Source organism: Garra rufa, chromosome 17 (genome assembly GCF_049309525.1).
Source record: "Garra rufa chromosome 17, GarRuf1.0, whole genome shotgun sequence".
NCBI classification, from domain to species: Eukaryota; Metazoa; Chordata; class Actinopteri; order Cypriniformes; family Cyprinidae; genus Garra; species Garra rufa.
This window is the reverse complement of record NC_133377.1, coordinates 4,027,449-4,152,108: the sequence shown is the minus strand read 5'-3', so window position 1 is coordinate 4,152,108 and position 124,660 is coordinate 4,027,449. Positions and strand designations below refer to the sequence as shown.

At 36.8% G+C, this 124,660-nt stretch overlaps 4 protein-coding genes across 4 annotated transcripts; 2 read left to right on the top strand and 2 right to left on the bottom strand.

Annotated features, from left to right (window-relative positions):
- Window positions 1–4,061: 4,061 nt before the first annotated feature.
- klhl38a (kelch-like family member 38a) lies at window positions 4,062–7,695 on the bottom strand. The gene is made up of 3 exons (XM_073822501.1): window positions 6,340–7,695; window positions 6,151–6,256; window positions 4,062–4,351 (listed from the first exon to the last, which is right to left on the bottom strand). Exons 1-3 carry the CDS (start codon window positions 7,693–7,695, stop codon window positions 4,062–4,064), a joined length of 1,752 nt encoding a protein of 583 aa, XP_073678602.1.
- A 7,645-nt stretch (window positions 7,696–15,340) lies between these two features.
- On the top strand, window positions 15,341–53,764 carry fam91a1 (family with sequence similarity 91 member A1). The gene is made up of 24 exons (XM_073821810.1): window positions 15,341–15,600; window positions 17,287–17,371; window positions 17,594–17,745; window positions 21,796–21,853; window positions 26,910–26,977; window positions 27,203–27,316; window positions 27,670–27,760; window positions 30,431–30,493; window positions 30,713–30,819; window positions 30,931–30,969; window positions 34,515–34,627; window positions 36,451–36,560; window positions 37,167–37,276; window positions 42,624–42,710; window positions 43,026–43,155; window positions 44,482–44,630; window positions 45,028–45,162; window positions 46,650–46,763; window positions 46,857–46,929; window positions 48,132–48,269; window positions 48,566–48,673; window positions 48,812–48,935; window positions 51,886–51,955; window positions 52,329–53,764. The coding sequence occupies exons 1-24, from the start codon at window positions 15,529–15,531 to the stop codon at window positions 52,512–52,514; spliced, it is 2,496 nt and encodes an 831-aa protein (XP_073677911.1). The 5' UTR covers window positions 15,341–15,528; the 3' UTR covers window positions 52,515–53,764.
- A 12,199-nt stretch (window positions 53,765–65,963) lies between these two features.
- lratd2a (LRAT domain containing 2a) lies at window positions 65,964–69,923 on the top strand. The gene is made up of 2 exons (XM_073822165.1): window positions 65,964–68,255; window positions 68,457–69,923. Exon 1 carries the CDS (start codon window positions 66,471–66,473, stop codon window positions 67,278–67,280), a length of 810 nt encoding a protein of 269 aa, XP_073678266.1. The 5' UTR covers window positions 65,964–66,470; the 3' UTR covers window positions 67,281–68,255; window positions 68,457–69,923.
- A 38,587-nt stretch (window positions 69,924–108,510) lies between these two features.
- Window positions 108,511–118,002, bottom strand: trib1 (tribbles pseudokinase 1). The gene is made up of 3 exons (XM_073821880.1): window positions 117,451–118,002; window positions 116,062–116,354; window positions 108,511–111,222 (listed from the first exon to the last, which is right to left on the bottom strand). Exons 1-3 carry the CDS (start codon window positions 117,733–117,735, stop codon window positions 110,757–110,759), a joined length of 1,044 nt encoding a protein of 347 aa, XP_073677981.1. The 5' UTR covers window positions 117,736–118,002; the 3' UTR covers window positions 108,511–110,756.
- Between the last annotated feature and the right edge of the window lie 6,658 nt (window positions 118,003–124,660).

Genomic DNA, 124,660 nt, shown 5'->3' with positions numbered 1-124,660 from the left:
TTTCAAGCTTTTCACCTTCAGAAAGGTCTTTCTTCTCCCCCATGAGAACCTGTCTGAGATTGATACCAGTTATCTAAAATAATCATGGGAAATAAAACAAACACTTTCTTTGAAAAGCTTTCTTGTAATATAAATCATATATGCATATATATGTATATATATATAATTTATATTATATATTACATATATTCTTAAATATTTGAATATTTACAGTACACACACATATATTATGCAAACTTTTATTTTGGATGCTAATAATCATGATTGCTGATTGATTTGACAGCATTCATTTATGTATATGTATTTATTAGTTGTAATTATTTTATATTATATATAGCCTAGTCATCTAGATAATATTGTGCATTGACTAAGTTTTTCCACTGATATAGACTTTTTCGTCATCAGTCAATAAAATAAAATAAATCAAGCAATATATTCTGGTCACGGAAAAGGCTCAGAAGGCATTTGTCAGCTAGCAGCATCAGGTAAAAATCAAATTCTAAACATAATTTTAATTAATCACATATTTACTTATAATTCAGTTCAGTATTAAGTTTGAATCAGTGTGTGAAATGACATATACGGGATCACAGACATGCCTTGTCATAATGGCTGTTAGTGTTATGGATTAATTATGGCTTAATTTTGCACAGACTTCAATGTTGTATTTCTGCAATAATTAACCCAGTAATTCGTTTTTTGGTACTTTTAATTGTCTTTTTGTTTTTTAATATACAGTGGCGACCAAAAGTATTAGAACACTAGTATTTTCACCAGCTAAAAATGGTTTTTGAGTCAGTTTTTCTGTCTTTTGCTGTAGTGTCATCATCCAGTCTGTCTGGAATGACATGAAGAAACAAACCAAACTGAGACAGACTACATCCAGAAGAACTGTGGCAACATCTTCAAGATACTTCAAGAGACCTACCTGCAAAGCTAAATGAAAAACGATGCGCCTAGGGTAAAAGCTGCTTTAAATGCAAAGGATGGTCACACCAAATGTGACCCTGGACCACAAAACCAGTCATAAGGTTAAATTTTACAAAACTGAGATGTATACATCATATGAAAGCTCAATAAATAAGCTTTCTATTGATGTATGGTTTGTCAGGATAGGACAATATTTGGCCGAGATACATCTATTTGAAAATTAGGAATCTGAGGATGCAAAAAAATCAAAATACTGAGAAAATCGCCTTTAAAGTTGTCCAAATTAGGTTCTTAACAATGCATATTACTAATCAAAAATTACATTTTTATATATTTACAGTAGGAATTTTATAAAAAATCTTCATGGAACATGATCTTTATTTAGTTTCCTAATGATTTTTGGCATAAAAGAAAAATCTATAATTTTGACCCATGCAATGTATTTTTGGCTATTGCTACAAACATACCCCAGCGACTTAAGACTGGTTTTGTGGTCCAGGGTCACAAATGTTGATTTAATTTAGTTAACAGAAGTTCATTGATAAAGAAAATCTATTTATGACATAATTTTGACAGCATCCTCAATTTACACAAGTGCCTAAAACCTAACAATACTGTATCTTTGCAGGTAGGTTTCTTGAAGCATCTTGAAGACGTTGCCACAGTTCTTCTGGATTTAGTCTGTCTCAGTTTGTTCTGTTCCTTCATGTCATTCCAGACAGACTCTGTGTGGAGCACTGGCTGTTGTCAGACTCCTTGTGCAAACAAAAATCTCACTGGATTATTACAATTAATGGCAAAATGAATGTTTGGAAATGTAAACTGACAGTACAGCAAAAGATAGAAAAAGCAGACATAAAGCCATTTTTAGCTGGTGAAAATACTAGTGGTCTAATAATTTTGGCCACCACTGCATGGTAAAAATCTGCAACTCTATACTTTGTGTTATATGGCACTTATGAAACAAAAACTAGTAAACACAGCCACAAGGGGCTTTCAAAAGTTAATAATTAGTTAATAATAGTTATTATTAGTTAATAATACCATAACTGAAATGCCCTTGAGCAAGGCACTGAAACCCCAGTTGCTCCCCGGGTGCTGGAGCAATGGCTGCCCACTGCTCCGGTGTGTGTTTACAGTGTGTGTGTGTGTTTGTTCACTTCTCACTGCTGTGTGTGTGCACTTGGATGGGTTAAAGGAGGATGGGTTTGGGAAAGGTCCTCAAGTCGGGATTCAAACTCAGGACGTCCGTAGCGCAATGGCGCTGTTTGTCAGCGTGCTGCCCAACAAGGCTATTGGCGCAGACAGCCCCCAGTAAGTCTTAAACTTATTTAAATTTAATTACATTACATTGCTAAAATACTAAGAGGTGCTTCTCAGCTTAGACAGGAGGGTCTTCAAATGCTGTCTCAAACAAAGAGGGACATCGGCATTAAAAAGATTAAATGGATAGTTCACCAAAGATTGAAAATTCTGTCATTAATTTCTCACCCTCATGTTGTTCCAAACCCGTGAGACCTTTGTTCATCTTCAGAAAACAAATTAAGATATTTTTGATGAAATATAAGAGCTTTCTGACCCTGCACAGACAGCAACACTGGCATGTTCAAGGCCCACAAAGGTATTAAGGCCATTGTTAAAATAGTCCATGTGACATCAGTGGTTCAACCATAATGTTACGAAGCTACGAGAATACCTTTTGTGCACAAAGAAAACAAAAATAGCAATTGTTCAACAATTTCTTCTTACGTTCACAAGAGTATCATGACATATGCGTGTGATGCTCTTAGTTCATTGTCTGTCTGTTCTGGTTCAGATAAGTAAGGCTGGTAAACTAGTCATCCTCATTGTCGAAATCTTCATGTTTGCGAAGACTTTTATGTACATAGTGTGTTGTCCTCTGTTTGTAAACAAGGTGCATGCATTGTGTTACTCTTGTGAACGTGCATCGAAGAAATTGTTGAATAAAGTCATTATTTTTGTTTTCTTTGTGCATAAAAAGTATCACGGTTGAACCGCTGATGTCACATGGACTATTTAAACAATGTCCTTAGTACTTTTCTGGGCCTTGAATATGTCAGTCGTCTATGCAGATTCAGAAAACTCTCAGATTTAATCATAATTTTCATCTTAATTTGTGAAGAAGGTCTTATGGGTTTGGAACAACTTGAGGGTGAGTAATTAATGACAGAATTTTAATATTTGGGTGAACTATCCCTTTAAGAACCGTTGCTGTAGTTGATTTTTTAAATTCTTATTTTGCTGAGCAAATAGAAATGCAAAACGCATATTTGATTTGAATATAATCGCCCCTTGTGCATCTATAAAAGTTCACCCAGTTAATTTCCACATTCCAAACCCCAAAATGCATCCATTGTCATGCTGGAACAGAAAAGGCCCCCATACTGAAAATCTAAAAAAATGTTCATCTCAGCAGATCGCATGCCTATTTGCCTGATTTTATGCATCTGTGTGTAGCAGAAATAGTAAACCATGTTAATTAGAAGCAGGTGTCCACATACTTTTAGCGTGCATGGTACATCAAGCATTTCATGATCCATTAGGTTCGTTTTTGGCCTTCGTTAATTACATAGAACTGACCGCACACCACAGCTCTCAGGGAATGTTCTCTTCACCTCATCAATTAGTTCATCAAACAGTCATGTCCTTATGCTTGTAGATTTCACGCTGGCTAAAAAGATGGTCATATCTCCTGGATTCCAATTAAATTCTGACTAACAAGGCACTATTGACTAAAACATGGCTGCTCAAGCCATTCAGAGAGAGGGAGATCATGAAGAGAAACATCTGTCTGAAGATTTTCAAGTCACAGTTCTGCAGGGACAGCTGTACATTGCGTAATTCTGCCGTTTTGCTCTGAGGTCCTGAGCTCACTCCCTGAGGTCCACTGTGACACTTGCTATTGCCAGCTCAAATCTCTTTTGATTTAAGATGGCACAGATGCTGGCGAGCACCAGCAGCATACCATCAAAGCCACAGCTGAGATGTACTCAACCCACAAACGAATGCAACCTTCCTCAGATGGTTTCCAGCTCCATATTTTTCATTTCCCTTAATGAGCAAGGGAGCGAACGGGACGCCCAAGCAGAGGTGTTGCGCTCTCTAAGCAGTCACGGTGGGTTGGGGCGGTTGGAGACGCAGATCAGCGATAGCGAGCCGTGATCAAACAATTTGTACGGTAACGATCCTTTAGAAGTCCACACGTCTGTTTTAGGGTCGTAGCACTCAAAGCAGTCTGAGTCTTCGATGACATCATGAGCGTTGAGGAAACGTCCTCCGGTCACGTAGAGTTTGTTATTGATGACTGTGGCCGCATGGTGCATCCTTCTCTCCTTCATGTTGGTGCACTTCACAAACTTATTAGCTTTGGTGTCGTAGGCAATCACTCTTCTTGTGTATCCTAAAAATAAACAGCAGTTTAATTATGCATTAACTCATCAAATCATGCATAATGTTTCATGGTTGAATTGTTGATTTTTCCTCTTGACCGTAGATGTCATTACATTTCATCTAAACATTTATTGGATGCTGCTCTATTTATTATGCTCTGGTTAATTTTGACTTTAATGTTGACAGCAACATTTGTTGGATTTATGAACAGATTAGCTTTGAGGTTTTTATGTCTAATTTGTTCATGATATTTGGATTTGTAGGGAAAGAAATGTGACTTTATTTTGAGGTAAACAGTTTATATATAAGATAGATAAATATATAATAGAGGCCAAGGGAGTGGATTCATTCAATCTGAGTAGTCAATTCATATTCATAGCCTATTTAATTAACTAGTTTAAATCTGTGTTTGTCAACCTGGGGTCCAGGGCCAGCAAACTTTCAAGGGATCCTCAAGATAGCTTAAAATGAATTAAAATAATAATAATAATAATAATAAACCAAGGTATTTCATAGTATTTAACACTCTCACCCACAAACAAGGTTCTTGTTTCCTAGAAAAAACATGTTTATGAGAAGGTATGAAGGTAAAAGGTCATGTAAATTAATAAAATATCCCAATTCCATAAGCATTTTTATAATAAATATATATTTTTGTAGTTAAATTAGTAGTAGTAAAATTTAATCGTTTATCAGATAGAAATTGTGAAATTGTGGAGAGAGAAAAAAACAACCTAGACTAAAAACTAAAAGAATCATGTACATTAATTTGTTAAAAAGAAAAGGAACACTGAAGAACATTCCTAAAACTACTGTAATTCTTCAATGTAATTATTATAATTATAAATATAATTATTTTATTCTCTTTTTATATTAAAGAAACTAGAAGTCCCTATAGATTAAAATAAGTTTTAAAAACCAAAAAAAAAAGTATTGTTGTGAGCATTTGAGGGCTTTGAAGGAAACTCCAGGTATTAAGGTATTGCTTAATATGTCTTAAATTATGTCTCTTACTGAAGTATGAAAGACTTATGTTACTTAAAAAGTCCACATCATTTTTTGGACTATGAGGTCTTCATTATTTTGATGACGTGAAATGGTTGTGCTCGGTGAGCTACTGGCACTGCCTGTTGCTATTTTTACAGCAACACACATGGAAAATAAAATACAGATACGATGACCACAGCTACTGAAAGTGCTTTTAGGTGGCGATGGATAGAAGCATAGGCTTAATACAAAAGCTGTAGCATTGATTTATTCCCACAAGGAGTCTAAACACTCCTAGTTATGGAGTGAAATCTGTGCTGAGAAACTCCTTTAGTGGCTGCGGCATCATGACAAGCATCAGCATGTTTACATCCTGCCAGGATGGCATCTAGCTTTTCTTGTCGTTCCTGCCATTTATAAGCTCTTTCAGTAGCTGTGGTCTACTAAAAGCCTCAAAGGGATCAGGGCTAAAGTGGAGAGAACAAAGACGTGGGTCTTTAGGAGGTTTTATTCGTCCACAGGGATCTTCCCATTCTTTTCTCCTTATCACTAGAAAAGCAGTGATGACATGCATCGCTTCTCATATTGCCCTTCGACTGAAAATTACAACTAAAAGCTGCACAATGTAGCTTTGTATCAGTATTTTATTTTCTGAGTTATGCTGTGGTTAAAACAGCAACAGGTAGTGCCAGTAGCTTACTAAGCCCAACATTTCACTTCATCGAAATAATGACGCCCCCTTAGTCCAAAATATGTATAAAACAATGTGTATTTTTGAAATACTGTACATTTTTTATGGGTTTTCATTACAATTTTACCCACCTCCAACAATATAAATCTTGTCTTCTATCACAGCAGCAGGTGCGCAGACGTTCTTCACCGTCCTGGTTTCCAGTCTAGACCACAAGTTGCGGGAAATGTGATAAACCTTGGGAAGACAAAAGGCATTTGTCATGTGGGATCACACCTTAAGCAAAACCCATATTATATCCTCAGAATGACTTTTGATACCTGTATCATTCTCACTGGATTCTGCAAGGCATCCTCGCCTCCAAACAAGTAAATCCTCTGGTCGTTTGCTGCGACTGCAGGGTGTAGGACCGCTGTGGGCATCGGCGCCATGGCCTCCCATTGATTAAACATGCTGTTGTAGCGCTCCACCATATTCGAGATCTGCTTATCGGGCCCTATTCCACCAAGAGCGAAGATGAAGTGAAGATAGGAGACACACTGATGGGCATAACGTGGCTCCAGCATGGGCTCAGCGGTCCTCCACTGGTTGGTCTTTAGTGAGAGAGTATAAACTGTGGCGCTAACCGCACTGTCTCCAGATACCAAACTAAGACTAAGGCCACCAACCACATACAGAATGCTGTGAATACAGACATAAGCCGCCTTGTAGAGTCGCAGAGGTAGTTTCGCAAGCCACTGCCACCGTTGTGTCCGTTCGTCGTAGAGAAGTGCCTCTCGAGACGTTTGCTCATTATTCTTTCGGCCTCCAACCACCACAAGCGTCTCGCGACACGTGTAGCGGCGTGGTGTAGTCCAAAGAGGCTTCAGCTCCTGAGTGCATTTGGCGCTTACGGAAAACATCAGACGTCGCACAGACTCGATGATCTCAGTACACAGCGTGGACGACTGGACAAGTGGATCATTAGCAATAAACTGGAAGAGGTATGTCGGATGGATATATCGCAACCGGACCTTCTTGAAGAGGTCGTGAATGGCTCCTCTCCGGGAGAAAGGGTCATGGTGAATCCAAGCAAGCAATGTTTCAAAAACCTGCTCTTCCTCTGCACAGAGTCGGTCGTCCTCCAGATAGCACATTAACTCAGGAAGAGAGAGTTCGCAGAAGTCCTCAGAAGCAGCAACATCCGAGAAACATCGCACTGCCATTTCTTTGGCTCTCTCCTTGAGGCTCTCACAGTGAAGGATCTCCGAAAGCCGGATCATGCTCAGGCAGTTTTCCGGATTGAGCTGCTCCTGTAAGAAGGTGGAGCAGGCCTCGAAGAGCCTCCCGTAATGCAGCATGGAGGCTGCCTGCATCAGGGGCAGCACCAGCTCCATGGTAATGGTGATGGTACCAGTATAAATGTAATCCACGACACATTCAATGACTTCCGACGCAATGCCTTTCAGGTCCACTCTAGCCTGGCTGCTTTCTCGGAAGTTGCTGCAGAACATGGCTCGGAAGTACGGGCTGCTGGAAACCAAGACGTTCCTGTGGCATGGGATCTCCTTGTCTTCGGTGCACAAGATCACATCTGTGAAGATCTGCTCTTGCCTCAGTATGTTCAACTGAAACAGGAGGTGAGCGGGGAGCTCTTGGTCCTTGAATGGAAAGACCTCTGTTGATGTACTAGCCATGCTGCGAAAGGAAAAGGATTGAGAGTTTACTTGCAAATTACCATTCTGTCATTACACAACCTTTCCTCCCTTTCCTCACTCCCTCTATTATATCATCCTTGGTGTTTAGCACCAGGCCACGACGTTCTATTCCAGTTTCCCCTGAATCATTTTAATGCATCCATGTGCAATGCTTGGCTACATTTCGCTATCAAAGCTAAGTTTATCAACGCCGTTGTATCACTTGCCAGCTGTTTCTGATCCTCTCGGTAGGTTTGCCCTTGACAGCCTAACCATTTAGACGAGGACATTTCATGGGGCTATTATCAACGCTAAGTCGTCTAATCACCCCAGAGACAGCTACTGATTTTATTTCACTCCAGGTCACATGGGCCTGTCTGATGTCTATTTTGGGATGCTAATTGTTTTTTTCTTGTTATTAAAGAGCATTCTAAAACACCACAACAAGGCTAAACATATTCCCCAAAGATAAAAGATACTGTATCATATTTCAGAGGCACTTCTTTTAAAAAGACAGCTTTAAAGTAGACAGCAAACTCTCAGTCGCCAGTACAGTTGTGAAAATGACAGTAACAACAACTGCCATAAGAATATCTCAGTAAACAAGGATTTTAATACAAAAACTTGCTTTGCATTATAACAGTTCAAGAGCTAACAGAGGTAAACTACTTTTTAAAAGTAAATTCTCCCAAATCACAACATTTCTTCGATTAAATAAGTAGCTTTTAAACTCACCTGTTTGTACTTTACAGTTAAGATGATGAGTCCGAATCAAGCACAATTCAGCAGGATAAAAGTGAATACATTTCTCCCGGATTTCTTTCTCAGAGATGACACGGTCAAAAGTGGCATGGAGAAAGACATGAGGTCTCAAGTTTGGAGTTTGCCATGAGGTCGCTGTGTACATTCCAGTTACCTAGAATAGTCCGGAAGGCTGCTGTTGTCCGGGGCTCACGTGTGACCCTCCCCTTGTTTGTTCCCACAGCGGTAGGCCGTGCACCATGCGTTTTGTGTGTTTTCTATGGCAGTGACAGAGAACCTGGCTTATCCGGAGGACAGAGGAAGGGGTTGAGGGCTTGTGCACACCCCTTGGCAGGCTTGTGTAACCCAGGAAGCTGGTAAATATAGTGCAGTGCTGATGGCTAGGATGAGTATGGTGAACAGCTGAACTGTTAGGCCTGGTTACCTTGGTTTGCCTCTTGCTTGAGAAAATAAGGAAAAAAACTAAATGGCTGCTATTTACCTGGCATCTATTAAAATGGACATTCACATACACCTTTTTTATGCCAAATGTTTTGGGTTCATATCTTTTTATACTGAAATGACAATTGTGCATTGTATTATGAAGTACCCTGATGGTTCTTCATTGGTTATGTTCATTAGCCCTGGTAAATATTTGTTGCCAATGTATTTATAACCCTAATGCTTGCGCTTCTTGTGGTGTATTGGATGTTTTCAAGACTTTTTGAAGATTTTTGTAAAGCTTTTCAATATCTTGCCCATGTGTCAAATCATGGTTTTCGGTTTCTTGAAAATATAGTTTAGTGCTTTTTGACTTACAAAACATCAAAATAAAGTTCTCAACATATCTTTTTGGATAGGACTTCCTTTCAGTCAGAAAGGAAGTCCTATCCACCTTATTCTTCAATGTGGAAGGAAGCCTATGGGCAAGACTTACAGATTATTATCCGCTATAGAGAATTTGCACTTACGTCATGATTTGGTCAGTTACCCAGTGCCCACATTGGTGATACTTGGATGTAAACAACAGCATGGATTGCATGGTTAATGTACTACTAAATACGTAAAAGACTCGAGTCCCAAATTTGATGACTTGTGACTTGACTTGACATAATCAAAAAAGACTTGGGACTCGACTTAGACTTTGACAGCAATGACTGGAGACTTGACTTGGACTAGAACCCTGAGACTCGGCAAGTCTTTACTTCTAAAAAAACTTCGGAGAGTTCTGATCAATATAGGCTGGTTACTGAAGCGTATGATCACACTGGCATGATTAGCACAGCTTTTGGCACTGAGCCAGAGTGGGACTCACTAAGTGAGCGTTTATATTTATCCACATACTAGGATATTTAATGTTTTAGGGGCCGTTCACGTCGCACCTAAAAACGCGGGGAAAATGTTATGCGCACCACTTTCTCTTTCTTTCCAAACCGCCAGAGCCATAGAGAAATGGCTCTATGGATGTGTCTAAATTGAGGGTCTGCATCCTTCGGAGGACTCATTTGAAGGATGCTATGTCAGAAAGCGGCGACAAAGGCTGTCCAAATTCGTAGGATTCTTCAAATGCGGCCAACAAATACATCCTCCTTTTCCCCGAATTGGAAGGATGGGTCTGGTGGATCCTTTCCCGTCCTACCTATCCCATAATTCCTTTCGGCAGAGTACTTCCAGAATTTTCAAATAATGGCAGACGAAGTGAGCGGTAGCGGAGTGGGAGAGGAATATGCTTTTCGATGTAAGTTTTGAAAAAAAGCTGGCATTTCAAAAAATATTTTTTTACAGCGGTTGTCTAGTTAGGCCTTTGGTTTTAGCGTTAAGCATATTTTTTTTACATTTGTATGTTTATATGTTAAAAAAACATCACTTTCGTAAACTAACTTCTTTCTTACTGCCTGTGTGAATATCCTCTTACACACAGCAAATTTGTTGTTAGTGATTGAAGCTGTTTTTAACGCTTTTAGGGAAGAAAGAGCAGACCGAACAGTAGCCTGCTTAGCGCTGTCACGGTTGCTAGGCGACAGGATATGAGCAACGGGTAAGGGAGGGGACTGAAAGAAGGGTAGGCTGTCCAAATTCACAGACACCTACTTCCGGGTTTTGCGGTCTTGAGCCTATGGCTCTGCAAACTGCTCTGTAGCTTGCGCTCCTTTGGCGTCTGCCGTTGCTAAGCAACCATGACCTGCACTCTCCATAAAGACGTGGACGTTTCAGCAAAGGATAAATGGATTTCCAAAAAATGGTTATTTCTGTACAGCTATGATAAGCTGTTTCTCCAACTTGGCAGTGCTTTCAATGTTATTAAGGGAAAGGATGAAGCGGATTGGTTGGTTCTTGTCACATGACCTGCGGTCTTTTGCGCGCTCAAATGTAAATTTGTTATTTCAAATGTAGACGCGCGGTATGTGTGCTCATAATGGAAGCGACGCGGTCACGACATGCTCGTTTTTTCGCCTCGAGATAAATATCTCAACTTTTCAGATTGAAATGTTTATCTCAATGCGGCGCGGTCGCGCCTGGAAAAAACGAGCACGTTTATATATATAGAAATATATAGAAATTACTTCATGATAAATGAATGTCTGTATTACCTATTAGCAAGTGATTAGATATTTGACTCAACTGATTCATTAAAATTATGGAATCTTTAACAAATAAATCAGTGGACTTAAAATAAATGATTAATTCAATTAGGCCTATATTTGTACACAAACAATGATTAATTAATTCCTCAATAAAAAACACTATTAGTATAGCCTATCTTTTATAATTATTCCTACTACAGACTATTATTGACTTTAAATTTACTGTAGTAATTAATAGAGACATAATTTGGGCAAACAGCACTAGTGACTTGTTTAGGACTTGAAGCTTAAAGTTGAGGACTTGCAACTCGACTTGGACTTGCCCGTCTTGACTTGGTACTTGACTTGGGACTTGTCTGGCTTGACTCGGGACTTGACTTGGGACTTGAATGCAAAGACTCGAGACTTACTTGTGACTTGCAAAACAATGACTTGGTCACACCTCTGGTCTAAACCATGTGGAAATGGCTAAATCGTAAAGAGAAGGACTTAGCAAGCAAGAAAGGGTGCAATATTTTGACTAAAGTTAATAGGTGGTAAAGAGTAGTATTAATTAAGATATTAGCCTTATATTTCACCTACCTAAAATGATAAAAACAAACACAAATGTTGTCAAGATTCTTGCTCTAGAAATCTTGTTCAGTGTTTTCAACCACAAACGCCTTTTGTTCCTAACACCGTGTCTACACCGGACGCGAGCGGCGCGGCGCGGTGCGGTGCGGCGCGACGCGACAAAATACAATAGAACCTATTATGCTTTCTATATATATATATATATATATATATATATATATATTAGGGCCGGGACTTTAACGCGTTAATTTAGATTAATTAATTACACAAAAATAACGCGTTAATTTTTTTTAACGCATTTTAATCGCACTTAATTTTGCACCGCGGAACGTTTCTCACTGGATGAGTTTCAGCGGACCGATTATACTGGAGCACCAACTAGCGTTCAGACAAAGGAATGCGCATATCACCGCAGCACATCGAGCCTCAAGTATCACCTCAATGCTTTTACAGAAGGTCTACCTAACTATAGGGTACCTGAATTTCTGAAATCTAGGCTAGTATATTTCTAAATATCCCAGTGTTTCCCCTTCCATTATCTTAGGGGGGCGCGTTTACAATGTCTCCTCCAAGAAAACACGGACTGGATCGCGGACTCCATTCATAAAAAACGAATTTACTATAGCGCGGAATGCCACGTAAATTCGTCGATTTTTGGATTGATAAATCAAAAGTTGGTCTGTCACTTAATTCAAATCGCGATATGGACTAGTATCTGTGAAAACTGAAATGCAAAAAGGCCGTTTTAATATGAATCCTGCATGTAAAGTTTGCCTCTTTATGTTAGAATGGCAGAGACGCTTTTTTTTTTACTGCACGCGTGATGCTCCCGTTAATTTTTGGCATTTGCATCCCAAATGAACAGATAGACTCAATCTCCAAAGCTACTGTCAGTGTCACTTTTACCGTTTCATTTGAGAAAACTAGCATCATATCATACTTTACACACAGAAACTTCACGGCAACCTGTCAAAATAAAAGTACGGTTTAACATGAAACAGAACAATATTCCTATTTAAATAATTGACAAAAAACAATATATATGATAAAAAATAAATATAACAACAAGATTAACCACTTAATTGTAGAAAAAAATACTACGACTTTTATTTAAATATTAAATTATTATTATTTATTGTTTTTAACAGCAAACCTCTGTTTGTTTGCCAAAAATTAAAAAGTTTTATTTTCATTTGATTAAAAATAAATAAATGTTTATGCTTTCAGTTGATTATGAGAAAAATTAAAACACAAGAATTTCTTTAGAAAAAAAAATAGCAAAAGATTGTAAAGCCCTATTGTTCAAAATGTTAAAATAGAGAGTTTTGGATTTATTTTTTCACTGAGATAAATGTTTTCGTTATTACACAAAGTAGGGTAAAGTACCGAGAAAAAAGTATAGAAACCTAGGGAAAACACTGTATCCTATTGCTACACTTAATGGCAATATTGCACTGGTCTGTTGGACTTGGTTGAACAAAAATAAACAGTATTTTGTTGCTTAAGTTTATGTGTTCAGTAATTATTCATTGGTATACTAAAAATCCATATGAAAAAACTTACTTCTCACTGTTCTCAGGTCAAATATTTATATGCGATTAAAATGCGATTAATTTCGATTAATTAATTACAAAGCCTCTAATTAATTAGATTAATTTTTTTAATGGAGTCCCGGCCCTAATATATATATATATATATATATTGGTGTGTCTTACCATATGGTAAGACACGCCAATTTCCAAAATCAAATAGCAAAACAAATTGTTTTGTATAGTTAAAAATAGCTGGACGCAGATGAGACCGGAAGCCAGACCCGTAAAATTTACAAATGGCAGGGAAAATAAGGTGGATAGTGAGCAATGAATTGCTTTAAACTGATGTTTAAACATATCAACATAAAAGAAAATGAAAAGGGTGGCAAAAGTGCAAATGAAATAAAAACCTCTGGTGCAGATTCTTTTTATAGCCCTATCATCAGCTGCATGCAGAGAGAAGATGAATTACTGTCATGTTTAGATTGCTGCAGAGGGAAAGAAAAACAAACATGCATCTCGGCAGATAATATGACAGTCCCAGAATGCCATGGAGTCTGGAATGTCAGCAAGGGAGCATCATCTTTAGTAATGTCTCCTCTTCCCTTTTGATGCACACAGCTGTGTTTGCTTTGCATGCTTCTACCTTGTGACAGTGAAATGCTTATAGGTGTGGTTAATGCATTTGTAATAAAACAGACAGAAGATATTTCATATATCAAAAACTAAATAATAGTTTCATAAAGAGTGGGCAAAGATAACATATTTGTATCATTTCAAGCTATCACGGTTTATTTTGGTTGCACTCTTAGTGTATTTGAATGCAATGCGTTTTAATGTTTGTTTGTTCTGCAGCGACGCCTGATTCGTGAATGAATCGTTCATTTGAGTCGGATCTTTTTTATGATTCATTTAAACCCACTCAAAAAGATGAGACTACATTTAAACTTAAAATGTAGGTTCTGAAACACTATGCACCGAATCATTACTGCAGTAAACTGAACTGGCATACATGAATTTACAGTAAAACAGCGATATGTCTGATATGGATCTGTTGGATAAAGTAATAGGGTAGAGTGGGGGAAAACGCCCCCCTTAAGGAAAATGTGACATTACAGTGAAACAAAACATAAATGTGACTAGAACTGCCATCCCGGTTTTGAGTGACTATGGCAGGAGTTATTCACCAAATATTAAAATTGCTCAGCCTTCATAATTAATTAGTATTTTGACTGAACATATTTTTGTACAAAGGGGGCGTTTTGCCCCAGCAGTGGGGTAAAATGCCCCCTTTCTTACCAACCAGTTTTCTTCATAGATCAACAGCAAAATGAACAGACTATAGTTTTTAATCTCTAAAAGTAAAAGGCAAGTAATGTATAAACATGTATATATATTAATATTTATTTGAGGAATGTCCAAAATATCCATTTTTTTTAACATTTATATTTATACCTATAACTAAGCCATGCAAACAAATATGTTGAGGTAATTTTTTTTATTGTGTTCAAATATTTTGATTTTACCACCTAGTTATACTGCATTAAGTGTAAAACAAAGGTTTTGATAGACAGAAATATGTTATTATTGTAATTATAATAGAGAGAAACTATGCCCTCTGGGGGGCGTTTTACCCCTCAGCGTAGGGGGCGTTTTACCCCACAAGCTATGTCTTTATTTATTTATTTTTTAATTTTTAAAATACAATTATATTCCTTATAAATAACATATCCTCTCAAACTACAGACTTCACTATTCATCTATCATACATCACTGTGGTATCCTACAGAACAATATTCTCTTAAACACTTGTTTACTAATATCTGAAAATTATAGCGTTTTCCATGAAATCCTCTTCTCTTCAAACACGTCGCTGGTGTCAGCTTTTTCAAGGAGATTTGTTTATCCCCATTGTCAACGTAGTGCATAGCAACAGTGAAAAGGTATCTTGATTTTCTCTAGTGATTATTTTGGGAAAAACAGGTAGGGGGGCGTTTTACCCCAGGGGGGCGTTTTCCCCCACTCTACCCCTATGCCGAGATATATTGAACTGGCAAATAACCCCTGGATGCGTTTTTCGAGCTCGTTCATTGAAACGAACCGATAAGCGAAAATGAGCCGGACTACCCATCACTACAGTTCTGCACTTCCAACTAATCCCCTTTCGTCACGCGCTGAGCGGAAGTGACGTACATAGCCAGAAGCGTGACGAAGGCTGGCTTAAAAATACAACAAGGAAGTGGACGTTCACTGTCAAGGCTAAAATAACATTCATAAAGGAGACATTTAATTGCTTAACGGTGTCTTATCACTGAATAAGTACCGGGAGGGTATAGTCATCTCGGACTTACCCGAAAGCCCGTGAGTATCTGTTTGAATAACCGTGGAGCTCGAGTCCAGCAATGAATACGGACGTAGAATTTCACATCAGGCAGAATTACCCCTGGAACAAACTGCCAGCAAATGTCAAACAGGTACAGTAACCCAAAACTCACATGTATTCGTCGCACACAAACACCTTTTGGCATGGGTTTCCCGTCACTGCCTGCCTACCTGCATCATAAGTCACAGCATCAGCATGATTTCCAGAGATTCTGTCATTCATCTCATTCATTCAGTCATCCGTAAACACACTCACATATCAACATCATCGTAATTGTCGTTTCGTTGCTGTCATCAGATTCCTCTGCGTAATTTCTGCACCGCGATAGATATAAAAAGGCTAATCGTAATAAAATTAGGAATTGCCTTTTAATATTTGAATTATTCATTGCATTATGTAATGTGTGCATGATAGTATCAACTTTGTTTCAGATATTTCTTCTACAAATTTCATTGGAGACGGTAACACCGATGAATTATTAAAGCATGTGGGAATAAAATATCTTAATGTTTCTAGTTTTCTAGCATGTACAGTACAATATTTAACTGAACAATAGTATGTTTAGCTTTTATTGAATTATTGAATAGTTTTTTTCTCTTTTATTTTGCACTGAACCAAATTTAAATGATAATATTTGTATATTTTTATTTATTTATTATTTTAATATTGTTTATTAATATTTAGAATTAATTGATTTAAAAAGTCATTTTGAGAGTTATCTGTCCACTGCGATATAAAATGAAAGAATTATTGAAGAATTATGGACCATATATAAACCGTGCATTAAGAGTGTTGACATTGGGATGAACAATAAATGTGGATAGCATAAAAAATGTGGCTTTGGAAATATTTGGTTATTTTTATTATTAATATTAATTAGTTTATTTATTTCATATGGAAATGGCTTTTGATTTTTCTTTGATACTAAAATCAGATAAACACAAATTAATATTCTCATAATGCCAAACATTATGTGTTTACACTACCAGATTTGTTACTTTTTAAAAATGTTTTTTAAAGAAGACTCTTCTGCTCACCAAGCCTGCATTGTTTTTATCCAAAGTACAGCAAAAACAGTCAATTTTTGAAATATTTTTACTGTTTAAAATAACTATTTTCTATTTGAATATATTTTCAAATGTAATTTATTCCTGTGATTTCAAAGCCAAATGTTTAGCATCATTAATCCAGTCATGTGATCAAATCATTCTAATATTCTTATTTGCTGCTCAACAGCTGAGTAGAATTCTTTCAGGTTTCTTTGATGAATAGAAAGTTCAGAAAAACAGCTTTTATCTGAAATAGAAGTCTTTTGTAAACATATAAATGTCTTTATCATCAAAAAATCATATATTATAGTGTATAATGTTACAAAGGCTTGTATTTCAGATAAATGCTGATCATTGGATCTTTCTTTTCATCAAAGAATCCTGAAAAAAAATGTACTCGACTGTTTTTAACATTGATAATAATTCAGCATATTAGAATGATTTCCGAAGGATCGTGTAACACTGAAGACTGGAGTAATGATCACAAAAATAAATTACATTTTAAAATGTATTCAAATAGAAAGCAGTTATTTTAAGTAGTAAAAATATTTAAAAATGGCACTGCCTTTGCTTTTCTTTAGATCAAATACACGCAGAAAAAAAACATTAAAAATTTACTGTTCAAAGACTTTTCACTGGTAGTGTACATTGCATTGCGCGTCGTATAACTAAATCCATAGGAATGAACGTTTTGCAGTATTTTAATTGTCATCTTGCTTTATTCATAGAGCCTGGGAAACTCGCAGCGTGAATATGACAAGCAGGTTCTTTTGTACAGTATCCGAAACCAGCTTCGCTTCCGCAATAACCTAGGTAAGCATTAGATGAATAAAGAAAATCTATTGCTCTTCTCTTCCACAACTCCTGTTTTTCATTCTGACATTGTTCTGAGCCATTTGTGTTTCTCTCGTCACTATGGCCAGAGCAACAAGCTCATTGTAGCTGCTGTCAGCAGATGTAATTACACTGAAATAATGAGCACCGTTGCCCTGATTTAGTGTCCCACAACACTGTCAAAAACCTCTTCTCTAACAGTCAGGCATGTGAAGAAGGACGAGCGCAAGTATTATGAAGAGCTGTTGAAGTACAGCCGGGAGCATCTGATGCTCTACCCCTACCACCTGTCTGACATCATGGTCAAGGGTCTGCGGGTCACCCCCTTCTCCTACTACATCAGCATCATGGAGGTTCGCTCAAGTCAACTATTTGAATAACATTTACCGTAATTGCTTTTATTTTTGTGTCTTTTAATTGTAAAGAAAAGGTTATAGGGAGAATAGGAAGCAATTGTTGCTTAACTCAAATATATATGTGACCCTGGACTACAAATCTACAAATCTTAAAGGAACACTCCACTTTTTTTGGAAATAGGCTCATTCTCCAACTCCCCCCCCGAGTTAATAAGTTGAGTTTTATACCGTTTTGAAATCCATTCAGCCGTTCTCCTGTTCTGGCGATATCACTTTTAGCATAGCTTAGCATAGATCATTGAATCCTATTAGACCAATAGCATCGCGTTCAAAAATGACCAACGAGTTTCGATATTTGTCCTATTTAAAAACTTGACTCTTCTGTAGTTATATCGTGTACTAAGACCGGTGGAAAATGCAAAGCTGCAATTTTCTAGGCCGATAAGATTAGGAACTACACTCCCATTCCGGAGTAATAGTCAAGGAAGTTTGCTGCCATAATATGGACACAGCAGGTGGAGTAATATCATGCAGTGCCTGAAATTAGTTCCCAGCTAGGTTAGCATTTGCGCATGTGCTGCGTGATATTACTGCGCCTGCTTCGGCCATGTTACGGCAGCAAACTTCCTTGACTATTACGCCGGAATGGAAGTGTAGTTCCTAATCTTATCGGCCTATAAAATCGCATCTTTACATTTTCCACCGGTCTTAGTACACGATATAACTACTGAAGAGTCAAGTTTTAAACAGGACAAATATTGAAACTCGTTGGTTATTTTTGAACGCAATGCTATTGGTCTCATAGGATTCAATGATCTATGCTAAGCTATGCTAAAAGTGATATCGCCAGAACAGGAGAACGGCTGAATGGATTTCAAAACGGTAAAACTCAACTTATTAACTCGGGGGAGTTGGAGAATGAGCCTATTTCCAAAAAAAGTGGAGTGTTCCTTTAAGTAGTACAGGTATATTTGCAGCAATAGCAAAAAATACATTGTATGGGTCAAAATTATCGATTTTTCTTTGATGCTAAAAATCATTAGGGTATTAAGTAAAGATCATGTTCCATGAAGATATTTAGAAAATTTCCTACCATAAGGATATCAAAATGTAATTTTTGATGAGTAATATGCATTGCTAAGAACTTCGTTCGGACAACTTTAAAGGCGGTTTTCACAATGTTCATTTTTTTGGACCCTCAGATTCCAGATTTTCAAATAGTTGTATATCGGCCAAATATTGTCCCAACAAATCATACATCATTTAAAAGATTATTTATTCAGAATCTCAATTTTAAAAAATAAAAAATTGTTGAAATTGCGATTTATACATCGTTTAAATAAATAAGCTTTCAATGGTGTATGGTTTCTTAGGACAATATTTGAAAATATGGAATGAGGATGCATATTAATTTAAAATATTGAAAAAAAAAATCACCTTTAAAGTTGTGCAAATGAAGTTCTTAACAATGCATATTACTAATCAGAAATTAAGTTTTGATATATTTATGGTAGGAAATTTACAAAATATCTACATGGAACACATCTTTACTAAATATCCTAATGATTTTTGACATATAAGAAAAAATTATCATTTTGACCCATACAATGTATTTTTGGCTATTGCTACAAATATACCTGTGCTACTTAAAGGAGTAGTTCACTTTCAGAACAAAAATTTACAGATAATGTACTCACCCCTTTGTCATCCAAGATGTTCATGTCTTTCTTTCTTCAGTTGTAAGGAAATTATGTTTTTTGAGGAAAACATTTCAGGATTTCTCTCCATATAATGGACTTCTATGGTGCCCCAGAGTTTGAACTTCCAAAATGCAGCTTCAAATGGCTCTAAACGATCATAGCCGAGGAAAAATGGGTCTTATCTAGCAAAACAAGCAGTTAATAAAAAAAAAAAAAAAAAAAAAAAAAAAAAAAAAATACAATTTATATACTTTTTAACCTCAAATGCTCATCTTGTCTAGCTCTGTGTGTACTCTGTGTAGAGATTAAAAAGTATATAAATTGTAAATGTTTTTAGAAAATAACCGATCGTTTCACTAGATTAACCCTTCTTCTTTGGCTGGGATCATTTAGAGCCCTTTGAAGCTGCATTTAAACTGCATTTTGGAAGTTCAAACTCAGGGGAACCATAGAAGTCCATTATATGGAGAGAAATCCTGAAATGTTTTCCTCAAAAAAATTCTTTACACCTGAAGAAAGAAAGACATGAACATCTTGGATGACAAGGGGGAGAGTACATTATCTGTAAATTTTTGTTCTGAAAGTGAACTACTCCTTTAAGACTGGTTTTGTGATCCAGGGTCACATATTGTCTAAATGAGCCCCATGGCCACATCTCTAAGATATGTACTAATTTAATTTTCTCAAACACCACTTCCTATTTATTTATATTAACACTGATTCTGTGAAAACAGTCACAACATATGGTAGACATGGGATGCCATCCAGATTTAGTGTTTTACTGATCTACTTTGCAAGTGTTTTTCTTCCTTTAGTGATAGAGGCGATAGAGAAGTATTAACTGTTTCCTAGTATATTTTCGCTTTTGTTGTGCTCATTACAATAGAAGTTCTGCATTCTGATAATGTTTCAGACAGGTACGTTTATTAGATGGTTGTTTTTTGTTTGAGCTTATGAGGATTACTGTAAATGGCTCATGCAGAGTGTCAGCTTACCATATTTTATTGTATAAAACAATAGTGTCTGCTTTCTGCTTGTGTGACTTCTGGTGTCACTTGAGCAAATTAATTTACTGTTGTACTTAGTAAGTTTTTAAATATACACTACCAGTCAAAAGTTTTTGGACAGTAATATTTTTAATGGTTTTCAAACAAGTCTCTTCTGCTCACCAAGCCTGGATTGATTTGTTCCAAAATACAGCAAAAGCAGTAAAGTAGTGAAATATTTTTACTATTTAAAATATATTTTAAAATGTAATTTATTCCTGTGATCAAAAACATTTTCAGCATCATTACTCCAGTCTTCAGTGTCACATGATCTTTAAGAAATCATTCTAATATGCTGATTTGCTGTTTAAGAAACATTTATTTATATTATTATTATCATCATCAATATTTAAAACGGTATATATATATATATATATATATATATATATTATTTTTTTTTTATTTATTTATTTTTTTTGCGAAAGAAATGATAGAAAGGAATACTTTTATTTAGCAAGGATACTTTAAATTGATCAAAAATTATGATAAAGACATTTATAATGTTACAAAAGATTTATATTTCAGATTAATGCTGTTCTTCTGAACTTTCTATTCATCAAAGAAACCTGAAAAAATTCTAGTCAGCTGTTTTCAACATAATAATATTAATAATACATGTTTTTTGAGCAGCAAATCAGAATATTAGAATGATTTCTGAAGGATCATGTGACTGGAGTAATGATGCCAAAAAATTCAACTTTAAAATCACAGAAATAAATTACATTTTAAAACATTCAATTAGAAAAACATTATTTGAAATAGTGAAAATATTTAACAGTTTTTTGGAATTTGGAACAAATGGAGGCTTGGTGAGCAGAAGTGACATTTAAAAAAAAAAAACATTAAAAAACTTTTGACTGGTAATGTATATTCTAATGTTCTGAGAGCATTCAAAGAGAAAGTTCATTATCGTTATTTACTTACTCTCATGTTATTCAAGTTAATAACAATTAATTTAAGTTTTAATGCTTCTCTTATCCAAGCAACAAAAGTGGATGGGAACCAAAAACGCAATAAAAGCGTCAAACGTGTAGTCTATATGACTATATTTTAAGTCTCTTGAAGCTTTTTGATAGTATTGTGTGTAAAAAAACAGCCATGGTCAACATTTACTTGCATTCTATGGAAAAGATCAGCTTGGACATTCTGTTGTAAACATTTTTTTTTTGTTTTCCATTGAGGAAAGAAGGTCAGCGAAAGATTAAATGACGACAGAGTCGTAACTCTTAGCTGAAACTATTGTTTCATTGGATTTCGTTTGATTGGAAGTGCATGACCCAGTCTCTTTCCTCTTCATTCAGGACATCATGAACTGTGAGAAGAGTTATGATTCGCTGCCCAACTTCACTGCCGCTGACTGTAAGTTGTTCTCTTTCTCTGTCAGAGCTGGGAATCATCATTTGTTACTGTTGCTGACTGCTCATGCACACTAACGAGGCCACAAGCCACTAGAGACGGCTGTACATTGCCCACTCAAAATGAAGTGGCACAGAATTACTCTGACTAATAGTGAATGTAAATATTGGAATGAATGTACTTTGCTAATTTTCTATGGCACTTCAGATGTGCCATATATACGACAAAAAGATGCATTTACTGTTTAATGCTGCTTACTCCTCAGTCAGTGTAATTCTTCAAATTGAATGTTAAATTTAGTTTAATAGCCCAGTATGTGCCCAGTATTAAATATGATTTATAGCACTGAGGTTGAAGTGTAAAATACTGTGTAAATAGACATTGACATAAAATGTATTTAGACTTTGGACTGTGGCATTATATATGCCTAGTTAGATTATTCATTTGTGCAAATGAGTTTTGCAATCATCACGAAGGAGCGATATAATAGTGTACAAACGCCTGACAGCAAGACAAACCATCACATATTGTTTTGTAGAAAAAATAAACAAATTTTAGAGTACTATTGCATTTTATGAACCCCTTACATTTACCCATATGTCCTGTCATTATTCAACGGAAAGAAATGTGCTGGCGTATCTTAGGGGGATTGGTGTCAACACACTTATGTGCATTGCAGGCACAGATTAAAGTGAATTATGTATAAGGCTGTACAGTCATACATATATTTGTACCCTAAAGCATCTGGGTACAAAATCCTTGGCATAAAAGCACATCATTAAACTACATTATGAAACAAATAATTTGTAATTGGCTCATAATAGCTGGCTGTGCATGTTTAGAGATCTCAGAGAACATGGTCTTTGGGTTGGGTAGACAGAAGGTAGCCAGCAGGCTGTGCATGGGTCTCTCGCTCTAATCTCTTTGTCTAAAGTGAGGCTGCACTCCTGCCCTTCACAGCTCACCCTACAGCCTTTGGCATCATGCCTGGCACGTTGCGGTCAGGCCTGGCCTTCTCTAATGATCCCAGACCCCTGTGCCTATATGCATGGTGAGGGACAGGCTGCTGAGGCCCCAGGAAGGCAGGATTTAGGGCAGAGAGGAATAGGTTAAAATCACTGAGGTTGCTCCAAACACTAAAGGACATCCATGATTTCCTACCAATTACATGCATAAGTGGTCAGCGCTCAATAGAGGTGTAAACTGGGTCCAAAATGTATCGGAGGTGGTCGGAAATGCATGTAAGCCATATAGAATTAATCTATTGTGCTTTATATGTATGAACGTGCATCCAAAGTTGAAAATTTATTTGTGTAGTATTTCTTATGATACATATTAGGGGTGGATGATATACCGGTAGACACAGTTATCCGGTGGAGATTTTGGACTATCTTCTCTATCACAATTATATGCTCACGTATTGTTTGCACGCATTTGTAAGCATTGCGGTTTAAAAACAAGTGATTTTAGGCCGTTAAAACGCACTCAGCAGTGAAAGAGAACTCATTTCACTGTATGTGCGCTCTGTTTCTGAGTGCTGTCAAAGAAGTGCATGCAAGTGAATGGTGTTCAAAGAGTAAGGGAGTATTAAATAAAAAAGTTATTTTTGCTGCTTTGTAGGCCTTGAATGGTTAAACACACTTTTTACACAGTCCACTTTATTATTAATGATAACACTGCAAAGGTGGAATAGAAGCTGCATCTGAAATGGCTTTTTTTTTCTGAAATGGACTTTTGCTGCTTAAAGGTGACATAAATGTATCAACATATTTACATAATGTAAATAGCTAACATATTAATTTTACAAACACCCCCTCCCCCCAAAAAACAGGAAACCATTACAAATTGTCTATGGTCTTAAATAGAGGTGTAAACTGGGTCCAAAATGTTTTGGAGGTAGTCGGAAATGCATGTAAGCCGCCTCGAATTTATCCATTGTGCTTTATATGTATGAACATAGGGCTGGGCGATAAATCGAAAGCGATTCTAAGGCGCGTTTAGTGAATGAAGCCGGTACTTTGTTTAGTAGTAAATCTCCATCACGTGCGTTCAGCTGCGCATTCGATTCGATTTTGAGCGCGATTAGGCGTAGCTTGTCAGTGATTTACGCCTCTGAACACTCCAGCTGAACGCAGCTGAACGCACGTGATGGAGATTTACTACTAATCAAAGTACCGGCTTCATTCACTAAACGCGCCTTAGAATCGCTTTCGATTTATCGCCCAGCCCTATATGAACATGTGCATCCAAAGTCCAAAATGTATTTGTGTAGTACTTTTTATGATACATTAGGGATGGGATGTACCGGTAGACACGATTATCTGGTGGAGATTTTGGATCTTCTCTATCACGGTTACATGCTCACCTGACATTGCTGTGCTACATGGTCATGAAAATGTGTTGTTTGCATGCATTTTTAAGCATTGCGGTTTAAAAACAAGTGATTTTAGGCCGTTAAAACGCAATTAGCAGTGAAAGAAAACTAATTTCACTAAATGTGCGCTCTGTTTGAGAGACTGTTTCTGAGTGCAGTCAAAGAAGCGCATGCATGAGAATGGTGTTCATAGAGTGAGGGAGTATTAAATGGAGTTATTTTTGCTGCTTTGTAGGCCTTGAATGGTTAAACACACACTTGTATGTGTCAAAATGCCCTTTGCAAGTATCCTTGTAAACAGTAATCTAGGTCTTAAATACAAGCAAACAGCTGAGAAAGAAAACACGTGTAACAGTATATTGGCTCTGGGCAGCTCTTAAAGTGACAGCAGTCTAATATTCCTGCTGTCTGTCATTCATGTTAATCAAAAGAACAAAAGAGAAAAAATCTCTCACTGCTCTTGACTAAATCACTTTTGCAACTTTAAAGAAATATATGTTAATTTACACAGTGAAAAATATGCAGTGTTTTTATACATTTTATTACTTTATACAATGTATGTGGAATTTCTTATTTATTTGTTCTACTATAGTTTTTTTTGTACTATTTCTTATAATTTGTTTCTTATTCTTTTTTAACACTGACTGTTTACTATTAGTTTTTTTGTGATATTGACACTGTGACAAGAATTCTGAAATTTCTATGATCTCAAAAATCATAAAGACATAATTTAAAGCAACAATAACTATATTGTGCGTGATCATTACCGTGAAATAAAATATTTATATCATGACATATAATTTTAAAAGTCTTATTGCCCACCCTTAATACATATTGTTTCAAAACAGTTTTACAGAAGATGCATGATACATGAACTATATTAGAAGTAATTTGTTATCAAAGTTATTGTCAAAATAATGTCCACATAGCAGAAATGTACAGTTCTATGATAATACAAATCATGCAGTTAGTTACATGAATTCAAGCAGAAAGAATGAACATGATTAAGTCAACGTATGATCATATCTTATGATATAAGGAAAAATGGTAGATAAAAAAAAAATGTAAAACTATATGTGGAAGCAACAGTGTAACAGGTGTAAATGTCAGAAATGAACTTTTCCCATTTTTTTACCTTTATATAGGGAAAATTACCTTATTAATGATCTTTTATGTCAAATATTAACATTAAACCAGTTACTTCAATCAGTCAAAATGCTGTAGACTGTTACAAAAATTTAATTTAACAATAACATCTTAACACTGCAAAGAATAGAATAGAATAGTGGAATAGAAGCTGCAGCTGAAATGGCATTTTTTCGGAAATGGACTTTTGCTGCTCAAAGGTGTCATAAATGTATCAACATATTTACATAATGTAAATTGTCAACATATTAATTCTTAAAAAAAAAAAAAAACAGGAAGCCATTACAAATGGTCCATGGTCTTAAACTGTAAGATTTACCTCTTACTTGCATGTCATCTCTTACTGTACAATGCCTCAATCATCACTTTTCATTTTCACATTTAAAGGTTGTATCAGCGATTTCTAGCCTAAAACATAAAGTGTCAATTTCAGCTGACCTTTCTTCACGATCCGCTCGCTGCCTGCCCCATAAATTGTCTGTGAAAAAAACGCGTCTCTCTGGTCAGCCTAGGGTCCGAGATATGCCAAAAAAAACAATCGGCACTACCAACCTTTCCACAGGAAAACAAACAGTGTTCCAACCAATCAGCGTCAGGGGTTTGGTGTTGTGGACTTTCCTACTGGTGCAGGGATGTGAGGGAGGCGGAGCGAAAGTCCACAACACCAAACCCCTGACGCTGATTGGGTGGAACACTGTTTGTTTATCTGTGGAAAGGTTGGTAGTGCCGATTGTTTTTTTTGGCATTTCTCGGACCCTAGGCTGACCAGAGAGACGCGTTTTTTTCACAGACAATTTATGGGGCAGGCAGCGAGCGGATCGTGAAGAAAGCTCAGCTGAATTTGACACTTTATGTTTTAGGCTAGAAATCGCTGATACAACCATTAACTTTCATAGTGACAGTTATAATTAATTACATTTAATTGTGTGTTTTTTTTTGCCCCTTATCTTCAATTTTTGCCCCTAGCCCTCGTTAATTTTCGATCCTGCTATAAACAGGATCATAAATTGTAGGTTAGGCCACCAAAATGAACAAAAATGCCCTATAAATTCAAGACAAAGGGGCAAAAAAAATGCCCTGCACAATTAAACAATGTATTACAGCTGTCGTGATTAAAAAGAAATGTGAAAATGAATCGAAAGTGATGTGCCCAAAACAAAACATTTGATATTGTTTTCTATAGTGATATTAATAATCATTATTACAATATGAAGACCAATAATTTACAATAATCTTTTTTTGTCATAATATTGCTCCAGTTTTACATGTATAATGTAGATACAGTATTAAACAGTACATTGTTATTGACAACAGTTTAAATATTGATTAACAACAGTTTAAATATTGATTAAAGACAACATAGTGTGGTGATTATAATACTTGCCCTCACGAATATAAAAAATGCCCCTGGAAATCCATTCTGGGATGCAAATATCGCTCCTTAATGGAAAGGTTAATTTCTGACCCTGTTCCATACCTAAAGTATTTGCTAGTTAGCATCCATTAGTGTGTTTATTGATCTAACTGTTGACCTTTCAGGTCTGAGGCTGCTTGGAATTGGCAGGAACCAGTACATAGACCTAATGAACCAATGCAGATCTTCCAAAGTAAGTCGTTCTTGGTTTTATGCTGTAGATCAATTAGAATGTTGTGGTTAACTTTCCGTAGAAGCTGTTCTGGGATTTCACCATGATGTTCATTAGATGTTTCTCAAATCTGGATGGTTTCATTGCTCCCTTTGAAGATGAAAGATGTAATCCATAGAGAGCAATGCTTTGTACACATGGCGATAACCTCACACTGTTGCCTAAGCAGCATCTGTCTGTGGCTAGAAATTCTTCCGGAGGAAATCGGCTCGGGATCTCCTGCCAGCAAAACCTGTTGAGATCACAGTAGAGCCTTGGTGGGTGGTACAGACCGGATATATCACCGAGGATGACATCAGGGTAAGGCTGATTAATTGAACAATGTTCCTTTTAGTTTTGTTCATAAAATTACATTAGGCTTTTGGAAGTGGAAAAAATGACATATTACTTGAATCACAGAGAATAAAACTAAATTATTAATTTAATATATCTTTTATGATGCAACTTAGTTTTTATGTTTTCTAACACACCATTAACGGTTAGTAATTATTAAATAAAAAAAGATGAGCAAAACAAAGAACCAAATTATTCTCAACAGCTACATTTTCCCTCATATTTCCTGCGTGAAATCTCTTATAGTTGTTCAATTGAAGGTTTGTAACTGGAGTGAAATGCCTCTGGCCTTTAGCGCTTTTGTGCTGGGTTGATTTCAGATCTGCTCTGCGGCGGAGAAAACGGCCATTGATAAGATGATAGATTCTGGACCCCAGCTGGCTGGATCAATGGAGTACAACGTGGTTCTGAGTGAGTGTCACTGAGACAGATTTAATTTTTTAGAAAACCACTTGAAATAATATGCATGAATAAAAGTCTCATATTTTCTCATATTTTAGCATTAATTATTGAATGTAGAAGACTTTGCTTTGATTGTCATCCTTTTTCAGGACTGCATATGGTGGGACATACTGATTTAGTAGCACTGGTGACCAAGCCTGTAAAAAAAACAAAACAACAATAATTGTGACAATATTATGGTATTGCACTGTTAAAGGGATAGTTCACCCAAAAATTAACATTCTTTCATTATTTACTCACCCTTGTGTCATTCCAAACCCGTAAGACCTTAATTCGTCTTTGGAACACAAATTTATGGAGAAGTTCACCTCCGGAACAAAAATGAACAGATAATTTACTTACCCCCTTGTCAAGAAATTGTTTTTTGAAGAAAACATTTCAGGATTTCTCTCCATATAGTGGACTTTTGTGGCGCCTGTGAGTTTGAACTTTCAAAATTAAAGTTTCAATGCAGCTTTCAAGGGCTATAAATGATCCCAACTGGGAAAAAAGTGTCTAGTGAAACGATCGGTTATTTTCTAAAATAAAATTACAATTTATATACTTTTTAACCTCAAATGCTCGTCTTGTCTAGCTCTGCGTGTATTCCGGTTGAAGACAGTTAGGGTAGGTCGAAAAACTTGCATCTTATTTTTTTTCTCCAACTTCAAAATTGCCCTACATCGCTGTTTTACCTTTTTTTTTTGTAAAGGGAGTTTGATCTTCTTTGCATGTTCACTTTGTAAACACTGGGTCAATACTTCTGCAGTTATGCAGGGCGATTTTGAAGTTGGAGGAGAAAATAATATGGGAATTTTTCAACTTACCCTAACTCTCTTGAACCTGGAATACACAGAGTTGACACAGAGCTAGACAAGCTGAGCATTTGAGGTTAAAAAGTATATACATTTTAAAAAATTTTTTAAATAACCAATCTTTTGCTTGCTAAAACCCTTCTTCCTTGGCTGGGATTGTTTAGAGCCCTTTGAAGCCACATTGGAGAAAAATCCTAAAATGTTTTCCTCAGAAAACCTGATTTCTTTACGACTGAAGAAAGAAAGACATGAACATCTTGGATGATAAGGGGGTGAGTAAATTATCTGTAAATTTTTGTTCTGGAAGTGATCTTCTTTTAGATATTTTTTATGAAGTCCAAGAGCTCTCTGACCCTCCTCTCTGACACTTCTTTTTTTAACGATTTTTTTATATAGCCTTAATTTTGAAAGACTTCAAATATTTTGAGAGTGAGATTAAAATGAGACTATAACTGCCATAGTTAATAATAAATAAAAATATAAATTAGTAAAAGTAATATTCCCTCACTCCACTTATTAAAGGATTAGTTCACTAATTTCTCAATAATTTACTCACCCCCATGTCATCCAAGATGTTCATGTCTTTCTTTTTTCAGTTAAAAAGAATTTAGTTTTTGGAGGAAAACATTCCAAGGGCCCCTTAATTCACCCAGCACAATGCGACGCCAGCACCAACGCAAGTGTTTTTTGCTAGTTTCAGCACAACAAAGTTATCATTTTCACTTCCAGTGCACCATTGTTTAAATAGCAAATACACTTGTGCCCATCTGTTTCTAAAAACGAGGTGTGTTCAGGTGCATTATTGGCGCATTGCTATTTTGAGTAAACTGAAAACGATTGCACCACTGACCAACTAAAACCTGGTCTAAAGTAAATGGTGCATTATTATTATTTTTTTTAATTTAAAGGGCACCCATGACTCATTAAGAGAATAGGTACAACCCTTTTGGACCATGCACCTGGTATGTAGACATGGTTTTCCTTGTTTCCTTAAGTTCTTTGTCTGTGTACTTTGGTTCAAAAAGGTAGAGAAGGGCGTTTTTTGTTTTTTGTTTTTTTATAAAGGGTGTTTGACTTTCTTTGCACGTTTGCTTTGTAAACACTGGGTTAGTACTTCCGCCTACGTCACCCGTGACCTTTCCAACATGACTATGTAATGCATGAAATTGTGGACTCAGAGCTAGTGCAAGATGAGCATTTGTGGTTAAAAAGTATATAAAATGTCATTTAAAAAAAATTATTACCAATTGTTTCACTAGATAAGACCCTAATTCTTTGGCTGGGATCGTGTTGAGTTTTTTGAAGCTGCATTGAAACTGCAATTTGGACCTTCAAATTGTCCACTATATGGAAAAATCCTGGAATGTTTTTCTCATAAACCTTAATTTTTTTTTCCCACTGAAGAAAGAAAGGCATGAACATCATGGATGACAGGGGTTTGAGTAAATTATTAGGAAATTTTAATTCCGGAGTGAACTTATCTTTTAAATAATTATGTTAATAATGTAATAATAAAAATATTAATAAAAACATGTCATAGCCAAACTGTCTTAGTCACTGTGGTAACATCCAGTCTGTACTGTTCTGCGCAGAGCTGTCCATTGGCCTGTGCAGATGATTGGTTTCCATGCACAGCAGATAATAGCAGCACACGATCCAAAAGTGTGGGGCAATTTTGAAGTCGGACCAGTATGACCTCTAACAAAAATGTATTCGCACATGCAGGAAAAAGCCACCATTTAGTCTCAGTCTGGAGCTCTGTGTTTTTAGGTGTGGTACATTCAGTACAAGAACTTTCTATTTATCTTCTCAATTTTTTTTTAAGGTTTGTACAACCGGGGCTATATATATCTTGATGTGCCCATATCAGATGACAGCTGTATATCAGGTATGCACTGCAGTTTATCAAATACGCTTTATTTATAACTTCTTTGAAAAAAAGATTTTGCTCGTGCATTGCCACAGATTGTACATAATAGCGGATGGGTGAATCATTGATCTAGAAGAGATAATGGGATGATCACAAATCCATTTGGAAGAATAGCAGAGAAAACATTTAGGGTGCAACGTTCACCCACACAACCTCTTCTTGGGTTTTCATTTTCAGTGCCGCCGCTTGAGGGGTTTGTCATGAACAGAGTCCAGGGTGATTATTTCGAAACGCTTCTCTACAAAATCTTCGTTTCCATCGATGAGCAGACTAATGTGTCAGAGGTACATATACAGTTTTCACTTTGCAGTGCACTTGAAATGCCGTCTCGTTTCTTTTCAGCGATTCTGCTTGTCTTTGAGACTCTCATACCACTTTTCTGTTTGTCATTTCAGCTGGCTAATGTACTGGAGATTGACTTGGGCCTGGTGAAGGTACGTGTCATGCAGGGATGAAAATGGAAGGCCATTTACATGGAATGTTTGATATGAAATGATGCCTTTATAGGTGACTGGGAGGGCGGTGAATCCAGGATGCAACGGTTCTGGAATTACCGCTGCCGCAAAGGCAATTTTCCAAAGCCTTTGGCCTTGTGATGGGTTGTGAAATGAGTCCTTCTTTGAATGTATGATGCAGACTGAGGAGAATGAGGACTGAGCCATTGTGTTCACACATTTCCTTTGTAGCTGTTTAGCCCCATTTCACTATCTGACAGAGTGGAAAACAAGCTTATTCATGAGATCCGTCATGAAAATCCATAACTCCTTCTTAGAAAAGCCAACGCTGACGTGACTCAAAGGACACGATCTTTACCAATGAATTTATTTTTACTCGAGATAGGTTGTATTCATTTTCATTATCTCTTTGACATTTTGCTAAGACAAATAGAATGAGATGTTTCCTGCAGTCATCCTATTAGTGAAAACCTATTCATTCAACAAATGATGATGACAGAGTATATCTGAATAAATCCATTGCCGTTAGTGTTTACGCGTGGCAGACATGGTGTCTTTTAATAGGGATGTGCCTGAAGCCAAATCCCTCATTGGAAAAGCTTGAATATTGGATCTTGTTTATAAAACATGAGCCAATTTTCCTTCTTTTTTTGTAGATGATTTTTAAAACCAAAAAATAAATAATATTAATGTGATATTTTTACATTAACAATGTAATCAATATTCTTTTTATTAAAGTCAAGTATGAATTTTCACAAGTTAGTTAAGCATTTTACTCATTTGATTCTAAAATAGTAACGCAAGGCAGTAACAATTAAAACAATATATTTTATTTGTGTCTTTTTAATAGTTAACTTTTAACTTCTTTTTTTTTTCCGGATCATTAGTCATCAAAGCTTGGTAAATATTGGTCACAGACATAGAGATTTACTTTAAATGTCACTATACTGATTACTCACAAAAAATGACATGCCATTTTGAAGTAATTTTTTTGACGTAACAAAGTGGTTATATCTAAGTGTGTGAGTTGCTTACTTACTTTTTTAATTAGTCTTCCCGTTAATGTCATTTCATTGTTCATTTAGACTGATTCGCAAACTCAGAACGCGAACACAAGGCGGAATTTATTGCGTGAACCAATCACAGGCGATCATAACCAGTCAATATCCAATCATATTGCGATGGAGGCATTGTCTCCTCTTATGTGACTTTTCTCAATTACCCTCCACCAAACCCACGGCACGCATTAGGGGGTCTGTTAAAACTCAGTGGGCTCAGGGGAGGTGAGACAGAGACTCTCGCTGTAACTTTATCTGCTGGTGTCGCTGTTGGACAATGTTTTTTTTTTTTTTTTAGAGAGAAATTAGTCATTTATACATTTTTTAATGTTACATTTTGTATCATTGCCATTGTTTTATTTTTGTACTACAATTTTTTTTCTCATTCAATATTTTGAGGAGGAAATGCCCCTGATATATATACAGTGCTTTGCGAAAGTATTCATACCCCTTCATTTTTGTCACATTTTATGTTCCAGCCTTATGTTAAACTGCTTTAAATTACTTTTGTTTTCCACATCAATTTACACTCCATACAATTTACACTTACATGACAAAGCAAAAAGCAGATTTGTGACAACTTTGCGAATTTATTAAAAATAAAGTAAAATAAGTACATTGCATAAGTATTCATACCCTTAACTCAGTACTTAGTTTAAGCACCTTAACAGCCTCAAGCATTTTTGGGGTATGATGTGACAAGCTTTGCACATCTGCATTTGGCAATTATCTGCCAATCTTCGCCTCACCTCTTCACCTCTCAAGCTCTGTCAGCTTGGATGGGGGCTGTAAGACATTTTCAGGTTTCTCCAGAAGTATCTGATTGCGTTTAAGCCAAGGGTTGGGCCACTCCGGGACATTCACAGAGTTGTCTATAAGCCACTCTTGGGGTCATTGTCCTGTTAGAAGGTCAACCTTCTGCCCAGTCTGAGGTTCTGAATGCTCTGGACTGGGTTTTCTTCTCAATATTTTGGTGCATTGAGCTTTTCTTCTGCTCTGACGAGTCCCTCAGTCCCTGCCACTAAAAAAACAGACCCATAAGCATGAGGCTGCTACCAGCACACTTTACTTTTGGGATGGTACTCTGCAGGTGATGAGCAGTGCCTGGTTTCGTCCAAACATGATGCTTAGAATTGAGGTTCATCAGACCAGAGAATCTTGTTTCTCACAGTCTTTAGGTGTTTTTTTTTTTTTTTGCTAATTCCAAGTGGGTTTTCATGCCTCTTCCCTGAGGAGAGAATAGAGTTTGGCCACATTGCCATAAAGACCGGATTGGTGGAGTGTTGCAGTGATGTTTGTCTTCTATAAGTTTCTTCTATCTGCATATATGATCATGGAGCTCAACTAGAGTGACCATCAGCTTCTTGGTCATCAATAAAACCAAGCCCCTTCTCCATCAACTGTTCAGTTTTGCCAGGAGGCCAGCTCTACGGAGAGTCCTAGCTGTTCCAAGTGTCTTCCATTATGGATAACGGAGGCTACATGCTTCTTTAAACCTTCAATGAGTTTTTTTCTGAACTCTTCCACAGATCTGTGCCTTTTTTCTGATCTCTACAGGGGGTTATTTTGACCTCAGAGCTTGGTTTTTGCTCTGATACGCATTTTCAGTTAGACCTTTTCTGAGAGGTGTGTGCCTTTCCAAATCATACTCATTCAAATGAATTCGCCACAGTTTAACTCCACTCAAAGTGTAGTAACGTCTACAAGTGATATGAGTGCTCCTGAGCTAAATTGTAAATGTCCCAGAAAGGGGTATGAATACTTATGCAATGAAATCATTTTAGTTTTTTATTTCTAATAAATTTGCCAAGTTGTTACAAACCTGTTTTGCATAGATTGATGTGGGAAAAAAAAAAAAATATATATATATATATGATGGAAGAATTCTAATCAACACAGTAATATTTAAATACTTATTTTCACCATAATTTATACTTCAATGAAGGAATATAGAATCAGGCTGTATGAAGCCAAATCCTGACCTACTTTTTCCAGTACCATTCAATCTTTCTCAAGAGCTAACAGAGTTTTATCTTCGTATGTGACAGTACCGCAATTTTCTTTTCTGTTCCACTTCACCTAAAACCATTCTGAGTCGTGCTTATGGCCATATAGAGAATAACCTTTGGAAAAATAAGGGAATATGTATTCATAACTTTAGCTTAGTTGGCCTAGCTGCAGAATCAGTTGAATGCAGTAGATTTTTTGTTTCATGTTGTCAGGTGAAAAGGGCAGATGAAAATTGTGTTTTGGCAATGCTGCTGTGATAATGTTTATTATTATAAAACAGTTTTTGATATCGCTATGGATTATTCATGAAGATGCGTGTGGATGCTTTCCAAACATATTTCAGAGATTGGATGACTTCCTCGTAAATTAACGGGTGCTATTATAGTAGTTAATAACCATTGCTGGTTTGTGGATGAATGCTGAATGAGTATTGGACTTTTCTCTGTTGTCTTCCAGAATGCTGTGTCCATGTATTGTCGCCTGGGGTTCGCTATCAAAAAGGGTCAGGTGATCAGCCCGGACCAGCTGCACCCCTCATGGAAGAGTGCCCCTTCGGTCAACAGACTCAAGTATGAGAAGACATACCTGACACTGATGAATAGGCTTTTAGTGCTGGCTCACGTCTGAAAAACAAACAAAACTCTTGCTGCTCTAGAAATCTCAAACTCAGCCAGATGGGCTGTTGTATTATTGGTCATAGTGACCATTTTTTACTGCTGGATTTATCGTAATCTCATCACAAATATGACTAGGATTAATTACTTCCAATGAATTGAATATTGATTCTTAAAATCCTGGGATTGGTCTTTTAATTTATGCATTTGTAGTTGATGCATGAACATGTCTGCCAGATGTAATTTGTGCCACCTCACGTCTAGCAGATGTCACCGGGTTGGTGGCGGATAATTGTTGACAACTAACGCATGCAGCATTCCACCTCTATCATATATCCTTTCACCACGCTATTTATTTATGTATCATGCTAAACATGTTAAATAATAAAAGTTTAATTGTAAGAATAATTAATATTTTTAATCATTTATTAATAATATCAATGAATGAATATTTTAATAAAATTAAAATTACTTTTTGTATTACTATAATTATTCATTTCACATAAAGGAAAACCAAATTGTTGTGTGTTCTTCATAGTGGAATTATAACAACTCTTCATTCCAAATCTGGAAAAATTTTATAATCTCCTTCTTGTATGTGATAAATTAGCTTTGTATCTAATATGTGACCCTGGACCACAAAACCAGTCATAAGGGTCAGTAGTTTGAAATTGATATTTAGGATGGTTTAGGAGGTTTGTTAGGATAGGACAATATTTGGCTGAGATACAACTATTTGAAAATCTGAAATCTGATGGTGCAAAAAAATCTAAATATCGAGAAAATCACCTTTAAAGTTAAACAAATTACATTTTTAGCAATGCATATTACTAATTAAAAATGAAGTTTTGATATATTTATGGTAGGAAATTTACAAAATATCTTCATGGAGCATGATCTTTACTTAATATCCTAATGATTTTTGGCATAAAAGAAAAATTGATCATTTTGACCCATACAATATATTTTTGGCTATTGCTACAAATATACCTGTGTTACATACAACATGTTTTGTAGTCTAGGGTCACATATAACAATCAGTAATGGCTAAATATTTAAAATTGTGAAAGGAAGAATAAAGAGAACCTGTAGTGTTAGTCATGATATGTGACCCTGGACCACAAAACCAGTCTTAAGTCGCTGGGGTGTATTTGTAGCAATAGCCAAAAATACATAGTGTGGGTCAAAATTATTGATTTTTCTTTTATGCCAAAAATCATTAGGAAATTAAGTAAAGATCATGTTCCATGAAGATTTTTTGTGAAATTCCTACTATAAATATATCAAAATGTAATTTTTGATTAGTAGTATGCATTGTTAAGAACTTAATTTGGACAACTTTAAAGGTGATTTTCTCAGTATTTTGATTTTTTTGCACCCTCAGATTCCAGATTTTCAAATAGATGTATCTCGGCCAAATATTGTCATATCCTAACAAACCATACATCAATAGAAAGCTTATTTATTGAGCTTTCATATGATGTATACATCTCAGTTTTGTAAAATTTAACCTTATGACTGGTTTTGTGGTCCAGGGTCACATGTGCAATAAGTAATTGTCGCAAATTGTTCACTAACAAATTAACATCAGAATTGAATTAAGAGCTTGCGATTCAGAATCAAATTGAATGAGGAAATCGATGTTGATACGCAGCCCTAATCAGAATGGGAATGTATAGCCAGTAAAAAAAAAAGCTCATTATAATGTGACCAGCAGTTGCTCTAGCCTGGTGTTTCATTGTGTTTTATATCTGAGTGTTTTTTGTCATACTTGCCAGGGGCACTATGGACCCTCAGAAGATGCTGCTGTCATGGGAGGGTGGCAGTCCAGTGATGGAGGCAGGTTCCTCAGCCACTGATACAGACACCACCAGCCTGGAGGACCAGGGTGAGAGCACAACAGCTTTCATTAAATCATAAACAGCTTTCCACTCATCCGTTAGACACTGACTCACTCTACTTCAGTGTATTGTTAGACATTAGTCTGGCTTTGATCAGTACATAAATGTGACCCTGGACCACAAAACCAGTCTTAAGTCGCTGGGGTATATTTGTAGCAATAGCCATAAATACATTGCATTGGTCAAAGTTATTGATTTTTCTTTTATGTCAAAAATCATTAGGAAATTAAGTAAAGATCATGTTACATTAAGATTTTTTGTAACATTCCTACTGTAAACCTATCAAAATGTAATTTTTGATTAGTAATATGCATTGTTAAGAACTTAATTTGGACAACTTTAAAGGTGATTTTCTCAGTATTTAGATTATTTTGCACCCTTAGATTCCAGATTTTCAAATAGTTGTATCTCGGCCGAATATTGTCCTATCCTAACAAACTATACATCAATAGAAAGCTTATTTATTGAGCTTTCATATGATGTATATATCTCAGTTTTGTAAAATTTAACCTTATGACTGGTTTTGTGGTCCAGGGTCACAAATCATAATAATGTGAATTAAATTGACTGTGTGATTTTTCCCTGTCCTCCAGACAACGCAAGTGTGAGCAGTCTAAGTATTCCAGCGGCCCCTACTAAGAGGATCGCCTTCCTGTTTGACTCCACCCTCACCGCCTTCCTCATGATGGGAAATCTGTCTCCGGTTAGTGTCTCGTTCACAGATTTAAGTATTCCTGCTTTACAATTTACATATATTTAAAACACTACAAGTGGCTTATTAGGGTTGTCACGATACCATAAAAATGACTTACGATACTATACCAGCTGAGGTATCGCGATACCATGCAGTATTCTGTTAATTTAAAATTCAATTCTACAAAATGAATCAAAATTTCATAAAGAAAAAGCTGCATGGAGTGACATTTAAATGTGGTATTTATACATGTACACTGTACTTAAAATTGCATGAGTAATGTTATGAGATTAATGTTTTAAATACAAAACTCTGAATATAGAAATATGTTGGAAAAGAATGTAATATGATGGGAAACTTAAACCCGCCAGCAGGTGGCAACAGTGTTCATGGTTGAATCACTGAGTCATTCAAACCATTCTTTCAAAATGGCTGAATCATTCAGGAGCCAATCAAATGACTGTTTTTATGAATGGCTTAGTGAATCAGTGATTCGCCCCAACCAACACGGATTCGGATTTGAACACAGAAACGAAACTAAAACATCTTGCTGACGTCTTGTCATATTGCTGAACTGCAGGAGCATTTCTGCTCACATATCTTGAAATTTCCAAGTTAGCAGCTTCTATATTAAAACGTAATCATTTATAATGTTAAAAAAATATACATATATAATGATTGATAAGAACCAAGTGCAGAGCCACTATGTTAATGAATGGAATTGCATTCGTGATCACAAAGATGCTTCCAGAAACAAATTATTACACCTGTTCTAATAGTGGGCAAATGAATAAAAATACGAAAACACTTTCTTGTAAAACATTTTGATGTTTAATAATTGATTCTTGAGCTGCTATCTTTTAAATAACATTAGACGGTCTGAATCAGACCCTCTCTTCTGACAAACTGCAGCGTGAACAACGACGTGCGGGTGCAACTTTTCATTTCAAACTGAACTGAAGCGTCGGGAAACACTTAATTACAGCCTGTACTACACAAGGCACAGCAGAAAGACATTTTGGCCATCAGGTTGTAATGTTTCTGCTGGCGTGCATGTTCAAATGAACAACAGTGTTCCTGCAGTGCATATCTTATGGTACTACCGTTTCAAAAATGCAATGGCACCGCGGGTATTTTTAAGCTTTAGTATCGCGATACTACCATAGTACCGGTATACCGTGCAACCCTATGGCTTATATTACTGTGTTTTTTAGAAATAGTTCACCTGAAAATGGAAATTCTGTCATTAATTACTTGCCCTCATGTCGTTACGAAACCATAAGACCTTTGTTTATCTTAAGAACACAAATTAAGTTTTTTCTGTTGAAATCCGAGAGCTTTCTGACCCTGCATAGAACGCATTGTTGCTTCATTTTATTCTTGTAGCTTCATAAAATTACGATTGAGCCACTGATGCCACATTGACGATTTTAACAGTGTCCTTACTACCTTTCTTGGTCTTGAATGTGTCAGTAGCATCGCTGTCTATGAAGGGTCAGAAAGCTCTCGGATTTCATCAAAAATATCTTATATTTGTGTTCTGAAGATGAATGATGGTCTTACGGGTTTGGAACGACATGAGGGAGAGTAATTAATGACAGAATTTTAATTTGGGTGAACTATCCCATTAAAAGTGCTTGATAATATTTAGTGTAGTGGTTTCGTAGTTGGTCAGTTGTGACTGAAAACAGGTTGCAAACAGGGTTGACGGGTCTTCAGTTTTACCGTGGAACTACTTTCAAACTGTTTCCACGGGTTGATTTCCCCCCTATCCTTCTAAGAATTAAAGGTTTGACATATTACATAATTTGTACTTGACTAAAAAATGCATAAACTAAAGCATTTTACCCATTTAACATTCTACTAATAATAAAACTGCTAGATAATAAGTTTATTGAGGAAGGTGACCTCCTCATGATAACAGTGTTATAACAGTTTTGTCACACTGTTATAAAATAATAATATTGATCATAAGTGCTGTATAGTGATTTTCATACTAAAATTGTGTACAACACATACTATGGGAGTGGTATATTTTGAGTTTAGATATTTGGCATAGGGTCATTAGGCTAGTTATAGGCTGTTTTTGATTAGTCATTGGACTAGGCAGACCTGGCATCCCTGGTCACAGGATTGTTTTGATAAGGTCAGAGATAGAAGAAGCAAAAACTTAGATGTAACTGACTGGAGTTGTCCGATATTAAAATTATATCAAGGGGAAAGAAGAATGCTCAATTAAAAAGCAAATATGTGAGGCTTTCACAATGGAGGAACCTTTTCAGAGTTCCTAGAACTATTGGCAGAAGTACCTGCTTTTTGGCTTGTTCACACCACAGGAACTAGGAACGTATGTAGTTCTAAGAACTCCTTTTGGGGAAGTAAATTTGCTCCTACTTCAGAGTAGGGTCTAAAACAATTCAATAGGAACTACCAGTGATAAAAGTGTACACTGATTGGTCAAACACATACAAGACACCGGCTACTCTGCATTGTTAAAAGCCATGTAAAAATATTTACTCTGAGCATGGAAAACAGTCATAATGGCATTTAGCAAGGCACAATTGTTTACGCCGTTAAAAAACCCAAGATATCGCCCCCCAGTGGCCAATTTCTTTCAGATTTTTCACAGACCTTTGGGGCCATGAGTCAAACAGGCCCACCAAGTTTCGCTCCAATCGGCCTCCGTTAACCACGTCTCATAGGTGCTCAAACTTGATCAGCCAATGGCTTGTGGCACTTTGGACCAAGACATTGCACAGCGATTTTCATGTTGATAGGACAAATAGTTTTGTAGGTGTAGTCATATATGGCCATTTGGTTAGATTTGTTACGCAGACCTGGTATCCCTGGTCACAGTCGGATAAAAGAAGCAAACAATTAAATGTAACTGACTGGAATTGCCCGATATTGAAATTATGACTACTTTTTTTTTATGTAAGTGAACGTTAGATGACGGCAAACGTCTAAATGTAAAAATTGGGGAAAGGAGAATGCACAGTTAAAGAACAAATATGTGGGGCTTTCACAACGGAGGAACCTTTTCATAGTTCTTAGAATTATTGATGGAAGTTTCAGCTTTTTGGTGTGTTCGCACAGCAGGAACGAGGAACATATTTAGTTCCAAGAACTCCTTTTGGGAAAGTAAAATTGCCTACTTCAGAGTAGGCTCTAAAACAGTTCTATAAGAACTACCAGTGACATAAGTGTACACTGATTGGCCAAAACACATCCAAAACACCGGCTACCCGGCATTTTTAAAAGCCATGTAAAAATATTTACTCCGAACATGGAAAACAGCCATAACGGCATTTAACTACCTGTTGTCTGCAGCGTTGTGTTCTTTTCTCAGTTTCAATTATATAATATAGCTGCAAGTAGTGATTCCCAGGGTTCAAGTGCTTTAAGGCATTTAAGCACATTTGAAAAAAGACATTATGTAGCAAGTCTTTTTTGCAAGTACAGGTAATTTACCACTGAAATATTATGTTTTGTAACATTTATGACTGTTATAGCACTAGCTGTGGTCCGATCTTCTTAAAAAATTGCATGCTTGTTTAGAATCACCAGTCACATGTGCTCACCAGGTTTCATGAAGTTTTGAGTTATCCTTTAGGCTTTATAGGATTTGGGGTAAAATCGGACAGGCCCCTTTTCTAAACGACCCCATTATAGCTTCCCAAAGGGTAAATTTCAACATATTTTTTTTATTATTATTATTGACCTAGAGAGTCCAGAGAATTGTACTGCAGTGGCTTTTTCCAGATTAAACGAAAAGTTCACAAAAGTAGTTTTTTTCTTCTCATTTAACAAACAATTTGATTGGTAGCAATCAATCAGCAGTGGTTCTACAGGCAAAGTTGTCCAGAATAAGGAGTTCTGTCATATGATACGGATATTGCGTGTATGTGCGAAAATCGTTGACTCCCTTAAAAAAACGCAATATCGCCCCCAGTGGCCAATTTATTTCAGATTTCTCACAGACCTTTGGGGCCATGAGTCAAACAGCCCCACCAAGTTTTGTTCCAATCAGCTTCCGTTCACCATGTCTAATAGGTGCTCAAACTTCATCGGCCAATGGTGGCCATGGTTTTGTGAGATACGCAAATGTCCTTATAGACGCTTGTGGCACTTTGGACCAAGACCTTGTACAGCTATTTTCATGTTCATCTTATAACGCCACCAAGTGACCAAGCTCCGCAGTTTTTGTCCATGTTTTTGTACGTAAGTGTTCCGAGTTGGGCGAAGATATATGAATTTTGTTCAGATGTTATAGGCATTTTACTAAAAGTGGCTCTGCCCCTTTCAAAGATTTTGGCATCCCTTTGTGACGGTGAGTCGAACATTCAACTTTTTTTGGATAATTATTAATATTCGCTCTTCAGAGAATCATTCTGCACTGGTTTGGTTCTGATTGGGCGAAAAAACGAGGACTAATCCAAAATATCTGAAAATTTTGAATCTCACAATTGAATCTTTGATGTGTCTTTTGTCCGGCGTGATCTTCGATTTCGTACTTTCGATCGCTGTAACGCCCCCTGTCAGGCCGATTGGGCCAAGCCTTGATGAAGTTGTCGGCGGTGTGAGTACTAGCATCCCCTTTAGTTTTAAGTTTTAAGTCTCTACAACTTACGGTTTGGTCTGCACGATCTCTGACAATTTTAACAGTTACAACATTTTTTGGCGCTATGTGCTTAAACCCCTAATAACACTGCAAGTTGTCATAGAAGAAATAGTCAGATTTTCATGCTCTTTCCATCACCTAAATTGTTTTTCAATTCCATTTAAGTTATCACGACACACAACAAAAACAGCTCCGATCACATTCACTGGTTATTGACTCTTAAAACTCTTATATCAGCCTATATCAGATCTTAATGATACTGATATGTCAGGCATTCCCTACAACTGGTGATATAATTGTTCTCTATAGTATTTTGATGCTAATTCATTCTTACTTGGTAGAAGCAGCCAAATAAGGAAGATGCCAATATGGGCAAGTTGTGTGTGACAAAAAACCCTGAACAAAACTACTTAAATGCAACCCATAATATGTTAAATATGAGTTAATTTGCTGAAAAGACAAAACCCAGTTTGTGGCCTCCACAATGTGTTTAGTGTGCTGAATTATTGCTTGCCGAGAGCGTGAAACCATCGAAATTCAATTTTGTACACTAAACCGTTTTAGTACATTGTTGTGTCACCACTTGAACTCCAGTGGAAAAGCTGGACCCTGAAGCTAAACCAGTTGCGAACTTCTGATTTACTTAGAGAAAGAGTCATGCTCAAGGGTTTGATCAAATATGTTTTGTATATCATCTCTAAATATCGGGATTTCATGTGGTGTTTTTCGTCTCAGAACTTGAAGAGCCACGCCGTGACGATGTTCGAGGTGGGGAAGTTGTCTGATGAGACCCTGGACAGTTTTCTCATGGAACTGGAGAAGGTAATACCCTTATTATAGGACACAAAGGAAGCTGAGGGAAACACAGTGGACAGACAATCTCTGTCTCTGTGCTTGTATTGAAATAGAAAGGGGCCACCACCAGGGGCTGATTATACAACACACACAATCACATTTTTCACTTTGCCACTGCTCTCACATCTCTCGCGCACACAAAAGCATAAAGGCTATTGCATTTCTCCCTTAATATCTCTCCAACCTTTAGTTATTCTTTTCTTGTTTGCACACGTTCTTTCACTCAGACATAATGACTGTCTTTGTGTGTTGAGCTTGATAAGGATGCTTTTATGTTATAAGGTTGAGAGCACTGCTGAAGGAGAGGCTCAGAGATATTTTGACCATGCGCTGACCCTCAGGAACACAATACTCTTTCTGCGCTACAACAAAGATCTCACGCCTGATCAAGGCCCCGATGTACCAAATATAGGTATGTTTTAGTATGTGAGGGCTTGTATGTACTAGACCTGGGTGATCAGTCAAATATTTATGTAGTGAATATTAAACTGTTGTTGACAAATTACATTTATTTCTGTGAACCAGTTCTTTTGAATTATTTTCAACGAATCAGTTCAACAATTTGATTGCATCTTATCTATTTTAAAATGTTCATGGATGCATTTAAAAAGGATGACATGAATTTCTGCAATAATTCTTACTTTATTTTAGTTCTTCAAATTATTAATAATTGTTTATCTTTCTTAATTTTAATAAAAAATAAATAAAAAAATAATTTTGAAAAAATAGTCATTTTTAAAGTAATTTCAGAGCAAAAGCCAATACACTACCAGTAAAAAGATTTTTAATGTTTTTTTAAAAAGAAGTCTCTTCTGCTCACCAAGCCTGCAAAAACAGTGCAATTTTGAAATATTTTTGCTGCTCAAGAAACATTTATTATTATTATATTATTATTTTGAAAACAGCTAAGTAGGTTTTTTCAGGTTTCTTTGATGAATAGAAAGTTTAGATGAACAGCATTTATCTGAAAAGAGATCTTTTGTAACATTATAAATGTCTTTATCATCACTTTTGATCAATTTAAAGCATCCTTGCTAAATAAAAGTATTAATTTCTCTAATTTTGAAAATAAAAAATTATACTGACTCCAAGCTTTTGAATGATATAGTGTAATTTATTTCAAATAAATGGTGATCTCTGGATCTTTCTATTTATCAAAGAATTCTGAAAAAATGTACTCAACTGTTTTAAAAATTGGTGATATTATTAATAAAAATAATAACAATAAATGTTTCTTAAACAGCAAATCAATTTATTAAAATGATTTCTGAAGGATCATGTGACACTGAAGACTGAAGTAATGATACTGAAAATGTAGCTTTGATCAGAGGAATAAATTACATATATATATATATATTTATATATACACACACAAATAAAAACTGTTATTTTAAATAGTAAACATATTTTATTTTATTAAATTATTTATTTATTTTATTGTTATTTAATATTTTAGTTTTTAAAAAAATACAATATATTCCTGTGATGCAAAGCAAATTTTTTGAACATGATCCTTCAGAAATCATTCTAATAGCATTTTTTTTTTTAGTTTTTGCTGCTTAGTATTTTTCTGGAAACAGTTCTGCTGGGTAATACACGTCACTAACAGTGTCCTCATTTAAACTGTATCACTGTGATCTTTATGAAATTAAATTTTCTTTCAATTATTGAGCGGTACAAGTTGACACATGTTCCCACGTCCTGGTTGGCACTGATGCGTGTTTGTGTTTCTTATCAGGCCTGCCTCTGGACCTCCTCCGCTGTGAAAGCCTGCTGGGATTGGACCCTGCCACCTGCAGCCGTGTGTTGAACAAGAACTACAAACTGCTAGTTTCCATGGCGCCACTCAGCAACGAGATCCGACCAATCAGCAGCTGCACGCCTCAGGTAGCCCAGGAGACTGTAGTCAGACCCATAGAGAAAGATGTGTGATCGCTGGGACTTACGAGACTGTGCACGCGCTCAGTGAGCAGTCAGATCGCTGTCCTCTTGAGAGTATCATTCAAGCTAAATAGGTCTTTCTTTGCCTCTGGGTTTCTTTATGAAAGTTGCACCGTGTATAAAACACTACCCACCAAGTACATCTCTGCCATTTCCATAATGATGTTCTACATGCTGTTTAGATGTCTTTTACAAATAAGGTCAGCATTTCGCCTGCGGGAGAAGTTGCGGTGTGCATTTAGAATAACTTTGCATTACTTGTTTTGTCACTAGAAGCTGTTTGTTAGAAGTTGGCCTTGTATATTAGAGTATCTTTATATTATATTCGATGTGTTTGTTCCAGCACATTGGTCCAGCTATTCCTGAGGTCAGCTCCATCTGGTTCAAACTGTACCTGTATTCTGTCACTGGTCAAGGCCCTCCTTCACTGCTGCTTTCCAAGGGCTCCAGGCTCAGGAAGCTGCCAGATATCTTTCAGGTTGGTCTCAGCATTAAATATTTATACCATTTTTGTAATTCTGTTCTTTATTACAGCTCTTATTACATGAAATATTCCAGTAACACTTTACAATAAGGTGTCATTTGTTAACATTAGTTAATGTATTAACTAATATAGACAAACAATAAACAATACATTTATTTATTCAACTTTAACGTTAGTTAAAAATACAGTCGGTCATTGTTTGTTCATGTTAGTTCACAGTGCATTACCTAATGTTAACGAACACAACTTGTGATTTTAGTAATGCATTAGTAAATGCAAAAATTAACATGAACTAAGATTAATAAATGCTATAGAAGTATTGTTTATTCTAAGTTAATGTTAACTAATGTTATTATTGTAACTAATGTTGTTATTGTAAAACCAATATTCCTTTAAATATAATACATACTTTTCATGAAATGAAATATTAATTAATAAATAAAATATTTCAATAATTAATCAAATAAAAATATTTTTAGTTATTTTTTACATTTTTGTTTTGCTGTTATTTTTCTCTCGCCTTACCCATACATTTAAAAAAAAAATCTTTAAAAAGACTAAATAACTAAAACAATGTGCATACAAATTACATTACTGTTCAAAAGTTTGGGGTCTAAAGATTTTAAATGTTATTAAAGTAGCCTATGTTCATCAAGGCTGCATTTATTTGATCAAAAATACAGTAAAACAGTCTAATTTGCTGATTTACTGCTCAGACATGTCTTATTATTATCAATGTTGAAAACAGTTGTGTGCAAAATTTTCATTTTTTTTCAGCATTCTTGAATTGAAATTATTATAATTGTCCTTACTGTCACTGTTGATCAATTTAATGCGTCCTCATTGAATAAAAGTATTAATTTCTTTCAAAGTTGCTAGGCAAAATAAAGGCGGCGGTCTGATATACAGCACTGAATTTACATAAAATATAACGTAATGAGATTTTTTCCCTCAGCCAAAACTATTTGCTCTGGAACAAATAACAGATTAATGAGACCAAAGACTGCCCATTAGATCTACCCAAAACTAATTATTTCTCATGTTTAACCACTGTGGAGACATCAGAGCCAGCGGTAAATTCCAGAAGATCTGGCCAAGGTAAGGCTGCTCTTGGGGGATTCATGAGTGCTGAACGGCTGCCGATGCCCTGGAGCTCACATCTCCTGAAACAAATGTTCAAACAGACGTTATCTTTATAAACAAACTGCATATTTGAAGTCTAAACAAGTACATTCCCACCTAAAAATCTCTTAAATACATTCCGTGACACAAAAACTGTATTATTATAAAATTATTGAGGATTTGGGTATCCGCCATGACACTCGCTGTGAGAAATACTACAAGCTGAGTGATAAAAACGGTGAAACGTTTTTCCTCTCCTATTCGAGGATCAGAAAGAACTGTTGTATAAATACATACATACATAAATATATTTTTTAAAGTAAAATAACGCATACTTTATCATTTGATATGTTACTCAGGCCTATGACCGACTGCTTATTACATCATGGGGTCATGACCCTGGAGTTGTCCCGTCATCCAACGTGCTAACAATGTTGAATGATGCCCTTACCCACTCTGCTGTGCTCATTCAGGTAACACCCTAAATACCAAAGAGTTCCCATATTTAACATATTGTCATATCTAAGTTTATCAAAACATTTACTAAAATCTCTCAATCTGTTCAGGGTCATGGGATGCACGGGCACGGTGAGACCGTCCATGTCCCCTTCCCATTTGATGATGAGGACCTTAAAGCAGGTAAAGTCTTTGATGTCTATACATATACATTTGAGGTCAAAAATTTACACCCCCCTCTTCAGAATCTGTAAAATGTTAATTATTTTACCAAAAATAGAGGAATCATACAAAATGCATGTTATTGTATTGTTATTTAGTACTGATCTGAATAATATACATAACATAAAATATGTTTACATATAGTCCATAAGAGAAAATAATAGTTGAATTTATGAAAATGACCCCTTTCAAAAGTTTACATCCACAATATTATCAGGTCCCACAAATTCTTTGGCTTTATAGCATTTTGTGTATTTGAACCCTTTCCAACAATGACAATATGCATTTGAGATCCATCTTTTTACACTGAGGACAACTGAGGGACTCATACACAACTATTACAAAAGGTTCAGATGCTCACTGATGCTCCAGAAGGAGAAAACATGCCTTAAGGGCCAGGGGGTGAAAACTTTTTGAATTTGAAGATCAGGGAAAATTGAAGTTATTTTGTCTTCTGTGAAACACAACTATCTTCTGTAGCCTCTGGAGGGCAATACTAAATGGAAAGAAAATATGATATTTAGGCAAAATAAGAAAAATGTACACGTCCTCATTCTGTTCAAAAGTTTTCACCCCCTGCTCTTAATGCATTGTTTTTCCTTCTGAAGCAGCACTGAGTGTTTAAACCTTCTGTAATAGTTGCAAATGAGTCCCTCAGTTGTCCTCAGTGTGAAAAAATGGATCTCAAAAGCATACAGTCATTGTTGGAAAGGGTTCAAATGCACAAAAATGTTGAAAAACCAAAGAATTTGTAGGACCTAAAGGGTTTTGAAGAACAGCAGGCAGTTTAACTGTTCAGGATAAACAAGGGACTCATGAACAACTATCACTAAGCAAAAAAAGCACAGCTGTGGATCATTCAGGTAACAACACAGTATTAAAAATCAAGTTTATGTAAACTTAAACTTCAACTATTATTTTCTCTTGTGGACTATAAGAAAACATCTTTTATTTGAAGCATCTTATTCAGATCAGTACTAAATAAAAAATAACATGCATTTTCCCTCTTATTTTGGTAAAATAATTAACATTTTGCAGATTCTGAAAGGGGGGTGTAAACTTTTGACCTGATCTGTAGTTGCTCAGGGATTTTTAGGCTCACCGTAAATGTGTTTAGCCTAGTCGTTCTAACTGGCCGCTCTGATTTGTGTTGCCTCTCCCAGAGTTCTCGTATTCCAATATGTGTGCGCACAAAGCCCTTAAGATCCTGCGGGACAAAGTGGATCTGGAGCACCAGTGTGGCTACATAACCATGCTCAACCACAACAACAGACATCGCAGACGACCCAGCGACGCCGACGGTGGGGCAAAGAGCCTCTTCTCCATCCACACTGTCCATTTAACCCATCTCTGATAACGACAGCCCCTATGCTGATCATTAGCAACTCAAGGCTGTATCGATAAGTGCTGCAATTAGATTAGAATTAGAGTGGTTCGAGTTCTCGCCAGTGTGTTTTATTAGAGCAGGTCTCTAATTCAATTAATGTTTTAATTGCAGTCCACACATTTGATTGCATCACTAATCAGAGTGAAACCTGAATGCTACATTCAGGGTCTCAGAGGAACATGAGATTCACTCTCTTTGCTTTCCTCACAGGAGACACTGAGCTTAGCGGAGTGCTTGATGCCAACGGAAGCAATGAATCTTTCGAGCTGGTTGCGGAGGAGAATAACGGAGACAGCAGCAAGAAACCGGGAACTGAAGGTAGGTGTTCTTTTTACTCAGAGCCAGAATCTCGAGTTTTTTTAGGGAAAGAAAACGTGGAGTAGATTTAAACATGCTATGAATGTGTTGTGGGTACTGATAATCAATCAGGTCATGTGACTTTGTATACTCTTCCAGGGTCATCCAGTGAGGATGAATGGGTTCCTCTGGAGCTCTGCTTTGGGATGCCTCTTTTTAGCTCTGAGTTAAACCACAAAGTGTGTCAGAGGATCGTCTCCCACAAACTCTGCAGCAAAGACAGGTGACAGCCTGAACAAATGTCCTTTTTTTTTTTTTTACTGTGTATAAGGGTGTTTAAAAATACTGTGTTTGCAGACATGCACTGGCATACTGAGCTGCGATGAGCACCTCAATGTGCCAGTGCATGTCTGCAAACATTTCTAGCAAAGCATATTTGAATGCAGCAAATTATTTTTGTGATCCCAGTCTCACCTCTTTATCCCATCATTTCCTATCCTCTGTCTAATGTCAGTATTAATAAAAGTGACAAAGGCCAATACACTGCTATTCAAAAGTGAATTATGAAATATTATTACAATATTAAAATAACGTTTTTCTATTTTAATGTTATTTGTTATATATAGATTACTTACAATTAAATTAAATGTGTCATTTTTTTGTATATAACACATTCAGATCCTTTTCAAAAAAATAAAAATTAAATGTGAAATGATATAATTAATCTGCTGTAATGAAGTAATTAACATTCGTGTTTTTACAAATGATGGTGTGTTGAGCTTTTATTATAATTAGACATGCTATAAATAAACATTTAAATAATCATGCACACAGAGTACCAATTCTATGTGTGTATTCCAGAATAAAAATATAAATGTTTCACCTTTGGCACATTTAATGATCATTGCTAGCAATTCCTTTCTTTTTTTTTTTTTTTTTTAGATTTTTGTCCCTACTACAGTGAGAGATAACACTAAAAAAGTTGGTGTGAGAAATCACACCTGTTTCTGTGATTGTCAGCAACTGGCCTCTATGTAAACAGAAACTGTGTCTGTCTGCATAGGCGACATTTAACTCTTGCAATGCCTTACTGTATTGCATAGCATCAAAGCAGTCAATACAGCACAGCACAGTAAAAAAAAAGAGGTTGCCAACATTTAGTAAACAGTGGACTAGCTTTGACTCTAGCTTTAACTCACAGATTATTCAGATTACTTTCCTCAGAATTATGTAATACAAACTCGCAATTCTAACTTTTTTTCGCAGAATTACTATTGCAAGTTACAAAGTTAGAATTGCACGATAAAAACTCAAGATGCTGACGTTTTTTTTCTCAGAATTGCGGGATATAAACTGCAGATAAAATTTTTTTTCTCACAAATGCGAGCTTATATCTTGCATTTTTTTCTCGCAATTCTGACTTTTTACTCAGAATTGTAAGATATTGTGAGAACTCGCAATTGTGAGTTATAAAATCCAATTTTGAGAGAAGAAAAGACTCCTTCAGAAAAGACTCCTTCAGAATTGCAAGTTTATATATCACAATTCTGACTTAATTTGCAATTTGGACTTAATTTGCAATTCTGACTTAATTTGCAATTGCGTGATATAAATGCACAATTGCGAGAAATAAAGTCTGAATCGCGAGAAAAAATTTGACTTTTCTCACAAATGTGAGTTTATATCTCGCAATTGACTTTTTGCGAGTTATAAAGTCCAAGTTTTATCTCACAATTCTGACTAGAAACTCTAGATCCTGACATTTTTTTCTCTGAATTGCGAGATAAAAACTGCAAAAAAACCCTCTGCAATTCTGATTTTTTTTCTCACAAATGCGAGCTTTTATCTCGCAATTATGACTTTTTTCTCGCAATTATGACTTTTTACTCAGAATTGTGAGATATAACTCGCAATTGTGAGTTATAAAAATTCTATTTTGAGAGGAGAAAAGACTGGTATGTTTTCAGAATTGCGAGTTATATATATCACAATTCTGACTTAATTTGCGATTGCATGATATAAATTCACAATTGCGAGAAATAGTCTGAATGTGAATTGCGAGATAAAAATTTGCCTTTTCTCACAAATGCGAGTGTATATCTCGCAATTGACTTTTTGCGAGTTATAAAGTCAGAATTGCAAGATAAAAACTCAAGATTCTGACATTTTCTTCTCCGAATTGAGAGATATAAACTCACAATTGCGAAAAATAAAGTCAGAATTGCGAGATAAAAACTGCAGATAAAAACTCAGCAATTCTGATTTTTTTCTCACCAATTCGAGCATATATCTTGTAATTATGACTTTTTTTCTTGCAATTATGACTTTTTACTCAGATTTGTGAGATATAACTCGCAATTGTGAGTTATAAAGTCTAGTTTTGAGAGGAAAAAAGACTGTTTTCAGAATTGCGAGTTTATATATCACAGTTCTGACTTAATTTGCAATTGCGTGATATAAATGCACAATTGCGAGAAATAAAGTTGAATTTTGAGACAAAAATTTGACTTTCACAAATTACTTTTTGCGAGTTATAAATTCCAAGTTTTATCTCACAATTCTGACTTAACTCACAATTGTGTGTTATAAAGTCAGAATTGCGAGATAAAAACTCAAGATTCTGACTTTATTTCTCACAATTGTGAGTTTATATCACACAATTTTGAAAAATAAAGTCAGAATGGGAGATAAAAACTGCAGTTCTTATTTTCTGTCTCGCATACATTAATTTTTTTCCCGCAATTCGGACTTTTCTTATAAATGTGAGCTATAAACTCGCAATTGCGGGTTATAAAGTATAATTTTGAGAGGGTAAAAGACTGATTTGTTCTCAGAATTTAACGTTTATGTCTCACAATTCTGACTTTATAACCCACAATTTCGAGTTTATATCACGCAATTCTGACTTCATTTCTCAGAATTAGGAGTTTATATCACAATTCTGAGAAAAAAAGTCAGAACTGTGAGTTTCTATGACGCAATTCTGAGAGAAAAAAAGATGGAAACTTTTTTCCTCGCAATTGCGAGAAAAAGAAAATCAGAATTGTGAGAAAAGTTGCAATTACCTTTACAAAATTGTTATTTCATGGTGAAAACGGCTTCCGTAATGACATACTGAATAAATGCAGTAACAGAAAAACTGAGCTAATCATGTTTGTTTTGACAGCCTTAATTACAGTATACATGTTAAAATTGTACTAATGAATAAAGAACACACTCTGTTTCTTTTGCAGTCTTCAAGAATTGCTACATTCCAGTCGAAAACTGGCATTAAAAGTACTCAGTTTTGTTCATTCATTCCAGGTAAATCTTCACCGATTTTATATTGTTCCTAATATAACATGGATTTAGTTTATAATAGCAGTGCTAATGTCTTACTTCAAAGATTTCATTCAGCTGTATTACCCAGTCATGGAAAACCAGGAAGCATCAGCAAGTTTTAAAATGGCACTTTCCTTCAGGAACTTAATGAAATCTTACAGACTCATGGAAATTTCTAAAGTGGATATCATTTTTTTTTATAGTTATGTTCTGGTGTAAAATATTTCATCAGCTAGAAATTGCTCTATGAGAGTGCAATCTCTATAAAATTGGGCGAGTATTGGGTGGTATTTCTTCACTGTCAGGTGTTCTTTGTATGTGTGTCGAGCTGACTATTTTTCACCGTCCCTCACAGGATGGAAAACAGCCCGCGGACCCTGACAGCGGGGTCTCGGGGCCCCTGAGTCAGCCCCCGGCAGAGTCTGGCGTTCCCCTCCCCGCAATCAACCTGCTCTTCAAGGACGGCGAGCTAAAGGAGTGGAGCGGCCGAGCGCCACCCTCTCTGCACATCTCTGCCCCACAGAGAGATCAGCCCACATAAAATACCAGCTCAAAATAACCCAGATCCAAACCATACTCCACTCACTTCTGATCGCTTATGTCATGAGTTACCATATTACCTGTGGCACTCAGTCACACACAGCCATCAAGTGCTACCGCCGCCACCCGTCGCGTCTGGATGCGAGCGTCCAGAGTAATGTCCCGACGGGTTCAATCACATGTCCCATTCACCCAATTACAAAATAGAAAATCTATTTACAACTGATCCTTTTAACGTGTATATAGACTTTGCTTGGAAAACATAGGACCAATCCTGGGGTTGGATGAAGTCACCCTCCTCGTATTATCATGTTTTGTGACCTGATGCATGATATCACTGCACAAAATCTCAAAAAACTACTTGACTGAATCAGCAGGGTTTGAAAACAAAGTTGAGGTTTACGTTTTGCACAAAGCCTGTGGATGACATTCAGGTTTATTCGATTTTTTGGGGGGGAAATCAAGATCTTTGTTAGAGCTCGATTAGTTTATTTGGTTATTAGGTAGTATTCCTGCTGGAAATCTTGTCTGTCTCAATTCTGGAGCATTTCTGCTTCACTGAGACCAAAGACCAACTTGTTTTATGTTGATTTTTACCATTATTTTACTTCTTTGTTGCCTTATTTGCTTTGTGCCCATTAGACTACTATCACCGAATGCGTTTATTCCACTAGGCCAGTTTGAACATGTTTCCACTTGGACTGTTTTAGTCCACAAACGTTCAAGTAGTTGAAAGTCATTATAGATGAATATCAGTATAAGTTCAATGTGCGAATATGCAGAAATACAGCATTAAAAATCCCCCTCAGTGGCCTGATTATTTTTCCCCCTCACGCCTTTACTGAGGGTGCTGCCAGTGTTTCCCCAATCAAACCTTATGATAGTGGTGTATGAAGACCGGTTAGAGATCTTGGTGCTGCATGATGAGTGTGTAGATTCGTTGTGTGTATTGTGCGCCGTCATCTCTTTATTTCCCTGTTGCGTTCCTACGACCCAAAACAACTGGCTCCATGCCTGACCCTGTCACAGTGTTAGGGAAAAAAAAAAACTGATAGTTTTATAAAGTCAACCCGCATTTTAGACACTCTCTGTTGTAGTGTACTTGATGGGACTGTGAACATGCTCTTGTAATTAAATGGGTACAGAAGTTACATTTCCCCCTCACGCCATCCTGTTCTCCAAAATATATGTCATAACAAATATGTAAAAAGTATATGAAAGTACTAATAAATATGTTACAAAACACCCATTGCAAGTGTTAGCATGGAGTTTGTCATTTAAAATGGTTTTCTTCAGGTTGTTGATGCTCGGCTAGACAGGCTGGCTCCCCGGTGACTGTAATTACTATAGCAACACAAATTCAGGGTGTCACCAGGGGGCAGTGAGGCCCTGAAATGGGGCATGTTATCATAGGAACAGCGCAAGCCAGAAAAGGGGGGGAAAGCATCTGATGATGCCTGTCAACAATTCGTGTTGAGATGTTCTTTATTTTCCGTCTTACTATATGTTTGAGGCCAGCGTATGTAGTTTGACTTTTTGTCATTAATTTTATAATTAATCTTCTTGTAGCTTAATAATTAAAATTGGTTTTATCTGGAGACTTGCTCTTTAAAACTAGGTCAGTGACTATAGTCAGAAACTTTCAATGTTTCAAGAAATGTGTGTATGGGAGGAAATTTGACACAGCGGGTGGCTACCCTATCCATTTTTATTGTGGATGTGCTGCAGCCTATGAAACTTTTACACCGAGAAATACAGACTTACAAAAGGAATATAACTTTCTATTTCAGTCTTTCTGTATTTTCAGCCTTTCATGTTTCTAAGTAGTGCATGTAGAAAAACAAAACTGGCATTATCCATGTAATTAACTATATCTTGATGTAATTTGTCACTTATTTGAAATGTAAATACTTTTATTTACAGTTTAAAAGACTGTAAATAAGTTCTTATTAAGAGAAATAAGGAGAAAATGAGATGGGAGTTTTTCTACCTATCCTAACTGTCTTGAACCAGAATACACAGAGCTAGACACGACTAAAATTTAAGGTTAAAACGTATATAAATTGCAATTTAATAGCAAAAAAAAAAAAAAAAAATGTAATTACGACTGAAGAAAGAAAGACATGGTCATCTTGGATGATAAGGGGGTGAGTAAATTATCTTTAAACATTTCTTCTGGAAGTGAACTTCTTTAATATAGCTTAGTTGTAAATGGGCCGTTTGTTTATATCAGTATTGGAGCACTACTCCGGTGCGCGTTTTCGACCCACAAAAAGACTTTCGATAACACTGCAGACCCCGTTTAAGGCTCTGTTTACACTAGTGCGTTTTTTTTTTAAACATAATTTTTAATACGGTTATGCCTGTTGTTTACACTACTCTAGCGTTTTCGACCCGTGAAAACAGACTTTTGGAGATCGTTTCTAAAACGCAGTGAACATGGTAGTGTAGACGATCAGTTTTGATTTTAAAACACAGTTTTGGTGTAAACGTAGCCTAAAGCACCATTTCATTTTTGCTTTTATTTTTGCTACGGTTATGCCTGTTGTTTACACCAGCATTTTAATGCTTAAAAACTGAGACTTTCAGAGATCGTTTCTGAAATGCAGTTTTAAAATGAAAATGATTCTCATTTACACTGCCGTTTTCACAGTGTTTCAGAAACAATCTCAGTCACAAACAAAAACGCATGTCACATGACTATTCAGGCTGCATATCTCTTATCTAAGAGAAGTAGCCGTAATAAAATTGACTGTTATTCCTTGAGGTGTAAAAATGCTGTAATTTCTTTTTTTACTTTGCAATTCAACGGTTAATTTTCTTAAATGAGCCTCAAAATGAGACAAATGAGCATAATGTTATTGGTTACACGGTCATCAAGGATACACAGAGTGAATGTGGGCACCCACGTTTTCAAAAGTCTCCATTTCGGTCCGTTTACACTAAAATGCAACCCCATTCAAACTAAAACGGGGTCTGCAGTGTTTTCAAAAGTCTCAATTAATAAGGGTCGAAAACGCCGGAGTAGTGTAAACAACATGCATAACCGTAGTAAAAGTTATGCGCTTTAAAGGGGTCATATGATGCGGTTTCTTGTTTTCCTTTGTCTTTAGAGTGTTACAAGCTGTTTGTGCATAGATGAGATCTGTAAAGTTGCAAAGCTTAAAGTGTCAAAACCAAAGCATAACACTGCCCATATGTATATGGAAAGAAAGAAGGCGTAACTTGTACCGGCTGTAGTAGTTTTGCAGCCACCATGTTGTGGAGATGCCGTGTGTTTCATTGCGAAAACGAAAGTACTTTGTTTGGCCTTCCAAATGAGGACACAACTAGAAATCAGTGGTTAAGCTATATTTACAACACTGTTCGGGAACAGTACAACGCCAATATTCGAGTGGGTGATGCACATTCACAGAGGACTGTTTCCTGGGAGAGTAGCTTAAAATGCCAGCTGTACACAAAGGGTTAAGGCTATAAAGTTGGGCAATTCCAATGTTGCAAGGGCAGTCTGTGCTTCTGACTGATGGCCTGTAAGTACGATTTTATATTTAAAGAATTCAGTACTGACTATTCAAATGCGAGTTTAGAGCAGTGTAGAGTAGTGCTTGTTGTTTCTCGTTCTATGATCGCCAGTGCAAACATGGTATTATGTTTACGCAGCGCAGTGCATCGCGTAAAAGGACAATATAAGTCATTATAATCAGTAGTTATGTCCCCACTGGATGCAACAAATGTCTCGTTTATATTGGGTTTTATTGTTTGTTTCATCATGCCGAGAAACTGCATGGTAAGGGGCGTAACATTTACATCACACGCTCAAGATATTCGGCCAATCAGAGAACACCTTGGTTTCCATCAACAATGAGTTTTGTAAAAATCAAAGCATTTCAGAAAGGTGGGGCAGAGAGGAGCAACAATAATGTAATGAAACTCCGGGTTGCATTTTAGTGTAAATGAAAAGTGGGGTCGAAAATGGCGGAGTAGTGTAAATGACAAGCGTAACTGTAGCAAAAGTTATGCATTTTCAAACGAAAACGCACTAGTGTAAAACGCCAGTGTTTTCATTTTAAAAAGCCCAAAAATGTCTTTCATACTCTTCTTAGAACAATTATTAAATTGTTATAGTTGTCTTTATCGTCCTTGGTGTGAATGGGCCTTATTTACTCTCAAATAGAAGACATTTTAAAGTTTTGTTTCTTGAAACTTCTTTTGAAGTATGCTGTTACTATTTTGGTGTTGCTATTTTTTGGTCCATTACTATTTGGAGAAACTGCTGCTCACTGTACAAGTGGATGAATCACGTTCAGACTATTTTGCAAACCTGTTTGACCAATTAGATCAATTGACTTGTGAATCTGGCAACGCTAGTTCTTATTCTAACAGCTTAGAAAACACAAATTACATCATTGTTGAAATATTAAGGTATACTGTAAATATTACATGAAACATATAGGAACCTCAAGGATTAATCAGTAAAAATGGTCCCCTGTGTGTGAACAAAATGTACTTTACATGTGACCCTGGACCACAAAACCAGTCATAATTAGCACAGATATATTGTAGCAATAGCCAAAAATACATTGTATGGGTCAAAATGATCCATTTTTCTTTTATGCCAAAAATCATTAGGATATTAAGTACAGAGCATGTTTCCTGAAGATATTTTGTAAACTTCCTACCGTAAATACATCAAAACGATTTATTCATCAAAAACTGATTAGTAATATGCATGGCTAAGAATATCAGTTAGAAACCTTTTTTTCAACCCTCATAATTCCAGATTTCAAATATTTATATCTCGACCAAATACTGTCCAAGCCATACAACAGTGGAAAACTTATTTATTTAGCTTTCAGATGATGTATAAAGACCCTTATGACTGGTTTTGTGGTCCAGGGTCACATGTAATTATTGCCTAAATTATTTTACTCATTATCATTGCATAAGTCATATGTTTCTGTTTGTTTGGTGTAGTTGTAACCCCTCCACTCTGGTTCTCATGTTCGACTCGAAAAAAAGATCACACGCAGACAGTTTGCCGAGTTCAACCATGCACCGTATTTACTGAAGATAAATGAGAAAACACCAGACAGACATGACTCGTTACTCATCCGGTAACAAAACTGCCATTCATCTCAACAGCTCGTCTTGAACTGAAGAGTTTACAATCAATAAATGACTTTGACGTGATTATGAACTCGGTCTCTTTTTTTTTTGTTATGCTTTTGTGAACATGAAAAACATTAAATTAAACAAACAATAATACACCATACCTGAAGATAAATGAGAAAACACCAGACAGACATGACTCGTTACTCATCCGGTAACAAAACTGCCGAAAAATCATACAAATAGGAATAATCAAAACAAATACACTGAATTGAAAGAAATACAAACGATTCCATATACACTTAGTGTGTTCAGTCACATGTGAAAAACATGAAACAATTACTCGTCAACTGCGATCTTCATATCGCTCCAATATCAATTAAAAGAGTTTTAGATACATTTCCAGATGGATATACTTCATCTTAAAAAATATATATATAAATAATTCAGCAGTTTGAGATTTTAACCGGAGAGACAATTTTACCTGCCATTCATCTCAACAGCTCGTCTTGAACTGAAGAGAAAATGGCTGACGCAACTGACCACTAACTCCCACTGCCTGTAGGTGTCTCCAAAACATTCTTGTCAAGGTGCATTAACAAATGAACAATGAACAATGAACGATTTTATCTTTTACAATTACAACAGCATTTTTTGCACAATTCATAATAAATCCCTTTCTTTTTTTTCCTCTGTTACATTCTCCCTCACTGAATGTGCTAAAAATGCGCTAAGTAGAAAACAATACTTAAACATGACAGTTTAAAGATAGAAATAAACCCAGAATTGCCATTCTTAGCATGTTGCTTTTGATCAGTACTAGAGACTGTTCACTTGAAGAACTGACAGAAGAAAGTGCTGCGCATATCACTTTTTCTTAATCATGACCCAAACGAAGTGCCTTTTACACTTCATCTCAGCAATTCCCATTCAGACATAAATTGACATAACACACTAAACATAACTGTTTATTTTAGACTAAGAACTGAAATGGACCATTTACCAATAGTTTGCTTTTTTGTGTGAAACAAAGTTTGTTGATTCATTGAAGAAATAAGGCGATTTACTGGTTTCAACAATCTGCCAAATCTTGATCTATGCCCCGGCAACTCAGTATGGTCCGTAGCCCCATCAACAGCAAGATCAGAATTACAGACATCATTTATTTCAGGACTTTCTTGAAGAACTGAATGGTCTTGAAGAGCATCTCCAGAAATCACAATTTGAGATGGCACAACAACAACCTCAGCTGAATCGTGGGCATCACTTGACTGATTCATCAGATGACCATTGTCGGTCACAGACTCGGCCATGACAAGACCTTCATCACAGTGTATTAAATCATCAGAAGTTACAGAACATTCGTCAGAAACACCATCAGCCGAAAACACACTCTCATCATCCTTAGTCCCCACAATGTCACACAAAGGAAGAAAATTAACACACAGAAGCAGATTCCTGTGAACCACTTTGAGTTGACCAGACACAGGGTGTTTTATCTTGTAAATGTGGGTCTTAAGATCACGATCAACCACAGTATACACCACACCATCCCACTTGTCTGAAAGTTTACGCTTGCCACGCTCACTTTTATTGGCTAGCAAAACTCTATCGCCAACTTCAATATTCACACCCATAGTTTTGCGGTTGTACATGCGGGCTTGGTGGGACTGTTCTTTAGATGCATTGGCCTCTGCAACAGCAAGAGCATCCTTCAAGTCCCTGCTTAGAGACTGTACATACTTGGGAAGAGAATCTTTCGTCTCATCTCTCAATACACTCTGAAAAACGACATCAATCGGTAGTCTTGGGGTACGTCCAAACATAAGATAGAAGGGAGGAAACCCCGTAGTCTCATGCGCTGTACAATTGTATAAAAACGTCAAAGTTTGAAGCAACTGAGGCCAATCATGCTTTGGTCGTGGCTCAAGGGATCTGATCATATTTCCCAATGTTCTATTAAATCTTTCAGTGATACCATTCCCCATGGGGTGGTATGGGGTCGTTTTCGACTTCTTAACCCCAGAAAACTCCAGCAAGTGTCTGATTAGCTCACTACAGAAATTGGCACCTTGGTCTGAATGAACACGTTCTGGGAAACCATAATAACAAAAATAGTTATCCCAAAGCTTCTTTGCCACTGATCTAGCTGACTGGTCTGGACAACGAAAAGCATGGGCAAGTTTGGTAAAATGGTCAGTGACCACTAAAACATCTACCGACTTATTCTGTGAATCTTCCGCCGTCCAGAAATCAACACAGACTAACTCAAGTGGAGCAGAAGTCTTAACACTCTCTAGTAAAGCTCGTCCCTCTGGTTCTGGCGTCTTTGCTAGTACACAACGACCACACACTTTCACATACTCACGAACATCTTGTTCAACGCCTGTCCAATAAAAACGCTGACGGGTAAGGTGGACAGTACGATACTGGCCTTGGTGTCCGGCCTCGTCGTGACAACCTCGCAATACTTCGAATTTAAGGGATGAAGGCACTACGTATTGAAACCGTTTGTGTCGTGTCAAAGGATCTTTTGAAACACGATACAGGACGCCATCAATCAAAGATAACTTGTCCCATTGCTTCAAAAACTTCCGTACTGCACTAGGTTCACCCATACGCTCACGTCTCGAAGGTCTGCGTTTTCGGTCAACATAATACATCACCCTCCCCAAATGTTCATCCTCAAGTTGTTTTTCTCTTAGATCTTGGCAAGAATATGAAGGAAGAGCATCAAATCCAACATCTGTGACTTGTTGGACAAGACCAGCCAAAGGAATGGCTCGCACTCTCGTACCTTCAGTCCAAGAAAGGTGATTAGAAAAAACAGCAGCCACTTCAGCACTCGAAAAACTCCCGGACAAATCCGCTTCTGAGCGGACTCCCCTCTGATCACAATTACCCGACGAAGCCTTCACACTGCCGACCACTCGCTGACAGGCATTGGACAATCGAAAGACATCCTGGACATCAGCACAGGTATGATTGCTTGACTCTGCTACCAGGTATTCATAGGGTTCTCTGACTATACGATGGCTAACCCGGCCATCAACAAAAGGTTGCCTACTCAGAGTATCAGCTATGGTGTTTTTCGGCCCGGGAACATATTTGATGTCAAATTCAAAAGCAGCAAGTTTAGCCACCCACCTTTGTTCACAAGCATCGAGTCTAGGTTTGGTCAAAATGTGTGTCAAAGGATTATTATCTGTCCAAGCAGTAAACCGATGCCCTTTTAACCAGTGGCTAAACTTATCACATATAGCCCACTTAAGTGCGAGGAACTCAAGGCGGTGTGCTGGATATCTGGCTTGTGCTCTGGACAGTGACTTGCTGGCAAACGCAATGGGCCGAGCCCTGTTTTCTCCAGGACTCAGCTGCGAAAGCACAGCGCCCAACCCTTCGGACGAAGCATCAGTGGCTAGAATAAAAGGTCTAGAGAAGTCAGGGTGCGCAAGAACTACATTGGAAAGTAAGGCTTCCTTCAAAGCAGATAAAGCCTCCTCGCAAGCTGGAGACCAATCATCAGGAGTAAGTTTCTTGGAAATAGAAACCCCTCTGCGCCCCCCTCCTCTAGCTTTCTTAACTCCACTAGTCAAAGCAAAAAGTGGACGTGCAAGGGATGAACAATTTTCAATGAAACGTTGGTACCACATAATAAGGCCCAGAAAAGATTGAATTTTCTTAACTGACGGGGTGACTCCATCAGGGCACATCAAATCTGCAGAAGTAATTTTAGCAATTGCTTCGACTTTTCCGGGGTCTGTTGACACGCCTTCCTCTGCAATCAAATGACCGAGAAATTTTACAGAGCGTCTTAAGAAGTGGCATTTTTTCGGAGACAATTTCAAATTGTGTTTCTTCAACATTCCGAAAACCAATCCAAGCCTCTGCAATGCAACTTCTTCGTTAGGTGCAAAGACCATTAAATCATCCAGGTAGCACAACAGCGACAAGAAATTTTGGTCACCAAAAATCTTCGTCATCATTCTCATGAAACTTGCAGGCGAGTTGCACAGGCCTTGGGGTAACCTGTTATATTCATGCAACCCTACCGGTGTAGTGAACGCTGTGTACTTTTTGTCATCTTCATGTAATGGGATATTATAAAATCCAGAAGTCAAATCCATAGTACTGAACAACGAATTACCACCGAGTGCCGCAAGACAATCCTCTTGATGGGGCAGAGGGTGCGCGTCCTTCACAGTACGCGCATTAAGCCAACGGAAGTCCGTGCAAATCCGCAAATCACCATTCTTTTTCCAGCACAAAACCAAAGGCGATGCGAATTCGCTAACGGACTTGCGTATTATCCCCCTCTCCTCCATTTCATTCAGGGCGACACGCAACTTCTGATACTGCGAAGGAGGAACTCGCCTATAGGGTAAGCGAAACGGTCTCTCATCAACCAAATGGATTCTGTGGACAAAGTCCTTAACCTCACCACAGTCAAGAGAATGTCTTGAAAATATGGACTCATATTCAAGAACCAAGTCACACAGCTTTGCCTTCCAAAAATCTGAAACTTCACACGCTTCTAAGTCAACAGTCTCCAAACCACACTTCTGGAGCCCTTTGCTTAGAGTATTAGATTTATCTGGGTCAGCTGCTGACCGTTGAACGCTTGACTGTAGCGTAGACTCAGTCCCTGTGTCACACACATCCTCTAACGCAATACAAGGGTAAACATCCGCTACCTTAGTGTTTCGCCTAAGCGTAACCGGCATGTCACTAGGATTGATCAACTTAAGTGGTATCCAACCGTCACCCCAAAGAGGAGTAACAACACGACCCACTAAAACTTTCCTAGAGGCAGAATGAAGTCTAGACGGTTCCACCATAACAGTACAGCCCGGTTGACCACATGACTTAGCGGGTAGTTTGCCCCAGACTAGATGTTCTTGGCCAGGCGAAAGTGTAATTGCATGATTAAGTTTCACTGTACCGACAACATCAGGAACTGTCTCACCCCTCCATCGATATATGCCAGCCAGCATCGACAAGAACTCATCACCTTCTGAATTAGATTCACTGGGTGTAGAGATCAGTTCCCAATATCTGTCAGAACCCTTTAGTCTGTGGACAAGATGCTTAATGACGTTCGTCCCCAAAATGAGATCGTCACCTTGACCTGGAACAACAAGACATGGGACAACAAAATCACACCCGTAAACATCCAGTTTAAGTTCGAACACACACTTTGGGAAGACTCGTTTTCCACCACATCCTATTATGACGACATCTGTATCTTCCTCCTTTACAGTATCCAAGATACTATGTTCCCTCAGCTTACTGACTACCGAATCACTTAAAGTACAGGCCATAGAGCCGGTGTCTAACATGGCATTAACAGTAAGTGAGTCATTAATAAGAACAGGCGTGTAGAAAAGTGTATCCGAGCATGCAACACGTTGTGTATTCTGAAAGATGACTTTCTGAGAGTCAGGACAAATATTCTTGAAAGAAAGAAACAAAGCTTCAAAATCAGTATCCACCTTGAGGGAATTTTCAAAATCACCCACACTCCCCCTCTCCGAGTGCAGGCGGCTCAGTTTCCCTGACTGCCAGGTGAATTCGAAGCAGAATGCGAATTAGGGAATTTCTTTGTGCAGTCACGCTTGGAATGACCCACCGCATGACACCTAAAGCACAAGTGATTAGTTCTGCAATGGTCAATTGTAGTGTGCGTTGTGTCACCGCAAATCCTACAGTTTTTTAGCCCAGCTGCATTCCTTCCACGTGTTCGCATAGGAGACTCATATTCAGCCTTACTCTCCTCCTTCTTCTTCAAAACGTCAATCAGCTGGGCCAACATGTCAGCCATCCGATTCAAACTAGATTGATCAGTTGCATCTTTTGATTCGTAAGATCCGCTGGTACCCTGCTTAAAACATGTAAGCACAGACTCAGGATCAGCATTATTATGATCACAACTATGCATAGAAATCTGTGCAGTTTGACTGGTCACATATTCATGTGTGCTTGCTCTCGACTTGCGGTCACGCTGGAAACTGTCTAAGAGCTCCTGAACATCCTTTGCAGTCCAGTTTTCTAGAGGCCGCACTTTAAAGGTACGTGCCAAATCAGTGTCTGGACAATTTCGTACAAACATCATTGCAACTTCAGAACTCAAATTGTCCATACTTCTACCTTGAGCTCTGAGACATTCATCAGCAATATCTGCTGCCTTATTGAGACGTAGCCAGTAGTCAACAGGGTTCTCACCCTGTCTAGGTAATGTGCTGTAGAAATCGGCAAGTGGCATACTTGAATAAGACACATTACTGAAATGTTGCTTAAGTATGCTATATATTAACTCTGGGTGTGCTTTGCAATCCAATGTAGGGTTACTGCGTAGTGACACTTTTACAACATCTCTCGCCCTACCCATAAGGTGACTGATAATTTCGTCTGCTTGATCTGGAATTTTGACGTTTCTCTTTTGTAGGTAGAGTTGCATCATATCAACCCATTCCTGAACATCACATCTGCCCAGATTATCTCCCCTAAATACAGGTGGTTCTTTTTCATCTGATTTCAAGATGACATTCAACTGTGATAAATCGAGGTTGGCATATTGAGAACTTGTGGTGTTTTTCTTATCACTAGCCCCAGCGAATCCACCCTCCGACAAAAGTCTAGCAGTGACTGATTCGCCAATTTTCCGACCCAATTCTTCAACTAAACCTCCAAGATCACTGACATCCCGATTGCTAGATATCTCTATTTTATCCGGTCTGGGAGTAGACGTGACAGGAAAAGTCTGGTTAACATCATGCACCATGTAATTTTCATTTACTGTATGGTCGTTAGGTTTGAAGTTTATTTCACTCTGTCCTGATTTTGAACCAGAAAACTGCATCAGGTATTTTCCCCGTCCAATTCCAAACAAAGAGCTATCTGCCCCACCCTCAGCCATTTTCGAGATACTACTAGCACATAACAGGCCTAAAAAAAACTAAAAGTGAATCAATCAGAAAAACTCCCTCATCAACAGTTACTTAGCTGCAGTCCATCGATCGGCCGTCGTTTGAAAGTTCGTCTTTGATCGAAAAATCTGTTGACAGTAGGCCAATCGTCCATCCGAATCCCGCAACGTTTCTGTCACAATCCTCCCTTGTAGGTCCCTCGACGATCGGCTTCACTCGAACCTGAAATCCCGCGACGGCTCCGTCACGCTCCGTCCTCGTCAGCCCTAGACAGATCTGCGTCACGCGAACCTGGAATCCTGCAACAGCTCCGTCACACTCCGTCCTCGTCAGCCCCTCGCCGATCTGAGTCACGTTGAACATGAACGGGATTCACGGCACCATTGTAACCCCTCCACTCTGGTTCTCATGTTCGACTCGAAAAAAAGATCACACGCAGACAGTTTGCCGAGTTCAACCATGCACCGTATTTACTGAAGATAAATGAGAAAACACCAGACAGACATGACTCGTTACTCATCCGGTAACAAAACTGCCATTCATCTCAACAGCTCGTCTTGAACTGAAGAGTTTACAATCAATAAATGACTTTGACGTGATTATGAACTCGGTCTCTTTTTTTTTTTGTTATGCTTTTGTGAACATGAAAAACATTAAATTAAACAAACAATAATACACCATACCTGAAGATAAATGAGAAAACACCAGACAGACATGACTCGTTACTCATCCGGTAACAAAACTGCCGAAAAATCATACAAATAGGAATAATCAAAACAAATACACTGAATTGAAAGAAATACAAACGATTCCATATACACTTAGTGTGTTCAGTCACATGTGAAAAACATGAAACAATTACTCGTCAACTGCGATCTTCATATCGCTCCAATATCAATTAAAAGAGTTTTAGATACATTTCCAGATGGATATACTTCATCTTAAAAAATATATATATAAATAATTCAGCAGTTTGAGATTTTAACCGGAGAGACAATTTTACCTGCCATTCATCTCAACAGCTCGTCTTGAACTGAAGAGAAAATGGCTGACGCAACTGACCACTAACTCCCACTGCCTGTAGGTGTCTCCAAAACATTCTTGTCAAGGTGCATTAACAAATGAACAATGAACAATGAACGATTTTATCTTTTACAATTACAACAGCATTTTTTGCACAATTCATAATAAATCCCTTTCTTTTTTTTCCTCTGTTACATAGTTACAGGCTAGTTGTGGTCCAGCGTTGCAGCACTGTTAACAGAACAGCCGTGAGTGAACTAGCCTACTTTATGATATTAATCATTCTTGATACTGTTTGTCCAAGCTGCTTTATGTTGTGCAGTGCTTTTCCAGCGATGTCTCTTTAAATGAGGGAGCGTGTGTAAGTGTGGCTGTGGTTGGTTTTCTTCAGCTCTACCTGTTAGTTCGCATAACATCTGATGGACTCGAGCAACACGCAGCAGGTGCAGTTCAAAACAGAGAACATTTTGATAAACACAGGGCTTTGCGTTTCTGTGAGGACGCAAATAACGTGCTTGTTGTCTATTCGGATACATTCGGGTACAGTAACATTTTATCCATTTCATCAGTGTGTCAATGAAGCTTTGAAGAACTTTCTGCTTGGAAACATCAGGTGTGATACGACTGCTAACTAACTACTGCTTTGAGCAGCAACGCGAATCATTGGATATACAACCTGGATGTAACCTCTGACTTATCCCAAACAGTAACACTTATATAAAGTGCTTTGTTTTGGTTTGTAATTGTGATGAGCGCGGATTTGGCATATGCAGCTTTAGTAAGCAACTATCTGCGCAGACGGAGCATCGCAGTGAATCTACTTCCAGATGTCCATCTCTCGTTGCTCGTAACAGGTGGAACTCATTTCACTCCATCTGTCCGCTGCTGAAGTGGCATATATGGGCAACCAGGTTGACAAACTGTCACACCTAAGTTACGCCGAAGTTCCCACGACCGACCCTAATGGACTCGACACGGAGGAAGATGGCCCGAGGATCGGGGTCTCGTACATTTTCGCCACCGACGACGACGAGCTGGACGATAATCATCATCAACATGTCGATGGATCGGAGCAGAAGGAGGAAGAGAAGCACTATAACGAGCTGGACTGCGCGGTTTACCACCGAGACGAGTGCATTTATGAGAGAAGTAGCAACACTACGGAACTGGAGACGTTCAGCCCGGAGAATTTATTGAACAAATGTAAGCCCGGGGACGTGCTGGAGTTCGTATCCGCCGGTCAGTACCCGCACTGGGCTGTGTACGTCGGGGACTTCCAGGTGGTGCACCTGCACCGGGCGGAGGTCAAGAACAGTTTCCTGACCGATGCTAGTCAGGGCAGGCGGGGCAGGATCGCAAACGAGCTGTACAAATTCAAGCCCCTCGGTCCTGACATGGTGGTGCAGAACGCGATGGAGCAGGTGGGCGCCAAAGACAGAGAGTTAAGTTGGAGAAATTCGGAGTGTTTCGCCGCTTGGTGCAAATTCGGTAAACGGGAGTTCAAGATGGGAGGGGAGATACGGATAGGAAAACAGCCGTACAGATTAAAGCTGCTCTTGCCTGACAAACAGTTCCACGTGCTGGAGTTTCAGAGTTTGGAGGATTTGATCATGGAAAAGAGGAGAAATGATCAGATCGGTAAAGCAGCTGTTATACAGGAGTTGGCGCATCATTTGAGCAATAGCGGAAGTGAAGCGAACGTTCATTGACATGCAACAGGTAGCGGAGAGAAATGTATCCCAACATAACATGTGCGTGATTCTCACGAAACCCGTCCATGACAATTTTTTTTTTGTTTGTTTGTTTTTTTTGTTGAAAGTAAATGACAGAACTAGGGCAGGTTCTGATTGGTCAACTCTGAAACAGTATGATACAGTACCAACTCTTCATCATATTACTGCGCTGCTTCCATAGCGGATGTTCTGTCATGTCAGGGACTATATATTTTAGCGGAAGGATATCACTTAATATATTTAATTAATAAAAAGTTTCAATAACAAATGTGTCCTTAATATTTTAATTTTTATTAATATTAGTAATGGCTAAATGGATCAGCTGTAATGTCCCATATTGACAATTTAGAGCACATTTATTGGTTAAGATGTTTTGCATTGTAACTTACTGTAATCAGTGTAATGCAAAAATATGTTCTTATAGGCTCATTACCTTAATGTGGTGAAAATATATACAATATTTAGCGTTTAATTACCTTTATTTTATGTTGATTTCAATCAAATAAAATGGAAATGAATGATAATGGAAATACAGTCAAACCAAAAATTACTCAGACACCAGATTTTTTTTTGATATTCATAGTGAATGCAGTTAGTTTATGTAAGCGAGGATAGCAAAATAAAGTAAACTGTGACATTGTAGCCAAAATTTCTTTATACAGTGGACCACTGGGGCCAAAAATTATTCAGACACTTTGACCTGACAATGTTTTGCTTAAGTGTTTTTTACTTTAATTGCTAATGTGACCTTATTACACCACAGATTAAACAAAATTAAGCATTTCTTGGTAATTGGTCAACAAAGTATTGAGAGTTGTGTAAAGATTGTCATACTAACAGTTGTCTGAATAATTTTTGGTTGATTGTAATCCATTACATACCTTTCTATCAAAGATATCTGACTAATATCAAGATAAATTTGTTCTGACACAGTTTAACTCTTGAGTTCTTGTCATATTTTCTAAACCAGTGTTTCTCAACTCCAGTCCTCGGGACCCACTGCTCTGCACATTTTGTATGTTTCTGAGTCTGACACACTCAGTTCAGTTCATGAATCTTTCTACTAATGAGCTGATGATCAAAATCAGGTGCCTTAAATGAGGAAGACATACAAAATGTGCAGAGCAGTGGGTCCCGAGGACTGGAGTTGAGAAACACTGTTCTAAACTATAGCAAATAAATGTTGAAGGTGTCTGAATAAATTTTGGTTTGACTGTAGTAGCTTAGAAGTAAGCAGGCGTAATCATGGTAATGAGAATTGGGTGGTAAAACTTGCTAAATTGTCTTGAAAATAATGTTACAGTGCAAAACATCTTAACGGTCATAAATGCAGGCTTCATTTACTTTTAGCAAATATATTTTTTTCTTAATTTTGGGGCTTCGTGAGATTCATCTGTATGTTGGTATCTGACATCACATATTATGATGACAAATTATGTTAATTTTCCTTCTGCTGGAAATCGAAATAATTTCTCACTTGGTTATTAAATATTTTAAGTTGGGTGGTATTGTTTTTCAAAATAGATTGCCTTTCAAGTTGTAAGCTGTTCTCTATAATGTATAATCAGGCTCTCTGTGAGTTGCAAAATAGCCATAAATCATCATATGTGGACCTTGCTTTCTAAAAGTTTTGGCACACATGAAATTACAGCAAGTAAACAGTGAATGAATCCACCTGTTTACCCTCTCTCTCTCTCTCAGTTATTCTTCCTTTTATCAATACACAGTGCTCTGAGAACATATCTGACCTCACATCTAGTTCTTAAGTGGGGTCAGTATATGGTGCACTTATAAAACATCTGTATAGGCCTATCGTTTTGTGTATTTTTGCGACTTTGGAGCCCCCTACAGTTAACCTGAGTGGAATTCACTGTCGTAAATATTGCAAGCTGTACGTGTACATTTATTGCTGCCGTAAAGTAATTCGGCCTTTTCGCGAATTTTCATACCCTCTCATCAAACTACTTACTTCCAGACAGACGTTTGGCGAGAAGCAGAGACTAGAAACAGAAGCCATTCACTTCATTAGAACTCAGGGTATCATCAGAATCATTTTGAAACTGATACTTGAAGGTAAAAACGTACATAAAGTTGCTAAGTAACTGAACATTCATTTTACTTTTGATATTAGTGTGTACCTTTCTGAACGTGGGATATCGCACATGATTCATACCAGAACGATCCTTAACATTTGCGGTTTTGATGTTTATAGTTGATTAAACATGTTTCTTAAGTGATAATATAACATTAAACCTAAATTAGTTTTAAAAAGTACATGGCTCGCTCCATAGTTTTATCACTTTGCAGTGTCACAGTGACTGTCTTTTTGCAGTTTTAGTGAGTTGGTAGATGACCTGAGGCATCCAGAAGTTATATTATCAAAACTGTTTTGGTTTAATTAATTAATAACCTTGTTTTAACATGATAAGATCCAAACAGAATGACGGTGCTTATTAGTTACTGGAAACAGGTTCTGTTTTTAATCTGTTTATGTCCATGCAAATTGTATAATATCCAAGTAACACATTACTAGTAATTGTGCAGTTAATTCTCAGATTATATTTTCAGAACGTTTTGGAATATTTGTCCTCTCCCCAAAATTTGTCACCTCCGAAACACAGTAATAATAATAGAATTAGAAGGGCTATATTGACCTGTTAAGATTTTGCTTACACATACATTGTAAATATATATATATATATATATATATATATATATATATATATATATATATATATATATATATATATATTTGCTATTTTGTTACAATTTTTCAGCGCTAAGTCAGTAACAATTACATTTTTAACAATTTTTCAAGTGTAATTTATGAGATTTGTTGTATTTTGAATAAAAGTTTTCTTTGTAAAAGGCAAAAAGTTATTCATACTGATTTCGAACTTAAGGATTCATTAGTTTGAATATACATTGAACCAAAAACTATCATAACATCTTAGTTGATAATTCAGTATGCTTTATTTTTGACAAAACATCCTGTGTTTCGGTTGTGACAGTAATGCTTTGGTAGCAACCACATCACATTACAGAATTTTAACTTGCATACTAAAACACTAAAGCATACTAAAATAATAATAAAAAATGCACAACTATACTAGATTTTAGTTTATTTCCCCTAAATATAAGGATAATATGTTCCTTTTTGTCACTCCCGAAACAATGATGACATGTTTTGGTCGTGACTGTTTCGTTAGTGATCATTTTATGGGATAACACCCAAAAAAAACAAAGATGTCACTACCGAAACTCCACCAAATGTTTTGGTGGTGACGGTTCGGTAGTGACAATTTTAGATACTTTTAGCTCAAAGATGCTCATCAGAAACGGTTAGCTAGCACAGTTTAAACAGTGGTGCTCATATGAAAATGAAATGTTATGGAATAACTCCCAAAAAAGTGCTTAAAGGAGTAGTTCACTTTCAAAACCAAAATTTACATATAATGTACTCACCCCCTTGTCATCCAAGATGTTCATGTCTTTCTTTTTTCAGTTGTAAGGAAATTATGTTTTTTGAGGAAAACATTTCAGGATTTCTCTCCATATAATGGACTTCTATGGTGCCCCCGAGTTTGAACTTCCAAAATACAGCTTCAAATGGCTCTAAACCATCACAGTCAAGGAAAGAAGGGTCTTATGTAGCAAAACAATGTTATTTTAAAAAAAAAGTACAATTTTATACTTTTTAACCTCAAATGCTCATCTTGTCTAGCTCTGTGTGTACTCTGTGTAGAGATTAAAAAGTATATAAATTGTAAATGTTTTTAGAAAATAACCAATCGTTTCACTAGATTAACCCTTCTTCTTTGGCTGGGATCATTTAGAGCCCTTTGAAGCTGCATTTAAACTGCATTTTGGAAGTTCAAACTCTGGGGCACCATAGAAGTCCATTATATGGAGAGAAATCCTGAAATGTTTTCCTCAAAAAACATAATTTCTTTACGACTAAAGAAAGAAAGACATGAACATCTTGGATGACAAGAGGGTGAGTACATTATCTGTAAAGTTTTGTTCTGAAAGTGAACTACTCCTTTAATAAAGAAAAAATGTGTTCGGTAGTGAAATTGCTTAAAGTTACACAGATTTTTTTAAATATTTGAACACATTTACCTCAAAATGATGAGACCTATCTACTCACCCCTTTTAGCTATAAGAGAGGGGGGCACATAAATATTTCCTGATCATAAATGTAAAGGTTAGTTAAAATCAGTCTCAGCCAATGGACTAAAACATACACTGACGGTAGTGACGTGCAAATGCAGGACACATTTTTTTTTGACAAAAAGTTTTATAATTTACAAAGAAAATTTAAAATAAATAATTATCATGGGTTTTAATAGATAATTGAAGGATCTTAGTAAACATCTAAGATTTGAATACTTGAATGCTTTTTAAATGTGTTTTTTTGGTTGTGGGACAGCAGTTTGGGCCAGTTCTGTAGAATGGCCCATATATTATACTTTTCTATGACCAGAGGCCACATAATATGGTGGAGTTAGAAAGCTACAGGTGAAAACATGAGCTTGTTTTAAAAATCTGATGGAAATCATTTGATGTAGTGTTTTAATATTCAGAATATGCTTTAATCCTGAGCCTCTTCAATACCCTGCGAATTCTCCATGACTTTCATTTGCAAGGCTGCCAAAGTTGGCTTACCCTCTAATTGTCCTCCCTCTTGTGAATTTTAATACAATTTTCTCTGAGTGTGTGAATTGAATTTGATGATGTGAGGCTGTAGAAAAGAAACAGTTTGCTAACGCTGGGTAAAATAAATATAGCTAAGTAGGGTTGGGTCGATAGACGATGCCATCGTCCATCGCCGATGGCCGATAGGCATCGCGATGCTGAGCCGGCATCGCGATCCATCGCCCCGCCCCCGCCGCAGCAGCAACCCGCTCGCGAAAAACACACACTTAAATCACACTATACAGCCAAATGAAATGCATGCTTTCAATTTCCGCATCTTTACTTACTTTACTATTATTATTATTATTATTATTATTATGAGGAAATAATAAGGAAGTTGGTAGCGATCACAATACAAATTACAGTGAACTCCAAACGAATTACACGAACTATGTTCGTTTACATTAATAAATGAGGCGGAAAAAGTGATTGGCAGGTGGTAATTTGTGTGTAACTTATCTTTATTTATTTATGGTTTGGTTTAGGGCTGCAACTAACGATTATTCGTAATAAAGAAAAGAAAATCTGAAGAAAAACACAAGCATAAAATACAGTGTTTCTTCTATTTATTCTGCCGTGGCTGTGTTTAGTGTCCCGCAGCAGCAGCATCAGCAGCAGCGAGCGCAAGTGCCTCCAGCAGAGTTCCGCGTTCAAATGCACGCAGTAGTGTTAAGCTGGTCGCAAAGCCCCGTGAATGAATGAGTTTTGTTTTTGATTTGAATTATTTCGTTTCATAGTAGCCTAGTTAAGTAATAGTTTAAAGTAAATTTTACTCTTACCTTTATGAGCAAAAATTAAGTTTCACATGGCGCTGGCATCTCCATGTCGTGCAAATGCGCTTCTCCAAAAAGCTCTCCGCAAAATGATTAGATATGCGCCTATTAGCCTAGTATATAGGATTTATCTAGGTTAAACGAATAAACTAATATTGTGATATGCTTTAAGGTTTTTCTTATATCTATGGATTTTAAATTGTGATGACTTGAGAAGGCTATAAATTGACCATTAACCGCTTGGTCGTTACTTTAAAAAACAAAAACTTGAATTTTACAAACAAAACGTGTTCCAAATATATTTCTAAATTAACTTTATAAACTAAAGAAACGAAAATAAATGTCATTACTTCGCTATTAAAAACAGCAGCTGTGCAATGTGGAAGAGAAAGAAAGTCAGGTTCCAGTCGGACTCGGGCCAGTAATTCCGATGAGCTGTCGAGGTTGTTAGGAATTTTTTGCAACGAATGTCTGTTTAATAGCATATTTAACACTTATTTAGGCTACTTTCTTATTTAAATGTATTCATTATTTGATTTATTTTAGCGTTTTGTAGGCTGCTTGTTCACTGACCGAATTGCTAAAATAAACTCGCACGTTTGTTAATAATGTTTGAGCCTCATTTATTTTGATATATATAAAAACACCGCGCCACCTGCGGTAGTTGGTCCATTACCACCGCGGTGGTAAAAATCTGGTATTTTAAATCTAAATTTAACATTCAAGGACAGATGTTTCAGCACAATGAATGTTTTTGCGGTGAGGATTAATTGTCTCCCAGTCTGTGTTCCGGATGTTTGACGCTCATTCAGTAAACTTAACACAGACTGTCATAATGAACTTTTATGCATAAATGGAAATGGATTTTATCGATTAGCTGTTGCAGCCCTAGTTTGGTTATGGGTAAAACAAAGACCATGTGGGTCAGGTAGTGGAAATGGTAGGCTTCGTTATGAATTAATTATTTAACAACAGCTATCTCCCCCCCCCCCCCCCCAACCCCCCGCCTATGACGACGATGCCATCGTCCATCGCGATGTTTCCCATTAGACATCGTACGATGCCGAATTGGTCGACATCGCCCAACCCTATAGCTAAGGCCAAGGCATAAAATGCCACGTAGGTAATAATTTATATCTTTGGTTTGAAACTCTAAAATAAGAGCCCTAACAAATGCCACAGGCGGTAGTTCATAGCTGTTCAGTCATGAGATCATGAAGAAAATGCTTCATCCAAACTAGACTTTGACCTTAAAGTTTGCTTGTGGGAAAACATCAGGTGGTCAGGCATGAAATGCATGGGCAATCCAAAGGGTCGAAACACAATGTCACAGAAACTCAGTGTGACTTATCTCTCTGAACAGGAGCCCTGCCTTCGAGATACGCCGCACATGACGTGTTTTGTTACAGGAGGAAAGGGTGTTTTATGATTCGAGCCCAATCGCACTGCCACAGGGCCACTCTGAGTAAACACGGGATGCTGGGAAACAGGGAAGTAATTACAACTGCCATACTGTGAGTGAGTAATGGCTGCCCACAAAGGCAACAAGACGGTCTTTGTGAATCATTGGAAAGCCAACACTATTGCCAGCTTGAGACAACAGCCCCCTAATGAGCACTTAGTCGTTGATGTTTTGAATGTGATCTGACTCAGTGACACTGCTCTTTGTGCTGTGTGTGCGGGTCTCTGCCCTGTTCCTTCAGATGAGCTGTGTATAGTTAGCAGCTTCCGCCATAGAGCTGTTTTTGGTTTCTTGTGCACAAACGCTGAATAGAATTAATATGAGAAATTCCTGAGGGAACCCATGGCAAACTCCGGGGTTGGCCAACACATTGACCTCTTAATTAAACAGTTCTGTTGGTTTGGGTTATGCAAGTATAATAATAGACCATGGATACTGGAGAGAACTTTAAAATATTTAAAAATGAAAGCAGTTTTTAAAAAATAGTGACATTAATTAAAACCCCTTGTCTTTTTCATATCTGTATAGAATCTCTCAATCTGATCTCATGACGAGAACCTTTCTTTTCACAAGATGCGAAATACATACCACCGTGTACATTTCACGCACATATGATAGTTTTATGTGACGTTGGTTTTGTACGTGTCACCACAGTTCTGACTTGAAGTGTCTGTTGATAACTCTAATGCTACGTGGCATTTTAAAATAATGTAGCTTCTGCTCTACACCTAAACCTACCCGATAGTATGAACAAAAGTGAATGTGACATAAAAACGCAATTACAAGCATGTCGTTTTAGCTTGTTTTCGATCTCTCATCTTTCAACTCTTTCATCATGAGTCATGTTTTTCACAGGATTTGTACCCAAGGATTCTGTATCCTAAATCCAATTTTGTGCCGGCTAAACTACTAAGTAAGCTTGTTAGTTCCGAATAGTGAAACTTATGGAGCTGTAATCATAACTGTGTATGAAAACACAAATACAAGTGCTCGCTGTTTTACCACCTGTTTTTAGTGTACATTACTATTGGAAACTGCAGTGATATGTACATATTGGTACGTATTTCACGTCTTGTGAAAAAGCTCCCACAGGTACGTTTTCATCATTAGATCAGGTAGGATTCTCTAATTATAAAATAATATGGCTATCAAGTCCCTATAGCTCTATAGACTCTCTAAATCAAGGGTCACCAAACTTGATCCTGGAGGGCCGGTGTTCTGCAGAGTTTAGCTCCAACTTGCCTCAACACAGCTGCCTGGAAGTTTCAAGTATACATATTAAGACCTTGATTAGCTGGTTCAGGTGTGTTTGATTAGGGTTGGAGCTAAATTCTGTAGGGACACCGGCCCTCCAGGACAGAGTGTGGTGACCCCTGCTCTAAATAATAGAAATTGAAAAATAAAAATAAAATAAGTAATAATTAAATAAGTAATCCAGTGATGTTCTTCAAATGTCAGTGTGTTTGCCAAAATGAATATTACTCATGCTACATTCAACAACTACTTATTGTAGCTGCATAGATTTCCTTATAAATAAATAAAAATTAAACTATCTAAAAAGAGTAGTCCACATTCATCAAATCCCAGTTTTCTTGCTGCACAGATTCTCTAACTCGTAAATAAATAAATAAAAAATGGAAATAATTTAAAAAGAGTAGTAAATCCATTGAATCTCAGTGCTCTTATTGTAGCCGCATATATTCTCTAAATTAAAAATTAATAAATACATGAAAATATGAAATGATTTAAAAAGAGTCAATATTGTAGCTGCATTAAATTAAATAAGTTAAATTTAAAAAATTTTGCATAAAATTTTGCATCATATTTAGCCCCTGGAATAGAATTTACCAGGGTAACATAATTTTCTTTGTAAAAGGCAAAAAGTTGATCATATTGATTTCAAACTTAAGGATTCATTAGTTTGAATATATACTGAACAAAAAACTATCATAACATCTTAGTTTATAATTCAGTATGCTTTATTTTTGACAAAACATCCTATGTTTTGGTTGTGACAGTAATGCTTTGGTAGCAACCACATTACATTACAGAATTTTAACTTGCATACTAAAACACTACTGAAGCATAAAATAACAAACAATTACTATACTAAAATTGTGTTTATTTCCCCTAAATATGAGGATAATATGTTCCTTTTTATCACTCCCGAAACAATAATGACAGGTTTTGGTCATGACTGTTTCGGTAATAATAATTTTATGGGATAACACCCAAAAAACCAAAGATGCCACTACCGAAACTGTTTCCGTTAGATACTTAGATGACCATGTGAGATACTTTTGAACCTAGCTCAAAGATGCTCATCAGCAAATGGTTAGCTAGCACAGTTATGAACAGTGGTACTCATATGAAAACTAAATGTTATGGAATAACTCCCAAAAAAGTTTGCTTAATAAAGAAAAAATGTGTTCGGTAGTGACATTCCTTAAAGTTACACACAGATTTTTCAAACTTTTGAACATATTTACCTCAAAATGATGATACCTATCTACTCACCCCTTTTAGCTATGAGAGAGAGGAACACATAAATATGTCCTGATCATAAATGTAGAGGTGTAGTTAAAATCAGTCTCCAATGGACTAAAAAATACTGTTTCGGTAGTTACAATGCGGGACAATTTTTTCAGAGAGGAGTGTAAAAATACAAAAAGAGTGTATTTTACACCCCGGAATGCCATTTTTAATGTGGGACCACCCTCCAAATGCAAGTTTTGAGTAGCAATTTGGCTGGGTTTTGTTGTGAAAACCTGGCAATCCTAATGCACCTTTACATAAAACAATACTATAGTGCTCCAATCTGTACTTAAAATAATGACATAAAAACATTTTGTTTAACACTTATGCAAGCGAATCGTGCCCACAGCTAAAGTTTAGCTGCTAAACCGTAAACCCATAACAAAACAACAATGGTGGATACATTAGCTGATTGCTAACATGACTGATAAAACAGCAGTTTGTAAACCAAAATATCACTGCTACATTCTTCATTATTAAACAAAGTAATTATAACAATGACAGTCTACATTAATCGACACTTTCTTAAAGGAACACTCCACTTTTTTGGAAATAGGCTCATTCTCCAACTCCCCCCGAGTTAATAAGTTGAGTTTTACCGTTCTGAAATCCATTCAGCCGTTCTCCTGTTCTGGCGATATCACTTTTAGCATAGCTTAGCATAGATCATCGAATCCTATTAGACCAATAGCATTGCGTTCAAAAATAACAGTGAATTTCGGTATTTGTCCTTTTTAAACCATGACTCTTATGCAGATATATCATGTACTAAGACCGGCGGAAAATGCAAAGCTGCGATTTTCTAGGCCGATAAGATTAGGAATTACACTCCCATTCCGGCGTAATAGTCAAGGAAGTTTGATGCCGTAATATGGACGCAGCAGGCGCAGTACTATCACGCAGCGCCTGAAATTAGTTCCCAGCTAGGTAACTTCAAACGAGGAACGCTCCCTGTGCATGCAGTTAGTCACGTTGTGCTGCGTGATGTTACTGCGCCTGCTTCGGCCATGTTACGGCAGCAAACTTCCTTGACTATTACGCCGGAAAGGGAGTGTAGTTCCTAATCTTATCCAGATTCTAATTGTATTGCTATGGTATTGTGAAAAAAAAATTAATTTTAACTACTGATTCCTCAGATTATCATCTTTTGGTGTAGTTCAGTGTCAAAAATCCCAGTGTCCTTTTCATAGCTGCATGGTTTCTGGCAGACCTTTACTCCACATGACCTGGGTTGAGGTGAACTCAGTGAAGCTCATTTGTCAGTGCCTAAATAGCTTATCAACTTTGTCAAACATGCTTATTTAACCACAGCAAAATCTTTTCCTTGCTTCTCATTATCTCATTATCATACTCTTCATATACCTGAGTCATTATGTAAATCCACTTTGTGCTGTAATGTCTGCAGAATTCGATAGCCTTTCATAATAACGTTTAATTAATATTATAAATGTAGTCACAGTTTTCTTGCAAATTACCTTGCAAGCTAAGAGCGTGTCCTTTAATGATATACCTCTGATATCCTTAGGGCTTTACAAAATGCCTTTTTAAGCCATGTTTAAATTATGCTAATATTTCAGCGTAGGAGATTAAGCCTCAACCATCTTTTTAACACCTGCAGTAGTAACACTATACAAGGCCTCTCCTTCACAAGACATAACAAATAAAAAGCAGGAAGGAAGTTACTTGCTAGCAATTTGCTTACGAATCTTCCTGTTGCAAGCAGCTGCAGTGTGTACTGTAGTTTAAGGCCTGTTTCAGTATGCGTCATATGTGGAGGGAATTTTTATTTTATGAGTTAAATATGATTTGGGAAGTGCAAGATTATTAAACAAGTGTTTAAATATCATCCAATCTGTAAAATTCATCCCCCACCAGCATATTTATGAACCAGAAATAAACATTTAATAAAGTACTGTGATTTCTCTGACAAACTAACAAAGTACCTTTCCGCTCCCAGTAAATTCTTTAGTTTATTTAGTTATTTACTAAATTAGTCTGCAAGATTAGACAAGAACGTCAGTGCACAGCAGTTTTCGAGTCATGCCAGACATTTCCAATTGTATCCAAGCCTTTTTCCCCTTCCATCCTTCTATAATTTTTGTTGTGCGCTTTGTGTGATTGTTCTGATCTATGAAAATCTATCTTCACCATGTGGATCTCTGGCTACCTGAAACAGGTTCTCCAAGGATCCTATACTGGTGAAACTTTCCACAGCATGATACTGTGAAGTGTTTTTGCTCTGTGCCAAATATAACACCATACTCTCAGGCCAAAGAGCTCAATTTTGGTCACATCAGTCCACAATTTTTCTTCAAAAGGTGTCAGATGTTCTCCAACTCCAGGCATGATTTAATGTTGGTCTCAGAAGTGTCTTCCTTCCAGCCACTCTCAAAGTTGTGATCTGTGAAGTGCTGTAGTGTGTGTTGATATCTGGGCTGTTTCTACTATTTCTGCCAAAAAGACCCGCAGCTCTTCTGGGGGTTGTAACCTGCCTCTTGGTCATTTCTCTGAAAGCTGCCCTTGTTCTAAGTTTGACAGTCTTGCTGTATCATGGTTCAAAGCTTGGACAGACTTTCTCCAACTTTGTCTCCAAAGTTAAATTGAAACACTTTTTTAAATAACCCAACATAGTCAGCAGCATTGGTGAATACTGTGTAACAGTGCAACTTTTCAGTAAACAAAACTATGTTTAATGGAGAAATATAAGTAGAATGCAGACAAGTCAAAAGTTTACATACACCTTGCAGAATCTGCAACTTTTACCAAAATAAGAGGGATCATACAAAATGCATGTTATTTTTTATTTAGTACTGATCTGAATAAGATATTTCACATAAAAGATGATTGATTTTTTTTTAAATGACCATTTCAAAGTTTACATATGCTTGATTCTTAATACTGTGTTGTTACCTAAATGATCTACAGCAGTTTTTTTGTTTAGTGATAGTTGTTCATGAGTCCCTTGTTTGTTCTGAACAACAAACTGTCTGCTGTTCTTCAGAAAAATCCTTCAAGTCCCACAAATTCTTTGGTTTCTCAGAATTTTTGTGTATTTGAACACTTTCCAACAATGACTGTATGATTGTAAGATTCATATTTTCACACTGAGGACAACTGAGAGACTCATATGCAACTTTTACAAAAGGTTCAAACACTCACTGAGGCTCCAGAAGGAAAATCAATGCATTAAGAGCCGGGGGGTGAAAACTTTTGAACAGAATGGGGATGTGTACATGTTTCTTATTTTGCCTAAAGATGTACTACTGCCGTTTAGAAGCTACTGAAGATACATGTTTCCCAGAAGACAAAATAAGTGAAATTTACCATGATCTTGACCCCTTATGATACCATGATCCATGACCCCCCCCCCCCCCCCCAAATTTTGGACGGGGTCAGTTTTATAAATTAAACTATCATTTTCTCTTTTGGACTATATGTAAATGTCTTTTATGTGAAATATCTTTCAGGGTCAGTACTAAATAAATAACCTGCATTTTGTATGATTCCTCTTATTTTGCAGATTCTGCAAGGTGTACAGTATGTAAACTTTTGACTTAAACTGTAAATCATTCACTCAGCCGGTTTGTTCAAAAATACTGATTCTTTTTGAAATGAAACAAGTGAGTGTTTTTTATGAGTAAAGTTCAGTCCTTATGGCATTGCACTGTGTATGATCATCAGTAATTTTTGCACATTTGTCAGCTGCTTCCTGTTTAGTGAATGAAGTCATTGGAAATGAATGAGAACAATTTGTTCAACTAATAGATTCATTTAAAAACCACTGAGCAGAAGTTGTATTACCTTTAAAGCAATGACCCCCTCAGCCATTGCAAAACACTTTGAGTACGGTACATCTTGTAATATTAAAGTTTTTTTTCGTAATTAAAAAGGTTTTGTTGTGGTTTGAAAAATGTGTCTTATCAGAAAAATCCTTACTATGTCCTAAAGAGACGGTCTGTATGAAACCTGGGTTGGATCTAGAGGCGAGTGGCCTTGAAATACATAAAGACCCATCAAACATTTCTATAAGAACTAGTTATTGCAGCTGGATATTCTACGTGAAAATAGTCACTGACTGACTAATTATAATATATGAAGTTCATGCTCAGAGAGAACTAAAATATTTTATTTACATTTCTATATTATAAATTAAATTTATATTTTATTTAAACTAATAAAATACTTTAAACAATTTGAGTTATGCATAAAACTCTATCATGTCAGCTAACTACCAGGTGAAATCTGTGTTAATTATAATAACAATACAAATCTGTTATTCTAAAAAGCAAAAAAGTGGCTGAATATAAACTTGTTTAATTTAGTGCTTATTGTTTTATATTTTATTATTATTATCATTATTATCACAAAATGCTAAATATAGTGGCTGAATGTAAACATATTTATTTAATTTAGTGCTCATTTTATTATTATTATAAATCTATTATTATAAAATGCAAAAAAGTGGCTGAATATAAACTTAATTTAGTGCTTATTTTATCTTGTATTTAATTAACATTGTTCTTCCACATGAAAGACACACCTCATGAAGCAATTTTGTCAGCCTATGTTGTAAAATTAACTTTTACCCACTGTCTGTGTTCTGCTTTGAACATCCTAAAAAGGGGAAAGCCTGTTCGATTATAAGTCTTATTTCTCCAGAAGAAAAACCTATTTGATCGGCAACATAAAAGCTATCATAGAAGAACATGGAGACCACTGCTGGAATCATGAAATATTGTTTTCCCCCGTTTTAGAAAAACCACATCAATCCATTTTTTATAAAGGTAGATTGAATTTGGGGCTACATTGTAGACAAATGAAAGAGTGCCAATATGTTGTAGAAAGCTTTTAAAGGTTTTAGAGTTTGTCCTTCAGAACTGCTGTTTAAACAGTGTAATGACACTGAATTTAAAGGATTAAATTACTTCTAAAGCTGGTGATAATTAATAAATGGCCCGGAGCGTAATAAGGTGACATAAAAATGCCAAACACACCTATCAATCATCCAAACTGCATGAGTTATATTTTTATTGTGTATATGTATTATAATGAACTCACACGGGTGTATTTGGATCACTCTTAGCTTGAGTACCTGCTGGCTCAATCAAAGCAATGGAAATTCCAGGGCCTCATTGTGATGCCGGGCAGCATCGTAACACTGGGCGCACAATAGAAAGTCACCGCATGCGGTGTTGATAGACGCAGCGCCCTATTCTAATTTGATTAATGTTGATTTTTCTCTTTTATGAGACAAGCATGACATGTCTGAAAATACAAGACATTAGCATTTCAATCATATCACGTGCCTTTGTCAGCATTGGGATCGGATGCATTAAATATTTCATCATGTAGATAACAGTTTAGAATTAGGATAATATGAGGAGATAATGTCAGAATATCTTGATCACAAATTTATTAAATTATTGTTTAGCTGTACTTCATTTAATCATTCTAATGCACTGATGACTAAAAGCTAGAAGAGTCAAACAAATGCCTAGCCTAGAGTCAAACAGTTTTGTTCAAAACGTTTCAGTTCAGTACAATTTTTAAAGTAATGAGTACTTTAATTTAACAACTCATTAATTTGATAGTGACATATATAATGTTACAAAAAATGTCCATTTCTAAAAAATGGTGCTCTTTTGAACTATATGAAGCAGCATAACTTTTTTTTACATTGGCCAAAAGAGATTGACACACTGCAGATGAAAAAAACACATGCAAATAAAAAAACAACAACTGCAAATTAAGAAAACATCTTAATCAGTTTGACAACACACATGCTGTAAATACTCAAAACGGGACAAAATACAGAAAGGCCCTGCAAATACTTACAAAACAACCAAATACAGAAACGCACTGCAAAAACAGAGACTTGCTGCAGATACTCATAACACAACCAAATACAGAAATGCACTGCAAAAACTGAAACGTGCTGCAAATACTCGCAACACAACCAAATACAGAAACACGCTGCAGATATTTACAACACAACCAAATACAGAAATGTGCTGCAAATACAACAACCAAATACAGAAATGCGTTGCAAATACTCACAAAACAACCAAATGTAGAAACACTCTGCAAAAACTGAAATGCGCTGCAAATACTCACAACACAACCAAATACAGAAACACGCTACAAAAACTAAAACGTGCTGCAAATACTCATGTTGGAAATACAACAACCAAATACAGAATTGCATTGCAAATACTCACAAAACAACCAAATACAGAAATACGCTGCAAATACTCACAACACAACCAAATACAGAAATTTGCTGCAAAAACTGAAACATGCTGCAAATACTCACAACACAACCAAACATTAAAAAACACTCTGCAAAACAGAAACTTGCAGTAAATAAAGAAACACTCTGCAAATACTCACAACACAACCAAATACAGAAATACGCTGCAAATACTCACAACACAACCAAATACAGAAACGCGCTGCAAAAACTTTGGTTTTGTTGTGTGCTGTCAAAATGATGAAGATGTTTTCTTAATTTGCTGGTGCTTTTTCTATTTGCATGTGTCTTAAAGGGATAGTTCACCCAAAAATGAAAATTTGATGTTTACCTGCTTACCCCCAGGGCATCCAGGATGTAGGTAACTTTGTTTCTTCAGGAGAACACAAACGAAGATTTTTAACTCAAAGCGGTGCAGTCTGTCAGCCAAATAATAGCAGTGGATGGGCACCAAACCTTTAAAAGTAAAAAAAACACATGCACAGACAAATCCAAATTACACCCTGTGGCTCGTGACAATACATTGATGTCCTAAGACACGAAATGATCGTTTTTTGTGAGAAACTGAACAGTATTTATATCATTTTTTACCTTTGATACACAGCAATGTCAATCTGTCCTGAGCACGAGCTCATCATCCGCTCGTTACATGTGTACGCACTCTGGCGTAGTATACGTATACACATTTTTATAAAATGAAATTGAAATAACACTGACTAATGGCTTCAAGAAAAGCATATTCCATCGATTAATAACCTTATATCTCATAATCGGTCTGAAAGGTTTACACGCAATTGTTTTTAAAATCAATTTCTCTATGGACAAAATAAATGGGATTTTCCTTCCAGAACAGACTGTTGAGCTCTGTTATAGACTTACTTGATTATACAAACCTCTCTTAAGATCTATTTGTCAGCTAGTCATTCAGGAAACCCACTGACGTGTCGATTAAGAAAATATATGTGGTTTTGCACATTACACATTACTTTCTGATCAATTGAGTGCTTTTGAACAGCAGCCTAATGTATTTGTGAGAGAGCTTAAATGTGTTGGGAATAATCAACGCTTTTTTTCTGTGTGTTCAGACAGGAATTGGTTATGCATTAATACATTTAAGAGTAGAGGGCGCCTTGAGGTCTGCATCATGTAGATAAGTGCTGTGGAGGACTGGCTTTATCTGTCATTACAGCTGTCTCACTTCTCCTGTCTGACTCATAAAAGCTCCTCCAGCCCAAACCTCCATCATTCATAATACTACACCTTTACTGCTAAGAGGACCCAACGGTGAGTGAGTTAAAAGTTTTATGTCAGAACAGTAAATGACTTGAGGAAGGTAATTGGTGGAAAATGTGTTCTGCTCGACTCCAGAGGACTGTGAATGTGAGTACATTTAAACAAGGCCGATGGAGGCTGCTAAGTGGGTTTCAAACACAGCATGAAATGCAAGAGTGCACGTGGGAAATAGGAACAGCATCCTGTATGACACTTTTTATGCATCATCTTATATTAGCAATGGTAAATTTGATAGACTTAATGGGAGACAATCATAGCACTTACAAACAATAAGAATGAAGAATGCTCATTAGAACAAAGCAACAAAGAGCCACTTCAATTTTTGTAACCACTATATGTGCCACAAACAGATGATATTTTTAATTTTAACCATTGAAATCTTAAAAAAATGCATACATACATAGCAGTACATATTCAAACTTTGCATATCAAACTTGCTATTGTTGAGTTAAATTGAGAAGGTTTATGCTGCTGTCTCTTTAAGACCGGACGTACAGATAATTTTTTTTAAAAAACATCTGTATTTCTCCCAACCGTTCAAATTCACTCAAGACAAAACCGACTGCATTTACATAATCTCCAAGACGGCAATTTAAAAAATTTTTTTTCAAGATTTATTTTTGTCATTTTTGCCTTTTATTGATAGGATAGTAGTGAGACAGGAAATTAAGTGGAGGAGAGAGGGGGGAAAAGGTTGCGAGCTGGCACTCGTAGACGGGACACCCGAAGAGTAATGGCGCTGCATGTCGACGCACTGCCCACGAGGCTATCGCCGTGACAAGCAAAGACGGAGCATTTTGACATTATTTTTTGTGTAGGTGTGTAGCAATAACATGCAAAAGAGAACTTAATTAGGCATTCACATGCTGACTGTGCTTTCAGTGAGCACGCTTTGGGTGTGTGTTTGCACAGAAACCCGCAGGCTGGCAAGTACTGGCAAGACTTTTAAACAGGTGCGAATACTAAATGTCACTTTTGTAATAATGCATAGAGTCAGTGAAATTTCCGTCAACTGTCCCTGGACTCAGCTGGAATAATTCCCGAGTCCGAAAAGCTTGAGTCCGAGTCAAAATGCATCCAAGTCTGTGACAAGTCCAAGTCCTCTAAAAATTGTACTGGAGACCGGACTCGAGTCAGAGTACAATTCCGAGTACCCCAACTCTAGAAAATAAGATACACAGAGATCATGCAAAGCTAGACAAAGACGAGGATTTGTAGTTAAAAAGTATTTAATTTGTACAATTTTTTAGAAATTAACTGATCGTTTAGATAAGATACTTCTTCCTTGGCTGGGATCGTTTAAAGCCCTTTGAAGCTGCATTTAAATGGCAAATCTTTACAACTGAATAAAGAAAGACATGAACATCTTGGATGACAAGGGGGTGAGTAAATTATCTGTACATTTTTGTTCTGGAAGTGAACTGCTCCTTTAAGGCCTTGCTTGACTAAATTAAAAAATTACTTGACTCAGACTTGAGATCCAATTACTGGAAACTTGACTTGACCTTATAATAACTGTAATTAAATTAATTTTTAAAAGTAAATCATTGCAACATAGATTGATAAACAAAACACAAGACATGAAACCAACGGCACCAGTTATCCACAAAAGCAAATAAATACAGCACATAAATACAGAGAGCAAATGTTTCTTTTGGACACAAACACTTTAAAATTGAGATTTGCTTTATTTACAATTTACAAAGCCTAGATGTTGCTACTTCAAAAAAGAAAAGTATAAGCAAACACAATAGATGAATATCTAGAGAGAATATTAAAGTCAAACTTTAAATACATTGACATTTGCCTTTTATCATTATTGATCATCGAAAATGTTGGCAAAATGGCCTTAATCCGACTTTGTTTTTATATTTATAACAAAATATTAAGCAGTATTTCTAAAATATCAGCATGGCAGCCAACAGTTAAAGGTTAGTTTACTTCCAGAATAAAAATTTCCTGATAATTTACTCACCCCCATGTCAAGACGTTCATGTCTTTCTTTCTTCAGACGAAAAAGAAATTAAGGTTTTTGAGGAAAACATTCCAGGATTTTTCTCCATATTGTGGACTTAAAAGGCTCTACACGATCCCAGCGGTCATTTTCTTAATTTTAAAAAAAAAAAAATGTATATACTTTTTTAACCACAAATGCGCATCTTACACTAGCTCTGTTATCCTACAACTTCATGCATTATGTAATCTCATTGGAAAGGTCACCAATGGGTAGTTCTTTGTCTGTGTACTCGTAAAAATTGTCCAACATCTTTGTTTTATCTTTTTTTGTAAAGGGTGTTTGAAGTCGAGCTAGTGCAAGATGAGCATTTGTGCTTTAAAAGTATATACATTTTTATTGTTTTAAGAAAATGACCAATTGTTTCACTAGACAAGACCCTTATTCCATTTAGAAAATAGATATGGTGAACTTTTTTTTCATGCTTACTTGAAACTTTATTGCCTCTCTGAAAGAAGAAATGAGGGTGAGTGATGATAACAGTATTTTCATGTTTAGTGAATTTTCCCATTAACGTGAAGTAAAAGCTTTAAGTGATTTAATTGTTATTGGATGTTTACACACACGCATACACACTCTTGACATTACTCAGGCTTAGCAACCATAACAACATTTGACACGACAATACCTGTGAGTAGTTTGCTGGGAAATGAGGCCTATTTAGACGCCACCGTGTTTAAGGGGAGATTAAATGGTTGCCAAGATACAAAAACTTGTCTCACACCAAACATCTGAGAATGTGAGTGAAAAAGCTTTATTTTGGCTGTGGAAAAACGCCAATAGTCAGATACTCCAGGCTCTAATCAAGCCTTCACTGATGTATGAATTCACTGGGTAATCTGCTTTGCATTTAATTACATGGTTCTTATAAATTGGAGCATATTCTCCCTCCACAGCTTGTTTCTTAGTCACTTGTTTCACACTTGCTTCAATTAACAGAATGAATGGAGAAACAGCATAGATGATGCTGTGTGCATGTTTGTACACTGTTAAAATAAGTGCTTGAATCAAATGTCAGACTATATCAGTCAATGAGAGCGCTTTTTCCAGTGTGCATCTTTGTAATTTTAAATTGGGCTTTTTCAGTTAAGCCTAAGCAATATCACACGAAATCACAAGGTTCAGTCGCACATAATCACAGTCTTGCTGAACGTTCAAACCAGCAGCACAATGTGATATTGCTTTTACAGACCTACAACAGTTCAACAAACTTATTGAGCAACCTACACTTAGACACAGTAGTACTTGTCTAATTTTGTTGCTCCAATGAAAATAGTTCTAAACAAAGTCAAACTATCCTCTCTAAAGGCCCATTCACAGCAAAAACAATAACTATAAATATAACTGTAACAATAACTATTGTATATTAGTGTCCACACCAATGGACAATAACATTCTGTTTATTATAAATGAGCTGGAGTTGTGTTGCCATTCATTTTAAAAGCTCAAGTCGGGTGGATTTGACTAGTGACATATCCTTCCTGAATGAATCACTGTTTTTGAACAAACCAATTAAATGAATGATTCAATGACTCATTCATAAAGACAATCACTTGTTTCGTTGCTGAATTAATCAATATTTTTGAATGGAAAGGCTGAATTATTGATTCATGACTCACTCAACCAGACAGTTTCTTGTTGCCTCCTACTAGCTCAATGATGTAACCTGCAGAAAGAGTTATGAGTGGAATGATACAAACAGTAAAAATACCAGCTACACTGTTATAGAATAAAGTACTAACGTTTTCAAAGTGGATTCTGTGGGTTCTTGTTAGTGTGATGAGCTATACCTGTGTTTACTTTCCTAGGACTTTAAGGGAACTGGGTTCATCCACTAAAAATGTTCCTGGGGCCAGATGGTTAAAAGTAATTAGAATATGTTTGGTTCTGAGAAATGGTCTAGCATCATTTATTTGCAGATGCCACTTGGTTTATCAAATGCAATGAAATAAGTGCCCAAATACATTCTGGAAACATTTTATTTCCCTTAGCAAACAAGACACTCAATATCACACCTACTACTTTTACTGTTTATCCTGTCTCACTGTGTTTTGAAAGCTGTCATGTTACTCTCTGAATGCTCTAGAGCAAGTACTGCAGACTACCTGCAGGGCAGGCCAATTTCCTTTGATCAGTATTGTTAAGATAACTCCAGGAGCCACTGTGATGAAAACCAGACACTGAATCATACATTCCTCAGTTATACCAAATACAAAATCTCCACCAATTTGATTTCATTTGTTGCTGGTTCTGCAGGTAAGGCCTGAATGATCTGATCACTGCTCCTGTTCACTTTCCCATGGGCTGCCTGAATGATTCATTCACAGCACCTCAATGGTACCCAGCGGTGATTGCCTCGGACGCATTTTAAGTACATCAATATTTGGAGCACTGAATACAGCAAGCTCAGGGTCAGAGGTATCGGAGCGGAACGTTAATTTCACATCCCGGCCTCCTCCATGTGGCCAGTGATGTCAAAAGAAACTCGTGGGGGAAACCATAAAGCTTGATATCTAATATTAACTAGGAAAACACTCTTGTCCAAAGAAACAGAATGATGCTGGGAGGCTTCAAAAAGCTATTTAGCTTTGTTAAAAGAACAGACTGTTACCCTCAGAAGTGATACTGAAGGCATCTGTTCAAGATGTATCACTTTTAGTATCAGTGTAGACATGCAGTCCTCTCAAAGAGTATTTGGACTTTTTTTGGAAAAGCGAATCGTACAGATATACAAGCATGTTTCTTCACTGTAGGAATGTTAAAGGGGTGCTATAATGCTTTTTCAGTTTTTAAATTTTAGTCAGTGTGTGGTGTGTATGTTTGGGCATAAAAAAGATCTACAAAGTTACAAATCTCAAAGTCCACTCAAACGGGAGATGTTTCGTTTTTAAAAAATCCCTTTTTAAGAACTACAACGAATAGCTCGTTTGGACTACAGCGTTGTTTTCAGGGTGTTGTGATGGCACAAAGCTCATTAGAATATAGTTAAAATAAATTCCACCTACGGAAATTCGAATGGTTGGGGGGTGGGTAGTCTCAGCCTCAGACGTCACGCCCACGGAACGTTGGCTAAACGTCTGATGCATATGGTACATTTAACTGGAAACACTTCAGAAATGTCGAAGTCGTCATCTGATTAGTTGAATCTGATCGGATTTCCGGGAGACGCGAGTGTCGCGTTTTTTTTCCGGTCCACCGGGAAACAAAGCGCAGACAGAAAGATTTACTCTGTGTTTTGATAAAAGGGGCTTATGCAGACGCCATTGGTGTTATACACATTTGCGACGTTCGCGAACAAATTACTGACTTACTGCTTGTTCTCCCTCTTCTTCGTTAACTTTCAATGCTGGTTATTTCAGTGACTGACTTGTTGCACGCCAGTCTGTTGTTGTGGGGGCATTTCCATGCACCGAAACGTGACGCTGAACGAAACAAACTGTGATTGGTTGTTTGACATGTTGGTCAAACGGCCTTATGGGCGGGCCTTGGCCAATGAAAGGTACCATGGATTCCAGACCTTCAGCCGTCAGTCTGAAGGTCTGGCTACACGAGACTAGGGGGTGGGTACTAGGGACGAGGTGGAGGATTAGCCTAACTTTAGTGATGCAGCGTGGAGATGCTATGAGCCACAGCACGGCTGATATAAATACAAGCATTGACTAGAGTGGTCGTGATCTGCTTTCTGCTCTGGTGGCCATGTGACAGCCACAACGCACTGCAAACGTGTGCAGTATAGGGGGTCAAAACACATGCCGAGGCATGGCTAGTATAAACACAACCATTGACTACTAGAGTGGCCGCGATCTGCTCCAGTGGTCATGTGGGAGCCGTAACACGCCGCAGATGTGTGCAGTGTAAGAGATTTATTCATCATGCAGTGTAGATAGCTTTGCTTATATTGCCACTATTTTTTAAAATGCATGAACTTGCACTAGACTAGGCTAATCAGTGATGATGTTCTTTGATAATGTTAATCTTTGCTCATTTTCTGTAGCTGCTTTTTGAATAAATAAGGAAATGTAAGCATGATAATCAGTAACTTACAATGTTTTTATTCAGTTGTTGCCATGTTCAATAAAAATGAGTCAATTAAAAACATTAGGCTGCTTTTATATTGGAGCTGGTTTGGGGCAATGAAACTAAGTGTGTAAATAATTAAATAAATTAGCAAGATCATATCATGTATCAGCGATCTCGCAGACTGACGATAGGACCCAACACTACTGTAGCATCAACTATACCTTAATATATTCTTAACTATAACAGAGCAGACGGAACTTGTTGCTTTGGCAGTATTAAAACACCGACTAATCTGTTAGCCAATCACAAAGCACTGGGACAGCTAACCAGTCACAACACATTTTGTTTTTAGGAAAGCAGGCTTTCATCAAATGCGGAACTAATCAAGCCATTTGTGCCAGGCTCAGGAGAAAAGCATTGTAATAATGCAAATTATGTGAAAAAATAATGCATTTTTCGAACCACCAAGCATGAGAGCATGTTCTAGTACACCCCCAAAATAAAATTACAAAAAGACTTTGTAAAAGGTTGTAATAGGACCCCTTTAATGTCCCAGGGGTTGACTTTATATTAATGTTCACATAATTTAGTTCTTTATTGTTATATCAAGATCACATTAAAACTATTTAGAAACTTTTTAACCAGGTCTTTTCTACTTTTCAGATGTCCTTTAGATAGAGATGTTAACATGTTTACTGTGCATCATTCCCAAACAAGTTGTTATTTTTTAAATTAAGTGTTATACTGTGTCCTAACTACACGTGACGTGACGCCTCACCATGACTTGCGATAAAAGATATCTTTTCCATGTTAATCAGAGTACTAACAGTGACGGGATTTTAGAAATGTTTTTTATTTCTGCAACTCCACAGCTCAAACAACAACATACAAACTATGAAAAAAATATAATGTCAAGTAGACTACTGATTATGTGCTTTATTCAATATTAAAAGTGTCTAATGTGAGTTTGAATATATATACTGAAAGTAACAACAGATAGTTTACCTCAGATCTTGAAAATGAATTAAAGTATGTTAAAAGTGCAAACTCAATGTGAACCAACAGGCTTTTTAATGTTAAAAAGTTTAATATTTATGAATTAGATTATAAACATGTCCATTTCTTTGCAGAAAGAGCCACACAAGCTTTTGATTGGCTGTGATATTCAAATGATTCTGTTGTGTTGTCGTATCTGGTATGGACAGTTAAATTAAATCTTGTCATGTCACGTGTGGTTAGGACACCATATCCTAAATACACACGACAAGTTTCCAGCAACGAGCAATTTGGCTGCCCACACTAGACATGAGGCGATAGCGTGACGTGACAGAATCATTTAAATATCACAACCATTCACAAACGCAGAAGCACACTGCACTCCCAACGAAATTGACTAGTTTATAGTCGAATTCTTGAAAATTAAACCTTTGTAACATTATACTGAGTGACTGATACCATCTTTATCATGGAAAACATTTGTTGGCATGACAATTCCACGATGAAATTTTTGTCAGTAAGACTAAGACAAAGACTAAACATATTTGCACACAAAATGCTAGTTATGTTCAGAATTAATGAGATGAGCTACATCTGTGGTTCCTCTGTTAACTGTCGTCTACTCGAAGTCTATGAAGTTACATTCAAAGAATAAACTTTAGGATATGAATAGTTTAAGTTCATACTGTATCTCCAGAGCAAAACCTGGATTTAAAGTCCATAACGGTATTTGTCCTGAGAGCATATCTCTCTCAGGAGATGAGGAGTGTGAAACACCTTTCAGTTTGACGCCAACTTGGAGACAGAGATGAGAGTGATCCACTCAAAGCTCTGCAGCAGTTGTTTGAAGCCTCCTGTTCACCCAGAGGGTGAAGGACCTTTAGTCGACACAGGTGAAGGGAATTGTGGGATACGGAGCTTTGGACACCGTTGGACATCAATGAACACCTGCTGCGTGCTGTGGTCCAGTTGAAAGATATTGTAAGGCATAAGAGGGTAATCTAGATGAGCAAGAATTGGCACAAGCACTGCAACACATCATCTATAGATATATATAAATAGCAAATAACTAACCAGAGAAAGTCCCATGTTCCATAAGCTTGGTTGTTTTTGGATATTACTTTATAACACTGAGAAAAATGAAAAAGATTTATTTATATCACAGCTTCATTGCTGTATATTTGCTTGTGTTAAGCCGTTTTTACAGCATAGCTGCTTCTGGCTGAAAGGATGAGTCACATAAAGAACTTCTCACTCTCCTATTTTCTTTGAACAGCTTCTTTTATCTTTGAACTCAATGAGGCCAATCCACTTCTGACCAACTTTCCACAGTTCTTAAATGACGGTTCACTCAAATATAAAGATTCTGTCATTTACCCTTAAGTCGTTCCAAACCCTTTATGACCTGGATGTTTGGCAGAAAGTCTAAGCTGTTCTTTGCCATTCAGTAAGTGAATGGGGAACAGGCGCTGTCAAACTTCAAAAATGAAAACCGAAACCCTACAAAGGTATTTAATCTACTAAAGCCAGTAGACTCCAGTCCATCAATTAACGTCTTGTGTAGTGAAAAAAAATCTAATATTAAAGGATTAGTTCACCCAAAAAAGAAAATTCTGTCATTAATTACCCATCCTCATGTCGTTCCAAACCTGTAAGACCTTCGTTGTGTGAAGACCATTGCTTTCTCCAGTGAAAAAATCATTATCTTGTCTGAATCAGGAGAGAAATATGCAGAGATCAAGCCCTGTTTAAAAGCAAAACAGCCCAAAATTGATAAACTGGAGTTGTGTCGATTACTTTATGGATTATTGTACTGTTTTATGAGTGTTTAGACATTCTGACGGCACCCATTCACTGCAGAAGATCCACTGGTGAGTAAACTTTCAGCATATTTTATTTTCCCTTTAATGGTTTAGTTTTTGTTATTTTTGGAGCTGGTCACCATTCATTTTCATTGTAGAAAAGTGTGTGAACATGCTTAACATTTTCTTTTGTGTTCTTTTGAGTCCTTTTGGAATTAAATAAAGGTGAACAAATGATGGCAGCATTTTAATGTTGGGGTGAAATTTAATACATCTCACAATTTCATGACATTTCTTCTAACAGACTTCACATTGGGCTGTTTATGGTGCAGTTAATAAGCAATTTGCTCTTGCACCATGACATTTAACACAAATTTTACATCCATGCAATTGAAATTAATGTTGAGGTTGAGAGTCAATGCAAATGAATAGTTACAAATGAAGAAAGAATCCATGTTTACATTTTTTGTCTTTAGTTATATAGTTGGTGCTGTTCTCATCAAGTTTTTTTTTTTTTTTTTCTTTTTTAAAGCCAGTAGATCTCCGGAACAGCTCTGTGTAAGGCACTGACATGTAAAAAGCTATCTGAGCTTCTTATAATTACAGCCTGACAGCACACAATCTCCACAAAGGTCTAATAATCAGAAGGAGATGATCAGAACCATGGTCTATGCCTCTGAAAAGCAACACGGCTGAAATGTAATTAAAGTAACCCAGCTTCTCCTGCAGGAGGTCATGCATGCCACTCTCCTCCTTCACTTCACCCGCTGACATGTGAATCTCACACTGTTACACATCTGTACGGATCATGCCGTTTAATGCGGCCTATAAATGTTTTGTTCATCTTTATAAAACCCTCTGTATTCTCTGGTTATGTGACGGCCTTCATTGCATTTATAGGCCAAATGGCCTTTTATCATAGTCTAGTTCACAATCCACAACAGCAGCGGAATGACAGTTTATAGTTTCGGTGGTGGGTGGAGGGAGGTGTGCATAACCACCATACACCCTGAAATCAACCACAAGAATAGGGTAGCTAACACTGAATAGTGCAAACACATCCCAAAGACCTTATATGGGCTGATAGTGTAGGCTTGTGCACTTTACAAGGAGGCACGGTGTCACTTAAAGTTGAAACTAACATTTTGAGAGTCCTTCTTGTTCCTTTGAACGATTTTGCAAGACGCTGTAATTTGAAAGAGCAACAATAAGAAGACAAAGCAAGGTTTTTCTGTGTGGGTGGAGAAGTTAATCTAAGGTTTTTGCATTCTCCCTGACATAATAATGGTACAAAACCTTTTTCTTCACATCATTAAAACAATGCACTGACTCACTCCTGCCGTCTTTGTAAACTGCTTCAGTTGGAAAGCATTTGCCAGATGAATAAATGTAAATATAAACAATACAGGTAGTTGACATGAAATAGTTTTGGGATGTTGAGATATCCTGCAGTGTTAAATGCTTTTATGAGCTCATGTTAAAGGGATAGTTCTTCCAAAAATGAATATTAATTACTTAACCTGTAAGACCTTTGTTCAAGAAATTGCTGAATAAAGTTACTTTTGTTTTCTTTTCGCACAAAAAGTATCCTCATACACTCATACAAATAAATTCTGGGTTATTTTTTTAACCCAAATGCTGGGTTTAGCCTGTTGGGTCATTTTATTGGGTTGTTTTTAGTATTTTTACCCAGGTGCTGGCTAGATATTCTGTAAATAAGCTGCTGGGTTGTTTTTTTCTACTCAACCACTGGGTTGAGCCTGTCTCCAACAAAACAACCCAACTGTTGAGTTATAGTCAGATTGCGGGCTTTTTGCATCCTCTACAGGACAGAGCGGTTCTCAGCGCTGCTGATTTGGTGCACTTCTTCAGTGAAATAAAGGTTTGTATACATTTTATTTCATTTATAAAGTCTTTATTGTGCTGTAAATTATATTATTTTACACAACGCAACCTACAAGGATGAGATGTCAGTCAGCTGCATCAACAGCGGTCGTTCATTTTGCATGATGGAAATGCCTTTTGCCTTGTGAATAAAGTGTTTTTATTTGTTTTAATACTGAATTTAATTTAATTTAATTTGATGTTAAAATATGTTCTCTAATCTCAGTACTGTTTGTGTATGAGCAGGTTATGGAGTCAGTCACAGCATATTTCAGCTACAAGTGAAACGAAAGGCGGTGGTCTGAAGTTTGTAGTTTAATAGTATGTAATATCGTAAACTATGCTATATTTACCCAAATAAATTCAGTTTGTCTTATATTTTTGTCCATGGGTTGTCCATGTTTATCTTTTGAGTATTGCTGTTGCCTCAATAATTCTAGTGTGTGATTATTCATTTCCAGCCCATTTCTAGCCAGCAATATAGTTATTTTCAAACAATAGTTGACTTAAACAAAAACAACCCAGCATGTTGAGTAAAAACATTTAAAGAGGTCATATGATGTTGCTAAAAAGAGCATCATTTTGTGTATTTGTTGTAATGCAATGTGTTTATGTAGTTTGAGGTTCAAAAAACATATTATTTTCCACATACTGTACATTATTGTTGCTCCTCTCTGCCCCGCCTTTCTGAAACACTTTGATTTTTACAAATCTTATCGTTGATGGAAACCGAGGTGTTCTCTGATTGGCCAGCTATCTGGTGCGTTGTGATTGGTCGAATACCTCAAGCGTGTGATGGAAATGTTACTGTCTCAGCAGGACGAGACAGAAAGAATAAAACCTATTATAAACAAGGCATTTGTTACATCCAGTGGGGACATAACTACTGATTATAATGACTTGTACTGTCTTTCTACACGTTGCATCACGTAAACATAACACCATGTCTGCATTTGCCATCGTAGAACGAGAAACATCCAGCACTACTCTACATTGCTCAAAAATCACGTTTGAATAGTCAGTACTGAATTCTCTAAATATGAAAAGGCCTTACTTACTTAAAGGTGGTACTTACAGGCCGTCAGTCGGAAGCGCAGACTGTCCTTGCAACATTGGAATTGCCCCACTTTATAGCCTTAACCCCTTTGTGTACAGCTGGCATTGTAAGCTGCTCTCCCAGGCTCAGGAAACAGTCCTCCGTAAAATGTGCATCATCCACTTGAATATTAGCGTTGACCTGTTCTGGAACAGTCGTAAATATAACTTAACCACTGATTTCTAGTTGTGTCCTCATTTAAAAGGCCAAACAAAGTACTTTTCACTTTCGATTTCGCAATGAAACACACGGCATCTCCACAACATGGCGACTGCAACACTACTACAGCCGGTAAAAGTTACGCCTTCTTTCTTTCCATATACATATGGGCTGTGTTATGCTAATCTACTCTCCCCGTGTGTTTGAATGAGCCATTTTAGGGAGGTGTGGCTGAGTCTTAACTTTTATAATAAATATCTCTTTGGTTTTGAGACTTTAAGCTTTGCAACTTTACAGATCTTATCTATGCACAAAGCTTGTAACACTCCAAAGACAAAGGAAAACAAGGAACCGCAACATATGACCCCTTTAATCCAACCAGCTGGGTCAAAATAACCCAGCATGTGTTCTGTCCAATATTTACCCAGTGCTGGGTTGCCAAATAACCCAAGCATTTTTTAGAGTGTAGCTTCGTAAAATTACAGTTGAACCACTGATGTCACACAAACTATTTTAATGATGTCCTTACTACCTTTCTGGGCTGTGTCAGTTCTTCTTTCCAAAGTATAAGCTCTATATAAAATATCTGATCCTAAAAAAACCAAAACCTATTCAAAAAAGAATTTTCACAAATTTACCATCATTGTTTGGCAATACCATAATGGCAAGGAATCTCCTTACTTTTAATTCATATCCCCATATTGTCTCTATAGTTACTTTTTTCAGCCAGAGTTTATTTATATTCTTGTTAACACATCTCATCCCCGTAGTCGTATGGGGAGAACAAGCGGCAAGGCTGCCAATGAGATGGCTGGTCTGTGGGATTTGAAGCGAACACAATAGGTGTTATGTGCTGAGAATCTAATCTTGTTGCTCAAGCCAGGATTTTCTCTTCTGTGGCTTTACAGTAGGCTGGGCGTTAACTAATTTTTACACCAAAAAATGCACTGCTTCCTTACCAAAGGGCGGCCTGTGCACTTGGATATAATGGTCAATTTTTGGAAAGTGCAGCTAAGCCTCTCACAATGTGGTGTAAGTCTGATTAGAATTAATCTTCTGGCTATTTTGGATGGGTTTTTTTTTTTCTTCAAAAATGCTGATTGGGTATTTGCTGATGGAGCCTGGAAGATAAGCTACTTAGGCCTCTTGCTCCACTGTGTCACATTCAATACGTCCAACATGTCCAATTTATTCTTGATAAAGAGCACACTATTTGAATAAAACAGGTTAGTTATTACTCCCTGAATAAGAAAGGTTTGTTTATATCGTTATGCTACAGCATGATTCTGATTGGTTTCTCCGTGTGCCCCTGTTTAAATATTAAATAACATTCTCTCTTTTGAATTTTATTTGGCAGTATTGGGACCACATACTGTTTTCTTGCTAATAAAACTATATATAATGTCCTTTATCACTGAGATTAACATTTCTATAAACAGTTTCCCAACATTTCTTCACTGAAAAGCATTTTGTTACACATAAAGCAGTTAAGTTACATCAACATAATTTCAGCAAGAAAAATACATATATTTTTATTGCTGCTTTAAACGTTCTTTCAGTCCCATTACAAACATTCAAAACACTCCTTCATGAACACCAAATCAAAATATTATCCTTTTCTCTTTATAACCTATTTTGTTCATTCTAACATATCATTATAATTATTAAACTTACTATTATTATAATGATTCACTTTTATATATAATACCAGTCGATGATGTAAGTGAAAACAGGCTCAACAAGTAGCTTCTCTGTTTAGTGTTACCATCTCAGTGGTGTACAGATTGCATGATTTCCAGACTTGATTTCCAGCGGGTCTATTAACAGATGTGATGGCTGATGAATGACTGAGCAGGAATGAACATGACATTTAGAGAGAGCAGTAATAAAATGATGAGTGTGACTCAAGCGTCATCTGTCTGAGCAGCTTCGAAATTATGGTGCCTCTGAAAGTTTCACTTCCATCAGGAGTGGTAATGATACAACCCAGCCAACAGAGCTCTAACAAACCCGTGATCTCATGAGGGAGAACAAGCGCACTGCAGCTCGCATTCAGCGCGCCATAGTACGATTATTAAAAGATTAGCTCTCTCTCAGATTTGTTGCAACATTCCCCATGTTATTTGTCACTTGCAGGAGACAAAAGGCTTTTGAAATTTTGGTTCAAACCTGAATCACATTCTGTACAAAGCAGAAAAGGATAAAAAATCCTGAGGAAACGCTACAAGGACATAAAAATAGATTTTTTTTAACCTCTACCTCTAGATTTTTTGTCTCTACAAAACTTTTTTTTTTTTACTATGAGTTGGCCTGATAACTTTCCCAAAATGTGCTAATTCATAGCTAAAGCATTCCAAATGGTTTAAGAGTGTTGGTGTTCTAGGCTTTTGTTTACTTTGTATTTAGATGAATCCCAACACATTTATAGCTTATTTTTCCATAAGAACGGGTGCAACCATTTGTAAATTTAATGGGTCTGGCTTCCCTGCTGAAAAAACAGCTAAAACCAGCCTAGGCTGGTTGGCTGGTTTTAGCTGGTTAACCAGACTGGTTTTAGCTGCTCAGCTATGGTTTTAAAGGTTTTTTGGCCACTTTTCCAGCCTGGCCAGACTGGGAGACCAGCTAAAACCAGCTACTTCCAGTTTAAATCAACTAAAACCAGCCAACCAGCTTAGGCTGGTTTTAGAGGGGTTTTGGTCACTTCCTTAGCTGGAACAACAAGCTAAAACCAGCCTGACCAGCCTAGCCAGGCTGGGAGACCAGCTAAAACCAGCTACTTCCAGCTTAAACCAGTTTAGGCTGGTTTTAGCTGGTCATCCAGCCAGGTCTTGGCTGGTCAGTGGGCTGGTTTAAGAGGGGTTTTGGTCACTTCCCAAATGGTCTGATCTGGCTGGAAGCTGGAACAACTAGCTAAAACCAGCCTGACCAGCCTAGCCAGGCTGTGAGACCAGCTAAGACCAGCCAACCAGCTTAGGCTTTTTTTCAGCAGGGTGTTGAAATCAGTTATTTTAAGTTAGATGCAAAATGTTCTCCTCCTATTCAAATTTGACATTGGAGGGGAACTACAGGGGCACAGGCAACTTTAGTTGGCACACATTCAAATGCAATTTTCAAGTAAAAAAAAAAAACCTGGGGAAAATAATTGTTCACATAGAACACTATTAACAGGACTATATGCATTAAAACCATTCAGAAAAATTTGGGCACAAATGGGTTAAAGGGGTTTTGGCCACTTTCCCAGCCTGGCCTGACTGGGAGACCAGCTTAAACCAGCTAAGACCAGCCTAGGCTGTTTTTTTCAGCAGGATTTCAGTGTAATTTGCTTCCAGCTATGTACAAACCAGCTCCTTTTGCTGCGTGATAAGGCAAACTAGTGTGTCTTACCATATTATTCTAATGTATTATTTTAATTATGAACACACTGGTTTGTAGTGCAAACAGTTTTACCATTTACTAAACTTTGTTATTCTTCTTGTTATTTCCCTACAGCAGCTAATGAACCGGAAGTCTCGCACATTCACAGAAAACGGCTTGAGTGGGGTACAAAACTTTTGAGGTTATCACATTAATTCACATTCTGAAAACAAGAGACCGCATTGCATCCATAAAACGCTCATGTTGTCAAACCCACTTATCTATATAATTATCTATTATAGCTCGGTGGGTCAAACGTGTTTTTAACGCGATGAAGTACCGCCCCCTCACCTGTCAATCAAACACAGCGGTAAACAACGGTTACAATTTGTAGGGTAGTTGCTGACTTCAAGGTGCTACCTAAGTAGGTCCGATGAACACGCGATGACAGAGCATGTGAAGCACATCTGAAGTTCAGTTAATACAGGTACTTAACTAAAATAATTGATAATTCTGCTTGTAACGTCGCTTTGATGTAACGTATGCGTGTATGGTCAAATTACGTTGATTAGATATACACTCCCAAGTATTGTTTAAATTTCTAACTCTGTGAGTCATAATAACGGTGAGTCATAAACACAAGGTATTAAAATAAACAGGAGATCCATCCAGTGACTTTCCTTAGATGCCAGTTTGTAGGGTAAAGCTTCTCCATTTTGAGTGAGTGAACGGCAGAATGTGTTGAGCTCTGATGTAGCTTACATAGTTAACCCCTTAAGCTCTGCAGCATATTTTGGATTTTTTTCAGAGTTAGGCACACCAGAATTTAAGAGAGCGCCCTAACCACATACTTTGGAATAAATTGATAAAAATGGTCTCATTTGACAGGAAACTTTCTGAATTTTAAAACATGAGTAAATTTTTGCATATTTTGTATTGTATATGTTTGTAATATTGTCATAAACACAGTCAAAAAGTCAGATTTTTATATATATTTTTTATTATTTTTTTTATGTATATATCTGTAAATTAGGAAAAGTTTGGTCTATGTTCCTGCAAGAGGTCTCATTTTATTCCACTAGGTGGCAGTAAACACGGGGAAAAAGAATTTTGTTGATAACATCTTCCAAGCAAAAGTTATTTAGCTTTGACTGAAATGAGGCATTGGAGTCTCCTTTAATTCTCTTTTTTTTTTTTCTGAATGCAGTAGACACACCTGAACTTAAAAGAGCGCCCTAACCACATACTTTGGAATAAATTGATAAAAATGGTCTCATTTGACAGGAAATATTCAGTGTTTTAAAACATGGGTAAAATATTGCATATTTTGGATTTCATATTTTTACAATATTGTCATAAACACAAAGAAAAAGTAAGAAAAATTATTATTGTTTTAATTTAGTTGTTATTTAGAAGTCTGTAAATAAGGACCAGTTAGGTCTATGTTCCTTTAGGAGGATTCTTTTGATTCCTCTAGGTGGCAGTAAACACAGGAAAAAAGAATTTTGTTGATAACATCTTCCAAGCAAAAGTTATTTAGCTTTGACTGAAAGGAGGCATAGGAATCTCCAATTGTGCTTTTACATTATTCATTTTTGATTTCTGAAAGCAGTAGACACACCAAAGGGCGCCCTACCCATATACTTCGGAATAAACTGACAGAAATGGTCTCATTTTAAAGAAAACAACCTAAGCTAAAAGCTGATATAGGATTTTAGGCTAGTATGTGAACACAGATGTAGTTATCAGTGCAGAAATATGATGCAAAAGTTTGCTTGTTCACAGGAGTCATTTCAGTTTTTGTGTTTCTTTTGAAATTATTCTTCGATATTTTACTGTAATGTGAAAAATCTGTGAAGTGAAGCACATATTTATATTCCTGAGAGTAAGAGCTTTCATTTGATATATGACTTGTCTATTTTTAGTGAGTTTGTGTGCCATAAATATGAAACATCATTATTTGTCTGATTTTCTCGAGGGGGGGGGGAGGTTGCGCAATAACGAATTTAGACTGTATTTTTTTTTTTTATGTAAAATTAATGCAAATATCATGGGATTCGCAAGAAAGCAGAGGTTCTAAGCTTTCAAAAAATACCATATATGTCTAGTTTTGTGCTTCACAGTTCATAATAACGGTGAGTCATAAACACAAGGTATTAAAATAAACAGGAGATCCATCCAGTGACTTTCCTTAGATGCCAGTTTGTAGGGTAAAGCTTCTCCATTTTGAGTGAGTGAACGGCAGAATGTGTTGAGCTCTGATGTAGCTTACATAGTTAAACAGACCGTGAAACAGATGCTTGCACTTAGCATGGAGAACCATTGAACCATCTGTTCATCTTCTTCTTCTTCTTCTCGTTTAATGGCGACCAACTCCTTAGGAGCATTATCGCCACCTACTGTACTGGGTGTTAAATTACACTTACATAGGTGATGAGTCTGAATTTTGCAAAAAAAAATTAAAAAAAAAAAAAAAAAAAAAAAAAAAAAATAAACCTTGATGTTTCATACTCCCTTTAATTTATGGAGCACTCAGAGTATATGCTCATGATAGCGCTGCGTGTTCAGCTCCTCTACCACTTACAATTAGCTCTACGTGCTCCAGATCAGGTAGAGTATTCCCATCCAAATTATATCCTAGACCCTAAACCTGAATCATATATGTATCTAATTAGGGCCGTGTAAATTTGACTATCCATTAGACCTTTTCCTAAGATATATTCGTGCCTCATTCCCTCCTCCCCTAAATGACTAAATAATAGATCACGATATATATTATATTTATCACACCTAAAAAGCACATGAAATACACTTTCTGATACACCACACACATCACACAAACCATTTCCATGCAAACCCATAAGTGCCAAAGTTGAATTCATCCCTGTATGTCCCAGTCTTAACCTAGACAGCCACACCTCTTCCTTCCTATTTCTTCCCTGACAATTTATTCTCCCTACTGTCTGTGTAATACTATAACACCATCTCCCTGTGCTGCTATTATCCCATCTAATTTGCCATTCATTCATTAACTTTTTCTTTAAGATCGACTTTGCCTCTTTTTTCCCCATAGGTACTTGAACATCCACCTCCCCCTTATCTAGGGCTTTTTTTGCTAGTTTATCAGCGACTTCATTACCAGATACCCCAACATGCGCTGGCACCCAACAGAAATATACAATTATTCCAGCCTCTTTTAATCTGTACAACGATAGATATATTTCCATTAATAAGTCTTCTCTGTCTGACCTAGCATGCATCAAGCTAATTAAAGCAGAGGAAGAATCTGAACATATTACGACTTTATTTGGCCTAACTTCTTCAACCCACTGTAATCCTACTATTATAGCTGTTAGTTCAGACGTATAGACAGACAACTCATCAGGTAATTTCAAACTTATCCGTATTTTAAATGTAGGAATGTATACACCAATACCAACCTTTTGACTAACAGGTTCCTTAGATCCATCTGTAAATATTTGTAAAGTTGAATAGAATGTATTATTTAAAAAAGCATTAACCTCCTTTCCAATATACTCATCCTTGGGCTTGTCTAGTAAACTCAGATCTATAAATGGTTCAGGGACTCTCCATGGCGGGGCATCAGCGAGTGGTATATTAGGACAGAAGATCTTATTATCCATACCATACTCCTTAGCCCATAGTCTACTTTTCCACCCAAAACTATATCCTCCATCATATGAATATTACCATCTGTTCAACAGGCCTGACAACAACTTTATCAGCTTTTGCTGAAACACTGGCCTCTGGTGGTTAATCATGACCATTTATAATAGGAAGTGCAGGCTTTTCAGTGTATCCTTTAGCAAATATGGAAATGCGTGATCTGAAACATGCTTGAATTATTCTGTGAATTCTAGAAATGTTCCTTCCCTAATCCAATTTAATTATCTTCCTGATTTCCAGGAATAGGAAATGTTTTTCTTTAGAAAAAGAATTGTTGCAGTACCAAAACTCTCCACATGAGTGTAACATAACACTGATAATGAAATATGAATGGTTGCCCACAACAGTTTCTATACTTTAAAAATGCTGGACAAACTCAGCAACTGGGTTGTTTTGAGTTTTGAGTTTTGGGTTAAACATTTAACCCTAACCTTCTGGGTAGTTTTATTTAACTCAACTATTGTTTAAAATTTTTACAAATGAATCCAGAATAGGTTGTAAATGAAAAATCATACACATAATTACTAGAGGCATCAGCAATAATCAAAAGGTGAAAATTTATTAATAAGCAATTTCATTTTTTTAAATTCAACTAAGATATTTCTCATAAAAGATGTTTACATGTAGTCCACAAGAGAAAATAATAGTTTAATTTATAAAAATGGCCCCGCTTAAAAGTTTACACACACTTGATTCTTAATACTGTGTAGTTACCTGAATGATCCACAGCTGTGTTTTGGTTTTGTGTTGTTTAGTGATAGTTGATAATGAATCCCTTGTCTGTCCTGAACGGTTAAACCGCCCACTGTTCTTCAAAAAAATCCTTTCCAACAATGACTGTATGATTATAAGATCCACCTTTTCACACTGAGGACAACTGAGGAACTCATATGCAACTAATACATACGGTTATACACTAATACATAATACATAAACGCTCACTGATGCTTCAGAAGGAAAAAATATGCATTAAGAGCCAGGGGTGTAAACTTTTGAACAGAATGAAGATGTGTACATTTTTCTTATTTTGCCTAAATATCTTCTTTTTTTTTCATTTAGTACTGCTCTTCAGAAGCTACAGAAGATACTTACATGTTTCCCAGAAGACAAAATAAGTAAAATTTATCCTGATCTTTAATTTCAAAAAGGCTCTTAATGCATAATTTTTCCTGCGTTGGAACCTTCTGTAATAAGGTAAAAAGATAGATCTCAAAATCATACACAAAAATGCTGAAAAACCAAAGAATTTGTGGGACCTGAAGGACTTAGTATTAAATTAATTATTGAAGGTCAGTATTAAATTAAAAATAACATGCTTTTTATATGATCCCTCTTATTTTGGTAAAATAATTAACATTTTGCAGATTCTGCAAGGTGTATGTAAACTTTTGACCTCATCTGTGTTATTAAATGTTAATTTTCAACCTATTTTGGGTTCATTTTAGGCAAGAAATCTAGTCATTTACAAGCAATAGTTGAATGAAATAAAACTACCGCTGGGTCAAAACAACAAATTCCTGGGTGTGTACATATTTCACCCAGCGCTGGGTTGTTTTTAACCCTGCATTTTTGAGTGTAGTAACTTTTGTACTTATTATAGTGGATATATATATAAGTGTGCATAAATAATGTTTGATAGTGTTGTTATTTTGGTTAACTAAAATAAAATATAGCCTAAATATTAGATGGTAAAAATCTAAACCAAAACTAAAATTACATTAAAGCTAAAAAGAAAACTAATAAAAAATGACACAAGCATAGCAAATTCCTAAAACTTGAACTAAAATTAAATGAATACTGAAAATATGAACATAAAAGCTAATTCAAAATAGTAATAAATATATAATAGTATACAAATATGTAAAAAAAAAGCCATTAACAAAAATATGGTACCCAATGACCACTTCAGATATCTAATGCCTCGTTTCCACTGAGTGGTACGGTACAGTACGGTACAGTACGGTACGGGTCGGGTCGGAAAACCATGAATTGGCTAGCGTTTCCACTGCCGACAGTACCCTTACTTGATAGGCGTGGTGTATGCCGGAAAGTAGTGATAACGTCACTTGATAGACGTGGTGTATGCCGGAAAGTAGTGATAACGTCACTTGATAGACGTGGTGTATGACGGAAAGTAGCTTGACGTCATTCTCGCGCAAAGAAGAAAGCTAAGACCGCAAACATCAATGGAGGACATTCGCGAGTTATGTTTCGCGGTGGCATTGTTTTGCAAGGTGTTGTGTGTGTTTTAAAAATGGCGCCTCTTGTGTTGCGTTGTCGTTCTGTAGCACGCGCAAGTGACGATTCTCTGTCAACCAATCAACGCTCTGCAGTGAGTCTAGCTCCACCCTTTAGTACCGTTCCACTGTGCTAGGTACCACAACGGAAGGGTACCCAAAAAGTGGTACGGTACAGTTCGGCATTTTGGTACCATTCACAACTTTTGATAGTGGAAACGCAAATAAATGCGTACCGTTCCGTTCCGTACCGTACCGTACCGCTCAGTGGAAACGAGGCATAAAACAGATGTGTACTTGGCCCCTGACTGATATTGTGAACATCTTACAATAACGTTCTTCAACTGATAACCGTTTAAACCCCGTCAGCCCTTTCCCTTGACTGCAAATTGTACTTTTGAAATTAGTGTACTGTTGTAATTTTTTTTTCTAGATGGAAAATCTGCAAAATGACGCAATATGAAACAATTTGTTTGGATTGTTATCATCAATGTGAACTTCTGCTTCTTATTTATGTGTGGGAATGTAGACAAATGGGATTTAGTACTTGTGTTCAAATGTTACTGCCAGACGACGGAATGCTCAACAGTAAAACGCAGTGCATCATAATGGCTCCTGCAGTGCTCTTGTTCTTGTAAATCTTAAAATCAAGTCTTTAGAGACCTAAGTTCATGGCTGATGGCATTACCTTCACTTGACTTGATTAATAGTCAGTACAGATGACATGTTGTGACGCAAGTTGCTCACAGAGTCACTTTACACCACTTTATCTATCATCACGTCTAAAGCCTGACTGCATATCACAACTAAGCTGCTAACAGGCCCTTAAATATGACCTTATCCCATCACCTCATCTTTTGATTTGGAGACAACTTCCTACACTTGGTACTGACTCATAATGTCACACAGAGTGACTAGTGTCAAGATAATATGGGTAGTGCAAGCACAGTGGCACTTTTTATCAGAGCGTCACCCAAGGCCGGCTCCGACATGTTTGGCAATTGCATCCGTGGCGTGCAACGCTCCCTGGCAGCCGCCCAACAAAAGAGACGCTCCAGCTACTCTGTTGATACCCAATCAGGCGCTTACGCAAGCCTCTGTGAAGTCATAACAGAGGGCGGAGCTACCTGACTCACAGGTCAAAATGCACATTAAGCTTTCTCTTTCAGTCTGCCCTGAATTTAGCACAAGGGGACGTTTTATTTCTGTCAGTGGTTAGTTCCTTTGTGAAAAAAAAAAGCACGGATTTAGCATACTTTTAAAAAATACTTATCATGCTCTTAACAAATGTTGTAAAATATATCATGAGAGAGTTAGTTACTAAATTACAAGTCAAAGTTAAGTTTTTATAATAATACAGTCACAATTACATAGTTATATTTCTATTTCAATTTTTTGAATATATATACTAGTCTGATGATTAAAGACCCAAAACACCCAGGGTTCATCACTGAAGACGTGTCCAAGTAGCATCAGAAGATGTTTTTTCCAACTACATTTAAATAGTGCCTGTCTTAAAAACGTGACGGATTTATTCAAACATAAATTCAACACTGAAGAACAGTAAAAAATTATAGTGAATATGTTATGTGCTGCATATATTTAGCAAAATGCTTCTCTCTAGAGTTCATTTTTGTAGCTGACTAACAAGTTCATGCTCACCAAATGTGTTTTTCTGAGGTAAATGTGACCTTTCCGCAGTTGAAACAATGATTGAGCGATTACTTAAGACAGGATACGGATTTCGGTAAGTTGTACTCTTACTTTTAACATACTTTGGATGTTCATTCAAGATTATTTCGTTCAAAAACTGGTATTTTTAGTCGATTACTTCCTAAAAACACAGCATAAGATTTTTCTTAAAAGTGTACTTAAGTGTGTAAAAAAACAGACATAAAGATGTACTTTCATTATTATTTTTATATTACCTGCAAGTACAGCTATACACTCAAAGTATAAATCAAAAAGATTTGAAGTACACTACAATCAACATTTATTACAATTAAGTACACTTTTTTCTTTCTTTTTCTTTATTTTGACAAGAGTTACACCACCAGTTAAAGGTTTTTGTACAGTAAGATTTTTAATGCTTTTAAAGAAGTCTCTTCTGCTCACCAAACCTGCATTTATTTGATCCAAAATACAGCAAAGTAATATTTTGAAATATTTTTAATATTTAAAATAGCCTGTTTACTATTGCAATATATTTAAAAATGTAATTTATACCTGTGATCAAAGCTAATTTTTCAGCATCATTACTCGTCTTCAATGTCACATGATCCTTCAGAAATAATTTGCTGATGAGCATTTATCTGAAATAAAAAGCTTTTGAGACATTATACACTATTTCATTCAAAAGCTTGGAGTCAGTATAATTTTTTGGGGGAAAGAAATTATAAAAAATGTATACCTTTATTTAGCAAGGATGCTTTGAATAGATCAAAAGTGACAGTAAAGACATTTATAATGTTTTAAAAGATTTCTATTTCAGATAAATGCTGTTCTTCTGAACCTTTTATCAAATAAACCTGAAATAATTCTAAATAATAAATGTTTTTTGAGCAGCAAATCAGAATATTAGAATGATTTCTGAAGGATCATATGACTGGACTAATTATGCTAAATATTCTGCTTTGAAATCACATGAATAAATACAATTTTTGAAATATATTAAATAGAAAACAGTAAGTATAAAAGTATTTCACACTTTTACATTTTTTTGCTGTACTTTAGATCAAATAAATGTTACTTACTGTTCAAAAACTTTTGATTAGTAGTGTATATTGACATCTTGAAGCTTTAAGATAATTATTAGTGATTTCAGGGGGTGTGGAAATAAAACCCCCCACAAAGAATTAAATGCAATGCACTGTGCAATGCTTTTGCTTTATACCAACCTTAAGCATCTTTCTAGAGCGATGTTTTTCACAGAACACACCACAGATGTAAATAAGAAAGAGTAATCTTTATTCAATTTTGTTCACACACTTAAGATGTACATATTTACAAATGCTCATTTGTACAATGCATTTTAACCGTTAAAACCCTCATGGTCAAGCCTTGGGGTTTGTGTCACAAATACATAATTCACAGTGCAATATGAACTCTGTGCACTCGTGTCAGCTTTCCCCATGTGTTGCATGCATGAGACAGGCATTTTGCATACCCTCCAGCCTTTGTTATAAAGAGCCTTTCAGAAACTATAAATGTCCATATCACCATTAAGCTTGGATTCAGAGGTAACATACAACCCCCAACACGAGGGCAAGCAGAAAACAGACCTTTATAGGACGCTCTACCCTTACAGTAGTGCTATTGTAAGACTGTTCTCCTTTCTTTAAAGTAAGAGTAAAGATACGCATACGTAGTCATACTGAGCGCACTAATCTGGGTTCATAGCCCTTTCCTCTTCGTTGCACCAACGCCCAGCTGTTGAGTCATCTTATATCTTACCCGCAGTATGAACTGGCCTGCCATACTGAAGCCTCATGCTTTTTATGAGGTTGCTTGGATTCAAGTAAGGAAACTGTGACGAGAAAGACTGGAGAGATCAGGATACAGCAGAATAGCATGAACACTTTGTATCAGTCTGTATGAAGCTCATCCTGAGCGTTTAACGATCTGGATGTAACCGTGACCTCTTGGTTGTCACAGTCTTAAAGGTCAATAAGTGACATTTAACCTTTGAACAGCTCTCAGTTTGTCAGTTCTGAGAGGGATAAATCAGAATAGCACACAGTTTCTGTGATTTAAAACAGCTTATAGCAAGTGAGGAAGTGGCACTTAAAAATAAAATGAAGAAAACAATTACCAATTCATTAATTGAAAATAAAAGGTCCTACTTTATATTAGGCGGCTTTAACCTCAATGTACTTGTGTTCATATTGTATTGCAAAACACTTTTGCTGCTATTGAGGTGGGCTTTTTCTAAACCATCTGCCTGTTGTTTTCATAAATGGTAGTAAGCAATGAAAATTCAATAGAATTTTAGGGTACACCCCTTTGAAGCACAATGGGTAAAGAAAAATCGAAAAGAATAAATAAAAGCATTTTGTTGTTGTTTTAAATGCTTTTTTAAAAAGCATTTGCATTTTTAAATTATCAATGTATTTTTTTTTTTTATATTTTCTAACCATGAATTAAATAAGTTAATGTGTATTTATTTTATTAAATACCTTGATAATTGTTTCCTCAATATATTTTTAATCTGCACTTCTAGTCCTCTATATATGTACACTACCAGTCAAAAGTTTTTGAACTGTACATATTTAATGTTTTTTTAAGAAGTCTCTTCTGCCTGCATTTATTTGATCCAAAATACAGCAAAAGCAGTCATATTGTGAAATATTTCTACTATTTAAAATAACTTCTTTCTATTTGAATATATTTTAAAATGTAATGCAAAAGCTGTTCTTCTAAACTTTCTATTTATCAGAGAAACCTGAAAAAAATTCTACTCAATTGTTTTCAACAGAATAATAATAAATGATTTTTGAGCAGCAAATCAGAATATTAGAATGATTTCTGAAGGATCATGTGAGTAATAATTCGGCTTCGAAGCCACAGGAAAAAACTACATTTTAAAATATATTTACACAGTAAACAGTTATTTTAAATTGTCAAACAATTTCAAAATTTTACTGTTTTTGCTATACTTTGAATCAAATAAATGCAGGCTTGGTGAGCAGAAGAGACTTCTTTAAAAAAAAAAAACATTAAACATCTTACTGTTCAAAAACTTTTGACTAATAATGTGTGTGTCAGACTCTAGTTTTAATTCTCCTCCTATTAAAATAGACATGTACCTTTGATACTGCAGTTAATCAATTTGTGAGTCAACCTACATGTTTCGCTTTGACAGTAAGAGTGAAGCCAAAGGTCTGGCCCGTAGGCCGAGGTTAGTCACCGTACCGACGTTCTCACATTCTCTCGTTATCACATGACCCATAATGCCCAGTCTCATTCACTTCATACAGCACAAGAATGATTCACTAGCAAACGACTTCAAAATACACTGGCTGTTGTGCACACTGTCCTTTAACCTGACACAGATGATACAGTACTTTGCGTGAATATTCACTGAGTGTATACTTCTGAATCTATTACAAAATCTATATAAGAAACCAAATAATAAAAACAAAACACCAAGATAACGAACAGTTTTGGTCCATATTCAAGCTATATCGGTTTCCTCAGGAGAAAAGATCCTCGTCCTGCTCCATTTCTATCTGGGGCACTGTCTGTTCTCTGAGGTTGACTTCCTGTTCTGCGTTTGCTGTGTCCTGTGTGTTGCCATTGAACCACGGGTGAATGAGGACCTCCGCTGTTGTCAGTCTTTCGCCCGGGTCTTTTCTGAGCAGACTGCGAAGTAGGCAGCGTGCCCTTAAAGACAGCCCATCGGGGAGGCAGTATGTGCCACGTCGGATCTTAGAGAACAGGGTTGCGGGGTCCAGGTCGTGAAAAGGGTAGCGACCCACCAGCATTGTGTACAGCATCACGCCAAGGCTCCATGCGTCCGCCTGCTTGCCTGAGTAGCACCCTCCGCCGTTTAAAATCTCAGGGCTCACGTATGCAGGGCAGCCGTGCGTGTCGAACATCGAGTCGTCCTCTCCGTGCAGAATATGGCAGTCCTCCAGACCCTCTAATTTCAGTTGGGTCCTAAGACAAACACATCATGGTTAGTACAATCATGTCAGAGTTATGGTGTTGTGACTGTGAAGAAAATCATATGACTGGCTTGTACGGTCTGTTCAGAATCAGCTACGTTTCACCAATTATCATGTTGGTCACATTTTCCACACTGAGTTTGATGTGGAGTTTTCCGAAACAAAATTTGAAGTTGCCACTTAAAGGAGAAGTCCACTTCCAGAACAAAAATTTACAGATAATTTACTCACCCTCTTTTTATCCAAGATGTTTGTGTCTTTCTTTCTTCAGTCATAAAGAAATTATGCTTTTTGAGTAAACCATTTCAGGTTTTCTCTCCATATAGTGGACTTCTATGGTGCCCAATTTTAAAGATGGAGAAAAGTTTTTTGACCTACCCTAACTGTCATGAACCATAATACACACAAAGCTAGACAAGACATTTGAAGTTAAAAAGTATGTATATTGTAATTTATTTTTTAGAAAAGACCCTACTTCCCATCTGGGATCATTTAGAGCCCTTTGAAGCTGCATTTAAACTGCATTGTGGAAGTTCATACTCTGGGGCACCATAGAAGTCCACTATAAGAAGAGAATTCCTGAAATGTTTTCCTCAAAAAACATAATTTCTTTACGACTGAAAAAAGAAAGTCATGAACATCTTGAATGACAAGAGGGTGAGTAAATTATCTGTAAATTTTTGTTCTGGAAGTGATCTTCTCCTTTAACATGGAAAAGTAGGTGAAAAAAAATGCTTCTTCTTGATGCTTTGGAAATTAATAAAAAATACAGTAAAGGCGGTAATGTTGTGAAACATTATTACAGTTTAAAATTACGGTTTTCTATTTTAACATATATTTATTCCTGTGATGCAAAGCTGAATTTTCAGCATCATTACTTCAGTCGTCAGTGTCACATGATCCTTAAGAAATCATTGTAATATACTCGCTTACACTCTTAAAAATAAAAGGTTCTTCATGATGCCATAAAGAACCTTAAATATCAGAAGAACCTTTTTGTTTCACAAAAGGTTCTTTGTGGAAGAATAAGGTTTGTCATATTATAAAAGGGCAAGAAAGAGATGGTTCTTTAAAGAACCTTTGACTGAATGGTTCTTTGTGGAACCAAAAATGGTTCTTCTATGGCATCACTTGAAGGACCTTTTAAAGCACCTTTATTTTTAAGAGTGTACTCTGCTGTTATTTAACAGATTAAATGCACTAGAATTTTATTGAATACTACATGGGGACACATTTTTGATTAAAATATTGATATTAATCAAGGATTTAACTTTTAATTTTACTTATGATTTTATTTATTCACTACTTACTGTTTATTATTAATGTCTCAGTTTTAATATTTATTCCAGTTTATATGAAAAGGTTCATGTAACAAGGATTAAAATTCATCCACAGAGTAAATCATGTTTCTAAAAATAAGTTTGAAAAAAATGTCGGAAGCGTGGTGGTGGTGACGTTGAAGCCGAGCGACCGTAGTGACGTTTGTTTGGTTTAGCTTTTTAGTTCTACATAGTGATGACATAGTTCTACCACTCTATTGTGACAACCCTCCCTGCTGAAAAAAATAATAAAAGAAAAGAAACCATTACAGAAATTCTATTGGTTTCCACTACAAATACCATTACAAACCATCAACTTTTAACCATTACAACGATTTGAAAAATGTTTTTCTGTAGTATCTTTTGGGACATATTCCATTAGGATTTAGTGGTTTTAAAAAGCCACCAAAAGAAGGCAACCAATTGCCAGTAGAAACCCACAGGATCCATTACAGATTCCATTAAAACCAATACAATACCCATTATAACCAGTAAAACCATTTAAATTCTGTGACTTTCTATTGGTTTCTATAGTTTTGTTCAACACTGTTCTAGTGGTTTTGGGACATTTTAATCAAAAATTCTTCAATACTGTGCCTAATAAACTGGCATCCAAAAACAAGTTTAAGTTTCAAACAGGCTTAAACATTGTTTAACAAATCTGAAAGCACAATCAAATTAGCCAGTATATAAAACAGGGGGTGGGGTGATGTAAATGACAGGTGATCCGGCTCTGCGGAAATCTACGCAGCTTTCTGCAGAACTCCGTGGGCACTGATTCCATGTGGGCCTGCCGATGATGGATTTAGTGTCTTCCATTGCTAAACAAAGTGATGTATCGAAGCCTTCCTGTATTGTGCATTGAGCTGAAGTAACTCTTGAGCTCACAGATTGCATAGCACGTAAATCACAGCCACTTTGACCCTCAAACGACGCTACTACAACAAATAAAGGACAGATCCTCATCTAATTACGGCCTTCGGTTAAACAAAAGCACGCACGAGAGTTTCCACAACGCACGCACACCAAATAAACACACTTCCTCTCATTCCGAAGCGCTCTGTAATGCATTCTTGTAAACTCCAGACTAAGTTTAGCTCAATTTCCAATGGGAAACAAATCCCCGGCTACTCTAGGAATATCCCTGTGGACTTTAAAGGTAGACTTGATGACCCACAAGTGTGTGGTATCCCTTTCAGTAAAACATGAGCTGCTCTGCATGCTATTGTGTTTCATCACTGGCTATCAGCCTCAGTTTGGGGGGTTTGCAGATGACACAACAGCATTCTGCCAGAGAGGTGGAGAGAATGAGTCATAGTCCTGTGTGTGTGTGTGCGTGAGTGTGACAGACAGAGAGACTGAGGACAAATGAGTGCACTGCGCTGTGCTGCAGGTCTACTGTGTTCTTCCTGCACCTGTGCCGTACGCTCACGGCATCTGGCAGAGCCTTATTACCCACGAACAGCGCTGTTACATCAGTGACGCATGAACAGCCCCTGCCCGGCCGGCCTGTTTGTGTGTGCGTGTTTCACAATCTAACTACAGACGCATTCCAGGTCAATGAGCGTCTTTGTGTATGCGATCACACGCCGTATCTCAGCGTTATCACAGTTTCGACCTTTTTGTTGCTTATCCATCACTCATCATTACCGCATTTTGCAAAAGCTATTCTATCTATGGAAATTGCATTCAGTGTGTGCGAACAGCAGGTTTGCATAACCTGTCACTATGCCACTTGGTGCCGATCAAAGTGAAAGAAAACAGAAGCGCTTCTTTGCGCTTTTCGTCTGACCAAATGTCAGCATGCCCTGGTCACGTCTGCGCTAGACGCGTCTGCCAGGCCAATCTGTGAGTGTCGCAATGGCCACAGCCGGTGCGCCTCACCTACGATTGATGCCGAATTCAGGAGTGAAGAGTCGAGTGTGTGGGTATGATCCTGAATGGTGAGTTTCCCCTCTGTGTGCATTGCTATGACTCATCTTGCTGCACCCGTTGGCTGCTATGAGAGAAGGGTGACTACGTCCTCTTACACGTTCTTGTCTGCTTACATTCACTCAAATGAAAACCGATGCCCAAAGGTCAGGCCCTGAAATGGCAAACCTACTGTATGTGTTGAGGGATGTGAAAAACAACGTTTGCTAAATGGACTAATCAGTTGGTCGCCTGACTGACTAGTTGTCTAATTGAGTTTAAGGAAGCCTTGCATAATGAGGTGTGTTTTGAGTTTAGTTGACACTAAACAGATGCATTTTTAAGGGGAATTTACATTGTGTTTTTGCATTCATAAACATTTAGACACAATGTAATTGAACAGAATGAAGGAATTACAAGCCATGTGTATAAACAGGATTATTTTGACATACAAACTTAAAGCGCAACTTTTCCAAGTAAAGACAAAGCACAGCATGCTAGTTAAAGCATTTTTATTAAAATATTTTTGTTTGGTAATTTTTATATTTGTATATTAATATTTTTTACAAGTCATATTTTATCAAAAAATATATAAATTAATATGAATAAATATGTATAAAAGTAGTATTTTATATACATTTTATATTTTTTATATAAATAACTTTAGCTATTTTAATAAACATGATAGAAATGTATAAAAGTAATATTTTATATTTAAAGGCTTTATAAAAAATGTAAAATATAAAAATACATATATTTTATATGAAATTATATAATATATAGTATAAAATGTATATTTAAAAATGCATACACATACAAAATTATGTAAACAAATTATTTAAAAAACTCATCAAATAATTTAAGTAATATTTATAAAAGTTATATTTTATATCTAAAGGTTTTATAAAAAATGACAAAATAAAAAATAAGTATGATTTTATATGAAAATATAAATAGAATCTATAGTATAAAATATATATTTAAAAATCCATACACATATATTTATGTGTATACACCCACATTATTATTATTTAAATATATCAATGTTTTATGTTTATTCTTAGATTGTATATGCAGTGAATGCAGATGTATATGCAATGAATTCTTAGATGTATATGCAATGAAAATATATTGTAAATATATAAAAAGTAATTCAGATAGCTAGACCAACAGACATACAGACAGCCAGTATGTTCCATTCATTGCGTATTGCAGATAAAAATATTTCAATTCTGTCCCTTTTTTTTATATAATTCACTTATGTCATTCAGAGGACTCTCATTTTCTACAGAAAAAGCTCTTGACTGAGGTCTGATTACCAGTTGTTCCTCTTACAGAGAAACATGAGTAAGTGAGTGTTAATAGGTTTGTTCCATTGAATATTTAGGGAAGCAGCACCGATCACCTGCGAATGTGACACATTGCAGTGAGGAAGCGAAAACTGAATGAAACTAGAAGTGACACTCTTCACCCGGTATAACGCTGCTGCTGCTGTCACAGCATTGATACATGAGCTACAGTACTGCACCTGGCGTGCCCCAAAAAAACCTCCTGCTTTCTCACACTCTCACACAAGCACACTCACTAACCATAACTCTCACCTTTTCTCATCTGAGAACACAAACTTGCGAAGCTTGAGGTCGCCCAAAACGATGCCGACCTGGTGGCAGTGGTTCACTGCAGACACAACCTGGTAGAAAAGCTTGGAAGCCAGGTCTTCAGGAAGCCTTTTGCTGCTCTTTACAAAGGTGTGCATGTCGCCAAAATCCTTCTCTTGAAACACGTACGCCTTGCACTCCCCAAGAACTATGTCTTTGATCTGTGCAATGTTCTTATGACTTGACAGCATGCTGTAGGCTCTTATTTTTTCCTGGTATTGGCCCATATCAAACACCTGCAGATGGCAAAACAAAAAAAAGTGTTCAGTATAGTATTATAAAACAACAACCACTCTGACCCGATAAAGTCAGGTTACTGAAGGTGAACATATTATAAAAAGCTGAATGTCGTGTGAAGCTTGTGGCAGCAATAATCACATATGTGATCCTGGACCACAAAACCTGGCATATTTGTAGCAATAGCCAACAATACATTGTATGGGTCAAGATTTTTCTTTTATGCCAAAAAAAAATTAGGATATTAAAGATCATGTTCCATGAAGATATTTTGCAAATTTCCTACCATAAATATATCAAAACTTAATTTTTGATTAGTAATATGCATTGCTAAAAACTTCATTTGGACAACTTTAGCCAATTTTCTCAGTGTTCAGATTCCAGATTTTCTCAGACAAATATTGTCCTATCCTAACAAACCGTATATATCAATGGAAAGCTTATTTATTAATTTATGTATAATATGTATTAATCTCACTTAAAAATGGACCCTTATGACTGGTTTTGTGGTGCAGGGTGACATATAGTCTTTGTGAGTGTCAGCCGCATATTTCTCACACAGTTGCAGATGCATTTGCAAATATTTGATACAGATCCACGAGACTGTCATATTTGATTTTATAGATAGAAAAAAGATGGCATCCATGTAATCTGCTCACAAATTCTTACATCCCTTCCTCATTTAACATGTAATGTGTAGAACACAAATTACAAGACCTAACAATTCATTTTTGTCCTCTGTGGTGGAAATAAAGATTTTTTTGTGAACATCTCTTCCTTTGTTTTAAATTCTGCAGTTTTATTTGCATATTTGTATATAAATTGCATATTTGATATAATAATAATATAATATCTAACTGTTTCAACATTAAATATGAATAAATAAATACATTTTTAAAATGTATTTACAATTTGTATTTTTACAAAATAAAATCCCTGCGTTCTTACGTCCCAAACACTTCATTGTTTGTAAAAAAAACTACTCAAAACTAAATACCAAAATATGTTTTGCTGGGTCTCAGAGGCATAAAATGTGTTGACTGAAGTGGATCATACTTATATGGGTCATGTACATTATAGTATGCAGTGGTTTACCTTGCAGAGCAGTTCCTCTCCTGTGTCCATGTCTAAAGCGCTGTGCACCCCTGGTCGGTCGGTCAGGGGCACTAGCAGAAACTGGCCGATGCGAGCAGGACCCTGGTGGGCTGAGGTGACGCTCAGAGGCGCTCCGCTGACCGGGGATCCCGGTGAGGAGCCCAGGAGACCCGCATCAGCCGAAGACTCGCAGAGCCGTGGACATCTGGTCACAGGCTCGTCTGTATCAAAGCGCTTGTGTCCGTTTCTTCCCGGTAACGGAGTCTGAAGCCACTGCACGCTCATTCTTACAAACTACAGTAGTTGAAACTAATACAACCGGGCTGATTTCAAGCAAGCATATTCCAGGAAAGGATCTGTGCACTGCGCTGCAAAAAGGATAAAGGATCCTGCTTACTCTTCAATGAATGTGAAATGCAAGTGTCTGTATCGTATCCATGGTTTTTTCATTAGTCCGTCGAAGCTTTTTGAGCAACATTGAAGCTCAAGAGATACTGTATGAGGCAGGCAGCTGTGTGGTTTGAAATATCCCTGGTGTAGATCTGAGCCCGAGAAAAGGGCTGTCTGACTCACTGAACTACTGATGCTGTTTTCTGAGCTCTACTTTCAGCTGATGTCCGATTCGAGCGAGTCGGTTCTTTTGAACGATTCACTTGAATCGATTCGGAACTGAACGGAAGGACATTGTCAGATCGATACAGCCGAAACTGAACACAGCGGTAACATCGTCTGCGTGTGTGTTTTACTTCATAGATGGCGCACACAATGTCACGCATGCCATGTACTTAAGCAAACACCTTTGAGTGAGAGAATCATGGAATCACTTAAATGATTCGCTAAAATGAATCGGACTTCCCAATGCTGGAACTCCGCCCGGTTCAGACTCTCTCTAGTGACACATTCATTGCAGTCTCGACGATTGAGCAATCGCCACATGCCATTCACCTTCTAGATGAATAGTAAAGCGCTGGTTTAATCAACTTTCCTTTTCTGTCGGCACTCAAATCTGCACGCAAAGCGTTTAAGGAACACTTGCGTGAAACTGCTGCCTTTGTATTCGTTTCAAATGTTTACAATTTACTCCAAATGTTCGGCATTGTGAAATCCGAGGAAGTTGCATTCATATTTTTCATTCTTCATCAAAACACATGGCTAGGCAATCATTAACTTATTTCGACATCCAGGGCTCAGGGGGTTACGTTGTGTTCATTAAGTCTGCTGCACTATTCATGTGCCTGTTTTCTTAGTAATGTGTTTAAGATGTGTCATCTTTCTGCAAATATCTCAACCACAATTACATATTTATCCTGCTTGCTTTTCACGTCTGTGTCTGAGGAATCAGTGGGTTTGTACTCTATATTTGCAGTTGATATTTGTTAATGTGCGGATGAGTCATCGTCACAAAGAGAAAGACAAGGGAGTGGTGGTGCTCTTTGTAGAATAACCATAGATCTCTTTAGGAAGGAGATATTTGTTTAATTTAACCAGAAGGGTAATGCACAAAGAGCTGGAAAACATATGCCCATGACGCACAAAATAAATTTGTGTCTCACCATATCATTCGGCCTATTAGCATACTTCAGCAAACAGTGTAGCCTTCGGGGCACGCAAGACAGCGACTCCCACATTGTATTTGATTGTATTGGAAACATCAATTGTGTGACAAAATACAATCTGACGCAGTTCCTAATTGCCTGCATGTGGCTATATGTCCCACACAGACTGTTGAGTCGGTTGCTATTGAAACCTTTGTCCCCGTTTCATTGGTTGTGAGTGACCACTCTTAATTTGGAAGGGTGTAATTGAACGAGCACCTGTTTTGCTAGAGCCCTGTTTAGAATAGACTCAAGGGAATGTGGGCTGTTTTTGATGCTTAAAATATCATAAAGGAGAAAGATAAATGAGTATTTTTCTCAAATAAAAGACAAATGATTCAGCGGTATATACCGGTTCCCGAAAAGAAGTGTGGAATATTTCAGTACGCTTCGTTCCTGTCCTGCTTGACTGAATTCGTGACTGACTATAATAGATGGTGTATCTGCGGCCTGCAGGTTTGGAGTTCAAACGTGGTCGGATTGAGGATTTAACATTAAAGATGGATTATTTTTAGCAAGCGTGTTTTCTTTGACTGTAAAATATCTCTGTGATGACTCAGTATCTGATGTGTGCGTTTGTCATGCTGTTAAGCAGGAACAGAACAGGTTTTCTGCGCTTCCTCTCCCCTTTAGAGTAAAACACCCTACTCTCCATGGGAAATATCTACTTCTCCTTTGTTGCGACATAAACAGGTGTCACTGAGACCACACTGGACGGTATTTGTGTTATGTTTGCATGTGATTCAGAGAACATGGCTATTTGAGGTCATTTTCGCTTGAGAGCCCTAACAGAGCTCTTTTCCACTGTAATTAGCTGACTCACTGCCAGTAGCAAAGACAAAGCAAACTGATCATTCTGTACACTCAATAGCTCAGCCAGAAACAGGTACATTACTATTAGATGGTCTGCACATACGCTGGCTAGTTTGGAAGAAAAAAATGTGAATCTGGTCTTGACATGAATGATACATCATATGTGTGGCTAAACTTTAACCACAAATATCGCTGTCAAAAGCAGTCACGAAATAGGGAAGTTCTGAGTCCTACACATAGCCCAAAAGGTGTAAAGTTAGGTTTACAGAACAAGAAAGCATTTAGATGACAGGATAAGGCCACTTCTGAGAAAGTTTAAAATGAAAAAATAAAGTTGCAATTGTGAGATCTAAAGGGATACCCCTGTGTTTATATTTCAGATGTTTATATTTTTAAATAACTGTACTTGCAGATAATATAATATAACTAACAAGTAATTAAGCATACTTAAAGAAAGTATACTCTCATTGTTATGTTTCGAAACACACTTAAGTGCTTGGAGGAAGTACACTTATTATGATTTGTTGTTATGTGAGAATTTTAACTGTAGTGTGTTATTACGTTTAAGTTAATATATTTTAAATGTGCTAAATTGTGCCATCATTATAAATGTGAAATTACAAAAATTTAAATGACACGTTTCAGCAGAAATTACATCATAAATGTCAGTTACATTCAACAGTGCACTTGAGCCATATTTCAAAGACAATAGAAATAATTATGAAATTACATATAAAGATATATTGAAGTCATACTAAAAAGTGGGTCAAAAAAATCAGTCTAATTGCATTTAAAATAAATTTAAACTATAACACATCATTTAATTTAATTGTTCACACACATACACACACACACACACACACACACACACACACACACACACACACACACACACACACACACACACACACACGATCATTTTGTGATAATTGACTCATGTTGTTCCAAATCTGTATGACTTACTTACTTCTGTCAAACACATGAGAAAATATTTTGAAGAAGGTAGGTGAACAGTTATAGTCACCAAAACCCCACTGAGACTTTTCTCTAAATATCTACTTTTGTGTTCCACAGAGGGCAGGAAGTCATGTACAGTTGAGGTCAAAAGTTTACATACACCTTGCAGAATCTGCAAAATGTTAATTATTTTACCAAAACAAAAGAGGGATCATAGTAAATTTTTTAGTACTGACCTGAATAAGATATTTCACATAAAAGATGTTTACATATAGTCCACAAGAGAAAATAATAGTTGAATTTATAAAAATTACCCTGTTCAAAAGTTTGCATACACTTGATTCTGAATATTGTGTTGTTACCTGAATGATCCACAGGAGTTTTTGTTTTGTTTTGTTTAGTAATAGTTTTTAAAGAGTCCCTTGTTTGTCCTAAGCAGTTAAACTGCCTGCTGTTCTTCAGAAAAATCCTTTAGGTCCCACAAATTCTTTGGTTTTTCAGCATTTCTGTGTATTTGAACCCTTTCCAACTATGACTGTATGATTTCCATCTTTTCACACTGAGGACAACTGAGGGATATGCAATTATTACAGAAGGTTCAAACACTCACTGATGCTTCAGAAGGAAACACAATGCGTTAAGAGTCGGGGGTAAAAACATTTGAACAGAATGAAGATGTTTACATTTTTCTTATTTTGCCTAAATATCATATTTATATTTAGTACTGCCCTTCAGAAGCTAAAGAAGACTGTTTCCCAGAAGACAAAATAAGTTAAATTTACCCTGAGTTCGAAAAGTTTTATGTTATGCATCGTGTTTCCTTCTGAAGCATCAGTGAGCGTTTAACCTTCTGTAATAGTTGCATATGAATCCCTCAGTTGTACAGTCTTTGTTGGAAGGGGTTCAAATAGACAAAATTGCTGAAAAACCAAAATATTTGTGAGACCTGAAGGATTTTTCTAAGGAAAAGTGGGCAGTTTAACTGATCAAGACAAACAAGAGACTCATGAACAACTACTACTAAACAAAACAAAACAAACAAACAAAAAAAAAAAACAGACGTGGATCATTCAGGTAACAACAGTATTAAGAATCAAGTGTATGCAAACTTTTGGACAGGGTCATTTTTATAAATTCAACTATTATTTTCTCTTGTGGGCTACATGTAAATGTCTTCTACGTGAAAAATCTTGCATGATCCCTGTTATTTTGGTAAACTAATTAACATTTTGCAGATTTTGTAAACTTTTGACCTCAATTGTAGATTTGGAACAACGGGGGATGAATGGGGGGTGAACCATCCCTTTAAGGTTACATGCAAAAACAAGCTTTTGATGTGAACATTCATTTTATATTCCTGTAAATATTATATCAGAATAGTTAACCATTTCTTAATAGTATTAATTATAAGTAATTATTATGAAAAATATCAGATTGTAATGGTGTAGTCTGGCTGACACAGTCGTCTTAGGAGCTGATGTTATGTTGGGGTGAGGAGGTCAGGAAGGTCGGGGGCTACCGTGAGCAGATTGCGAAACAAACATCCCCACAGTAATTCAATCACAAGTCTTTCCTCTCCAGCGGCTGTGGTTTGGTCACAGATGTGTGCAGGGACTTTTGAAGTGTTGCCTAGACATCTACTGCTAGGCTCGTAAAATCTCAAGTGGCAAGATTTTGAAATCCTCATGGTTTACAAGACATAATACATTCAGCCGCGTTGGCTCACATTCAGCACTGTTAAAACGCTCTTGTAAACATTCCACGGTTTAACCAGCATCAAATTTCAAACAGGCCAAGTTGAACCATTATTAAGCTTCCACGCAGCTTCTGTATTTGTACTGTGAACTTTTCCCATGTGCTGTAGTCTTTTTTTACGCTGTGTTCCTCAGGATCCAGTTACACAAGAGAATACCAAGTGTTTATTGTGGTAAGTGTTATCATCAACAATCAATCGTGATGAGTAAGAGCTCATCCTGTCAGCCTGAGGAAATAAAGTGTGATGTGGTGGCTAAGGGCAGTTCCCCACCACACAAACGCTACTCTCCTACTTCAGTCGAGAAAATAAAAATACAGTCATTCTGAGAGGCAGGGCGCTGCTTCTTACAACCGTATGACCTTAAGAAAGAGGTTTGGAATGTGGAGCTGTGTTGAGATTCTCATATGATGCCTAAGTGAGAGGTTAAACGGTGAGAGCGACGTCTGCCGCAATATCGCGTTGAGTTCTGCTAATAGATTCTTGCAGGTACAAAAAGCATAGAGTAGCTGGGTTTATTTCCTTTTAGAAAAGAAACAGAGGAGGGGAACCTCTTAAAAACGCATTAATGCCACTCAAGCGCAGGCCTACGGTTTACACTCACTCGTCTTCACTCGAGTCCGTTAGCGTGAATCCTTCTAAACCTTTCTGTCATCAAGAGTGAGTCAACTGTTCTTAAATTATCAAAGGGAAGGAGAGCTTAGCATTTCAAAAAGAATTCAATTGCAGCACATTAACAGGATTTCAATGGCCTTCAGCATTGTACTGCAACAGCGGAGATTTACACCAATAATACCATGAAAGGATAAAGCAATAATTTCACAGGCATTATGGCAGGATGCCAGGGAAGACCAGGAAGAAAGTGTTGTAGTAGGTTTGGAGAACAATGTGAGTTTCTATAAGCTGTTTTTAGCGAGATAATCCTCAGTAGTGCTTGAGTGAAGGAATACCTCTATATTACATTTTTTTGCATTTTGATAGTAACTGCTCTGTGACTCATCATTAACCAAATATGGAAAGTGATTTAAAAAAAAAAAAAAACATATAGATTCTTAAATCTTTTTCTTAAATCACTTCCCATTCAATAATTGGCAATAAGCTTTGTGCTTTGCAACTTTTGCAACAAAATCTCAGATTTCAAATTCTGTCCGTTTGATTACAGTATTCAAACAATAAATGCTGTTTTGGCGCTGTTTAATGGAGTGACAGATCGCTGTAGCTCTTCAGCTCAAGAGAAGTGTCAACGTAAACTGATCGTCTCCTCTGATTCAATACCAGTTTCAGCACAAAATAATGAATAGTCATCCAAAGGTATGTTAAAAGAAATAGTACAACTTACCGAATTCCGTATCCTGTCGTATGCAATCGCTCAATCAATCTTTCGACCGCGCAAAGACGTCAATATAACAGCTTGTAAACAATATGTCATGTAACATCACATTTACCTCAGAAAAAATATATTCGGTGACCAGAAATTCGTTAGCTAGAAAAATTAACTCTACAGAGAAGCATTTTGCTAAATATATACTCTACAGAGAAGCATTTTGCTAAATATACGCCATATAACATATCCAATATAATTTTTCATTTTAATTTATGTTTAAATAAAAGTTTTTTTTAAAGGCACCATTTAAATGTTTATTTAAAAAAAAAAAATGAGTATAAAGTACATGAGTATAGAGTATAAATATAAATATGTAATTGTAACTTTATGATTATAAAAACTTATAAAGACTTTTGTAAACATTCGGGATGCGCTCGCATCATGATGAAAGAAAACTCGGAAGAGATGGCCTTTACAGATTGAGAATTACATGGACACGGTACAAAATGGTTAGATTTAAAACGATTATAGATCATATTGATTAGATGTCATTTTCAATATGTTCTCTGTATATTACAAGAGCTTGTCACACAGCGATAACCACTGTTATTCAATAAAACTGACGTTAGTGGGATAGTCTTACAGATCCGAAACAGGGATGAAGTTTTTTGTGGCCGGAGCCTATCTGGTGGCAGAAAATTATGATTTTCAAGTGGCAGTCTATGGAACTATAGAATAAAATAATAAAAAATAGGTAAATTTGATTTT

Excerpts from the sequence above, each read along its gene's own strand:
- lratd2a (XM_073822165.1), top strand. The coding sequence starts at position 66,471 with ATGGGCAACCAGGTTGACAAACTGTCACACCTAAGTTACGCCGAAGTT.
- trib1 (XM_073821880.1), bottom strand. The coding sequence starts at position 117,735 with ATGAGCGTGCAGTGGCTTCAGACTCCGTTACCGGGAAGAAACGGACAC. Across the intron at positions 116,355-117,450 it reads GAGAGGAACTGCTCTGCAAG|GTGTTTGATATGGGCCAATA; the intron begins GTAAACCACTGC and ends TGCCATCTGCAG. Across the intron at positions 111,223-116,061 it reads GTGTTCTCAGATGAGAAAAG|GACCCAACTGAAATTAGAGG; the intron begins GTGAGAGTTATG and ends TGTTTGTCTTAG.
- klhl38a (XM_073822501.1), bottom strand. The coding sequence starts at position 7,695 with ATGGCTAGTACATCAACAGAGGTCTTTCCATTCAAGGACCAAGAGCTC. Across the intron at positions 6,257-6,339 it reads ATCCAGTGAGAATGATACAG|GTTTATCACATTTCCCGCAA; the intron begins GTATCAAAAGTC and ends TGTCTTCCCAAG. Across the intron at positions 4,352-6,150 it reads CAAGATTTATATTGTTGGAG|GATACACAAGAAGAGTGATT; the intron begins GTGGGTAAAATT and ends GTTTATTTTTAG.
- fam91a1 (XM_073821810.1), top strand. The coding sequence starts at position 15,529 with ATGAATACGGACGTAGAATTTCACATCAGGCAGAATTACCCCTGGAAC. Across the intron at positions 30,494-30,712 it reads AGATGACAGCTGTATATCAG|TGCCGCCGCTTGAGGGGTTT; the intron begins GTATGCACTGCA and ends TTTCATTTTCAG. Across the intron at positions 48,270-48,565 it reads ACGACCCAGCGACGCCGACG|GAGACACTGAGCTTAGCGGA; the intron begins GTGGGGCAAAGA and ends CTTTCCTCACAG.